We start from the raw sequence: 144,179 nt of genomic DNA, 5'->3' as shown, positions 1-144,179 counted from the left end.
CCACATCCTCACCAGCATGTGTTATCACTTGAGATTTTGATATTAGCCATTCTGACAGATGGAATGTGTCCGTTAGTGGAATCTCAGAGTCATTTTGATTTGCATTTCTCTGATGACTAAGGATGTTGAACATTTCTTTAAGTGCTTCACAGTCATTTGAGATTCCTCTGTTGAGAATTTTCTGTTTGGTTCTGTGCCACATTTTTTAATTGGGCCATTTTGTTTGTTGGCATTTAATATTTTGAATCTTTATACATTTTGAATATTAGCCCTTTGTCGAATGTAAGATTGATGAAAACCTTTTCCCAATCTGTAGACTGTCATTTTATTCTGTTGACAGTGTCCATTGCCTTACAGAAGCTTTTCGGTTTCATGAAGTCCCATTTATGAATTGTTGATCTTAGAGCCTGGGCTGTTGGTGTTCTGTTCAGGAAGTTGCCTCCTGTGCCAATGAGTCCAAGGCTAGTCTCTACTTTTCTTCTATTAGATGTAGTAAATCTGGTGTTATGTTAAGATCTTTGATCCACTTGGACATTAGCTTTGTACAGGGTGATAAAAATGGAACTAGTTAATTTTTTTTTTATGTGTAGACATACAGTTAGACAAGCACCATTTGTTGAAGACCCTTTCCTTTCTCCATTGTATGGTTTTCCCTCCTTTGTCAAAAATGAACTATCCATAGGAGTGTGGGCTTATTTCTTGGGGGTTTGATTTGATTCCATTGATCAATAAGTCTATTTCTATGCCAGAACCCTGCAGTTTTTATTATCATTGCTTTGTAGTATGGCTTAAAGTCAGGGATGGAGATAGCTCCAGAAGTTCTTTTATTGTATAGGATTGTTTTAGCTACTCTGGGTTTTTTGTTTTAACATATGAAGTTGAGAATTGTTCTCTTACATCTGTAAAGAATTCTGTTGTTATTCTGATGAGGATTGCATTGAATCTGTAGATTGCTTTTGTTAAGATGGCCATTTTTACTATGTTAATTCTACCGATCCGTGAGCATGAGACATCTTTCCATCTTCTGCTATTTTCTTCAGTTTCTTTCTTCATAGACTTGAAGTTCTTGTCATACAGGTCTTTCACTTGTGTGGTTGGAGTTACACCAAGATACTTTATATTATTTGAGGCTATTGAGAAAGGTATAATTTTCCTAATTTCTTTCTCAACCCATTTGTTGTTTGTATACAGGATGGCTATTGATTCAAAAAAAAAAAAAAAAAAAAAAAAAAAAAAAAAAAAAAAACCATATCCAGCCACTTTTCTGAGGATTTTACCAGCTGTAGGAGTTCACTGGTGGAATTTTTGGTGCTACTTATGTATACTATCATATTATCTGCAAATAGCCATACTTTCATTTCTTCTTTTCCAATTTGTATCTCCTTGATATCCTTTAGTTATTTTATTGCTCTAGCTAGAACTTCAAGTACTAAGTTTAATAGATATGGAGAGAGTGGACAACCTTGTCTTGTCCCTGATTTTAATATAATTGCTTTGAGTTTCTCTCCATTTAATGTGATATTGGCTATTGGATTGTTTATATAGCCTTTATTATGTTTAGGTATAGGCCTTGTATCCATGATCTTTATAAGACTATCATCATAAAAGGGTGTTAGATTCTGCCAAAGGCTTTTTCTAGAGCAAATGAAATGTTCGTGTGATTTTTTTTCTTTCAGTTTGCTCAGACGGTGAACTACAATGATGTATTCTCGTATGCTGAACCATCCCTGAATCTAGCCTATTGATCATTGTGGATGAGGTGTTTGATAGGTTCTTGGATTTGGTTTGCAAGTATTTTGTTGACTATTTTTGCATCAATATTCGTAAGTGAAATTTATCTGAAATTCTTTTTCTTTGCTAAGACTTTAGGTGGTTTTAGGTATCAGGCTGACGGTGGCTTCATAGAATGAGTTTGGCATATTCCTTCTGTTTTCATTTTGTGGAATAGTTTGAGGAGTATTGGCATTTATTTTTCTTTGAATGTCTGGTGTATTTCTATGCTAAAACCATCTGGCGTGGGCCGTTTGTTTGTTTGTTTGTTTGTTTGTTTTGCTTGGGAGAATTTTGATAACTGCTTCTATTTTGTTGTGGGTTATAAATCTATTTAAATGTTTACCTGATATTGATTTAACTTTGATAATGAAAATCTATTAAGAAAATCGTTAATTTTCTTCAGATTTTTTAATTTTGTAGAATATAGGCTTTTAAAGTAAGACCTAATGACTTTTTGGGTTTCCTCCCTGTCTGTTGCTGTGTCCCCCCGCCCTTTCCTTTCAGATTTTGTTCATTTGGATACTCTCCCTCTGCCTTTTAGTTAATTTAGCTAAGGATTTGTCAATCTTGTTGATTTCTTCAAAGAACTAGATATTGGTTTCACTTATTCTTTATATTGTTCTACTTGTTTCTAATTTACTGATTTCAGCAAAGGTTTGATTATTTCCTGTCATCTACTCCTCTTTGTTTTGTTTGCTTCTTTTTATTCTAGAGCTTTCAGGTGTGCTGTTAAGTTGCAAGTATGAGATCTTTCCAATTTCTTTATGAAGGCGCTTAGGGCTAGGAACTTTCCTCTTAGCACTGCTTTTATAGTGTCCCATAAGTTTGGGTATATTGTGCCTTCATTTTCATTGAATTCTAGAAAGTCTTTAATTTATTTCTTTATTTCTTACCTGACCCAGTAGTCATTGGGTAGAGAGTTATTCCATTTCCATGAGTTTGTAGGCTTTCTGCTCCACCTGATGTCATTGAGTTCCAGCTTAAATTCATGGTGGTCTGATAAGATACAAGGGATTATTTCAATCTTCTTGTATCTGCTGAAGTTTGCTTTGTGACAGAGTATATGGTCAATTTTGGAGAAGGTTATGTGAGATGCTGAGAAGGTATATTCTCTGTGTTTGGGTAAAATATTCTGCAGCTATCTGTTAGGTGCATTTGAATCATGACATTTGTTAGTTTCATTATTTCTCCATTTACTGTCTTAACAGTCTGTCCATTGGTGGGAGTGAAGTGTTGAAGTCTCTGATCATTAATGTGTGGTGTTCTATGTGTGGTTTTAGCTTTAGTAATATTTCTTGTATTAATGTGGGTGCCCTTGCATTTGGAACATAGATATTCAGAATTAACACGTCATCTTGGTATATTTTTTCTTTGATGAGTATGAAATGTCCTTCCCATCTCTTTTGATTTGTTTTGGTGGAAAGTCTATTTTATTAGATACTAGAATGGCTACTCCAGCTTGTTTCTTGGAAAACCTTTTTCTAGCCTTTTACTCAAAGGTCATGCCTATCTTTATTACTGAAGTGTATTTCTTGTATGCAGCAGAATGATGGTTCCTGTTTATGCATCCATTCTGGCTTTCTGTGTCTTTTTATTATAGAGTTGAGGCCACTGATGTTGAGAGATATTAATGGCCAGTGATTGTTTATTCCTGTTATTTTGATGCTGGTGGTGGTGGAGAATGTATGCATACTCACCTTCTTTTCATTTTGCTGATGTGAGGTTATTTCCTGTGTTTTTCTGAGTGTAGCAAGTTCCCTTGGGTTGGAGGATTCTGAGGTCTAGTTGCTAGAGCAGAGTGCTCCTGGAACTGGGGACCTGTACTTGTATAAGCAGAGCCCACTGGGCACTGTGAGTCCAGGATCTTGCAGGGCTTCTAAACCCAGGATATGGCTGCAGGTGGCGCCTAGAACTGTGCATTCCCAGCTCCTTGGATGTCCCCTCCCATCTGAGAAACACTGGTGTTGGTGTTTTGGAGTCAGCCACTAGGTTACTCACTGTAACCACAGTGTCTGCTCTTCTGCCACTCAGATATAGTACACCCTGCCTGGAGCCATCTTGGAAGTCCTCCTGTTTGGGTACTTTTTATTATTAATTTTCTGTCTTCTTTCTTTTTTGTTTTTTGTTTTGTTTTGTTTTGATTTGATTTGATTTTCATTTTTTCTACTGTTGTTTTTTGGGGGGGAAGTTTTTGAGACATAAAGTGAGAGAACATGAAGTTGGGTGGGTAAGGAAGGTCTGGAAGGAGTTGGGGGAATGTGATTAAAATATACCATTTGAAAAAATAAATAAATATAGGAATAATAATGTATCATAAAATAAACTACACATTACTTCAAAGAAATCTGAATTCATCACAAAATGCACAATGCACAGTTAAAAAGACATCGAGGAATGAAATCATTTGCTCATCATATTTCTGAGAAATAAGTCAATTAGAAAAAGACAGCCCAGTAGAAGCACTACTAAAATTGCATATTCCAGGGCTGTAGATGTGGGCCCTCAAGTAAGAATGCTTGGTAGACAAAGTCAAGAACCTGAGGTCAAATGCAGAAAAATAGAATGCCAGGCATAATGTCAATACTAGCACTGTGGTGGGTAGAGACAAGAGAAATGCTGAGACCAGCTGGGTGTCAGCCTAGCTCCAGTCACAGGGCTGGAAAGTGATGAGAACAGGACACCTGGCACCCTCTTCTGGCCTCTTCTGGCCTTGTACATAAACATATGTATGTGCATACACATGTGAACATATACTACATGCACATACATGCACACACTATTTTTAAAAATGCAAAACATATACTGTACCTTGAGTGACCCTGTTTATGTGAAAATATATCTATCCTTCTGGTGATCAGAAAGAAAACAAAAATATACACACAAAAAAAACTCAGTGAGAAATTAATTTATGAAAACTTAAATGGCAATACTACAGTTTCAGCAAAGCCAAGAAAGTATTGACCTCTTGCACACAATGGTGATGAGAAAAAGGGTTCCAGCTCCAGGGCAGGACTTTAGACTGATGTCAGGAAGGAAGATTCACAGAGACAGATGCTACCCTGCCACAGCCCTGTCTCCTATCACAGAGACAGATGCCACCTTGCCACAGCCCTGTCTCCTCCTAACCACTTTCTATATTTAGGTTAGAAAACTCTAACCTATGAGGGAAATGATTTTACACAAGGTTGTTAATAGCCTTAAACAGAAAATGGTCACACTGCCCCTCAGCAGAGTAACAAATAAACTGCAACATATTTATACTGGCTAGTTTTATGTCAACTTGGCAAAGGCTAGAGTTATCTGAGAAGAGGAAACCTCAGTTGAGAAAATGCCTCCATAATATTGGCCCATGGGCTAGTCTATGACATATTTCTGTTGGATTTTGGTCTGGTTGCTGCCCAAATGAGTAGACTCACGTACCACAAAATGTTTGTAACATTGCATCAAACCTTATTCCTGTTTGACCAATAAGAAGCCAGGGCAGGGCAAATGGGTTAAGGTTCCCTGGCTGTTGAGAAAGAGACTAGAAAAGAGGAGGTGACTAGGAAGTAGAGGAGAAGAAAGAAGGTTAGGTGGAGAAGAAAGACATGGCCAGCATGGGTGGAGATTTGACCCATATGATGAAAATTAGCAAGTATTTGGAGTTATGGATGGGAAGTAGCAGGACAGAAATTATTAGACACAGATGGCATGAGATTGGGGCAGGGTATGAGATACCTGTCCCTATATGGAAGGTAGTTTAGGAGATTAATATCTACCCTGTCCCAGGTAAACCAAGACTATTTTAAAATATTTTATTTTCTTTATTGCTTGATAGCAGGTTCTACTCCAGTAGTCACTATGGGCTCATCACTCCCTTTATTCGACCCTACTTCTATCCCTACACCCATCTTTCATGCTTGATGTGGAAGGGTCCAGCCTCCTGTGGGTGGTGTGATTCCTTAGCAAGCTATGAGGAGTAAGGCAGTAAGCAGCACTCCTCCATGGTCTAAGTATCAGCTCCTGCCTCCAAGTTCCTGCCTTGAGTTCCTGTCCTGACTTATCTCCATGATAAAGTGAGAGTGAGACATATAAGCTACAACAAACCCTTTTCCCATAGGGTGATATTCGTCATGCTGTTTACCACAGCAATAGAAACCCTAAGACGGTGTTCATCTGACGAAAGTAAAACATGAGTGAAAATTAATTGATTACTGCTACATAAATTAGTACACAAATCCAATGGTGCAGGTGACTGAGAAGGCTCATGAGTGATGAGTGTTACCCAATAAAGATGAGGCCAGGGGGATCCTAAGTCACATAACCTGTCATTTCTTACTCTCTCATAGCCTCAATGCTGTTCATTTTTCTTATTCTTCTTTATTCAGATGAGTTTTACTCATTTTTTTGTGTGTTACATATTTCTTAATAATCAAATACCTTCTTAAAGAATCAGAATACACTTTAAAACTCTTGAAAAAAATCCCAGAAGTACTCTTCAAATACCTTGGTCTGAATTGTTTTAATTGGGTTGAGCCGCTGGAAATCATTGCCCGTCAGCAGTGTTCTTTCAACTCAGGTTAAGTATAGAATAAAAATAGAGACTGGGCTGGGGAAAGGCTCAGTGGGTAAGTCCTTCCAAGTGCAAGGGGAGGAGTTTGGGTTCCCAGAACCCACATCAATGCCAACGAGGTGGTGGGGAAGTTGGCTTGTACTTCAAGCCTCACAAGGTGAAACTCTCAGACAAGGTATCCCAAGAGGAAGCATGCTCATAAAATTAGCTGCATCAGTGATCTCTGCATTTGTTTGAAAGTTGTTGCCTCCTCAATGGATGGGGTGGAAGTACAGTTAAGATGGTTATGGTATCAACCTCAGGCCTCCACATGCATGTGCACCCACATGCCTTCATACCCACACACTATGTGCCTACACATACACATACAAACATGTATACCCACCACACACACACACACACACACACACACACACACACACACACACACACACTGAGAAGGGACACAGAGGCTGCTCATTGGGAACTTTTGATGCAGAGTTTCTTTGAGCAAAAACATGCTCCATCAGGATCACTACCAGCTTGCTTATCACCATGTGCCTCATACTTCATAAGGGTTACAGTGAATAGTACATATTCAATAAATATTTGTTGAGTGGATGGATGAGAAGGACAAGCTACGGGACTATAGACTCAACTCTTAAATTCCATTTAGAAAACTTTGTGGGCTGAGAGTTGAGACTGGACTACCAGCAGTTAGTTCATCCATATTTTAGTACACGGGAGAAGGGATAAAGAACTAAAAACAGTTTCTTATAAAAACAAAAGGGGGCGGTGGCTGTCACATGTTAATCACATTGCCTTAACAAGGATTTAGTCATTTGACCATGCATAGCTGCAAGGGAGGCTGAAAATAAAATCTCATCTCTGGGTATTTCTGAGACCTTTTAACATGATGTGAAATTTTCTGTTCCTAACAGAGAAGAAAGGCAGTAATATGAAAATGCAAATAGAAATAAATGCCTCCTCTTCCACTGACCCCTACCAAGCTTCATCCTATTTACTGTCTCCCTAAAGATGCCCTACAATGTGAATTTGCTACTTATGGTTTTTCATAAAAAGTATTAGTTTTAGATTTTAATCTTTCCATGCATGGTATCATTCTGGATTCAGCATCAGCCTGAAGGATATTTTTTTTCCATTAAACACTTTGAAACCTTTTTCCTTGTTAATACATTCATCTATTTCACCTTATTTAGCTGGTACTGGACAGTGGTCATTATGTGGTTGTTGTGAAAGTGCTTATTAAGTTCTTCCAAGTTTCCCTCCCCCCCCCCAAAAAAAAATTGTGATCTCAGAAAAGAGAGACACGGACAGAGGGTTCTGTGCTCTAAGCTGAGATCTGTACGAAGAAACAGCAGACTTGGCAGAAGGAAAACTTATTTTTAAACCCCTTTATAGATATTTCTTCCTATTAAATTTCATTTTCCTCAAAAGTGTTGTCCTCCTGTGTTTTGCATTTTCTCTTTATATATTATCTTTACTCTAGAGAATGAATGTGAGTGGCTGCAATTCAACCCTCTGTTTCCCTCACCACTCACAAGTCCTGTTCCCCCTTCTTCCTGCCTTCTTTTACTTATTTGTTAGTGGTTCTCCTGCACAACAAATCTCACCCCCAGCGTCATCTCTTCATAACTCTTCATCTCCGCACTGAATTATGCATCTTGTTTTTTAAGAGTGGAACATATCAGAATACATGACTATAATTGTGGGAAAAAAGTATATGGAAATTTGATTTAAGTCTGTACTTCAAGCCTCTGTGTGTTTCTTGTTATCTCTGATAGGGCACGTTTTGCATGAGGAGTGAGGTGGAGTGAAACAGAATGGAGAATAACTTTGTTTCCTCTTTCAAATGTAAAGGACTCTATAGCTGACAATCTCCTTTGTGAGTAGTGTCTGCAAACTTCCCTGGTGCATCTCTTCTAAGCACGGATAAGCACTGATTGACGTACATACGTACATACTTATGTGTTTCAGCCACTTTCACACTTTCCATCTCAAGATTGAATATAATTGGCAGAGGGAGTACTAATTAGTTAATGATATTTAATTTTTCATATCTGCAGAAGGGCTTCATGGATATTAATGCAAATGTATGTAAAAGTAACCAAATTAATACTGCTCTGATACTTCTTTTAATGGGACGAGAGCCCTTTTCTAGGTAGAAACAAGATAAAATATCCACCTGCCTGCAGGAACAACATCCTTCAACTGAAGTTAACTTTGCCACGTCTTACTGTGCCACTGCACTCCTGTGGTCCTGGCATGTCAGTGGCTGAGGAAGGTTGTCATGAGTTTGATGGCAGCCTAGGTTACATGGTGACAACTCCTGACAATAATAATAATTAGTTTTTGGTCTTCTGTAGAGAGTTGTTAAAAAGAATTGCATATATGTATAACAGTAAGCAAGAACAAGAAGGCTGTCAACTTGAGAGCAGGGAGTATGGGAGGGGTGAGAGGGAGGGTAGCTAAGAGGGGCTGAGAGGAGGAAGGGAAGGGAAGAAAGTGATGTAATCCTCTTTTAATTAAAAACATATTTTAAAAAAGAATTAGGATGTTTTAAAATATAAAACACAACGAACACACGAAGCCAATGATAGTTTTTAAAGAACAAATTTAATGAAGACGGGGGAGGCTGCACAGCGCAGAATCACAATAAGGCTTGAAACACATGCAGGATGGTGAGGACTGCTTTTCCACTAGTGAGCTACAGCACACTGCTGAAGAGAGCATGTCTTCCCTGGGTTTCCCACAGGAACTTGGTACAGCAGGTCATGTGCACCGTGCACCGGACCTTCCTGCCTATACCAGATACCAGGTGTACATCCCACATCCTCGGACCCTCCTGCGTTTGATTGCTGGTACAACAAAGAAGGATATAAAGCGGTGTAAACCAAATGATGATGCTTCAGAGGCCTCAAAATGCAGCATGGGTAATTTATGATTTATATGGTAATTTATTTAAACATCTCACTCTTGCTAGACAAATAAATTATTTTCAGAGTGGTTTCTATTACAAAAAAATAATAACGCAGAGTGTTTATGTAAGCATATGTGTTTATCTAAAAAAATATTTCTTGACTGAGAGGAAACATCATCTTGGGAAATAATGGAAGTTTGAGAGACTGGATCCAGGCAGATGACATTACAGTCCTCCAGTCTTCTGCTCAACACTTAGCGTCCCTTCTACACTCATCCACTTTGCTTGCTCTGAAAACTTAATTAATGTTGTTGATCAATTAATTGCAAGCAAGAGGGGAGGCACACGCCTCAAGAATGTCTGAAATATGGTTCTAATATGCCGCATTTGCATATTACTCACACAGCAAGCACAGTTGAGGTGCCTCAAGTAATATTCAAGAACATAGTTATGTACAGTGAAGTAAAAAGGTCTAAAGGGCTTTCTAGGTCAAGAGGAGGCTGCTGAAAGGATTTAACAGAATAATAAGCAGTAGCGGCAGACATAGATTGGACTTATATTCCCATGTAATATCATTCATAGTAACTTACTAATAATTAGATAAATATAACATGTACATTGGTTTCCTGTCTCCATAAAAAGCATATTAAGTTTATCTTACACGTTCACATATATCTGCAATCTGCCCATATTGACTTGTACAGTGCAGTAGTCTTCTTGGTCAAAAGAAAAAAATATGTATGAATTTTAATGAGTGCTCACAGTGCACCAAGATATGTTACATGTTACATCAGTCAGCCCCCCTGAAACAACCATGTGAGTATCACGTTACTATTTCCCATCAGTAAATAAGAAATCAGAGATTTGGAAATGTCGAGCAACATCTTGGATATTTCACGAGTAGAATGCTGGAGATTAGGTTTTTGAATTATAGTCCAGTTGGCTTCAATTCCCAGCAAACCTTCTTTCCTTTGTGCTGAAAATCCTCCCTATTGTATGTTCGCTGTGCTGTGAGAAGGTAGAGTAAGGAACCCATATCTTTAGGTTAGGCCTTCAGTCAGACCTTGAGAGTTATCCTAATAGGGAACACCGACATCAACCCAGGCAGCAAACCAGGAATGAGAGCATCAGGGAACCGTATGTGAGCGGCAGCCCCCGTAATCAGCCACGTAGCACACTGTGCTTCCTCCTACAAAGTCATTCCCAGGCAAAGCCTTTAACTGGAACGCTGCAGATTGCAAGTGACTGCCAAACCCAAACAAACATGTTAAGTCTATTTAATAGATCAATACAGTAATTCACTCCCAGACCCCAGAAATCATTTGTTTGGACCAGATGGCTGTATAGCTTGGGCAGAAAATTACACACACACACACACACACACACACACACACACACACACACAATTGCATTAATAATGTTAAGCCAACTTAGACTGTGTGAAGGAAGAAACTACTCATTTTCAAATGATTAGTATTAAATGGGTCATTAGAAAGGCTATGTCTTAAAGGGTTGTCACAGAGGAACATATCCCCGGCCTCTACAGGAGGCCTCCTAGCCAGGTACAGACTATAAGGAAAACCTAATATAAGCTAAAGGAAGACTTTTCTTTTTCTTCTTCTTCTTTTTTTTTTTTTTTTTTTTCCTAAAAATCACTTCTATTGACAACAAAAGCATCTCCCAAAGGAAATAGTAGAGAACGTGTTGGTTCCTCACTTAGAGATGGTGGATTAAATGCCCAAAGGGAACAATTTTCCCCCAACTCCCGAGAGGAACAGACTCAATGTGAAACTAATAATTATTTTCCATCTCTAACTTTGATGACACGAAAACCAGAGTTATGTACTTATTTGGTCCGATGGTGAATTGGATTCTATAGCAGCATTTCATACCAACAGAAGTCTGCTAATTGTGGGTGCTGGAACAGCAGCCAGGCGCCCACTACAGTGGTCTGAAGGGAATTTTTTTTAAGGTGTTAGCATGGATCCTCAGGAGCAGGGCCTTGTCACTGTATGGAATTGTCACAGTAGCTGAGGAGGGCAGTGAAGTACAAGGTTTTCTACTGGGAAGAGGAAGGAAGGTGAGTGAGCCTGTTGAAGTAATGCTGGTCACCATGAAACCCTGCAAGCAGTCATCCAAATCCATGTCACCAGCCACTCAGTCAGCACTGGTTTATTGCCAAGTCCCTTCCTAGAGGTTATCTATGCATGAAGAAGTAAACCGTAGCTCGTGTATGAAAAACAGGAGGAGGTGGGTGGAAAGCCACACAAAGACATCATAATTAGGTACCAAAGACCCACCACAGCATTACAGGAAGCTAGAGGGAACACGCTTCACCTGCCAGTGACTGGGGTACCGGGTCACCTTCCTAGAAGACGAGACACCAGAAATTAATCTTGGAAGACAAATAAAACTGAGTGCGCTGGACAGGGCAGTGCTCATGAGGTAGGAGCCAGAATGAGGCAGGGAAGACAACCAACTCTGGGGCTTCCACACTCTGCTCACGCTGCTAGAGCTCAGGACACAGATGAGGCGGGCAGTGTGGGTCTTCATCCAGGGGCACAGACTTTATTCTGATGAGTGACATGGTACACAGGAGGTCGTTCAGCTGAGTACAGAAGGGACCACAGTGAGAAAAGATGGGCACAGTTGAGGAGAATTAGGATAATTATGGAATAACACCAAGTATGGATGAGAAGAGAAGGTTAGGAAAGAGTCCATGCTCTAAAAGAAATGCAAAGTGGGTAAGACCTGATGATTGAGTGAGTGCAGAGGATGGTGTGGGAGAAAGGTATCTGACAATTAAATGAGAAAGACAGAAGGGGATTATAAATGGTTAACAGTTAGTCATAGGGCTGAGCCCTAACTTAAGAGAACGGGGCTGAAACAATGGCTGAGACAGCCAAATGCTTGTTGTGACAGAATGAGGACCTCAGTTAATTCCCCAGCACACAAAGAAAAATGTATGGCATGTGGCACATCCCTGTAATCCTGTCACCAGTATGGTGGAGGCGGGAGGATATCTGAGGCTTGTGGCCTAGCCAGGCTGGCAAGATTGCTGAGTTCCAACTTCAATGGGACCCTTTCACAGAAAATATGGTGATGAGTGATTGAGGAAGATACAGGACACACATGCACAGCACACACAACAACAACAACAACAACAACAAGCAAACAGGAAACTGCAACTGTAATCATGACATAGAGAAAGTGCTAAGCACTACAGGAGTGACTCCAGGTAAGTCATATCACTTTCTTAGCCTGACATCCTCATTTACTCAATTTGATGACATTTAAAGAACCTTCCCCAGTCTGTTATATTTCTACTCTGGTGCTGGTGTTTTCATTAGATAACTATATCTGTGTGCTCTAAGTAGAAATGTCTGAGCACAATGTGGCCAATTGCATTTCAGTCTCAATCTGCAGGTGCTACCTGAGCTATGCTGCCTGCAAAGCCAGGTGCCACAGCAATCCCATCATGCTTTAGAGCCCCATTTCCTGTTCTTAAGTCTCTGTCAGTGTCTTCAACAGCCAGCAGCAGGACTGAAAGAACCCATCCAATCTGATCATCCTGAAAGACACTTCCGATACGAATCAGAATTTTCATTACCTAAACCTCAATTTTCAGTTCAAACTTCTTGTGTATAAGACATTGCATTCCCTGCTGCTTAGTATCTCCGACTCATGCAGGTTACCTGTGAGCAGGAGTTGTGAGGATGATAAGGATCAAGACATAATTTTGGTAGCTATTTGGACAGACGGGACAATGTCAACATGGCCTTTCCATTCTCATTTTTACTAATCTGCCCTGACATATAGATTTTTTTTCATTCATTTAACAAATACTTGTTGAGATTTATTTGGGGGCCCTAGGAATGCTGCTACGGTAATAGAGGAATGCAGAAAAAAAGCCTACTGTTATAGAATGTAATTAAGTTCAATTAAATAAAGAGGGTGGGTGAATGAGTGAGTGGATGGATGATAGATAGATAGATAGATAGATAGACATGACACAAGATGTTAGGGTTTCAATTGCTGTGAAGACACCAATACTGTATCAAACATTTTATTGAAACTGGCTTACAGTTTCAGAGTTATCATTATGGTGGGAAGCATGGCAGCATGCAGGCAGACATGGTGCTGGGGGAACTGAGAATTCTATTTCTTGTTTCACAGGCAGCAAAAGGAGACGCCATGACTGAGTATGGCTTTAGCATATATGAGACCTCAAAGCCCACCTCCACCTTGTCACACTTCCTCCAACAATGCCAAACCTATGCCAAAAAGGCCTCACTTCCTGGTGGTGCCACTCCCTATGGTCCAAACTTTCAAACACATTCGTCTATGGGGGCTATTCCTCTTCAAATGACCACACAGAGTACACCTATATGGGTGGATATAGGGACAGGTACAGAAGTGAATGGATAGATGATGAGTAGTCTCTTTAGGAACTCTAAGAGACTGTATTCAATGCAAGTCATAGAGTGTAGAATTTTCAGTATTAAAATAAGAAGAGTCCAAGCAAGCTAGGGCAAATTGGTCATTCTTGAGTAGGAAGTGGGAAAGTGGTCTTTCAATAAAGGCTTGTTTGGAAGTTAAAAGCCAGGCATTTGGACATCTAAAAGGAAAACATTCTGGACAGAGAGGGAAATGCAAAGGGAAAGGCCCCAGTGGACATGCTGAGCATGTAGAGTCACAGTGATGGTGTGGATTACAAGTACACTGTACCCATAAGGCACAAGATACAGGGTGTTATGTGTGCATTAGTGGTACCACTATCAGCAGAGGCACAAGATACAGAGTGCTATGTGTGCATTAGTGGCACCATTGTCAGCGCAGCTGCCATTCAAGAATGATGTGCAACTCCAAGCAGAATTTAAATCTGGGCTCCTCTGGTTACCATTATCTCTCATAAGATCTCTAAAAACCACCCAAGGGCATAGCTACACATTTTGAGAAATATAAAAATAAGAGACTCAAACCATATGGAAAGAGGTAAAGTAAAATTATATTTATAGTGAACATCTAGAAAAGCAATAGTAAAAGACCAAATCAGAACTTAGACTCAAAATTTATTGTATTTTTCGTCATTATCCTTTGAGACATTTCAGTTTTGGCAATAATCACAGACCCAATGTGAAACCAATCAATGATTTTGCTCATACGTAGTTCTGGCATTTATAGACTTAAAAAAGACTAGAACATTTAGTGAATACTTTGTATGAACTTAGTAAGTCCTGATCTAATCTATATCAAGATCAAGTCAGCATTTCCCAAGAAAAATAAAAATGAGCATTTTTCTCATTATTCTCAACTTTGTTGACAGCTATCTGGATAACTCCCACCAACAAAAATCTTTACCCTCCCCCCAAAAGGCCCCCATATTAATTAATAGAGTGGTTGTTTTGGTAAGCTATGCAATCATATTAATTTGATATTCATTTTTTATGCTGTAAACAGAATCTATGTGTTTGGCTGGTATGAATACTTTAACTAAAGCCAGACTGAAAGGCCAAGTCTTTTTTTTTTTTTTTTTTCTCTTGGTCATTTTCTACTGAAGGATACAATATGGCCTAACATGTACCAAATTTCAACAAAAGTCCCCTTTCATTCTTTCTTTCTTTCTTCTTTTTCTTTTTAAATCCTATTCTAAGCAATTTCTCCAAGGACTTCTTCAGAGTTATCTGTAGATGGGAAAGGCAATTCACAATGCAATAAAATTTATAGCTCATAAAATTATGAATAAGCCGAATGTAAAAAAAGAAAAGTTAAACTAGGTTTAAAATGATTTTTATAATATCAACCACATGAATTGACACAGAAAATGAGTCACAAATGTGAGGAATGCAACAGCTAACTGCTATGTGCAGTTTGGGTGTTAAATGGAGACGTAAGCACAGCATGAACAGATTCTTGGGAAACAGTCACTGATTTCTCTCAGCAGAAATGACCAAAGTGAGGTCAGGGTAGGTTTTTTGTATTTTAAGCATACTGACTGGATATGCCTGCAAGCAAACAAGCAAGTGTCCGTTTAAAGAAGAAGGAGGAGGAGAAGGAGAAGGAGAAGGGGAAGGGGAAGAAGAAGAAGAAGAAGAAGAAGAAGAAGAAGAAGAAGAAGAAGAAGAAGAAGAAGAAGAAGAAGAAGAGGTGGTGTCTGGGACCTAGAAGGTGACATTATGTGAATTAGCCCAATTACCGCTGCTTTCATATCAGAAAAATAAAAATAGAGCAGATAAAGAATTAAGCAAGGCTGGGAAGAGGTGGCACACACCTTTAAACCTGACATCCAGGAGACAGAGGCAGGAGGATCTCTATGAGTTTGAGGCCAGCCTGGTCTACAGAATGAGTTCAAGGATAGCCAAGCTACACAAGGAAACCGTGTCTTGAAAATAATTAAATGATCTGGAGAGATGGCTCTGTGGTTAAAAATGCTTGCTGCTCTTCCAGAGAACAGAATTTGCTTCTCAACACCCAGGTTTTGCCACTCATAATTGCCTGTAACTCAAACACCAAGGGGCCCCTTTTTTCCCAGCTCTGTGGGCAGTGACACAACATGTGGTATTTGCTTACCCAGATACTCATGGGCACATGCACCCACCAATAAAATAAACATTCAAGGAAAAAAAATGATGCTCTTTCTTAAAAGAAGAACTTGAATTTAATCATATTAGAGGAGCTGCTGGTTTTCCAGTCCTGCCTACTTATCCTCTGTCTGAATTAGTTAGCTTTTCCATAGCCATACTATATTTCTAGAAAAAAAATTAGAGGAGCATAATATTAACTTTTCTGTAGTTATGAAGAAATGCCCTGGAGCCAGGCAGTGGTGGGGCACCACCTTTAATCTCAGAACTTGGGAGACAGAGGCAGGTGTATCCCTGTGAGTTCGAGGTCTGCCTGTTCTACAATGCAAGTCCAGGAAAGCCAAGGCTACAAAGAGAAACCCTGTCTCGAAAAACCAAAAAAAACAAAACAAAACAAAACAAAACAAAACAAAACAAAAAACAGGGAAAAAATGCCCTGATAAAAACTTACAGGAAAAAGAATTAATTTTGGGCTTATATTTGCAGAGGGTTAGAGGCCATCACAGTGGAAAGGCCAAGACAACAGTCAGAGAAAGCATGACACCAAGAGCAGGAAGCTAGCTAGTCATATTTTTACACACAGAGAAAGCAGAGACATAGAACAGGAAATGAGGTGAGGTTATGGAACCTCAAAGCCCACCTCCACTGATGTACTTCCACCCATAAGTCTTCACCTTTTAAAGCTTCTATAACCTCTACAAACGGTGCCACCTACTGGGGAGAAATGGTCAAACACATATGCCTGTGGGGCACATTTCTCATTCAAACCCACACAATTAGGAAAGGTATGTTTTGCCACATGATTTCAGAGGTTTCCCTAGCTAGCTGGCCCCATTTCCTTAGACTGAGATGAAGGAAAACACCATGGGACTAGGACCATGTGAGATAAGAGGCTACCAACCTCAGGGCAGACAAGAGAGCATGAAAGAGGAGAAACAGCTGTGGCCTTGTCACTTCCTGTGACCTACTTCCTCCAACTAAGTCCCAACTCCTAATAGTCTCTTCCTCTGTGAACATCAATGAGGTTTGTGAGGTTAATGTTGCTATGATCCAACCACATGCCAGCACTACCAGCTAGGGAGCAACCCTTTGACATGTGACCTTGTGGAGATACTTCATATCCAAACCCCAATGCCATGGATACTGTATCTATTGCTCCCTCATAATACAGAAGTGTGTCTTAGTCAGTGTTCTACAGCTGGGAAGAGGCAACATGACCACAGCAACTCATAAAGAAAAGCATTTAATTGGGGCTGGCTTACAGTTTCAGAGGTTTAGTCTACTTTCTTCACTATGAGGAGCAGGGAGGTTCACAGGCAGACCTGGAACTGGAGAAGTTCTATGTTTGGGACTCTCAGCATGAAGAGAGAGTCACTGGGCCTATCTTGAGCCTTTAATAACCTCAAAGAGCACCCCCAGTAACTCACTTCCTACAACAAAGCTGTACTACTCAAGCAAGGCTACCCTTCCAACCCCTTCAAATAGTACCACTTCATGGCGACCCAAGATTCAAATATATGAGCCTATGAGGCCATTCTTATTCAAACCATCACAAAGGGTAAGGAATATTCATGCTGTTCAGAACCCTTGATCTGCATGGGTTTTTGTCCCATATAGCACTCTTGTCTGGCTGCACATACGTCTCCAAGATGACCTCAACTGTTCCACTGGCTTTAATGATCATCTGTATATTAATGATTCCCAAATGAAGAGCATTATCATTCATGTTCTTGTGCCCCAGGCCAACATATCTATCATGATCTCATTTTTCCTTTGGAAACTTTCAGGAGAACATTCAAATTCAAACTAAATATTCAACCATAACCCACCTTTTCTTCTAAATTCTACAGCCCTGTTAAATATCCCTCACACAAGTCTATGAGCTGAGGGTAAGGCAGCCAGAAAATGAAGTCAGCATTTGTAAATCTGTCTGTTCTCATCCCAGTGGACTGAAATAGTTCTACATCAGCAGCCATAGCATGTCTTGGACGCTTTTGTCTTTCTGCTCCATTTTCCTCTCTTGGTTTGAACTCTGAACTCTATTTCTAAAGCCTCGTCTAGAAGAAATGAATGGGTGAAGGGGCTTCAGGAATCCATTCATTTCTTCACTCTGATCAACAAATGCACAAGAGGGAAATCCACACCTTGAAAAGAAGAGGAATCAGATCAGTTTCGGTCACAGAGCTAGCCTTAGCCCCCCACGGTTCTCAGTCTAAGTTTGTGTCTTGATGTCACTGTGAATGGGACTCCCGGCCTATCCTTTCCCACATGGCAAACCCTCACTTTCCTCAGGGTCAGGTAAAACATCACATGGCTGCATCCTCAGTCTCAGAAGTTCTTTCCCATTCCTCTTTGACAATACCCTCAGCACAGCCCTGACTGTTAGGGAAACATTTCCTTGTTAAAGATGTCAGAACCATGGTTATCACTAAGTTAATTCATAGCACATCAGGCTCGCCAACCTGACATACTGACTCCTTAGTCCTTTCAAACAATTCAATCCACAGGACTTTCATTTTCCCCTATACACTCCCCCGCCCCCCGTTAATCATCTCTGTTTTCTGTCTTAAATGTTAGAATCCTCGAATTTGCCCTTTCTCACACCCTCTCTCCATTAAGAGGCCTTAGCCACACCCACAATTCCTTCTACTGTGTGCAAGGGGGGCTGGGGCTGTTTTCCTGGGCCAGCTGCATCTTCTCGTCATCAGATGTGAAATTTTGAGGTATCTTTTTTTGCCACATTGTTGCTCAATGGCCCTTAGGTCAATGCCTCTTCTGAGCCTCTTGCAGACATTTCCAAAGGGCTGGGTATCGCACGTGTGCCACCACACCCAGTTCATGTGACAAAGGGAATCAAAACCAGGGCTTTATGCATCTTCAGTAAGCACTCTACCAACTGAGCTGCTCCCTTGCCCTGGAAGGAACCTTAGTCAAGCTATTTGTGCATACAAGGCATATTGAAAATATCTGATCCATTTAGTGTGGTAAGGGGAAAGTTAACTTCTTACTATCTGGCAGATTGCCTGACACAGAGCAGATGCTCTCTGTGTGTTGAATTTTGATCTGTTCTAAATGGTCTAAATTGAATGATTTGTTACCTACGTTTATGGTGTATCCATGCCAGCCTTATGTTATCTTGTCTTGTACCAAATTACTATGTAAGTCACTGGAGGATTTGTTTTATGAGAAGTAATTATGAAAAGCTTCTATTCTGCATTTTGACCAGTTGTGGGTCTCTGTCATAATCTCTGTCTATTAAAAAAAAAATGCTTACAACTAAGGCTCAGCGCAAATCACTGGAGAGGGATCAGGAAGATTGTAAAACCTGGAGGTTCAGGACACTTGTGACTAGGTAATATCTGCTACAGGGAAAATGTACCACAAAATCTCAACAGTCTATTCAACAATACCAGTTGGCATGCCAACATGGACAGGGGAAATTCCACATGGCTCCACCCTGTCCTGTCTCAAATAGTCAGCTCTGGAAATATGTACACAGCAGCAAAGCTAAGTGGATGCAGTAGGTTGCATATACATGTGTTGTGGAAGGTGGGGGCTTAAAATTCTTCCGTAATTTCCCGATATAAACATACATATCAATGTCTATGCAAACTTGCTACGAGATCCATCATATGGACAAGACAAATAGGACCTTAATAGTACTATGAAACGCTTCTCTGTTCCTCCCCAGCTATAGTGAAGACATTGCACCTCTGGGTACATGTTGCTTTCCAGTACAAAAGTCTTTTACTGAAATCTGTGTCAGGAGCTAGAAAAGGAGTTAGCGAGAGACTCCTCACTTCCTGTTCTAATTTTCTCATTAGTGAAGACGACACTGTCATAAAGAGTATCTGCCAACAATCTGATGTAAAAATGTACATGTGTCGTGAAAAATAATTGCTGTTCAATTACCACTGAATTACAAAGCTGCCATGCAGGTGCAATAATGCAGGGGCCCTGTATGTATGAAAAACTGCAAAGCTTAGTTAATTATGTGTATTTCAATAAAGGCCCTAGATTAAATTTTCAGAGTTTAAGGAAACAATAAAACCAGGACCAAAAAGCTATTTATAAGCACATATTTAAATTTTTCTATTCTTTCTTCTATATATATTTTGAAAAGCCAGGGATAATTTTCTTTAACTCTGGCCTCCAGAAAGATAGAGACGTAATATCTCTTCCTGTGCTTATGACTGTACCCACAGGGACAGTGTTGAGAAGATAGAAATCTAGACAGAACCATGATAATTGCATTTTTAAAAAATAGTTAAATCTTACTTACACCCGTGCTTAGTTTATGAATATGAAGAGTAGAATTTATAGGCAGATGGGTCTATCACGACTGTGTAAAAAGATATACTTCTTATAAATTCCCAGTCTTTAGCAGGGGGAATTAGACTCATATAGCAAGGGCCTTAAATACCATCCAGTCAACAGTAGGAAGCAGAGCGCCCTTCGAAGTGGGGTTTATCACTCAGACCATCACTGCTGCACAACAGTCTAATACAGGCTTTCCACAGCACTGCAGACTTGGGTAGTTACCAGTGTGGTTGGTTAACTACAATTTCTATTACTTATCATTATCATAATTATTATTATTATTATTATTATTATTATTATTATTATTTAATTAATTCACTTTGCATCACCATTGTTATCCCCTCAACTATATCTTCCTATTCCTCCTCCCTCCCTCTTCTGCGCTATTCTCCAACCCTAGACCTCTGACAGGGGTTGCCAACGCACCCCCCCCCCCCAGTCTGACTATAGCCTATCAGGTCTCATCAGGAGAGCCTGCATTCCTTTCCTCTGTGTGTTTTCAGGGCTTTTCCACCAAGAGGAAGTTATCAAATCACCAGCACCACCTGAAGCAGTGCCCCTCCCCTCCCGCCAATACCCCCTCCCACACCACCACCCAACGTTGGAGAATGAGCTGTCCATTGAGTATATCTGAACAGGGGGTCTAGGTTTTCTGAATTCGTTGTCCTTGGTTGATGTATCAGTTTGCACAAGGCCCCTGAGTCCAGATCCATGGACCTTGATGGTTTCCCTGTGGAGCTCTTGACCCCTCCAGGTCCTTCCATCCCTCAATTCTTACATACAGCTCTCTGCAATCAGTCCAGAATCCTAGCATTCATCCTTATCCCTCACTGGGTGGAGTCTCTCAGAGGCCATCTATGTTGGACTACTGTCCACTTATAAGTGAGTATATACCATGTGTGTCTTTCTGGGTCTGGATTATCTCACTCAGGATGATCTTTTCTAGTTCCATTCATTTACCTGCAAATTATAAGGTTTCCTTGTTTTTTATAGCTGAGTAGTATTCCATCATGTAAGTGTACCACAATTTCTTCTTTTTAAGATTATTTATTTATTATTATACAGTGTTCTGCCTCCATGTACACCTGCACACTAGAAGAGGACATCAGATCACATTGTAGATGGTTGTGAGCCACCATGTGGTTGCTGGGAATTGAAATCGGGACCTTTGGAAGAGTAGGTGGCGCTCCTAACCTCTGAGCCATCTCTCCAGCCCCATACCACAATTTCTTTATCCATTCTTTGGTTGAGGAACATCTAAGTTGTTTCCAGATTCTGACTATTATGAATAAAGCTGCTATGAACATAGTTGAGCAAATGTCCTTGTTGTGTGGTGGATATCCTTCAGGTATATGCCTAGGAATGGTATAACTGAGTCTTGTGGTAGTGCTTTTCTCAATTTTTGGAGCAAGCACCAGATTGATTTCCAAAGTGGTTGTACAAATTTGCACACCCACCAGCAGTGGACCAGTGTTCCCCTTTCTCAACATCCTTGTCAGAAGATGCTGTCATTAGAGTTTTTGATCTTAGCTATTCTGATTTGTATAAAATGGAATCTCAGAGTAATTTTGATTTACATTCCCCTGATGATTAGGGACATGGAGAATTTCTTTAAGTGTTACTTGGCCATTCAATATTCCTTTGTTGAGAATTATCTGTTTAGCTCTGTACCCCATTTTCATTTGGATAATTTGGTTTGGTTGTGTTTAATTTCTTGAGTTCTTTATATATTTTGGATATTAGCCCTTTGTCAGATGTAGGGTTGGTGAAGCTCTTTTCCAAGTTTGTAGGCTGTTGTTTTGTTCTGTTGACAGTATCTGCTGCCTTGCAGAAGCTTGCCTTACAGTTTCATGAGGTCCATTTATTAATTGTTGATATGAGAGCCTGAAATATTTGTGTTCTGTTCAGGAAATTGTCTCCTGTACCAATGAGTTCAAAGCTCCTCCCTACTTTTTCTTCTAACAGATTTAGTGTTCAGTTTTATGTTGAGGTCTTTAATCCACTTGGACTTTAGTTTTGTGCAGGGTGATAAATATGGATCTATTTGCATTTTTCTATGTTAGACCAGCATTGTGTGGTACTTTCTGGTGTCCTTCACTGGCCACTGAGAAAATCTCATAGGTGAGTTACTGTAGGTTGAAACTGAGATTGTGGCTGTGGTTTTGGCTGTGGCTGAGGCTGAGATTGTGGCTGTGGCTGAGGCTGAGATGTGGCTGTGGCTGTGACTGTGGCTGAGGCTGTAGATGTGGATGAGTCTGTGGCTGTGGCTGAGGCAGTGGATGTGGCTGAGGATGTGGATGTGGCTGTGGCTGTGGCTGAGGCTGAGATGTGGCTGTGGCTGTGACTGTGGCTGAGGCTGTAGATGTGGATGAGTCTGTGGCTGTGGCTGAGGCAGTGGCTGTGGCTGAGGCAGTGGATGTGGCTGAGGATGTGGATGTATGTGGCTATGTGTAGGTGTGTACATGGGAGTTCAGGTGCCTTTTGATCCCTGAGGCATTAGCTCCCCATGGAACTGAAGTTACAGCTGTTGTGGATCCCCATACATGGGTACTGGCTACCACAGTGGTATCCTCTTTAAGAAAAGAACATGGTGTTTATTGTGGAACCTCTCTCCATCCCCCTAAATTGTCCTCTTCTACTCTTTCTTTGTTTCTTTCCTTCTTATTTATTTTTTTGGGGGTGGGGTTTCCTTGGGATTGAACTCACAAGCACCCCACCTCTGATCTACCTCCCTAACCCTCTTTTACTTTTTAATTTGAGACATCCTCTCACTACATAGCCCATGATAGCATAAAACTCATTCTGGAGCCCAGACAGAACTGACAATCCTACTGCCTCAGCCTTCTAAGTAGATTAGACTTCAAGTTGAAACACCCAGCTGAGAAGGACCCTAAATTCTCAATGGTCTGGTTCTGCAAGGCATTAGACACGTGCTGACTTAGCTGATAAAACCCAGGCCCTGTCCAAAGCAGAGGACAAGCAAAGATACGTAGGAAACTGCCTGAAGTTTCAAAGGACTCATGGTTAGTAAAAAAAAAAAAAAGAAAGAAAAAACAAAATCACAAATTAGTTGTACACAATACCTGAGGAACACGAAAGGATAGATTTTTCCTCCCACCAGCTGTTAGTTGCTACTAACTCCTTGGCTAGGGGCAGGGCTTCAGTTACCCCTCTCCTCTCCATTCTGGGAGCTGGTCTGGCTTGAGCTTGTGCAGGTCTTGTGCACTCTGTCACAACTACTGTGAATACCTATACGCCACTGTCCTGTTGCATCCAGAAACACTGCTTCCTTGTCATCATCCACCTGCTCTGGTTCTTACACTCTTTCCATATCTTCTTCTTCAGTGATCCCTGAGTCCTGGAAAGAGGAGGGTGTGATACAACATCCCATTTAGTGCTGAGCATTACGCAGTATGTGGATCCTGGTAGGTCAACCGTGCTCCAGCTGGTGGCCACAAACCCAAGGTCAGCAGCGTATGGACAGCAGAACTGTACTTGGCAATGCTTTTTGTTTCTGCCTCTTTTTTATATTTAAAAAAAAAAGGCAAAAATGGGGTATGAACGAGGTTGAGGGGACAGGGAAGACAGTGGAACTAGGAAGATTTGGAAAATTGGGGGTGAACATTATCAAAACATATTTCATGAAATTCTCAATAATAAAATAAGTAAAAAAACTAACAACATGGAGAGGAACTTATGGAGAGTCAGTGGACGTACTGCTGTGGTGTGCACAGCTATGACTATTAATGTAATAACAATGATTTCATAACCGTCTTAGAGCATACGAGTCCTCACTTTATGTGTGTGTGCCTGTGTGTGTGTGTGCGTGTGTGCGTGTGTGTGTGTGTGCACGTGTGTGTGTGTGTGTTAGCATGTGCAGGTGCCCAAGTTATACCATCTATATGGAGGAGGTCAGAAGACAGATTTGGGCACTGGACCTTGCTCTCCACCCTTTGGCTTCTAAGCAGGCTCCAAAGACCCAAACATAGGTTCCAGGCTTGTATGATAAGGATCCTTGCCCAGTGAGCCAGGTCTCCAGTGTTCAAGAACAGTTTCACTCATAACGATGACGACATTCAAACTTCCCTGCTGAGCTTCACTCTCAAGAGCACATGATACTTTTCCTTTGAGCCCCATCTGCACTTGGTATTGAGAGTTGGAGGGACGGTCTGGGGAGAAGCATCAGCTGTTAATAGCAGTTTCTGCTCTTGGAGAGGACTTGGGTTTGCTCCCAGCACCTACAGTGAAGCATATAGCCAACTTTATCTCTAGTCCTAAGGGATCTAATGCTCTGTTCTGGGCTCCATGGGCAATAAAAATGCACATGGTTCAACTATATGTAGGAAAAAATACTCATACGCATTAAATAAATAAATAAATAAATAAATAAATAAATAAATAATGTTTTCCATTGCTTTAGTTCTACTTGAATCCAGCCTCCTCATTTGTCTTCTGTGCAAACAGGGCCTGGCAAATGGCTCCACATTCCACAAAGATTCACTGCTCAGTGTAGCTGGGAAGCACAGACATATAAGGAAAAGCAACAACCACTGCATTTTTGTGTGAGATCCAAGGCATTTCCTCAGCCATGTCTTCGTTAGGCCTCCTCTGTGAACTTGATGCAGGCTTTATAGACAGTCGGTAAGGCCAACTCACAGACAGAAGGAGAGAGTGGTCTGTCACGTAATTCCTTCCTAATTTGGTGGCTGTCCTTTTGCTACTTACGTTGTCCTTATCCCAATACTGTCATCGTCAGACTTTCCCTCTGTACTGAAAACTCCAGGCAGCCTCACTTCAGGAATAGTGGTTCTCTTGGAGGTTGCTGAAGCAGGCAATCTCTGTTGTTGTCGCAGATGAAAATTTTCCAAAGCACAAGTTCCTACCACCCGTGGTCTGGTCGTGGGGCCAGAAATTCCACTGTGCTCACCAGAGGCCCATGGAAAGGAGCAGAACTGCTCTGCTTGGGACAAGACACCATGGTGACACAGATTAAACCCCCCAGCAAGTGGCACCTCACATATGGGCCAAACACAAGAGACAAAAGCTTCTTGGCTGGAGGTAAGGCTAACTTTCTGTGGTTTCTGTAAACTACAGAAGCCACAATGATTTTAATCAGACTCATATTGGAATGATCTGAGCCATTTACAAAAGGGCAAATTCATCAATGTCGGAGCCAGGAGGCTCTAAGTTTCTGTATCCTGCCAGCTAGGTGATTCAGATTCCATATGTACATCCATGGGACATTCTACCCCTAGGTTTTAAAACTTTGTATATTATTAATTTTACTATTGTCGTTATCATCATCATCATCATCATCATTATTATTAGCTTGTACATGAACCAGGTGTGTGGCCATGCATGCCAGGGTACACATGTGGAGATCAGAGGACAACATTTGAGGAGTCAATTGCTTCCTCCCACTATTATGTGAGTTTTAGGAATTGAACTCAGCGCACTAGGCCTGCAAGGCTGTTGCCTTTACTCACTGAACCTCACGAATCCACAGTGTGAGGATGCAGAGAAGTTCACATCATGGAGGCCAGGAAGCACAGAAAATTAAAGGCAGGAAGGGGCCTGGACAATACATAGCCTTCAAACATGCCCCAGTGACCAACTTACACTAGGTGGACCCACCTCTTCTTTTTTACAGGGATTCTATGATTGCCAGGCCCAACATGACGTCCTATAATAGGTGATGTCATTCTCCAGCACAGGTTGTACTTTGCCCCATGCAGTAACCTGCGTATCCATTTTCCACGAAAAATTACACAGAACAGAACATCACTTTTGTCTCACAAAAGTGCCTAAGTTTAAGGAATACATCATGCAACCATTCTATGAAAATAAAATATGACATTAGCTTCCTTCCCATTGCTGTGATTTAAAACAAACAAACCTGACAAAAAGAAACCTAGGGGGAATGAGTTATTTCAGTCTACAGGTCCAGAGGGCAGATTTCATCATGGAGGTGAAGACTTGGCAACAGATGGGGAAGGCTTGTGGTGTGAGCAGGAAGATGGCTGGTCACACTGCACCTGCACATAGGAAGCAGAGGAAAACTGCAACTCCAGTGTCCTCTCAGAGCCCACCCCCAGTGACCCACTTCCTCCCACAAGGCTCCACCTCCTAAAAGTTCTACAGTCTTCCCACATGTGCCCAATATTTAAACACATGAGCCCATGGAGGGCACTCATGGTCAACTCACAGTAGATATTATAGCCAAAGAAGGGACAGAGAGGCTGGGCAGATCAGAACTTCAACCTGTTCATGGAGACTGCTACTGGGGGTCAAAGCAGAACCTTTTGCTCTGTCTTCATGGGACAAATGATGAGAACCAAAGTCCATGGCCTTGACCAATCTTTGGCTTTGTACTCCAACAGGAAACTAAGTCTTGCTTGTTAAAGTTTTACAACCTGACCCAGTGGTTCCATCCACATGTGTTCCTGCATCCGGGTAGCTAAACCCCAAATGGTGAGGTGTTCTTCCTCACTGCTGCTTTTGTTAGCCTAATAGGTGCCCCCTTGTTTTCCAAGCTAGAATGCTTCCTCCATTCCCTCAGCTGGAGGGTCAGAATAATACGAGATTCAATATTCCCCAAAGCATGTGTAGGCTGATTGTTATATTCCTGACTGCTGATTAATAACTAGCGAATCAAATGGTGCCTTTTGATTCTGACTTCCTCAGAGAGACTGTTCTACAAGCACAGGGTCAACCTAAAGGAAGCAGAGTTTATTTAATATTTTCTCCTTTCATTAGTGAGCTTAAATTACTTCCTTGTAAACTCTGCTTGTTGCCTAAATGTACTAGCATTTTTGTTTCCTAATTAACTTTCTTATCAGAGTCCCAACCAAAAATAACAAGAAATGAAATCATGATAAGGTACTCTGCCCTCTCAAAACAGATTTCCGTTTGCGCTTTATCTCTTGGCACCGTTCTGGCTCCTTTAATTAAAATATCAGAAATTATTAGGCTCAAATTATTTCTTGATCTAGTGCTCAAATTCCCCTGAAAAACTGTCTCTTCTGCCTCCATATTTAAACCTTTATCTGTGTGAGGCAGATGAACTTCCAAACATATGCAACTGGATTCATGTAATTCAATATAATTTTGGAAGAAGCATGTAGTTTAGCCTCTAAGTAATTAAACAAACAAATCAGATTTGGCTACACTGAGCTTTGAGTGTTAAAACGCTCAAGTCTTCTCTCTTGGGCTTCTAGATGACCAGAATGAATAGCATTTATGTGCAAAAAGCTAGAAAAAATGTTAGCATGAAGATGTGACATTCAAGGCAGCCACCTTTTTTTTTTTTTTCATTAGAGGACTAGGGTAAAACCTGACACCAAGTCCAAGAGACTCACATAAGTAGTATTCAAGGAAAAGTAGTCATGTCCGTCACAGACTTTATCATAAATGATGAAAAGTCACCCTTACATGGTGGCCCGGAGCAACAGAAGACGGTGGGACATTTGGGGTGTTTCCGGGTTGGAATCTGCTTGTTTCTGGTGGACCTGTGCAAGAGGTTCACTTTCTTCGAAGTTGTCTGCAACATGATTCCGTTTTGCATAGGGAAGCTTCGCTACTACACCCACCAGGCAGCCACTCTCAACTTGTGCTTCCTTGGCGCCTCAGTCCTCACCCCTGTGTTTATGGGATGGCTTGCAGATAACTACTGTGGAAGGAACAAATTGGTGTGCATATCCTTATCTCTACATTTCCTAGGTGAGTGTTCCCTACTAACTGTTTTTTTTAGGGGGGTGGGGGTTGGGGTCACATATATGAGTGCATTTTTGTTAAGAGTTTTGTTATTTTATTCCCGCCCTGCTCTTAGCATAAAATATAATAGATAAAATATGTTCTTTCAACGTATTTAATTCTTTATATTATGTGCGCTGTTAGTAGATGTGTCTATGTTGTGTTTTTCCAAGATTTTTCACACAGCATTCTGACTGCTATGTGTTATGCTAATTATATCTTTGCACGTCAATCTTCTGGGCACCTTAGAATGCCCTTGCTCTAACTCAAATGTGTGACAGGTCCTATACGAAACATGAAATCCATTTGCTTCACAACTACATGAAATATGCCGAAGAGGTTGCTGAAGTTCGGGCCGAATAACTAAGAAATGTTTGTGTTTTATAATTAATCACATAGCAATTAGGTTTCATATAAAAGGTATGATTTCTGTGTCTTAAGATTCAGAAAATAAGTGAATTCAGACAGGAAAATATGGTTGTTTCCACGAAAAAAGTAAACATACTGCAGAAGCATAAGAACGCTTGGTGAGGCATAAAGAGCAAGATGGCTGATAGTCCACAAAGGGTGTGTGTGTGTGTGTGTGTGTGTGTGTGTGTGTGTGTGTGTGTGTGTGTGCATGAACACACTCTTAAATCAAAAGACAACTTTGAGGAGGGAGTAGGTTTTTACCTTCTATCTTGTTTAAGGCAGAGTCTCTCTTGTTTCTGCTAGGGGACGTGTATTCTAGCGTAGCTAGCCTGTGAACTCCAGCCAGTTATCCCACCCCTGCCTCCTGTGTTAACATAGGAGTGAGGGAATTAAAGATGAGTGCTACCCCATGCAGCATTTTACATGGTTTTGGGGACTGTCGGGCTACATGGCTGGCACTTGTGCCCACTGTCCCGTCTTCCCGGCTCTGGTCCACACCCATATGCTGAATCATTTAGTCACTTCTGCTAGAAAAGCAGCTGCCAAGGAAAGGATGGAAATGCTAGCCGTGAAATGATGTGCTTCAACCAACAGCACACAGCCACCAAGACTGCTCAAATGGAGACCCCCAAAAGTCTCCGCATGATGGTTTAAGCAAGATAGGACTGCAAGACATGACGCCCCAGCAAGCATCTCCAGAAAGGCATCAGTGAGATGAAGGAGCTAAGATGGTCCAAGGCTCTGAGCTGAAGAATCTGCATAGTGAGCAGGGAAGTGGAAGTGACTATTGGCTGTGCCTGGTGAGGAAGATGAGGAAGACAACAGGAGCTAGAAAGCCCTGGGTTTCAAGTAGGAGGAAACTGCCAGTCAAGAAATGGATGAGAGGCTCAGACTCATGATCATGACTACTAAAATTCTGTGAAATGAAGACTGAGTCTGGGTGCCAACTATTCCTTCAAGCTGTGGGAAATGTATCTTGTCTATGTGTGGAAAAGTGTTGTTCTGAGAAGCAAGCAAAGGCAGTACAGTGAAATTCCTTCTGACCTTGACTTTCAAGTGTGGGGAGAGGGAACTTTTCCCAGTGCAGAGGTTCCCTGTCAGTGATGGTTAACAGGAGAAGGAAAGGCCTGGGGGAAGCTGTTGTGTATCAGGGAACATTCTTATAAGGAGGTAGCTAAGGCAAGATAAAAAAGAGGAATTCTTCTGGACAGGAAAGCATGCCACACGACCGGTGTTCAGTCATTTTTCTGTTCAATGCTGCTATTTCTAGTCTGAACTCCTGGATAATTCACCACCCTAGGGCAAAAGTGAAGATCTTAACTTTGGAATTTTCCAAACAAAAAGAATTAGGATAATTCCTTAAGTGCTCTTATTGTTGGTTGGTTGGTTTTCCTCCCCCCCCCCTCTCTCTCTCTCTGTGTGTGTGTGTGTGTGTGTGTGTGTGTATGTGTGTGTTTCTCTCTCTTTCTCTCTTTGTCTCTCTCTCCCCCCTCCCCTCCCCCTCCCCTCCCCCTCCCCTCCCACTCCCCTTCCCCTCTCCTCTACCTCTCCCTTCAGCCTCCTCCCCCTCCCTCTCCCCCTCTCCCCCTCTCCTCCTCTCCTCTTCTTCCTCTCCCTTCCCCTCCCAGTCTCCCTCCCCCTCTCCCTCTCCCTTTCCCCCTTCCCCTTCCCCTATGTTGAGTACTGAAGCCAGGATTCACACCTGCTAGGCAAAGTCTCCATTCAGTTACATTCTCCTCCCTTTTTCCCATTTTATTTTGAGATGAAATCTTTCTAATTTGCCCAGACTGTCTTAGAAAACACTGTGTGGCTCCATCAGACCTTGAAATCACAGTCACCCTACCTGAGCCTCCCACAAAGATGGATAATAAGGCTATGGCACTGAGCTTGGCTTTGTTTTCTTACTGTAAGTCATGCCCTAAATTTTCCTCTCACAACTGCGATGACACTGAAACCTGTTACTACATGCTACAGATTCTAACCAAAGTATGACCTCTGCCTGAATTACATCACTTTTATTTTTTTTCAATGGGGCTTTCTCCTTGACTAAGGCCTGTCTACTGAGCTACCAGCAATATGTCCAATTCCAGCCCACATACCACTTTACCAATATGACTTCCTGAAAAAGAACAAATTCACATTGCTTCACATTGTATTCATATTGCTTCTACTATCTAAAAAACAAACTCCAAATGTAACATATCAGAACCTTTATAATTTATATAAGATTTACTCCTCTGTAAGTGTCTTTGTTTGCCTCAAATGACACTGAGATCATTGCTGTATCCCTTTTTGCTCTTCTATTCATTTTCCACTCCGCCTGAAAGAGTTAACTTCTTCACATTTTCACTCTGTACCTGAGATTTTGAAAATGTCTTCTGTTTTGTCAAGGCCCATGTTTATTGTTAGATTCTCTGTGTTTAGCCACACTGTTATCAAATATAGCTGACTGATGACTGCAGAGGTAGAGGCTCAGTTAGTACTGCTTGCCATGCTAGCAAGAAGCCCTGAGTTCATGCCCAGAACCAATGCCCAAATGCATGATGTGGTGGTACCCAATGTTAGTCCAACACTGGAAGATGGAGACTGGCTGCCTGCTATTGTTTAAGAGGCTTTTCCTAGGCAAAGGTCACACACACACACACACACACACACACACACACACACACACACACATACACACACACCTATTCACCCAAGATACAGAACCTATGACAAAGTAATAATTACACCAAAATTCAATTTGGTGAACCAGTGAATTTTTATTGGGGTTACTAACAGGAGCACAGGTGAGGAGTTATTTATAGAAGCTAGGATGACTCAAAAGTAGGGCCACCACCACCACAAAGCCCACTTTGTGGCATCTTGAAATCCACATCCCTAGAGCACTTTATAGGACTTTCAGACAGATCTAGGGTGAGAGATTCACCTTTGCATCTTGGGTCGTCAGCCTACGTGCCCCCAGCACTTGTTTGCTGCCTCTATGACCCTGGGAGAAGCAAATTCCATCTTTCCCTGGACACGTGAATTTACCTCTTAGGTCTCCTGAGCCTCCCCCTCTCTCATAGAAATGTTTGAATTCAGGGGGAACCCCCTCACTGGACAAGCATCACGTTACTGAGAGAACCTCATCTCCAAAATCAAAACTGGAGGCTCCTGAGAGATAATATCCTCAAGGTACCTGGCCTCCACATACATTTACACGCATATGCCAGAACACATACATCCACTCAGTCTATATGACTGAATCTTCTTTTCTGCCAGGCAACTGTTGCTGAAGACAATCGAGTTGCATATGTTCTTCACATGGTGAAGCTAAGTAGGAGATGTTAAGTTCTTTACCCAATTTCCATTTCTGTAGAACTTAGTATCTATCTAATTGAGGAACTGACCACTCAGATCCACATCGTACAAATTCATACCAAAATGGCGATCTCAATGTAATTGAGCAGAACAAAAGCAATCAAAAGGACAATTCACTATTAGTAGTGTTAGGGACATAGCTCAGTGGCAGAGTGTATGCCTAACATATATGAGGGTCTAGGGTCCAGCCCTAGTACCACAGGAAGGAAGGATAAAAAGAAGAAAGAAAGGGAGGGAGGGAGGGAGGGAAGGAGGGAGGAAGGGAGGGACTATAGGACTTCACAAAGGATGAGGCTGCACAGTAATTTCCACTTGATGAGAAGAATCATCAAGCCAGGGACCACAGGGTAAAAGTGGGAAGGGTGCTCAAGCTCCCCCTGTCACTCTGTACCCTACTTCATCCTGACTGGTCTGTATGACCCAGGACACACTCCTGTCCCATCAGTTTTCTCACTCCCTGTATATGTCGTGATGCTGTGGGAGAAATCAGGGAAACAAGGACATACATGACCAGAGCATGGCCTTAAGCTCCTCACCTTCTCACCTGTCCCTCTTGAGAGCTAGGATTACAGGTATATTCTGCCACAGCAAATGTGTTCATTTTTCACACGATATATTTCTGAATAGTTTTAATGTTGTGAAAATTTAACATCATTTGCTTATATATTCTTAGAGAAAAGATAGTTAAGTTGAAAGTGGATTAGTTAAAACGTGTGATAAAGATAATCTTTAATATAATTTCTTTATACATAAGTCAACTATAAATGAATCAAAATTTTATAAGTTTGTTACTTAATTTTCAATTATGTGTGTGGAAGAGTAGGGTATATGTATGGAAGTAAAGCCCCAAAGGCCAAAAGAGGGCATTCAACAACCATACCACAGAACTGAGCCTGGGTCCTCTCACAAGAGCAGTACAAGCTCCACTTCTGAGCCATCCCTCCAGCCCCAGAATTGTCACACTTAGAAGATGCAAGCTATGTCTGAAATTGCAGTGGTCAACATAAGTATGCTAGTAAGATGCTCACACAACCATGAGTGCTATGTACTTTCTCCCTTTCTTTCTACGGACAGGCACTGCTTTGCTGTCTATGCTTGCTTTTCCCTTGGAGGATTTCTATGGAGGCATTTACCCCATAGTTAGCAACACACCCACGGAGGAACAGGCTGCTCTGTTTCACATAGCACTGTTGACCCTCTGCCTGGGCACAGGAGGAATAAGAGCTATTGTTTGTCCATCTGATCCATGTGGCCTTCAGAAGCAGGAATGGAAGAAGCTGGTGTTTTTTGACTGGTAAGTGGCCCTCCTAAGATGCAAAATAGAGTTATGGCATTCTTTCCTTGTTTAGGTTTTCTCGTGGTTTGGCCTTTGTCCTTAGTTGGGCTGGATAAGTGACAGTGTGGTGACATCTATGACAATGGGTCAGTCAATGATCATGGTCAAGATTGGAGACGTGGCTGTGGAGTTTAGAACACTTGCTGCTCTTCCAGAGGACAGCAATTTGGTTCCCAGATCCCAAGTTCAGTGGTTAAGGACTGCCTGTAACTCCAGCTCCAGGTGATCCAGTGCCCTCTGCTGGCCTCTGCAGACATGTATGTGCACATACAGGCACACACACATACACACACACACACACACACACACACACACACACACACAAATAAACAATGAGATAATCACAATCAGATATCAACCAGGATCATCAACTTCTCAAGAAAAACCAATTAATTTTTCCTCCAGGTAAGTGGTTTGTCACATGAACAGTATATGGCCTCTGAGCCAAATGGGCCTGCTGGAAGTCTCTCCTCTACTTAACTCAAGCGATCAAGTCATTTTCTCTCTAGTTTACCCATGACTGAAGACAGCACTAGTGCTTCCTGGGATATGACCGCTGCAAGCAGAGAGCTTGGTGCACAGCTGTAGGTGCTCAAAATAATGGCAACTGTGGTAGTTATGTAACAGATGAGACTGGTGAGGCTGGACAGTTCACAGGCTGGTGGAAAGAGGAAGTGACATGAAGAAAAGAGTGTTTCAGAGCGTCTTGGATATCTACCCATATCCTTGTTTCTCGTCCACATCAGCACAACACCTGAGGAGTTTAAGTTTCATGGCAAACAAACTCTTTCTCTGATGCTTTGCTGCATGGCTGGGGGAATAAGAAGGTATGTGCATGCAAGAATGTGTGTGTGCAGGTGTGTGCATGCACATGTGTTCCTATGGGGACCAGAGTTTAACCTCTGGTGTCGTTCCTCAGGAACGTCTGAGTTTTTTGTGACAGGGTCTCTCATTGACCTCTGGAGCTTGCCAATTATCTAAATTGGAAGGTGTGTGAGTTCCAGAGACCTACCTGTCTCCATCCCCCTAGTGCTGGGATGACAGCGTGCATCACCACACCTGGCATTTTACATGGGTTCTGGGAATTGAACTCAGGTCCTCATGATTGCACAGCAAGCACCTTAACTACTGAGCCATCTCCCTAGGCTCTACATGTTTTTGAAGAAACCAACTTATAAATTGTGAATTAGAAATTCAAGAAAACAATTGATATTTGGAAGTTAATGAAGATTCACTGTTCATGGCTTAGTGTGGAATTTCTTTTGGGTATCAAACAGCTGTGAGTCACCATTACACTCCCCATGACAGCCATTTCACACCTTTCACCTAGAGGATAGATTAGTTAGTGTTTTGGTAAAGTGCCATTTAGATCCAAAATGTCTCCCCAAAAAGGCCCACGCATCAAAGGTTTGGTCCCTGACCTATGACACCAAGGAGAGGTTGGAGGACATTTACAGAGTGGAGTATCATAAAAAGACAGGTTAGGGTTCTCAAGGAGATCCTAGAATCCTGGTCCTTTCCTGTTGTTCTACTTGCTGCATAGCCAACAGCAGGTGAGCAATTTTGTTTGCTCATTTGCCTCCAGCCATAGCCATAAGGTGCTGCCTCACCACAGACTCTGAATCAATGGTTCAGCCCATCAAGGACTCAGTAAAATCTTGGGAGCTATTGAAAGCACACTTCCCTCTTTTTAAGTTGATTATTGCAAACATTTGGTCATAACTACTGAAAGCTAACAGAGAAGCATGCTCTTATTCTGGGTTTGTTTGTCTATTTGGGTTTTTAATTTGATTTGGTTTGTTCTTTTGGTGTGTGTGTGTGTGTGTGTGTGTGTGTGTGTGTGTGTGTGTGTGTGTGTGTTAAAAAGGACTCTGAACACTGTTGAGAATAGCTCTTTCTCTTCACCACTGTTATTCCTGGATATATCAAGGCAGACAACAGGAATACCAAAAAAATGTTGAAAAAAAAACTACTTTCAAAAACATTAAATGAAGGACTAGAAAGATGGCTCAGTGATTAAAAGTACTTGCTGCTTTTCCTGAGGACCCAGGTTCAGTTGCTATTAGTGCCCACTCCAGTTCAGGGCGTCTGACAGCCTCTTCTGGGCTAGGGAGGAGCCAGGCCTGCAGCTGGATTGAATGCACAGATGGAGGCAAAGCACTCATGTACATTTTAAGAAATGCATTAAAGAAAAATGTCCAGAGTCAATGTTACCTATGTGTGTGCAGCTATCCAAGTGAGTTCTTCCCCCCCTCATTCTGCCCTACCCCCTCTCATATTAATATTACAAAACACTCAAACCTATTTTGGATTAAGTCTTAATGTCAGGGAAGGATGCAGTTTATCAAAAGGGAGGTGGGAGGTTCACTTCCTCACAGCAAATTCTGCCTCCTTGACCTGCCCAAAGGAGAGGGAAAATCCTTTTTCATTCTATTCGGAAGTTTTAATCCTTAATTAGCAACATCAGTTTGATTAAATAAGACTCTGGAGGATTAAGACTGGTGAGCAATCAGTTGTTCTGAAAGATCGCTCCGGAGACTGCATTGTACTGTGGTTTTAGTCATTCGGAGTTGTGTTTAATCAAAGTGACATTCCTCGGCGTTGATTACAAAAGGGACATTATATGAGTGAAAGACTGCCTTTGGGAAACAGAGGGGACTCCCTGTGGGTTTGTGCTTTAGTGTCTGTGTAGGAGGTTGGGGAATAGGGTGTAAAGAATTTGGGGAGCCTGGAGGAGCCAGGACAGATTTGGGAACAACACATTTAGCAATTACTTCTTATTATAGTGTAATTTCTTTAAAAAAAAAATCTCTGGTGAGAATAATCACGTGTTGTCTGGATCCTGAAAATGCGAGCATCTAGAAAAGTAGAGGATCCACATTAGTACCTCAGATGTGATTACACTCTGGGCATTAGGCTCATTTAAGGCTGGGTTCCATTGTTTTAGTTTGCCTGCTTACTTGGCTTAAATACTAAACCACGGGACAAATTTTATCATCATCTACTTGCTAAAGTTTGTACAAAAAATGACATGAATGAAAAATCTGTTCTTGAACATTCCGAGTGAGTTGGTGGCACGTTGGACAGAGATTACACCAGCAGTCAGGCAAACAGCTGGCACAATCCTGTTCTGGTCAGCCTTGAGAATGCTATGATTTCCAGCAAGATCGGAAGCTCCCAGAGATCTGGGTTTCCCAGTCACAGTGTGGAAATATTCAGAGGGTTGTGTTGTTGACTATGCACAGGGTATCCTAACATACCACTGGCATTTGAATTTTAAAGGCTATTATTATTGAATAATTTAAAAGTTGTGGCTTAAAATCCTTACCTTTTTGCCAGGAAAGAAAAGCCATTTAATAGGCAGCCATCTTCAAAATGGGCTGTCAGTTAACTCAACTGTTTTCTCAACATCCAAACAAACCCTTAATGGGCTGAGGTCATAGCTCACTGGTAGAATGGTTACCTAGTGTTCAGGAAGCCTCAGGCTCAATTAGCAGTGTCAAAAAAAGAAAAACAAAATCCTAACAGTTGCAAGCATGGGAGGAAATGTTATTGATTTCAGCAGCACCTTTCAAATGACAACACGCCACTCAGATCTCTAGAACCTGAAGCCTGCATTTAGCGTTACCTTCAACACAGATGTCAGATGTTCATAGCTGTGAGACCTTTAACAAGATGTGTTGCTGTCTCTATACCACCCAAAGCTTCCCAGCCATCCTGTTAAGCAGAATAGACTGGAAGTTTCAGGAATTGAAAACATCGATTCTGAGTAAGATTGCCAAATGTAGTGGAAAAACCCATTCCTAGCCAACAGTGCCATCTGGAACAGCGTCTTCTGCTACTCTGTACCTCATGGGAAGTGCAAAGCTAAAGCTCGTGAAATCGAGATCTGCCAACATCCTGGTGTACATACCCAAATCAGAACCCATGTCTTTCAGGGACGTCCAGGTTCTTAGGCATGCAGTTATGAGCCACGCCGGAGGTAATGTGCGTGAGTGCACCTGGGCCGCTTCTTCTCTGGAAGCCAAAGGATGGTGGAAAATTAAATCTGTTCATGGCCATAATTTTAAAGCCTGCCGCCGTCAGCTTCAAATTGCTCTTCACATTTTTTTCTACTTACTTTACTTGGTAATTTACATTCGATCTCTACCTCACAGTGTGCTGCTCAGGTATCCTACAGTGAATTAGGCAGAACTGAAGTCCCAAGTAAGTCACTGGCTGGGTTCTTAAAAGGGACAAAGATGAGCTTATTCCATCCACCAAATTTCAGATATGTGTACCTAAACTGACCCTACTTGATGTCTGTCCCAGAAAGAAATGCTCTGAGTTGAACATGTACTCAAATGTAGAATCTTTATTTTAGGGATATGCTAAAGCTTAAAAGTGTATATTCCACCAGTTTTTCCAGAAGTTGAACCCTGAGGACAATGGCTTTCAACTCTAGATGTACACAAAAGCTGTTGAAGCATTCTTTTAAAATATACCAAGTCCTGGACCACAGCAGTCTTGGTTACATCAGTTTGACATAGGACGCGGGAAAAGGAAATTGTTTTCTGCATTTTTCAAGCTGACAGAATAGAGTAGAAAGCCGTTGCTCACAAATAGTGTTACTTGACTTTAATACTCTACAAAAGCAGTTAGGGTGCTTGTGAGGTAGATGTCCAGGAGTCAAGGCACTCTGCATGGCAAGTTAGGGGCCAGCTTGGGCATATAGAGATCTTGTCTCAAAGAAACCAACAAACAAATAAACAAAAAGCAAGTTTTATGTGTATTGTTTGGGGGAACGATGTATATACATGTGTGTGTGTGTGTGTGTGTGTGTGTGTGTGTGTGTGTGTGTGTGTGTGTGTGTGTGTATGAGGTAGAAGTATCAGGAGTTCAAAAACCGCCTTGGCTATGTATCAAGTGTGAAGTGATTCTGAGCTACACTTGCAATCTCGGAACCTCTTAAAAATAGTATTTCTGAAACCTAACCCCAAACATCATGCATTAGAGATTCCTGAATGGAGTGTTCAGTACTGGGAAAAGAAGGTGGAAAGAAGGAAAAGGGGAGGGTGAAAAAATAGAGAGCAGCACCAGAGATCTGGGGAAGCGAAGCTGTTGTTAGTTAAAACTGCAACTTCAACTTGACCCTTGGTGTTGACTCTTCATGACTGACAGTCGTTTGTCAGCATCTCTTCTGGGCAAAACAATTCCAAGTAATAAGGAAGAACACTAATGTTTCTATTTGTTTCTTGCCTCACCAAGTACACGCTTGCCAGAATATTCTTTTAAATATCTCCATTGACTCATAGTTATTCTAGAACGGTACCACCCACCATGAAATCGGTGTCCACGTGTTTCAGTGCCCCTTCTAAATGCCTCCGTCCCATTCAACTATCACAGATCTGCTAAATCATCTTTACATATTTCAGGGAAGAACACAATGTTCTCTCTGGGCTTCTTAAGTTGTCCACTCACATTAGAAAAACTGTTACCCTACAGAAAGTTTGCCTCCCCTCCTTCTCAGGCTAGCCAGGATCTCTTCTAATCATTTCCATTAAAAATCACTCAAAGGTCAGGCATGGTGGTGCAGTCCTTTAATCTCAGCACTCAGAAGGCAGAGGCAGGCAGAGCACTGTGAGTTCCAGGCTAGCCTGGTCTACAAAGTGAGTCTAGGACAGCCAAGGCTAACACAAAGAGACCTTGTCTTGAAAAAATAAAAAATAAAACACTCAAAGTAAATTTTTCCATCCAAGAAATAGCAGAGTAGTGGTATGACTTTTGAGTTATCACTATATAAATTATGCAGATGTTTAACACAATGCCAAAATGATGCCTGTGATTTTTGATTAAAAATCCTGATGATCATAACATTTTTTAATCGCCTGCACAGTTCCAGTTATTTGCAGTTTTGTTCCCATACTTAAAAGTAGACTAAAGAATTGTGTTCCTACTGCTGCCCTCAATTCCCTTAATCACTGGTATTTGTTTTGCTTTAGCATTCTGCTCTCTGACTCTCAATGTGAGAGAGGTGTTTTACACATTCAATTTACTGGTGAACTCTGAGATGAAAAGAGTCTGAATGGTATGCTCTAAGACTATGGATTTGCTTGTTTATTTGTTTATTTATTTATTTGCTGATGATACAATCATAATTTCACCCTTAATTATCTGTGGCTTGCCCTGTCCACAGAAAAGCAAAGACAAATATAGAGTGTGTCTGTGCTAAGTAATTCTTTCAGAAAATTACACAATCAAATAGGTGGGATGGCATTTGTTAAACTACATTGGTTGCTTTATGTGAAATCCCCTCCTGTGCACAGATAATTCAGCACTGTAATTCTTTGAGTTTTGCATTAGCTTTTCCAAGATTTACATCTTGGAGTATTTCTTTTCATCTTTCTTGACCCTCTTCGGAGCAGTTGAGTGTTTATCACCTTGTGGTACGCTGAAGGGTCACTGCAGGTCTTCTTGCATTTTTCTCAATAGTGCTTGCTTATAATTGAGTGGGGAAGAAATTCTAAAGAGTGAAAAGTAACAGAGCATTGCTTTGGGTCCTACCTCTCAGTTGCTACAGGCACAATTCAATAGGACAGTTGTCACAGCATGAAACGTTAATCCAGAGCTGAGTCTAGGGTCTCTACCTGGTTGTTCTAGAAAATTCTAACTTGGCACCTCACCTGTATTAGGACAAGTTCTTGTTCATGAATTACTCTAACTCAGTCTGTTTATCATGGCCTTATTTGGCATTCTGCTAAGCACCATTCCCATGCCAGTCATTAGGAGTCTTTAATGGCCTATGTTTTTCTTATGCCACAACCTCAGCTAATTCGTTGTGTATTTTTCCACTCAGTGTGTGTCTAGTTCTGTGCTAGGGCCATGGACATACGGAGGTGGAGATGCAAAATAAGACGGTGTCAGTGAGAGATGTGACAATCTACACATGAGAAGCTGAACTGGCAAAGGTGAAATAGCTGTTTGCTTTAGTAGCTCAGGGGCCACAATAAGTAGAACATTCCACAATGCCAAAGAAGAGACCTGGTGTGAATGTAGAAAGCAAGACAGAATAAACCCGGGAGATAAAAAAAGTCACAGGCACAAAAATGAGCAGATGTGCTTTGGAGACAATGTCAGCCTGCGGCATACCCCCTTTCTACATGTACCCCTCTCCTGTGGCACCCCTGGCCAGCTCTCTCTCACCTATGGTCCAGACCAGCACAGTGGCTGTGACTCGATGCCATGCCTCATCTACAGCCACAGAGCAGACACTATAATCATTTAGTTCCTTTTCTCATAAAGTCAGATTTGATCAATGCCATGTTCACTTTCTTTCTAAGGACCCCCAATTATCTGAAAATCAAACCCCAACTCTTTACCATGGCCAACTAAACCCCACAGGGTTTAGTTGATCCACTTAATCTCCAAATATTGTTCCCCTTTCTCTCAGATGTGTGCCACAGCTCTTGTTCCTAAGTTAGGATTGGAGAAAAACACCCAACTGAGATACTTGTGTGTCTATCTGGGTCTTGGTTACCTTACTCTTCCCACCATATAGCTAACTTTGTTTTTCACTCAACTCTTTAAGACAATCTTTGTCTAAGAGGTATGATCTCTGTTTTTAAAATTACACTGAATTCCAGAGTATAAAAGGGCAGGTAGGGTGTGACTGATGATCAGAGTTTAGCTCCAATTTATGTCTCCTGACCACCATTTCAAAGAGAAAGGACAATATTTATAATTACTGATAGATAAAACACATTAATCAAATGTCAAAGCCTACAAGAATAAGGAAATAACAGTGTCATAAAGCTGATAACTGCAGAGTCCAGGGAAGAGGAACAAATAGACCTCTGAGCTCTAGTCAATGTTATAGTCTGCCCAGGGACAAATGGCTTCAGTTCCTAGGCTTGTGACACAGCTGGATCAAACCAGATGAGTCATCTCAGTTCTCCAAGTCACATATTTCTTTCCTGAAGAAAAAATGGGAGAAAAATTTTCAGAGCTTGTGTTTGGCAAAGAGTTCTTAGGAACCACACTCAAAGTATGATCTGTAAGAAAAAATAAATCTGGTAGGTGGATGGCACCAAGACAAGTCCCAGGCTAAAAGGAAAAATTTGTAAAACCACATAACTGATAAAGAACTTGCTTATAGACAATAAAGATTTTTAATTTAATATTAAGAAAAAAACAACCTTTTAAGTGTGTGTGTGTATGGCAGGCATGGCACTCATGCACATGTGTGTGAAAGTGAAAGGTCAATGTTGGGTATCTTCCTCTACCATTCTCCATGTTACTTCTGGGGCAAAATTTCTTACTGAACCTAACATTCTTTTTACCAATTGTCTTGATCAGCTGGCCAGTTATATACACACACAGACACATACACACGTGGGTCCTCCAGTCTTGCCTCCCCATACTGGGATTACAAGGATTGTTGTGCCTGGCTTTTCTACATACAGAGCAAGCATTTTTCCCACTGAGCCATCTTCCCAACACCAGCCTTCTTTTCAAGTGAGAGACATATTTGAACAAAAGCTTTATCAAAGACAATATAGAACGCCAAATTCGTTGCAGGAAAGTGGGTATCATTAACGCAACGAAACACTGATCCAAATCTACCATCCTCACTGTTGACCATGGTAAAAAAATGGATTAGAGCATTCACAGGCAGGTGATCACAATGTAAAGTGCCACAGAGTCTCAAAACCCATTTGTAAATTTCTTACACTATTAGATATACATGCGTCATAAACCTCAGCCATATCACTCCTCAACTTTTACCTCTAGAAAGTGAATGCCCATATCTGTACAAATACTTGGACATCAATGTTCATAACAGCAGTGAGCTAGAAAAATGGCTATCAACAGATAAATGGATGAATAACTAGTAGATGTTTATATAATGGACCCTATTTGGTAGTGAGAAGGGATAGTGTGATGGGAGAGGATGAGGAAGTAGTGGATGCAACGAGGTGGAGATGGGAGGGGAGTAGATGAGGAGTGAACATGGGTGAATAGAGTGTGGGTGGAAGAACAGATGAGAAAGTAGATTAGAGCAATGAGTGGAAATAAATAGGAGGGGGCATGGAAACAGTGATTGGATAAGAAGTTGGTATAGATAAGGATGCATAAGAAGCATGCTGTGGATATAGAAAAGATGTGGCTACAGATAAGATGATCAGGGTAGGGAAATGAGGGTCAGTTAGCAGTTGGACAAGGGTGGGTGGAGAAGTATGAGCGTGGACATGGTAATTAATAGGTCTGAATAGGCAGTGGATCAGAGGTTTGATAGAAGTGTCAGTATATAGAGAAGTAGATAGGAGGTAGATGGGGAGAGGGTGCTGGTGGGTAGTGCATGAATGTGGTCAGTACAGGTTGTATGGATGATGGACATCAGTGTACAGGGATAAATGGGTATGAATGTGCCCCGCCCAGTGGGGGTTCAACTAACGCTCAGGAGGAGAATTCTCCTGTATAGGGACAGAACACAAGACAGGAAGAAGGAGAGCAAGTCTTTGATCAAGCTCTCAAATTTTATTTTTCAGATAGAAGGTTTTATAAGGCAGGGGGCAGGGAAGCATATTGCTATGGTAACCCAGCTGCAGGCTATCTCAAGACTCGAGGAATTCCAAGCAGGTCACAATGTTCTGCCACAGCAAATATTTTGCTATCTTTATCTAATCTAACTGCTAAACTACAACAGGGTGGCTCCATCTAAATCTTATCTTTAGTCTAACTGCCGAACCACAACAGGGTCAGCTGGTTTCTGGTAAATGCTGGAGAGATAGAAACCTAGGCTTTGACAAGATGGCTGAACATTAGCCATATGGCCTACTGTCTCCAACACGACTGGAGGAGTATAGGGCAAATGAGGGTATATAAGATGTGGATTAGGGCAGTTGAAGTGAATAAGGATGGATGGAGTATATGAAGAATTGGTGGAGGTGGAAAGAAGATACATGGAGTATTAAAAGGGTGGGTGCAGGTGGATATGGGTTTGATGAAACAGGGTTGGATCGGCAAATGGGATACTGCAGTATGTCAATGGTGGATGGACAATAGAGTGGAGTGTGTGAAAGGAAGGTGTGGATGGTGGTGTCAGTGGAAGTGTACTGAGGAATGCACAAGTCAGGTAGAGTGGTAGATAGGAGGTAGATAAGGATAAGGCTGGCAAGTGAAAGGGAAATTGAAGGGGTAGACTTGTGTGTGTGGGGGGGGTGTGTATGCCCAAGGCCACGCTCACATGCCCGTGTAGGAGGTGGGCCAGAGTTTGGAGTGTGTAGAGGGGCAGTGACAGAGAGGATGGAAGCAAAGTGGATGGCAGGTGATCAAGGGAGGGGTGTGGAAGGAAACATGTGTGAGCATGGGAAAGAGGAGGAAGGGGTTTGGGTAGGAGGAAGGACAGAAGACAGGATGCTGGATGTCACTTGGGTGGTAGAGTGGTATGTGGATAGAGGTTAAGGAGGGGCAGACTAGGTGGGTGGAAGGAGTGGCAGATGGAGAGTTAGAAGGATTGTGCTCGAGGGTAAAGGGGTTTGTGAAGGAGAATTTAGGAGTATGAAACATGGTGGGGAGTGGGCAGGGAGGGAGGAGAAGGCACCAGGTAGCAGGCTGATGGGCGTGGTGATTTGCTGACAGGAGTGGGAATGGTCTGGAATGGTGTGGAAGACAGTGTGGGATCTGTTAGAAGAGTGGTAGGTGGAAAATAGACAGAAGGTGAATGGGGGCTGTGGGGAAAGAGGTGAACCAGGTTGATGGGGAGGGTTGCTGACAGGGAAGCTGGAAGAAGAGAGGGAGAGAAAGGAAGTGGGTGGGATAGAGAGGTAGAGAAAGGAACTGTTGTAGAAAGGAAAGATAAAGGGAAGGAGCACGTGACAAGATGAAGAGAAGGAGTGCAAAGGAGAGAAAGGGAGGAGAGGGAAAGAAGGGAGGGACAGGAAGGGAAAAGGAGAGACGCAAATGGAGAGAGGAGGTTAAATGGCAGGGAAGAATGTGAAAAAAAGAGCCAGGGATGGGTGGAGGGGGAGCGGAGGGGGCGGGACAAAGAAAGGGAAAGGCAGAGAGGAAAGAAGGGCAGAAGAGGAGGAATGGGAAGGCAGAGGAGAGGGGAGGGAAAGGAAGAGAGAAAGAAAAGGATTAATCGGATGGTGTGGTAGACAGACCATGAGGAACGCCTGTGGAGCATACTTCTGCACAGACACAAGCCCAAGTACAGGAACAACCCATGCCTCTCAAACAGACAACAGGACACAGATCCCCTGACCATGCATCAGAGTGAATGGAAAAGGATTCTGCAGAGTTAGCTGGAGTCCCCAGTCAGTGGACTTTAAGTTAATCATGGAGGAATTTAGTCATATAAACCTTTAAACTCTTACTAACAAAGCAAGTGCATGAAAGTGTAATTCTATTAGAATCTGCACAATTGAAATATAAACATGCACATAATAAAACTTCATATATGAGGGTGGCATCTGTACTTACATGAGTGTATTGTATTGTATTGTATTGTATTGTATTGTATTGTATTGTATTGTATTGTATCCCAACAACAGATTTTTAACTTCACGTGGTAAGAGTATGCCATTGAATTCCAAGCCAGTAGGGTCTAATGCTAAATGCAGCTCCAGTGAAAGGTTGGGAGGCGAGAGTATATTCCCAGAAATAATTTGCAAACTAAATTCCAACGCAGGAGGCTTTTTCTTGATGCTGTTCATTAGGAAGGGAGGTTTTGTTCAAACATCACTCCTTTCTTTGACTTAACGCCTAACCTGGCTTAAATAGGGTAATCCCGCATTGTCTGCACTTTTCTGTACTTAGAGATATTTTGTTCTTAAATGATAGATATTTTTCAGGCTCACCAGGGATAGATGACTGGTTAGGTACAGTCCTACCATTTACCTTTTTCAGTTGCTGGTGAAGAATACGCTGGACCTGCCTAGCCTGACCTTGATCCCATAAGGCTCCTGACATAAAACGCATGTTGCCCTGTTAAGGCAGAAAGGCAAAATCCACGTTCACTGCATCTGTTCTAAGCAGAAACGAGGACAAGGAAATGGCAAACGGCACAGTGGTGCTCCTGGGCTGATAAAGCAATGAGGAAACGCTGGGTCAGGGTGGTGGGGGTGGGGCAGCGACCGGGGGACGGGGGGGCCTGGGGTGGGGGCGGATACCTGGCATCTGTTCTTAGTCCCTAAGTGAAATAAAACACCCACAGCTCCATACCGTGATGTAGAATAACCGCTGGCACTTTTCTTGCCTCTCTCTCTGCACCCCAGGGCCTCGTGGTCCATGAACCTGAAAGCAGCTGTTGTCTTTCTGGGAATCTCCTGCATCCAGCACGTGGACACAGGAGCCCTTGTGGTCTTGCTTCCTTCTCTGTCCCTGTTCACCGCACTACTAATTCTTTACCTGAGGCACTGCGACCTGCTCTATCAGCCGGAGAAACGTGAGTCTCTTCCCTCCTTCTTATATTCCCTACAAGGTCTTCGCACTCAGAACTGCCTGGGTTTGCAGTTATTAGGCCAGCAGAGATCTATCTCTCTGTGCCTTCACCTCCCTAGCTCAGACCCCAGCTCCTGCTCTCAGCCACTCAACTGCACTCATGGTTTTTCTGTCCCACTCTGGATCTCACAAAGCGCAACTGCTCTAGAATTTCATTCATCTATGTCATGACATTTATATACATAATACACACTATCTGAATAATTATGTTAAATACTTTTTTTTAAATTGTTCTCAGTGCCATCATTGTTCATCGGTAGAGACAGGTATTTGTAGAGCAGAAAAGAATTACTTCAACTCTTTGTTGTTCGCTTTTTTTTTTCAAGGTAGGATTTCTCTGTGTAGCCTTGGCTGCTTGGACTTACTTTGTAGAGCAGGCTGGCCTCAGGTTCACAAAGATTCTCCTGCCTCTGCCTCCCCGAGTGCTGAGATTAAAAGTCTGCAACCCCAAACCTTCTATGAATTACTTCATCGTAATTTAAATTTTTCTTTTAAAATATATTTTGTGATGACAAGTTATCTTTATATTTTCTTTTTCAAACTGTTATCTTATTTTTATTTTTTTTTACATTCCAACAATTTCCACTCCTAGTTCCCCCTGCACTCCCCCGAGGGCCTGGTACAGACCCCACGCAGGCCCTGTGCATGCTGTTTCAGTCTCTGTGAGCACATGTGAGCCCTGCCTAGTTGACTGGGTGGTTCTCCTGGTGTCTTCCATCCCCTCTGACTCCTACACTCTTTCCTCCCGATCTTCTGTGGAGTACTGCATCTCCAGATCTCCAAGGGAAGGACCCAATGGAGACCTCCAATTTAGTCTCTCCACATAACATCTGGCTTTGAGTTTGCACCTGCTCCTCACCTTCTGCCAGAGGAAGCCTCTCTCATGATAACTAGAAAAGCAGGTATCTATAAGCACAGTAGAATATCATTAGGAATTATTTCATTGATTTTTTTTTTCCATTCGTGTTTGGTTCTACCCTACATCTCTGGGTTATCCAGTCTCCAGTTCCTGGCAGTCCAGGCAATGTAGGGAAACCAAACATAGGCTGTACGCTCCCACAGCTTTATACCACAATTGCCCCAGCACGTCTTTCTGAGTTTCACCTCTTGGAATCACATGCCCAGAAGTAGATCAAGTCCTCTTTTAACGTCTAAGAGTACTTCCTGCTCTTCTCCTCGACACCTGCCTTTCCTCTGCTCCCATCCCCAGTGTCCAGAAATTCCTCACTCACTCCTCATATTCATCAGTACCTATTTTCTTCTTTTATTTCAACTGTGGCCACGCTGATGAACGTGAGGTGACATCTCATCATGGTTTTGATGGGAATTTCCCAAATGATGAATGATACAATCTTGTCAATGTTTATCTGCCACTTTTAGACACTGTCTAATAAATTACCTGTTCAAGTCCTTTGTCCATTTTTAAAATTGGGACATTTGAGTCCAGCTATTGTCAACTGTGGAGGTCTATTATATACTAAATATTGACTTTCCTTATATTGAATGTATAACTTACAGTCAATTTCTTCCATTCTACACTTTGTCATTTTGCCTTATTCACACTGTTTGCTTTGACATGCAGTTTTTACTCAAAGGTTAAAAGTAAAGGGTTGGAAAAAGACACACTATGCTTACTTGTAGGAGTAGCTGCATTAATTCTACACAAAACAGACCCAGGGATATCAAAAAGGCTTAAAGAAAAGGTTTTATACTTGTCAAATGAACTGGTTTTTTTAAATATTTTATTATGTTTTTGTTTTGTTTGTTTGTTTTTAAACAAGGCCTAACCATCCTTAATAAGTCTATACTTAGGGCGAGGATGGCTCAGGGAATGAGGGCTCTTGCCTCAAGCTTGACCACCTGAGGCCAGTCCTGAGAACCTTCATGCTAGGAGAGAATTGATTCCCACAAGTTGTCCTCTGATTGTCACATGTGATCCCTGGCATATCACATACACACACAAATGCACATGCACACTCATGCACATACACATGTGCGCACACACACACACACACACACACACACGCACACACAGTGTTGCCATGACCTCTATTAATTGAGTTAACATTTTAACAATACTACAACTTCCTACTAACAATCATCGGATTTTTTCCTATTTATCAGGTTCTTCTTAAATGTGTTTATTTACTTTTTCTGAAACAGGAACTCATGTAGCCCAAAAAGGCCATGAATCAATTACATAGCAAAGATAGCTTGAAGTCCTGATCTTCCTGCTCCCAACTGTGCTTTCACAGTTATTTCTGAATCTGTATCATCTTTGTGTGTGCTATGGTAACATTCTTTAAGAGCAATTATTGTTAGTATCTAAGCTCACAGTCACGTTTTGATCATTAATTCTGCTTTCTCATTTATTTACTTTTATTACTTATTTATGTGTGTACCAGTGTGAGTGTATGTGCACATGTGTGCAGACACCAACAAAGGGCAGAAGAGGGCACTGGATCCTGTGCAGCTAGAGTTAGAAGTGGTGCGGCTGAGCCATCAAACAGGGCTAAGAACAGGACTCAGATGCTGCAGAAGAGTCACAAGCACTGTCAGCTGCTGAGCCATCACTCCAGTCTGATCAGTAATCAGTAATTTTGAATCTGGAAATTTTACAGAATTCACTAATTAGCTCTCACGTGTGCGTGTATGTCGTGGTGTGTTTGGAGATTTCACAAGCTATTGGTACAGTTAAGATCTCTCACCTTAGAACAATGTTTTTATTCATTTCCTAGAACTCTGGATACACTTCTCCTTCTCCTTCTCCTTCTCCTTCTCCTTCTCCTTCTCCTTCTCCTTCTCCTTCTTCTTCTTCTTCTTCTTCTTCTTCTTCTTCTTCTTCTCCTCCTCCTCCTCCTCCTCCTCCTCTTCCTCCTCCTCCTCCTTCTTCACCCTCCTCCTCCTCCTTCTTCACCCTCCTCCTCCTCTTCTTCTTCTTCTTCATCTTCTTCCTCTTCCTCTTCCCCCTCCTCCTCTTCCTCCTCCTCCTTCTTCTATCTAATTGATCAAATCCTGACCTTCCCCATTGCGTTCAGTAATGACAGCAACCCCCTAACCCCTTGCCCTGACCCTATTTCTGGCCTGTGGAAAAGCCTTCAGTATTCCTTATTGATTGTTAGCTGTAGGTTTCCCACATAGTTGGCAAGTGTTATCATTCAAGAGTGCTAAACTTTGTCAAAAGTTTTTCTGCGTCATTGAAATGACTATGTCTGTTCTTCCTTCCTTCCTTCATCCTTCATCTTGTTAACGTAATGTATATTTTAAATGTCAAGCCATCCTTGCATTCTAGATATAAATTCCCTTTCTTGTGGTATACAGTCCTCTTACTGTTTTCTTGAGTTTGGCTTCCTGGCATTTTGTTTAGGGTTTTTTTCATCAGCGTTCAACAGGGATTCTAACTATTTGGAGTTGTCTTGTTGCATCTTTGCCTGGGTTTGGTACCAGGCTAATCCCTCACCTCACAGAACATCTTGACATTCTCTTTCCTTTTAGACTCTTCTATAGAGTCTGTAAAAGATTAGCATTAATTTGTCATTACTTCTTTACATGCTTGGTAGAGTCCTTCAGCGTTGGAACTTTATTTACCATGAGATTTCTGATACAGCCTCCGGCTCCTCCCTAGTTAGAAAGTTTTCAGGTTATTTATGATTAAATGCTAAGAGCTTGTGTGGTTCTAAGAACCTTAATGATTTCTTCTCAATCACACAATCTGTCGGTCCTCAGTTGCTTACACTACTCTCAATCTTACTTCTGTGACATCGCTTTTAGTATAGTTTCCCTGTGTCTTTCATTTCCAGTTCTGGCTATGTCACTGTTTTCTCTCCCACCCCTTCATGCCACATAAGAGTTTGTCTATTTTTCTGGTGTTTACAGGAGCAAAAGTTAGTTTCCTTGGGTTTTGTTTATTTGGTAGGTTTTTGGTTTTTGTTTGTTTTGTTCTTTTTGTTTTTTAGGTTAGTTTTGTTTGTTGGTTTTTATTTTGGTTTTTTTTTTTTTTTTTTTTTTTTTTTTTTTTTTTTTTTTTTTTTTTGGAGGGGTTCTATCATTTTCTCTACTTCATCTGACATTGAGTTTAGTTTGCCCTTATTTCTTTAGATCCTTGAAGTGTCAGCTTAGGTTATGATCTGAGATCTTTCTTCCTTTCCAGTGGCCCTAGGCTTTACCCTTGGATCTCACTATTTTTGCTGAATCCCACAAGTTTTGCTCTGCTCTATTTGTCCCCAAACCTTTTCTAAGTTCTTTTGATTTTTTTTTTCCCTAACTGGCTGCTTAAGAGAGGCTTGTTGGCAGGGGGATCTGTGAGTTCAAGGCCAGCCTGGTCTACAGAATAAGTTCCAGGACAACCAGAGCTACAGTGAAAGCCTGTCTTGAAAGAAAGAGAGGCTTGTCTTGTAGGCCCTCCATATCTTTAGTGTATATATTTATCCATTATCTATGATAAGAATTCCACATTTTATTTCTAATGTATAATGTGTTATTTTCCATGTGTAAGTTTTTGCTTTCCCTAACATGGTTGTACTTAATGGTTATAATTACATTCTTCTACTCCCTCCCTTGCTTGCTATAGATTTTGAGCTGTAGTAAAATAATTTTACTCTAAGGTTGCAAAGGAATTCATCTATACTTTTCTTGTAGTTTTTATATTGCAGTTTTTGTCTTTATACCTCTGAACCACAGGAGATTATATTAGAATAGACTTTAAGAAAAACACATCCTATCTCTATATTATTATCAAGTTATTCCAATCTTTTATTAGGAAGTCCCTGTCTTTGATCTTGATTTTGTGTGTTATCCTCATTGCATCTTAAAGCTTGGAAATTTCTTCCCCCCCCCCCCCCCTTGATACTTTTGCTTATTTATTTTGAGACAAGACATTTGTATGGTATCCAAGTCATTCTCACATGCCTATACAGAGATGACCCTCCCATCTCAGCTTCCTTGAGCAGCATTACTAAAGGTGCATAGCTCCACACTGCTCCACTCCTGCATTTCCTGTTTCCCAAAATGCACCACAAAGCTGTAGAATTTTGGAAATTTCTCTTGTTCCTCTGATCAGTCTTCTGTTCATTCTGCTTAATCCTGCCTTCTTCTCCCACCTCTCTTGTTCAGCTATACAGTCACCAGCAGTAGCACCATCATGAGTTAAATTATTTACTAATCTCACTCACCAGTGTCACACCACCCATCGTTGTCACTCAGTAGAGAGTCACCCTCCAGTATCACTCACCAACGTCACTCACCACTGTCATCAGCATCTCTCATGAACATCATTCTCCGAAGTCACTCGCCAGCATCATTCAGCTGTGTCACGTGTCACTTTATTTCTACCATGTGCCAGTGAAGCAGGTGGGAAAGGCAGCCTTAGTGCTTTTCAGACTAGGCTCCATGCGTCCTGTCTCTGCTCCTGATGTGCCTTAAGCTTATTATTTCTGTTGCATTTACCAACTTGTTCAAACTGCCTTTCCCACAGCCCATAGTTAGAGACTCCTGTTTCTCATAACACCCAACGTGGAAAAGGCTCGGGGCTCCTTATTGTTCACCAGGGCACAGAAGCGAAGATCTAAGAGGTTGAGATGACTCTTTTATGACGAAAACCCCACAGAGGTTAACAGAAATGAAAACAGACCTTTGTGTCTCAGAGCTCTGGGGTCTGTGGACCATCGCTTTGTGGTAACCAACCAATGTCGCCCATACCCAAAAAGATGTGTTTGTTGATCTCAAATAGTAAACAAAGGAGAGTAATGTAAAATTTAGGCTTTTAATTTGAAACTATGTTCCAAACATGTTTTGGAATTTTGAATTACACAACAACTACAGGCTTTTGTGGCTATGCATATACACACAAATACACATACATAGGGGAGGTATTACCTGGGTAGTATTGCTAATTGCCTACAATATACAAGGCCCTGGGTTCAATCCCCCAAGTACTTGGTGGGGAGGGAGAAGGAGAGAGGAAAAAACACATACATGGGAGAAATTTGCAATCCCAATATTTCAAATTCTAGGCCAGCCTGGTTACATAATGATACTCTGCTTCAAACAAACAAACAAACATGAAAAATAAGCATGCATGCAAACACACGCACACACACACACACACACACACACACACACACACACTTTGGTTTCACATTTTCCAAAGAACAATTCAGCATGTATCCATTTGCCTCCCAAAAACTCTATTTGAAAAATATGATTATCTGAAAAAAAGAAACACTTTCCTTCAAGTCATACAGATCCTGAAAATCAACTGCAATTCTTGCTAACCTGGTGGAGTCCACAAATTGCTTATTTTATCGTACATTAAGGTGATTCTCTTCGCTTATTAACAAGAAAAGAATTTCATATGCTACAATAACACAATTAGTCTGGAAGACACTCCTTGGTGGCTAATTCACAAAAGTCTCTCTGCACAATGACTCTCTGGGAGTGGATGCTTTGGGTTTTTTTTTCCTAGATGGCTTTGTTTGTGGTGTCTACTTTGCTGGATCACCCAATGATTGTAAAGTAAGGCTCTATCTTTCCCCAGCAAAGGATATAATCCTTATTTTGGCTTCTTCCTCTCTGATGACTAAATTGGAAATCTCTCCAAGCTATAATTCAAAGCCATGGGTGACCTTAAAGAAATGGTTTTTTTCTATGCTACCTTTTATCTTAAGGTAACTTTTCAAATGTAGACCATGCATTCCATTATGTTTAGCTGTCAAGCACGCCCTTCATTTGCATTTCTTCTCACTGCTATAATTTTGAGAACTGGCAGGTGACCAAAGGAGAAAAAATATGCCTCTACCATGGAGAGCGCAATGTAGGCGGGTTTTTTTATTATTATAATTAACTACCATAGAGATTCATGATTAGATCAAGGTCAGAGGAGCAGAACATCAGAGCCAAGGACTTAAAGGTACAAAGAATAGAAAAATGGCTTCCTCAAAAGTTTAAAAAAAAAAAAAAATAGTAATAGCTACCATCCTTGGGTTTTGCAATAAAACACTTAAAATGGCTCATCTGTTTTATTTTAGAATGTGTATGTCTGCTGTGTGTGTCCTGGGCATTCAAGCCAGAACTTCACATCTGAGCTGAAATTTCATTCCCCTCTCTCTTCTCTCCTCTCTCCACTCTCCTCTCTCTCTGTCTCTTTCCTTCTCTCTCTCTCTCTCTCTCTCTCTCTCTCTCTCTCTCTCTCTCTCTCTCTCTCTGTTTTGGTTATGCCCCCTGCTTCCTCTCTCTGCTCTGCGTGTAGGAGTTACAGCGACAGTGGAGTTTTCTGTAAAGTCTGAATCTCCATGACACAGTCATCTGGATGGTTGATGAAAGCTTTCTCTTAAGCCTAATGGACTAAGAGTGGTGCAGCAGGTACGTGTAGGTGACTTCAACAGTGGGAACCACAGTGATGGGGACAGCCGCCATGCCCCTGGCAGACACTTTGTCTAACAGCTTCCTTTTCAGAATGACTTCTAGAGCAGCCAGGCCGTCAGATTAGGGCTCTCTCTTGCTGTGTCCCTTCCCTCTTCTACTTACAGCACTTCCCTGCCTCTGGCTTTCCTCTTTTACCCATTGATAACTTGATGATGACTGAGGCCCGAGGTTCCTTGCAAGAACCATGCCTCTTCTCTATGCATGCCTTTCTCTGAGAGCATCCATAGGCCCATGCCTTTAGTGGTACCCATGGGCTTCTCAGTTCCACATCCATGTATCGTGCCAATACACTGCATTTTCATCAGAGTCATGCAAGATTTTCCTGCTTACATCTCTGAGACCACAAAGATGACTTGGGGATTTGTGAACCTTGCTCACTGCCATAATGCCAGAGACAAAGACAGGCCCTGCCTCACAGGAAATAAGTTGACTGAAGCAGTGATCCTGTTCTCACTTCTTGCATTGGGTACCTTTCTGTATCTGCAGGGATTTTAGAGATTAGTGTCATTTATTCATTTCCTGGCTTGGGGCCACATTGGTTTTCTTGTTTTGTCCCATGTATCAGATACAATTTTCTTTCATTGTGACAACCTAGTCCACAGAGCCATGCTGCTGACCTGAAAATCATCACCACTATGAAATAAAAGAAATACAGTGAAGATGCATGTGGAAAATTGTGGAAAACTACATTTGATATCTGGTGGATCTAATAACAAGCTATAAGGGCATATTTTTATGTCTATTTTATATTTAAAGTTTAGTGTATGTCACAAACATGTTGACAATCATACTTGAGACTTTTCTTTGTTTTCTAAGACCGGTGCTCATAACCCTTCTGCTTCCACCTTCAAATGCAGGGATTACAAGCATCTGGGAGATTTTTCTAAACTGATTTGTTTTTTAAAGATTAGTTCATTTTAAGTTTTATCTATATTTGGGTCTATGAACTGTAGTATATTTATCCTGCACTATATGACTAAAATCCACTCATAAGTGAGTCCATGTCATGTGTATCTTTCTGGATCTGGGTTACCTCACTCAGGATGATCTTTTCTAGTCCCATCCATTTGCCTGTAAATTTCATGATTTCTTTGTATTTAAAAGCTGAGTACTATTCCATTGAATAAATGTACCACAGTTTCTTTATCCATTTTTCAGTTGAGCGACATCTAGATTCTGGCTGTTACAAATAAAGCTGCTGTAAACATAGTTGAGCAGGTGACCTTGTGGTATCGTGGTGCATCTTTCGAGTCTATGCCCAGGAGTGGTATGGCGGAAAGACCCTGAATTTATAAACATTGGAGAAAAGTGGAAAAAATCTTTAGAAACTAATGCTTTGTCTGGGCATGGTAGTGCATGCCTTTAATCCCAGCACTCAAGGAGATAGAAATAGGTAGATTGCTGTAAGTTTGAGGCCAGCATGTTCACAAAAGGAGTCCAGGACAGCCAAAGCTGCATAGAGAAACCCTGTCTCTAAAAGACAAGAAACAAACAAACAAACAAACAAACTAATGATTTGACTCCTACAAATAATTACCATTTAATGATAAAGCCTATCTAACAATTTATCATCATTTGGGATCAAAATGAATCATAACCTTGCTGTCTACCTAGCACTGTTTTTGTTTTGTTTTTGTTTTTTGTTTTTTGTTTTTTTTTTTTTTTTTTTGAGTTTTTTTAATTCAAGAGTTGATCAGTGTCAAAAACTATCAATTCCTATTTATGTAAGAAAATGCCATTTTCAAAAGCAAATTAGGAAGGGATGAATTTATTTCAGCTTACATGTTCCCATTAAACTCCATCACCGAGAAACCTCAAGGCAGGAACCTGGAGGCAGGAACTGAGGCAGAGACCGTGGAGGCGTGCTGCTTACTAGCTTGATCCTGGTGGGTGTCTCAGCCTGCTTTCCTACATCACTCATGACCACAAGATCTGGGGTGATACCATAGCCCACCTCGAACTGGGCTCTCCCACATCAATCAACCAAGAAAATGCTCCACAGGCCAATCTGGAAGGGGCATTATCTCAATTGAGACGTCCTCTTCCCAATGACTCTAGCTTGTGCCAGGCTGATGTAAAACCAGCCAGCACTAAGCAGACAGACTGTGAGTTGAGGAGCAACACAAGCAAGAATGTTAGAAAATGTCAAGGTTAAGTTACCCAGCCCAGACCTGGTCACGTCCAACCTCTAGACTTCATCAGCACACATCCAGTTCTCGTTTGACTTAAACTTTAAGGAAACTCACTGAACTAGCCCGGAACACTTCATGATTGACACAGTTTCCTTATTACTCCTCTAAGAAACACAAGGCTGGCTTCTTTCTGCTTGGCCTGACCAATCCCAGGCATTAGTCTGTGCCTCGGAACAGCGGCCAGGAAGAGGTGACAAGGACTGTGGATCTGAGCTTCTCTCCTGTCAGCAATTATCCCAATGCTCTTCCATGTGACCTAAAAGCACTTCACAGAGGCCACCAGAGAGCCACAAGTATAATCATTCTCGGTCACTACCAATTTGGGCTGGATTTGATTCAGTGACTTGGGGTGAAAGGGTGCATATTCAATTACCCGGCCCCCAGCTCCTCAATTAATCAAAGGCTGACATGATCAGCCTATTACAAGTCTTACGGAAAAGATCAGATGGAATCAATACAGCCAACTTTATAACCATAGAAAGCAATGCTGATAAATATTCCTTATTTAAATATAACAACCAATACTTAACAGCAATGAAATGATTTTGGCTACCACTTATACTATCCAGAATTGTCTTATGAAAATTTGGACACAATAAAATGACACTCAACTTGTATTTGGAGTGCCTCTGGCTAACTTACAGGGAAAACCCTCAAATGTGTTCATGTGTATTGTACCATTTTTCCTGTAATCAAAATTTTGTGTCCATAATTTGTGGAAATATTTGTCTGGTCAAAGAGATTGTTATGAAATAGTGTCACAATCAAGATGACACAACTATACTACACAGTATGGGTATCTTCCTTCTCATGGTAGCAGGACTCCTAATAGAGAAAGAGAAAATGTACAATCTACAATCATAAAAGAAGCCAACTGTGAGGCTCAGATAACTGGGACTAGGCAACTGCTAGTCTGAGGTAATACATTTCTAGTGCTAACATGTTCTCTCTGTCAGCTGGGAGGAGCCTACTGGAAAAGCCGACTAACACAGCCTGAATTCTTAGTAACATTGTCAACATTCATAAAGATATTTAAAGAATTCAACATTTAATTTTATGTCTGAAATTCAAGCATTAAAATCAAAAAAAAAAAAAAAAGAAGAAGAAGAATACATTTGCCTTCATCTCTGTGTCAAAATAAAAAACCAACCACTATCTGCCAAGTAAAAGGAGGATTATTTATATTTTACAAGAATGGCCCTGGTTCTTGAGTAAAAGATATAAAAGAAAGCCAGGTTCTCTCATTCATTAATAAGCAAAGTTAGAGACTTCTAAGAGACTTTGAAATTCTCTACTCTGGCGTTGTATTTTGTCACCTTCTTCCTTTTCTAATGTGTCACCATTGATCTTACCTTTTTCATTTTTCACATCAGCTGTCAGGCACCGCCCTGGGCTGGTCATCAGAAATCCATCCTGCCAGCAGCTCCTTTGAATCCAACCCCTCAGGTGTGGAAAACTTCTGTGCCACTTTCACCACCTCTTGTTCTTTGGAGTTAGTGCTTGACTCGTGTCTTGGGAGGGCTGAAGAACCAGCTCTGTGCTAATACATATTACCTCCAACGCTCCGCAGATTGCTCCCTCCTGACTGTCTCCAAAATGTTTGTTACGTCCCTGAAAACATGCTGCCTGCCATACTGCCACCTTGGTCGAAATGGAACAACTTGGTTAGGCCACGCCGTGGAAAAACGTGGTGGATGCCGCAGTGAACTCCGGGAGGAAGAGATAGAAATTGTCTTCTCTACCCTTTTGCCTTTCTTCGGCTTCCAGATCATACACCGAATGTGCCTTATGCAGGTAAGGGCGATGCCAACAACCAGGCAACCTCGTGCATTTTCATCTTGCACCTAGTCACTTTGGGCCTTGCTGTGATGGAAGGAACTTAAGAGAGGAGGGGTCTGTTTGGGCTCACAGTTTGAGTGCACACTGCCTGTTGCGGTGAGGAAGGAACAACAGCAGGAATGCGAGCGACATGCCTGGTCACAGTCCTCAGACAGGAAGTAAGGCTGGCTCTAGGAAACCCCACTTACTCCATCAATGTACCACCTCTTAAGTTTCCACAGCCTTCTCAAACAGCGCCACCATCTGGAGACCAAGGGTTCAAACAGATGAGTCTTTAGAGAGACATTTCACAGTCAAACCACAACAGCCCCAGCAGTCCCTTTCAAACGCTTTACTGAGCCCTTGTCCCTACCTTCTGAACCACGCAGCCTTAGTTTTGAGAGCTCAGCCAGGGCAAGCTGAAAGCCATGGAGGAGCCCCTGGGCAGGATCAGTTCTGTAGGAGTGGCCAAGGGTGGCCAAAGGTGCAGACAGTGTCTCTTAGCGTGCACACCCCTAAGGTTTAAAATCTCTTCATGACAATTCCAGACCCAGAGGCAATTCCCAAGCAAAAGATTTCGCCTCCCCGCTCATTAAACCTTTAGAAAGCATCCCTAACGAGCCAACTGCGTCCCACCTTCCCTAACTTTTCAAGTGCAAGTACTAATGAGTAAACGATTCTCTTCCCACTCACATATTATTCTTCAGGGAATCAGTCCTTATGCTGGGAGGAAATCAGAGAGAGTTAAAAACAAAACAAAACACTAAGCCCACAGTGTCTTTTGTAGATATATGTGATTTTAAACAAATCGATATAACTATGGTCAGAGACCAAGTTATTTATGGAGCAGAAGGAGATGGTTATGAAAGTCTTTGAACAAACGGAGTACTTTTCCTGACAGCTGCCCCAACCCAACTTAAAACTTAGCAAGCTAATGAGAGAAGTGTATGCATCTGTCACAAAATGATAGAGATGGAGGAAAACAGCCTGTCCAACCACAGCTTCGTTTGCTAAACAAGAGATGTGCACAGAAGTTAAGTGGTTTGGGGGTGAGAGGATAAAGTGGCCTGTCATCTAACAGCGGTGGGAGAGGAAAAGGAAGAGCCCCTTGACTGTCAGAACGCCCGGTGCCTGCTCTTTTAAGCCTGACGTGGTTAAAAGAGAAAAGTTCACGTTAGGCTCATGTGTTTGAACATTTGGCCACTGCTGGTGGGTGACTGCCTTTGGGGAGACAGAGCCTTGGTACAGAAGTAATTAATCCCTGGAGTGTGGGGGGGAGGGGGCCCTTAGGGGGCGGGGCCACAGCCAAACTCCATTTCAGTTCTGGTTCTTTCTCTGTGTTTCCCTGTGGTGGTAAATCTGTGGCCAGCAGCCTCCTGTTTGTGCCACACCGTGTCAGGATTCTTAACCCTTACCCCACTGTTACAAACCCCTCTGGAGTCCTAAGTAAAAATAAACCTTCTCGTAGTAAAGTAGGTTTGGGTCCTGGTGTTTTATCACAGCAAGAGAAAAGTAAATAATGTGCCAGGCAAACTATTGCCTCCAAGACAAACTAAGTCCACGACCTATTTTTAAAATAGTTATTATTGGGGCTGGAGAGATGGCTCAGTGGTTAAGAGCACCACCTGCTCTTCCAAAGGTCCTGAGTTCAATTCCCAGCAAACACATGGTGGCTCACAACCATCTATAATGTAACCTGGTGCCCTCTTCTGGCCTGCAGGTAAACAAGCAGACAACGCTGTATACATAATAATAAAATAAATCTTTAAAAATAAAATAAAATAGTTATTATTGTTACATGTGCACAAATGTGTGAGGAGATACAACATGGCTTGGTGCTCATATAGACATCAGAGGACAACAGAAGTTGGTTTTCTTCTTCTACCTTTATCTGGGCTCTGGGGATTGAGCCAGATCAGCAGATTTGTGTGGCAAATGTGTCTATCCTTAAAGCCCTCTCTTGGTTCTGTTTTTCATCTTTGTCTGTAGACCAAGCTGTAATGGTTTTGATATTTTCCATCACTGGGGAAAAAAAGAGTAGTTGGTGGTACTTAAAAGTTATATGGAAGTTAAATTTTAATGTTCACAAATAAAGTTTTATCAGAACACTTCCGTGCCCAGCAGTTTGTTATCTGTGGCTGCTCATGTTTAAAGGTGGCAGAATTGCAGTGTCACCAAAGAACTTTTGTGTGGACATCTTCATCATCTGAACCCTTACAGAAAGATTTGCTAAGCCCTGATGCAAACAGTGCATGATAGCTATGCAGACTGGGGGAGCTTTCCTCATTGCAGAAATAGTAACAGACACCAGCACAAGACACAGCAGAAGCCTTCTCCACTTACATGTGCGCTGCTGGGAAGGCTCCTAGACCTGAGAAAAGAATGGTGACTGAACAACTAAGCAGTCCATAGCTAGTCAAAAACCATTCTGTGCCAAGAGCACAGATTCTGAACTCATTTTCCTGATGAAGCAGCAACTTGTATTTCTCTCTATTCAGTCCAGGCTTTTTCTGTGAATTATTTTATACTTTGCATTTTGATATATGTACAATACATTTCAGTAAACTTTTATTTTTTTATTTATGTACAAATTTGGTTATAGTCACATCTCTTATTACCTGCTCTGGTCCCCTCCCACTTGTTGCTGTCCCTTTCCTCTCTTTCTCTTGTTCTTTCTCTCTGTGCACACACACACACACACACACACACACACACACACACACACCAGTGAGCTATCTTTCTCATGGGTGAGGGGTTATTTACAGGAACATGGATTGGCTGTACAAGTAAAGAAAAAGTTGTTAAGCTAAACTTTAAGGAACAGATGCCTAGTTTACTGAATAAAAACAAACAAAAACTTAAGTATTTATTGATTATGATGCACCATAGCTTCTTAAAGTTGACTTCTAAATATCTACATTTATTTGATGGAGATGTATGCTTCCCATGGCCTGTGTGTGGAGATCAATGATAATGTGCAGGATCATTTCTCATGTGTTACCATGTAGGCTTCAGCTGAGCCAACTCACCAACTTGGCTTCTGAATATCTAATTTAATCCTCTCAGGAATACTGCACAGCCACCGTGACTGTCACAAATGAGAGGCTTAGAGTCTGAGTGTAATAAGCACAGTGCATTAGGGAGGTTGTAGCAAGAGGATTGCTGTGAGTTCAGTGCCAACCTGGGAGACACAGTAAGCTCAAGGCTAGCCTGGATGCCTGCCTCTACTTTGAGACCTCATCTTTAAATAAATGTCTAAGATTCTAGGGAATAGAAAAGTTAAGCAACTGTGAACTTGTTGGCATATGGCAGTATGCTTGCCATTACTTAAGGCTGTTATCAAAACCTATTAACATGACCCTCTGTTGGAGGTTGGTCTGGTTGCTGCCCAAATAAGCAGACTCACATACCCCAAGATGTTTGTAACCTTGCCTAAAACCTTGTTCCTATTTGACCAATAAAAAGACAACACATCTGGTCAGGGTAAATGAGATAGGCATGGCTTGTGTGCTTTGAGGAGAGAGACCAGAAGAGATGAGAGGAGATGAAGGAGGAAGAGTAGACGAAAGGAGGCTGGTACCATGGGTTAAGTGCAGGAAGAAGCACATGGCCAGCGTGGATGGAGATGTGGCCCATATGGTGATAATTAGCAAGTATTTTGGATTATAGATGGGAGGTAGATCAATAGAAATTACTAGAAGCAGAGGGCATGGGATTAGGTCAGGGTATGGGATACCTGCCCCTATATGGGATGTAGTTTAGGGGATTAAAATCTGCCCTGCCTCAGTGAAGGAAGGCTATTTTAAAATATAACAAGTGTCTGTTTTATTGATAGGGGTTAGAAAAACACCATCATAATAATAACTATAGTGCTAATTATAAACATTAGGCCCTACTTATAAATTAATAGCAACACACCTCTCTTACACCTGACTAAATATCCTTAATATAAACTATATAGATATCAAAATGACATAGTGATGTTTCACTAGAAATTGGAGGAAAATGTTAGAGCCTGCTTCTCCAGGTGGGCCAAGGAAAAGTCCATCAGGACAGGTTGAGACTAGATTTTGCCTCCAGATGAAATAATCACTAATACAAAGGCAATCAAAGTGCCAGGAATAAGACATCCCAGAATTCCATGTTTTAAATTTAGTAGCAATTATTGACCTTCATGTCGAAGTCATATATTTAAAATATGTTGATATTAAGGCCAACAAGATTGCCATTTGACATTAGGACCACTCAAAGGTGAAAATGAATCTCTATTGACAGCAATTACTTCTGAATACTCAGAGGCCTGTGCGAAATAAAAGTATTTAAAATTTTAAAAGGGGGAGGATTTCAGAACTTGAGGCAGAAGCATAAATGATTTCAAGCTTTCAAGGCACCACAGCCTTTCCTTGGATTAGGCAATATATTAATATCGCTTCACTAAAGATTAATGACACATTTGCAACATTATTAAGTTAACAGGTTTCAGTGTCTGTGATTCATGCCGATAATAACTTCATTCCTATTAACAATAATTCTCATTTGAAATCGGTAACAGAAACTTGCTCTGATGCTGGGAGCCATTCAGCGTTACACTTATTCATCTGCCAGCGCTTCTTACACAGCATATCCATCGTTCATTTCCCTTTGATTGGGGTGTGTGTGTGTGTGTGTGTGTGTGTGTGTGTGTGTGTGTGCGCGCGCGCGCGCGCGCGCGGGTGCGCGCATCTGTGTGTCTGTGTGTGTGTGTGTGTGTGTGTGTGTGTGATAATTGTTTGAAAGCTGAGCAGAAACCCTTTCCCCTTGCTGTCTGTACCCAACCAAAGAAACCCTTGTTTATTATCCCCAGTATCACATAAAAGGCAGGCATGAGGGAGGGGATAAATTATCAGCAGGATGTGCTTTATGTAGATAGGGTGAAGTTATATGAAAACGTGGTTCAGCCCTATGTCTGACCAGATAACAGAGCAAGAGATGCCTTTTATCATTGGTCAGTTTATTAACAGCTGCACAGACTCTGTTGACACCCCTTACAATCTCCTAGTTTGTAAAACTAGCCTGAGAGAATGAGTGGGGTCAGAGAGAGGCTATGATGTGGGTGTCTGAGCAGAGTGGCTCTCCTGGGATGATGGGAAAGCATGCCTCTCACTTCAGTTCTAGTACTGTATGAAAAGCAGTTTGTGAAGTCCATTCCTCAAGGGGGAGCCAGGAAGGCCTTTACTCTATGCCTCTCAATGGCATTGTGTGCTCCTGGGGATCAAAGATATCGTATGTGCCACTAATGACACTTAGAAGCAGGAAGCAATGGCCCTGTCAGGTGTGATATGTTTTGTTTCTGATATCATGACCCACCAGAGGCTTGTACCACAGGAAGAGCCCAGACGCTAGTGTTATGGGTTTAGTTAGCGTGGGGATTGATTTCCTTGATTATGGAAAGATTCTTGTGCTCCTTTGAGACTGTGAGGTGGAGCAAAAAAAATTTTTTTTTTAATTCTGTCATCTTACGTGTTAATATATAGAGACTTTCCCACACAGCTTCTGACAAGGTTGGTTAGTATGTCAGTCACCTTTCTTATTTCTGTGACCAAAAAATCAACACAAGCAATTTAAAGGAGAAAGGGTTAATTTTGGTTCCCAGTTCAAGAATGTTCACAGGGTTATGACAGAGAAGATATGAAAAAGTTGGTCACACTGCATCTGCAGTCAGCAAACTCAAATCAGGCAGGAATTAGAGACAGGCTAGCAAACCTCAATGCCCACCCTCATGTTGTGCACTCTTCAGGGTTTCACAACCTTCCAAACAGCACCAGGCCCTGGGGACCAAACATTTAAGCACAACTCCATTGGGGGGAACAGGACATTTCATGTGGAAACCGCAATAGTTAGCACATCACAATCAGTTTAAAAGTAAGTAACAGGGCCAAAGAAAGATGATCCAGCCATAAAGAACACTTGTGGCTCTTGGGGGAGACCCAGGTTCAACTCACAGCACTCATGTGGTGTCTCACAACCATGTGTAATTCCAGGTCAAGAGGGATCTTATGCCCTCTTCTGGCCTCTGTGGGTACTGCATGCACATGGTGCACAGACTAACGTGCACACAAGTGCCCGTACACATAAAATAAAAGTTTAAATGAAAACAATTAAAAGGAAGCATAAACACAGAAAACTTTGTTCTTGCCTTTTTTTTCTTGTTGCTTACCTGAGGCTAGAAACAAAGCCCATGTGGGAAGCTCACAGAGATAGCCCACAGCATCTCCTCCTCAGCTCTTCCCCAGAAAAATAAACTCTATTTTCTCATCAAACTAGATGTCATTTAGGAATTCCATTCTAGCCTCTCCTATTTGCTTCATTATAGTGAAAACAGAGGCCCTTCACACTTTCTGGTGGGTTTGCTCTAATGTTCATGAAAGCTTTGTCAATGTGAGCATGACTGGATTCTTCCCTGTGGCCTTGATAACAGAGCCCAGGAATATTATGAAGATGAACAAAATGACAAAGCAATGGTTTCTGAATCAGTGGATTTTAACAGAGCCTCTGAGGTCGCAGATCTTTTGTCAGCTCATTGATAGGTCTTGAAAAACTGTGTGATGTCTGTGTCACCTCTCATAGAGTAAACATGAAGAGGAAGGGATTTTATAGAGTGCAGTCCCTTCGAAGTTAAGCCACTACCTCAGCGCCTACCTCTTCTCTTCCTCAAATGCAGATTCCTTCAGGATATTATCTTCAGAGCATGAATTCCAACAGGAACTTGGGTGGATTTCCTGTGCCGATTGCACTAATGAATGCCATTAGCATTCTGCCGTTATTGATTCTGCCTCCCTTTATGGACTGCTTCAGCCATCGTCTACTTTCTTCTATGAGAGACGGACCATTCCTGTCAGCATGCATTAGTAAGTACAGCATAGGATTCAGGGAATTGTTCACAACTCAAAAACAAAAAGACTCTGTTAAAATAGCTTTATCTCCCCAGGAGGTGCACAGCTTCTACAAATGTCAAATATATATATATATATATATATATATATATATATATATATATATATATATATATATATATATATATATACACACATTTATGAGTGGTAGCATTCAGGTCCCTGAATCTTTACCCAAGCATCGACATGATGTCTTCAACCTATCTGTTTAGCCTCTTCAGAAGACACACCTGATATAAAGAGACAGTGAAACTCCAAACACCGCTAAATGAACTTTCCTTCAGTAGCACTGTCCTCACTCCGAAGTCAGTTCTTAACGTGTTCTTAAAGAGAGATGAGTCTCAAAAAAATTAATGGTTTTAATTTCTGAACCAGTAACAAAACTTTATTAAAAATTAGTACTGTGAGCACAGAGATATGGCTCCAGAGTGCTTGCCTAACATGAATAAAGCCACGGGTTCTGTCTCCGATCCTGAAAGTGAAAAATAAATTCTCTGATTCACAGCCCCTATATTCTTCAGATAGTGAGGAGTACAGCAATGGCTTTCAAGGTGAAACAATTTAAGATAGCTTTGTTAGGGCACACGCAATAAGCCATAAAGTAAAACTCATCTGGCTAGTGGAGAAAAGCCAATGTCGTCCATTCTGATGGTTCTGTTCTCTCAGCTTTGTTCAGTAGGGCATTGTCAGGGAACCACAGGACACATGTGACAGTGACACCTGCATATCTTCTGCCACTGAACAGCCACTGCATGTCTTAGAAACGCACACCTAAGCTCCCCTGTCTGCACTTTGCTTGGAGGCCCATAACTTACATAAATATGGGGTGACTTTGTTTTGTAAGACTTGAAAGCATTCTGCATGCCATGGGTGCCTAGAGCTCAGCCCTGATGCTCAGTGGAAGCCTTACACTGCTAGTGATTATGGGCCATTTGCAGAGGACACCACTTATCCATTGTTAGGCAAAACAATAAACAAGCAAACTAGAAACTCTTGGGAAACATCACATAGGACAAAGGAACATGGTAGTCGGCAGCTGGGGTATGATTCCCTGGAAAGCGTTGAGGTCACTTCATCTGGCTGGTTGGCCTGCTCTGTCTCTCCTTAAATACCAGAGGCCTTGCTCTTCTGGCCAGGCACACTTCCTGCTCTTTCTCTGTACAGGAATCACAGCTCTCTGTTTCCTCAAACCCATGCACACGACTCTGCCAACCCTCTAAAACACAATGTGTTCAGTTTCGGTTAGAACTCAAGGTGGCTAAAATCAGCATTATTGCGGTCATCCTCACTTCCTGAGACCTACATATGGTGCACGAGTTTCCAGAAGTTACTTTCTCACCAAGGAGGTCTGTCACTATTCTAGTAGCATTTAGCAAAATATAAATCTTAATTTTTTTCCTTACAATCTCTGAGCTTTAAATGTGCTTTTTATGTCTGCTAATGAAGAAATTCAAGGAAACAGTATTATGTAGAGAAGACCCTGGATTCTCTTCCAAACTCTGAAGACACAAATGAAATGTGTTTGACTTTTATGAACTCACTATTGAAACAGAATAAAGCAGCATACACGAGGGTCCATTGATGTTACAAAATGTTAGAAACCTTGGAGTCTTCTGCAAGTATCATGAAACTTCCCAGGCAAAGCTGCCAAAATTATTCATGAAAAATTTAAATCTGCCCCACTTTAAGAAAACAGACCAACAACACAGCTTCAATGGCTTAATTAGAAATCCTTCCTAAGAATAAAGTATTTTAAGTTCAGCTTAAATTTGTGGAACTTTCTCTATGATGTGTTTGAAATTGTGGCTATTCTACAAGGTATGCTCTCATGGATAAAGGTGCCAGAATTATCTAGTACAGCATTTGATGTTGTTGATGAGCTAAATTATCCCTCTGCAAAATCAGTAACAAGAAAGACCTATTGGGCAGGAGAAAATAAAGCTAGACTCACTTCAAAGGAAAGTGAGTCCACTGGGTATGAAATAGTGAATTCAGTTGTTTCTAAGCCAGACTCCATTCATTCATTCATTTGCATACTTGTTTCACTCATTTGCATACTTGTTCACTTATTTGCATAATGTTTTGCTATGGGAATATAAACATATGATGATATGCATCTTTTAAACTAGATATTTGGGTAGGTTTTCCATATTCTGGTTATGATTATGGAAGATTAACAAGTTTCACCAGGACATGAAAGCCAAACCAAGAGAACTTTCTGATACCAATTTACATAATTGAGTCAGTCTAACACTAAAATTTCCTTTTACTTTGAACTCAAATGCCTGAAAATATGAGCAAAGTATACATATATATAAATTATAAATGGGTATAGTTTAATGAGTTCCTAGTTTGAACATGGGCATATCATGTCCATATTACATTTAGATGCATGATAAACTATAATTTAATATACCAAACTCATCACAATAGTGTCACTTAAATTTAAATTCAAGTGTTTTAATTCTGTGGCCATTATACCACTATTACTATTGTTATCATTGGAATTATTAGTATTATTTCATTATTCAACTATATGTGCCTATTACATTATAGAAGTTAAATCATCAGCATTAATTTGAAATCTTTACTGCTAATTTCAATTAGCCATGGAAAGGAAGTTAGATGCCACTCTGCTGGTTACTTTTCTTGAAGTGTGACAAAGTCCTGGTGAAAGCCACACATAGGAGAAGGGACTTATTTTGGCTCACACCTCAAGGGAATACAGCCCTTTGTAATGGGGATGGTATGGTGACAGGAGAATGAAGCACTGGGTCATACTGTACCACAGAGAACCAGAGGGAGGGGATGCTGACACTCAGCTCACTTTCTTCTTACTCAGCCTGGGACTGCAGCCATGGACTGGTGTTGCCACGTTGGAGGTTTGCCCTAGTTACCTTTAACCGCCATCTTGGCATAGCCTGGAGCTTACAGGATAAAGCTCTGTTGTGAAACTGCCTGATCATGTTTGCCTTCTGGAATGTCTATAAGGGATTGTCTTGACAACTAATTGATGTAGGAAGCCTTCATCAATTGCAGGCAGGAGCCATCCTTAGGCAGGTAGTCCTGAGTTCTATAAAATAGCTGGCAAGTAGAAGCCGTGAGTGAGGCAGCCAGTGACATGTCCCATGGCTTCTGCTTCAAGTTCCTGCTACAGCTTCCCACAGTGATAAACTGTGACGTGGTGAATCAACCATGTTGATTCTTTCCTACCCTTGGCTGCTTTTGGTCATGTTGTTCGTCCCAGCAACGTAAGGAAACTAGAGTAGGACAGGCCCAGAATGTCCACTTCAGACATACCCAGAGGTTTGTTTCCAGTAAGATTCCAGATGTTGCAGTGTTGATAGCAAGCGTGATCTAACAACTGCTCTTGTTGCTATGATAAGCAATGGTTCCTTACATTGTCCTACTCCTTACGATGTCCAGTTGCTCCCCCTTCAGGAGCTGTCACAGTCAAGAGAAGTAAGTGGTGAAGACAAAGACGATGTTTGAGAGGCAGAATCACAACCCAGCCTTTTGGGAGATGGAGAAATCTCACCTCACTGGCCAAACTTGATAGTTAAGAAATCATTTCATTCACTTATCTCATAAACACTGCTATGAAAAGGATTTCTAATGCACAATATGAACTGCGGAGTTTGTCTTCAAATAAAAATCACAAAGTATGTCAGTCATTAACAGCATCTCCAGGGGTTGGGGATGAGGCCCAGTAGTTGGTAGGGGGCTTGTCCAGCATGCACAGAGCCCCTGATTTGATCCTAAGCACATCATAAACCAAGCATGGAGATGCCTGCCAGCAACCCTAGCACTCAAAAGATGAAGGCAAGATAAGGAGTTCAAGGTCATCTTCAGCTACAGAGTGAGTTCGAGGCCAGCTTGGGATACATGAGATACTATCAAGACAAAAAAACAAAACAACAGGACTTTACATCTTCCACAGCTGTGCCAGGCAAAGCCTTGATGTGCTGATAGTATTTACCTAGATTATATTCCCTACTATTGCATTGCACAGGTGTATCTACGTACAGATAAAACTTAATCTACCAAACTTTTAAAGTTGGTAACATCACCTGTCATATATAGCCATATTTTGTTTCAGACTTTGACCATACAAAATTGCTTACACATGAATATTTCTTTCTTTCTCATTGATTACATAGATTACATTCCTGTTACCTGTGTCATTCAGTAGTGAGGGTTGATACACGCCACTATTAATATGATTAAAGTGAGCCCACGTAAGATTACTGATAGGTCCCACACAAAGCCTGTGCACAGAATTCTCTTGGTTTTGATGTACATTTAACTTGAAATGCAGTCATACAAATATATTTAAATACCTGTAAGATCTACTTTAAAATAACCTTAAATTTCTGATTGTAACTGAAAGGCAGTTGTAATGCAGCTCAAACAACATGTTGACCCCTTCATGCATAGCCAGCACCTTCCATTACGTCACATAATTAGCTTTCATATGACATCGCCATTGGGCTGGAAAGGAAGTGACGGTTAGCCTAAAAGCAAAGGCCTGGCTCTAGTCACTTTAACTGCAAGTAAGGTTAGCTCTGACATGATTACCCCTATTCTCTTTTCTCTCTTCTACTTTTAAACAGGCTCATGTATTTACAGCCCTGGATGGCCTTGAACTGGTGGCTTATAGCAGCCTCCTGCCTCACTCATCAGAGCACATGTGAGGCTATGCCTGATTGGAATTACTTTTTTTCTGTGAGATTTTAAAACTGATGAATTTTCCCAAGAAAAATTACTATATGCCCATTGCAAAATATTGAATAGAAAGAAGTGTATGAACAGGTTAAGGAGCCACTTTCATAGAAATCTGCAGCAGTAAATTTCTTTTTAGTTGTGCATTTGTTTAACAAAGGCACATTAATATCCTCAGGTCTTAAAGCCAGCATAAAATTGGAATTAAGTTTGGAGTGAAAGCGATGAATCTAGTGAGCCACCTGAAGCAATATTTGATGCCTTATAAAAAGAAATATTTGGACCTGATCATGCTAAATAGATGGTCTGCTCCACACTCAAAAATTAAGAGAGACTGAGGCCCATCTCCTGAAATTATATTAATGGTCCAAAGAGAAACAATACAGAAGAGGAAAGTTCCACTTGAACACAGAAGCACAATCAATAAAAGTTGGGAAACACAGGCCAATTCTTAAGAGTTCAGCTTTACTTTATATGTATAGGTATTTTGTCTGCATGTCTGTCTGTGCACCACCGGCATTCAGTGACCTTGGAGGACAGAAGAGGACACTAGATCTCCTGGAACAAACAGTTGTGAGCCACCATGTTGGTGCTGGGAATCAAACCCTGATCATCTGCAAGATCAATGAGTGCTGTGAAGTCCTGAGTCCTCTCTCTAGCTCCAACACATGCCATTTTAGTGGTGGGAAGTATCTTCCTCAAAAGCAGCAGACACATGATAATGACATCATTGCCAGGTTAATTTTCTGCTCTAAATGAAGGATCTGAGGAGAATATCCCAGCCTCTCAATAGAATTACATAGCTTTGGAAACACACCTAATATCAGTTGTATACATCAGACTACCCACGGAAACTCCATCCATAGTCTTCCTAGTTGATAAGCTTAACCAATACCTTAAGAATCTTAATATGTCCATTATTTATTATTACATTTTTCTTTAATATATGACAGTAAATGAAGGGTTAATTCTGGGATAAATTCCAGTTTTATTTTGTTTCATCATGCTCTAATCTTGAAAATGTTACATGATAGGATAATAATATAAATTATGGGAACTTCAAGATGCTTTTGGGCTTGTCTGCAGCCTCACCAGCCAATATTAAAACATACATTATCTGATGTCTCCCCTGGAACCATTGTGCTCAATCTTGTAAATACAGATCTACAGGAACTTTAAAACATGTACTTTCTGATCAATGGCACTCTGCTTTGGTTATGTTGCAGTCTCACCCAAGTTAAAAAAAAATTTTTTTAAATGGAGTAGATTACACTTACATTGGAATCAAACTTTTGAGTTTTTTAAGTTGTTTTTCACTGGCCTAAGGCTGAAGTAGCAAACACAGGCATGTAGCTCCTTCGTATGCAATAAACTATCTCAGACCATCTAAGTAATAGATGCTATAGTTTAAATGGTCTCCTCATCTCCAAAAGTGACACTAAAATTTAAGCCCTAATGAGACAGTAGTGGGATGTTTGGATGGTGAGTAGTGACTGAGGGATTCCATGCCCTTTAAAAAAAAAAAGGACCTGAAGGAAGAAGTATGGTCTTTTTTTGCCCTTTGACTTTCACTCTGGGAGGTCACGGCATTCATCCTCTTCAGAGGATGCAACATCTGAGGCACCAAGTTGGACCGAACAGTGGCCTGCATCACCCAAGTGAACTTGCTCAGCCCTTACAATGGAATTCCTAACCTGTAACGCTGAGAAAATAAATCCTCATTCCTCATAAATGACCCCATCACAGGTGTTTTTGTTTCAAAGTGAACCTTTTGAAACATTGAATTAAATGTGTGCTTGGCCCAAATTTGTCTGGAGAGAGACCATTGGTTGGACTGAGCTAGATCAGGTTGAATATGCTGTGCTAATGCAGAGCATCCCAGAATTTAGCATGGATTGAAACCATGTGTGGATATAATTTCAATGCAGTTCTAATTCTGTTGTTGGGTGTGTGCCTGAGAGTTTCCATAGTTAGCCATCTCTTAGTGACACCAACAGTGCCGGATGGTCAAATAGCGAAGTGTTAAGAGCAAAAGAGGGCCAAGGAAGGCTTTCTAAGATTCCATCAAGTTGTGTGCAACAGTGGCAGTGGCCCGCTGAAAGCCACTGTTTGTTATCAAGCCTAAGACAAAATTCAAAATCCAACAACAAACACTGATAACTAAATAAATGACTCACTGTAGCACTGGGTCAAATCTGGCCCCTCATCTGCCTGTAGACATGGAAGCTCAGAGCTTGCACACGTGAACATTTCAAGTTATTTGATCACAAGAAATGTTGACTTTGAGCCCCAACTAAGTAAAACTACACAATTCCCTCACAGGCTGTTATTTTTTAATGTGACTCATTAAAGCATGTAAAAAATTTTTTCCTCTTGTTGCACACATGATTGCGTTTTCTTAATTTTGCATTTTGGCTTAAAGGTAGTGTGTCTAATAACCGGTCATTTACAGAAAACCCAAACCACACACCCAATAACAAATTGGCAGACACACTACAAACTTTATCAGGAAAACTATAAACTCTTTCAAAGAACATGTGATGCTCTCTCATTCAAATACTGACAACCCCTGCTCAGCCTCTGATGAGGTAAGACTGGGGTGCTATGGCCTTAGACCAAATGATAGTCAATACCCCAAGTGTAGATTTTTTTTCTGTCTAGATTACATCACTTAACGTGAAAGGCATCTCTGAAGACACTTCTGAAAGTTCAAGGTCTAAAATAGGTACCTCTCTGTGGTGGGACTGAACCAGGACCTCACACACTCTAATAGTATGTTCTACCACCGAGCTGCATCTTCATCTTCAAGCTCTAAATTACAATGAGAAATCATCACTGTTTTTATGAGTTGTCTTCCTACCTAACAGGGAAGGATTTTATGTGATGTTTCAAAATTACATATTATTACATTTTGGTAAAGAACTTTTCAAGCACTGTGTAATTGATCCAGATAAATTCTTTCAAGCAGGAAAAAATATGTCTATTATCTCTTCTTTCTTTTCTTTTATTGAAAGTTGTTTTTTCCTCACATAATATACTCTGATTATGGTTCCTTTCCTGCTACTTCTGCAATTCCTCTCCACTTCCCCTCTCACCTGGATCCACTCCCTTTCTGACTCTCAGCAGAAAACAAACAATAATAAAATAAAACAAAATATAACGTAATAAGACAAAAACTATCACATCAGAACTGGACAACACAAACAAACCGGAGGCACAAAAATCAAAGACCCATTCATTCACACACTCAGGAATCCAAAAACAAAAAAACACTAAACTAGATGCCATAATATAACTCCAGGACCTGGTGCAAACCGGAGCAGGTCCTGTGCATGCTGACTCAGCCTCTGAGAGTACATATGAGCTTTGATCGTGTTGATTTAGAGGACCGCGTTTTCTATGTGTCCTCCATCCCTCTGGCCCATACATTCTTTCCACCTCATCTTCCACAGAGTTGCCTGGTCCCTAACAGGAGGAACTGATGGAGACATCCTGTTTAGGGCTAGTTATTCTCAGGTCTCTGACTTTCTGAATAATGTCTAGATTGTATCTATTTTTGTAAAAACTTGTTCTTTCTTCTATTTTCTCCATACTTAATATTTGAATTCCAATTGACCAGATGTTGAACTTTCCTAAAACAACTTAGACAATGTTTCAATTTTTTTCTCTTTAAATTTCTATGATCTTGAGATTTTGGTGTTTGGCTAGTTGGTCTGTTGATTGATTAGCTAGTTGGTTGCTTGGTTAGGCAACTGGTTGGTTAGTTAGTAGTTTGGTTTGTTAATTGATTACTTGGTCATTTGCTTGGCTAATAGTTTATTGGTTGGGTTTTGTTGCTTTAATTTCTCTTTTTCTTTCTGGTCTTTGATCTAATCTTTTGAAAATGTCATTGGTTTAATTCTTCAAGGATTAAACCACATTTTGAATATTAGTTGTCATATTTGCCTTCTAAGATATATACACATATAAGTATATGTATATGTGATATACCTTATATATATAATCATCTAATCTCTCTATATGATATATATCAAACTCTAAATACCTTATACCTTACATATAAGTATATGCCATGTATATACATATACACTTCATATTCAATCACTCTAAGGTATATATACATATATATGTCCATATATATATATATATACATATATATGCCTATATATATATATAATCATTCTAAGGGGTGTGTGTGTATGTGTGTGACACACACACACATAGTCATTCTTCTTTTATGAAAACATTCATATATTTTGATATCGTAGCTCCTCCCATATCCATGAGGATATTAACTACAGGGCATCTCTACTTCCTTTGTTTCACTTGTATATACTGGCAGTTATTCTCAAACTTGGTGACCTCCACCTTCCTATTTATCTAGACAATAGCTGAAAAGTTGTCTTTGCTACTGACTGAATGGAGTAAAACTACAAGTACATAGTGCTGTGGATAATGTGTCTGTGTATACAAATGAGAGTTATCAAATGTCATATAATTATAGGACTTCACTGCCCCCTCAAAAACAAGACGGGTGATGGAGAGTAATGGAGGGATTCCACTATGCAGAAAAATCTTTGTACGTCTTGCTTTCAGAATACCCCTAGAGTAAGGTATGAACAGTGGAGGGGCTTACTCTGTAGAATCTTAATTTTTACTCCCATCCTTCCTCCCTAAGTCTAAGGTCACCTTATATAAACACAGAGAGTTATCTTCAGCTCCTCATCAGAGGTTGAGCAGGAACATGAGTGCCCACCTGTCTTTTATGGTAGGAATGGAGCTCTGAGGCGCTCACAGCTCAGTATACAAAGCTTCTCTTCATCCTGTTGCTGCCTCCTGATCACCTGGTCCCTAAGGTCAGAGGCTCCTGCTGATTCCTCAGAGTGACAGGTTCTGTTCTGTCCTTTCTGGAGCCTTCCCTTCAGCACTGCCTACTTCTCTGTCCTTTCATGGCTTTACTCCTTTGTCCTATTGCAAATATAATCATTACTGGGGACACTGTGTAGCTATTCCCTCCACTTTCTTCAGTTTCATCTGACCTTAGGCCCAGCGGTTGATTTATTAATCTTCCTCCCCTGGTTCACATGGTATCCTGAGTTGTTGTACATCTTCTTAATATTTTCTGGAAATTTCTATTTAGTTGCCCACCCCTCCTTTGTGCCACCAACTCTGTTCAAAATTAAGTTCGTGTTCTCTCTGTCCCCACTGTGTGTTCAGTCACCTGAACTCATGCTAATATCAACATCTGCCTCCTCTTTACAGGGACTTCAACTACCATCAATGGGCTCCACTTACATTTCTACTTTCCTTCTCCTTCCCTGACATAGACATATAATTGGCTCAAGCCTCTGTGCTTTATGAAAATTGTCCAAAAATTTCCTGTGTTGTAAATTGAAAGCTATGCACTATTTAAAATGTTATGTTGGGCATGGATGCACACTATTGACCCTAGCACTCAGAGGCAAGTGGATCACTGTGAGTCTGAGGCCAGCCTGATCTACAAAGTGAGTTCTTGGATAGCCAAGGATACCCCAGGGAAGCCCTGTCTCAAACCCTCCCTTCAAAATTGTAGGAAAATGTAGTTATCTCTAAACTTCAAATGAATTCCATCAAACTGAGGCTTATGCCTGTCCCGATGATAGGGTTAAAAGTGCTCATATAATTGAGAACTGGAAAGGTCTCAGTAGATGTAAACACTGTCACAAAATCCTTAGTTACAACCGAAGCATTCAGGACAATTCCTGAAAGTGAAAAGGAAGGGATTGCCCACAGTGTGAATGTTTGCCAACATTCATGCACCACCCTGCATTTCTTTAATTGTTTTACTGTTGCTCTTCCGTTTTTTCTTAGTTTCTGTGAGTGTATGTATGTAGTACGTATATGCATGTGTGTATTGCATGTGTGTGTGTGTTGATGTTCATACCCATGCATGCACATGTGAAAGCCAGAGGAATATATCATGTGTCTTAGTCTATCAATCTCCATCTCATTTGTTTCATTACTGAAGAACTTCATGAATTGGTTGCGGGGTGGTGATGGTGCATGCTTTAATCCCAGAACTCGGGAGGCAGAGGCAGGCAGATCTCTATGAGTTTGAGGCCAGCCTGGTCTACATAGCTGAGTTCCAGGACAGCCAAGGCCACAATGAGAAACCCTGTCTTGAAAAACAAAAACAAGAATTTCACATATTGATCAAATGCACTCCCCAATTTCCTCCCTTTCAAGTCTTCCTCTCGCCAGGATCACATTTCAGGCCCAACTTAATGGGCTTTTCTGTTTAAACCCGGAGCCCACTTAGTGCTGTTTATGTAGATTGTGGAACCATCCACTGGAACATGGCTTGCTTCTCTGGGGCTGCAGGCCTGAAGAAGACTGACTTTCCCTAAAAAAATAAAATATAATATAAAAAGACAAGCAAATCCTGGTGTGGGTGTGGGGAAAGGGAAACACTTACTGCCATTGGTGCAGACACTATGGAGATAGTTATAGAGAATCCTCAAGAGGTTAAAGACTGATCTCCTGTGTGACCTAGCGCTGCCAAGCTTTGGCATATACCCAAAGGACTCTGACCTTATGGCAGCCACACTTTCTTGGCCACGTCCATCCCTCTCCTGTTCACAGTAGCCAGGAAATGGAAACTTTCTGGATGCGCTTCAGCTGGTGAGTGCATAATGAGAGTGAGGTACATGCACACAATGTAAAGACAAGTGGAATGAGACAGGAGCTCCCCCAATGTGAAACTTGCCATTGGCTAGGCTGGCCAGCCAAGGAGCTCACAGTGTCCTCCTGTCTGTCACCTCAAAGGCCAGGGACTGGAACTGCAGACTGTTGCTTTCACAGAAGTGCTAGGATGTCTCCCCATCACTTCTTTACTTTTTTCACTAATGGTCTCTAGTCTTCAATTCTCTATGAGGGGCAAAGATCAGAAAGCCAGTGAGATAGTAATAATTTAAAGCATGTAAAGATATGATTTTTCTCTTGATTTTTTTCCAAATCTCTGTTTAAGTCAAATACACCTTTTGAAATTTATCTGTAGCTCTGCATTTGAAAACTGAGGCAGGAACTTCCACAAATTTGATGCTAGCCCAGGCTACTGTATGAGACCTTGTTTCATAAAAAAACAAGGAGAGGTCACTTGTAATGAAGAATTTTATGTGTGGAATAAAATCCATTCCCGTGTCTTCTATAACCATCACTACAATTTGTGACCAGGAGTCTTTATAATGTTAACAGGACAATACTTTATTTGAATCTCACACTTTTCCTACAAAGCTTGCATTATTCCTGGGTCAGCACAGTGACAATAAAGTTTAAGCAACACACACAGGAGGCCCAGTAAGGATTGGACTGAAGGTGAACTCTGAACTCCAGATCAAAGAATAAGGAATGTTGAGGCAAGCTGGTGTGCTTTCCAACTCTCTGTTTGTTGTGTTTTCTCCTGCAGTTGCTGGTAACATTTGTGCAGCCTCGTCTGTGGCAGTAGCTGGCTTCCTAGAAATATACAGAAAACTCTTCCAGGAGCAGTCTTCTTCGGGCCAACTTCTCTCTGTTTCCCCAATGGCCTGCATCTGTCTGGTTCCACAGTATGTGCTGCTTGGAGTGTCTGAAGCCCTGGTAAGCCCAGCCGGTGAGTATCACAGTCTATCAGTTAAAGTTCTGAAAGGAGCACCTGCCCTGGCCTGCAGCCCCAACGATGCTCCAAGAAAGCCTGCTTTCACCACCGTTTAAAACAATGTCTTAACTTTCTTTGTTCTTCTATCTATAACCAACAATTTATTCTGTTTGGATAAAAATAAAGAGACTCGATGACCTGATTAAAGCCAAGACCATTTGGCTGGACAGAAATGGGCAGAAATGAACTTGATAGGCAATGAACTACAGCACAGTGAGGGAAAATTCACCCTCGATAGTCCCTCCCCCTCCCTCTAGCTAAAACACTCACAAATGTACTCTCCAAAAGTTCCTCATGGACTTTGAGAGTATATAAACATGCAAATGAGATGAAAATTTGATGCAATTTAACTAACAACTAGATGTCTTCAAATTAAATTAACCTAGATTAAGTGTAATCACCAGTATTTCATAAGACGTGTTCAAATTATGTTTATTAAATATCAGAAGTTTCTAGATTATGTCGATTGCTTGTATTGATTAGACTAGCCACTTTAGACTTTACCACAGTATTTGGAGAACTTCCTGCAGTGTAGTCGTGTGTGTGTGTGTGTGTGTGTGTGTGTGTGTGTGTGTGTGTGTGTGTGTGCACGCGCGCGTGGGCACGCGCACACACACACTTATAACAATAGGCTAGAAAGAACTTCTTGGGTTTTGGCCTTCCTCATGGTTCCCCATAAAGTGATAGCTACATGGAACTCAACCCACATTACACTTTACTGAGAATATCTTTACCTGTTTTAAAAATATATATCTATATATTTGTTATGATTTTCTATGTATGTTTGCCTATATGTACATATCTGCACCACGTGCATGCAGTGCCTAGAATCCCCTAGAATCAGGGTTACAAATGGCTGTGAGCCACCATGTGGCTGCAGGAATCAAAGCTGGATCTTCTAGGATAATTACCACAGCTCTTAACCACTGAGCCTTCACTCCAGTCCCTGAACTAGCTATATCTATATAGTCTTTCCCACATTTCACAACCTTTGCATAATTACCCTAAATGAAAATTCTAGTAATTTCATTTGTGTCCAAAATCTTTAATAAGTCTACTATACTCTGTTATTTTAAACTTCCTTATGTGTATATTTAATAGATTTATGTCCACACACAACTAATTTAAAATGTTAAAATAAATTAATGAAATTCATCTACTTATAGTCATGCACATACGCACGTTCCTTTCACACTCTGTTAAAACATTTCATTTACGTGTTCCACATGGATCGGTTAAAAAATTTTGTGCTACGCCATTGTGTAGCACAGCAAAGAACACACAAAAAGTGTGAACAAATTCAGCCATAATTGGCATTTGTGATGAGCCCACTGTTGTTTCTGGAGGGTTCTTGAAAGTAGATAAAATTCTCTGGGCTTCCTGCATAAGAAGGTAATGAACGATTACATGGCAGAAATTCCTAGCCAGCTCAGCATAGTGATCCAATACTTAGGAGCCAAAGAGATCATTAAAACCATGAACCCTGTAAAGAGATTGATCGTGTAAGTCGCTAACCTAACCTCTTTGAATACCTATCTGGAAACAGAGCTCAACTAATTTCTCTACTATAAGGTCTGTGGGCCAGAGACGAGTGGAGCTCTGTCTCGTCTTCAGCCTTCCACCTGCTACAGGAGGGTCTTTGGGGACCCATTTAATCTCTAAACTTCAACTTTCTCCTATTAAAAATAGAAAAGTGATAACTGTTTTTTAATCACCACATTAGGGTGAGTGAGAATGAAAAGGCATTCTTTGGAAATCAACTGGAATAAAGTATGAATGGCTGTGCTGATCTGTAAAATCAGGCAGTACCAGTGAGGCAGTGCAGCATCCACCATTCAGCTCTCTGATCTTAACCTGGACTGACCTGAGTTCAGCCTCTGTTCTGCCACTGGCTACTAGCTCTGTGAGACCCTGGGCCTCTCTCATCATCCAGAGAAGAGGTCATCGTAAGAACCTAGGGTAAGAACCTAGGGAAGTATCTGATGCAAAGCAAAACTCCAGTGCTTCCTACCCAGACAGCACTTTGCAATCAGCAACGCCATATGAGTTCATTCTCCTCACTGCTGCTTGCATGAAATTAGTAGTGCCATACTCGGAATTCAGCACAGTTTCTTGCATCACAAATTACACACCTAATGATGAGAGCCACCCAGGATCCCTCTCTATTCCCTCTTCACCTGTTGCCTCCAATTCAACAGCAAGAATTAGTATGTTTAGAAATGTGACCTGTCTGGCCACACCTGTTTCATCCAGAGCCTCTGAACGTATCTCCACCTCCTACTGGCACATTACTTCATTCTGTCTCTCCCTTTTAAACTTTATAAAATTATTTTTACTTTATTTTATGTGTATGGGTATCTGCATGCATGTGTGTCTGGCTATCATGTGTGTGCCTGGTACCCTAGAAGCCAGAAGAAGGCATTGACATCATATCTCTTTGGACTTACAGACTGTTGTGAGCCATCATGTGGGTACTGCAAATCTACCTTTGAGGAGCAGCCAGTATACTTAGCCCTGAGTCATCTCCACGGCCCCAAAGTCTATTGTTTTAAGAACAGCCACTGTAGTCTGTCCTAACCACCCATCCTACCATCCTGTGCAGACAACTTCTCAGTCTCATTCCGCTTGCTATGAATAATACTCGAGTGTTCTCACTAACTTTTTTGATATTCTGACCCTTCTCCTGAGTCGGTATGTTCCTTGTCAGCCAGTGTGGTCCCATTTCCAAGGCTTCACATTTGCTTTGTGTTTGCAATGCCTTTTCCTGTGTTTTGAAATGATGGCTTCTTCTCGTTGAGTTTTCTCAAAAATTGTCACCTCAGAGAAGACAGTCTTACCACTTTTACCTGTTACTCCTATGCTGTAACTTCATAATAACTTCCCATCTGTCCCCTCCCTGCCTCTCACACACACACTTCTCTTTTTTCTATAACACTTACAAAATTCATGAGTTTTTCTATACTGCCTTCTAAACTTCTTGGCAGGAGAATACATGTCCCCTCAAGCAAGAACTTTTGTTCCCTTGGTCTTTCCTCGTAGTCCTCTGAGTTCCACCTTCCAGAAAGGTGTGTATAGATAATATTCTATAAACAAATATATTTAATGTGAATGAGAGAAATCAACTGCTTTGCATGATCTATGGTGATGGCGGTAGACAGGAGGCATGATGGCTCACTCCACACAGGTTACAGAAGTGTTCTTCTGCACTACAAAGATATGTGCTACACTGGAGATTTCAGACCAGCCATCGTGGGGACAAGAAAACCTTCAAGCCAGGTTTTAGTTGGAACAGTATCTTCTCCATCTGACTTATAAGCCTGGAAACTTTAGATTTAGCACCAATAACAAAAGCACAAAAAAGAAGCCAAGACAGGAATCCATCCAGACAGCATCATTGTGGAACCTTCAGCTTGTTAGTTAAGGAGTAGAAAGAAAGTAGAAAAGATTGAAGGTTGGAGGGGTGCACAGAGGAGATTATAGCACAGCCGCAACACTAGGTCAGGCTACGGTCAGCAAACCTTTCATAAAGTGGCCAAGAATAGATTTTGCAGTCCAGTCTCTGTATCAGTTGTTCTGCATAAATAATGTATAATGGATGGTAGGGCACACGGGTACCAGCCTGCTCACATTTCCACCACAGCTGTCCAATCCCTACATGGGTTCAAGGTATGGTGACACAAGTGGATTGAAAATTAATATAGCATGCAAGACATCAGAGGTAAATAGACAAAGAAAGCAAGATTTGGATGAATAGCATGGTGGGCTACATGGTATTAAATCTGCTGAGCTCTAACACGAGTGGCACTGTAGACAATGAGAAGCAGCAGCAGATAATGTGGTACCCTGAGCTCCCAGGCTGAAGTCTCATGGATGAGGACAAGACGATGCTCTGGAGGGCTAACGGTGTAAGCTCCATCGCTGGGATTGTGGTGTTTTCCTGTTCTAAACTGCTTCTCATCAAACGCAATAAGCTCATTTTCAACTGCTCCAGAACAACTGGAGTGAAAAATAAAGAGTTCCAGCGATGAGTTCCCAGTTGCAGGTGCCTCAGGAAGGTGGTTGTGTCTCCATATGCTACAGAGTGCACATGCTGTAAGTAACTTCCTCACAAACTGTAGCCTGCTGCTCTCTGGAGGCACGCTTTTAGCTCTCACTGGCAAGAAGACCGGTTTCCATACACACTTTGATTTTTTTTTTTACTGTATCTCCCTGGTATAGTGGCTATTTTAGAGTTGTGGCTGCCTTGTTGATAATATCTGCACCATAAAGGGCTCCAAGGAGCTTTTTGGAGCCTGAAAGCATGAGATGATGATCAATAAAGTTGAACAAGATCAGAACATGCAATTAGGCAGGCAAGATTTGGAGATCTGAAGGCTTGAAAAGCTAGGTCCTATAAAAAGGGAACTGGAGGCTTTCAAAAATGACTAAAATGACACCGAAGAAAGATTAGCCAGCAGGCAGAGATCTGGCAAAGTGCACTCATGAATTATATACCGCACCAGAGGTTCTCACGAGAGACAAGAATGGAATCAGTGGTTGGGTAGCGCAGCAATTATGGCCTCCTGCGCTGTGCGTCTTCCCAGGGAAAGGAATCAGCCCACTTATTCTTCCAGCCCATTATTGGTCTCCCAGCATTTGTGGTGAGCAAGAGTCAGAAGCCAAATCCAGTTGTAACTGGAATCATTTCTTCCGAGTATTTCATACAAACACATGAACGTTCCTGAAAGTACTAGGAAGCTCGGGCTCAGGATCCTGTTGGTGATTTGCACTGTACAGAACAGCTGTGGAGCCTGGCCACCAATACTAGATGCCCTTCTTCACCATGTTATGGCATCATCACTGCCCTCACCCCCAGCCAGTGTCTGTAGAACTTCTGCAGCTTCAAATCAGAGAAAGAGGGGAGGCCTCTTCCCCATCTCCAGCCCAGCTCTCATTGGCTTTCCTAGAGCATAGAATGGGACATCTCGAAATGTTTATTCCATAAATAGATACAGACAAGTGAAGGACACATAGGAAATGAACCAGAGATGTTTTTGCAAGTACAGGGAAAAGCGTTAATATGTATTTGCATTGTGTGTTAGTAAGTTCATTGAAAGGCCTGGACAAGAGCTGGCAAGGTTCTACAGGTGAACCAGTGTGTTCAGCCCAGTGACCTTTTCTATCTCTGGGAGCCACAGGGTAAGGGGAAAGAACTGACCCCAGGAAGTTGTCCTCTGACCTCTGCACACGTGCTGTGGCACCTGTGCCCGCACATACACATTAATGATGACAACATGGTCTGGGGGAGTGCTGTGCTGAAGAGGTATGGAGGTTTTCCAGGAAAGTACAACTAAGCCAAGCGTGAACATTTCCCTAGAGGCAAAAGAGGCAGTGAAACCATATCTTTCTCCTCAAGGACAAGACAAGGAAATGTTTAGTGTTTCAAGTTCATCCGCTTTCTACCATCTTTTCTTTTTAAAATGAATTTTAGTGTTACTTTATGATCTCAAAGTTGTCAAAGAAAAAAGAACAACAAGAAGAAAACTAGAAACTGAATAACTCAACCACTCAGAATTAAGATGTTTTTGTCATTTTATGTATTTCTTTATTTGATGAAAGAAACAATAGACATTAGCTTCCAGCTCCAACAAATGTAACTCAGGGTAAAATGCTTCGTATATACTCTGGCTTCCACACTCCCTCCCTTCCTGTTGTGTACTTCTAAAGCAACTCTCTGATAGCATTGTGTAGTAAATTTCAAATGTTTTCACATGAATAATTTAATACAGCTATACTAGTATGACATAACCATAACCCTATATACTTACCTTAGTCCATTTCTAATTTCAGAAAATATTACTTCTAGCTAATTTTTCAAATTTTTTTCTATTGGCTTTTCCTCAGCCTATTACCACCATCATGACTCAGGAAAAAAGAGATGCCCATTTCAGATAGCCAAACCCTCTTTCTGAACACCTCTCCTTAAATGAGGCATTCTAGTTTCCTTTCTGTTGTTGTGATAAAAAAAAAAAAAAAAAAAAAAAAAAAAACATTGTGACCAAAACCAAATTGAGAGAGGAAAAGATATTTTTTGGCTTACAGTCCATCATGATGGGAGTCAGAGCAGTAACTCAAGGCAAGACCCTGAAAGGGCAATGCCTGCCAGCTCTCTTCTGCAACCCAGAATCCCCTGTCTAGGGATGGTCCTACCTACAGTGTGTGAAGCCCTCCTCTATCAACTAGTAATCAAGTGGGGCCCACTGGACAGTCTAGGTTAGGCACTTCCTCAGTTGAGGCTCCTCCTCTAAGATGACGTGAGCCTTGGTTAAGTTGATAATCCAGGCGAACTAGGATGTGGGCAATGTATATAAAGGGTTCTGTACAGTGCACTGCACAGTTGGATAAACACTGTCGAAGACAGCTAGCCTCAACACAAAAACTCACAACTGGTCAAAGTGCTAACCACACCAATAATCAGCGAGTGCTCTGCCACAAACGGGGCATCTATATCACACCCTTCCCAAGGTGCCATTGCTCAAGAGGAGATGGAAAGATTGTAAAAGCCAAAAGTTGGGGGGGGAGGGGCAAGAAGGGGAAGTGTGTTCTAGACAGGACAGGATGCTGAGCTCATGAATGCACCGCACCTGTGAGTGCCTGCACAAGACTGACAAGGTCAAGTGCATCAGCATCCTAGCATGGACTGGGAAGGAATTCGTGGGTCTCAGACCTCCCACCACCAGAGGATGGCTTCTGGGGGACGGAGACTCTGTTCTCTTTAAAGTTGTGGTTCTCGGTGGATCACCCATGCTCCAGGAGACGGTGTCACATGTAGAAGTACATGGATTGCACAAGCTGGAGTCCATGCATTACTAAAAACAGAAAAGAAGATATAACTGTATAGACGTTGGGGGAATGGGTAGGTAAGTAAGTGAGATGTACCTGAGCTATGGGGAGAAGTTGAGGGTGAGTATGATCAAAATACATTATATTAAATTCCCACAGAATTAATAAAAATATTAAAAGAATAAATAAAATAGCTAGATTTATTTAGTACATGCAAACCAGCACTAAACTCATCACTTAATAAGTAATATGCCAGGTGTCATGTCACTACACCTCCTGTACATGAGTAATGATAATATTCCCATTTCAAAGAGGAAGATGTTAATTAATCAACTCCCATATGATCATAGGGCCAATAAATTAATATTTTTAGAGCATTCTTCTTTAAACCCAGAACCTCTGTGCAAATTTTCTATGATAAATCCAAGTTTTCCATAGGCCATGAAATCATAGGCAGAGATGTCATGAAAGAGGTAATATCCAGAACAGCTTGCACCTTGATACTAGTGCGTCAGAAATATTCAAATGTGGCATAAATTTGGTGATGCCAGCACAACATTCAACTTCCAAGCAATTGATTCCTCCTGGTAACTGTATGGGGCTGGGGTTTCCATATTTTATTCCTTGGTGTTATCTGTAAATTACATCATAACCTACCTGTGCATAAACCTTAAAAAAAAAAAGTCCAACCAGTAAATGTTGCTCTTTGGTCAATTTGATGCATGATCAGCATTCATTGAACATGGATGATGAAAGTGACTTAGGTGAAGTCCTGAGTTCTGACCTTTTCTTGTTCTCCTAGTCTCCATGGTCACACAGAGAGTCATTCCGAGCACCTTTAGAGGGACCTCCATGAATTTTTTGTCACTGTTCCATGGATCTGCCTGCTTCGCGGGGGCACTGCTGGTAGAGTTGGTTTATCTCATCTCAGAAGGTAAGAATTCACTCATCGTATGTTTATATACATTGAACTGATGACTACAAAGCTGGGAGACAAAACTGTGAGAGAGGCCCTTTGCAAGCATAGCCTTTTTATTTTTAATTGATCCACTTTTGCAATTAAGATAGAATTAAGATAGGAAGAAGACTCTTGCTGTATTCATTAATTTCCGGGAATTGTTTTCCTTTTGATAGGAGGAGGTAATTACAGAACGTTGCTTTCCTTGAGACTGTGTCAACTGTCTTCTTGAAAGCATTTTAAATCTAACTGGTCATCATATTCACAGAAGGTCTCATAATGAGGCTATAGCCAATAACGACTGTAGCTATCACAGACAATGCAGTTAAGAGTTTAGCAGCTGCATACATGTAGGATTGTGTAGGACTATAGGACACCTCATGACCCACTTAGCTCTCATTGGCCCCAAATGTCTATACGATTGAGGACAAATCATGAGGTTGCTAACAAATGATCTAGAAATATTTCCCAGTAGAAATTTTGGACAAAAACAAATAAGAAATATGAAACATCCAGATACAAATGTTAAAATCCTCTAGTCTTCAGTTGGCCTGTGAGTGGGAAGGACAGACAACATGGACGTCATGACTCGTGGCCACAGTGAAATGCCTTTGACTATTTTTAAGTCCACCAATCTTAAAATATCATTTTAAAATGTCACTGTACCTTTTATTTTAATTGGAATTTTCTTACTTTTAGTAAAATATCATTTACTTATTCTTCTCTACTTTCAAAAAATGTTTTTGGTTGTATACTTAAAATAATGTTTTAAAAGGATTATTTGTGTTCTCTTAAACAAAAAGATTCAAATTACCTGCTTTCAGAGTATATAGAAAATAACCTCTCAATGACAAATTCAATAAAAAGTCTCCATTCAAAAAATACTTATAAAGAACCCACTGTGTTCCAGGCACTGTATAAGGCATTATGGTAAGGACCAGCAAAATAAACACTCCCCAACTTCTAGAAAATTCCTAGTAATTCAGGGAAGTGCATCAAGAACAATAAATATAGGTTTGGTAAAATCTACCAAATTTAGTTGATTGGGTGACAAGAGCACCCTCTAAGAATCTGACATGGGACACCTACTGTGACTCCCGTGTCACACAGAATGTTGTGCAACATTGTGATTCTCAGAGAACTCCAATCCAAACTGGCACCAGTAACTCCAGAACTTAGTGTTTTTTTTTTCTGATCATCAGTTTCCCTGTGATAAAGTATGTCCAGCATCTAAAATATTTCAGGTGATAAACATGTTTCCTTGTTTTATGTCACTTAATGAAAATAATTCTGATAAGTTGTCTTTAAATGATTTCCACAAGGCTGGTGAGATGGCCCAGTGGGTGCAGGGCCTTCTGCCATCTCTGGATTCCATCCTTGTTGTCACACTCAGTGGAAAGTGAGATCAGAACAGACACAATGAAAGCGCTAAGACAGACACACAGAATAAATAAATATATAAATAAATGTACAAAGAGTTTCTATAATCAAGTAGAATGTGATATATGCTACAAGCTGATATATATGCAAAGTCAAATATTATTACCAGCTGGTGTCTTATAGTAATTGAAACCCTTTACTGCCTTAAGCATCTTACCCAGCATTAGATCAAACTTCCTGAGTTCTTCTCAAAAGTCCTGCATTTTATACACTAGCCATGACTTTGGAGATTCCAGCTATCACTGAACCCAAGTTCACTTAATTACTACTACTAAGAAGGGGCTCAGTGAACAGAAGGTGGGTGTAGAAAGGCAGTAAGAAAAACTGACTCCCCAAGCCAGCAAAACTGAGCCATGGAGCAGCATCACAAAAACAGAACTCCATTGAGCTGAAGACGGCTCAGATGCAGCCACACTATTGTTGCCTTTTGCCAGGAGACGCATATCTCAGCCTCCTGCGTTATTCATAGTAGCCAAAAACTGGAAACAACCTAGATGTGCCTCAACCCGAAGAATGGGTAAAGAACCTCTGGTACATTTGCACAATGGAATACCATTCAGCTATTAAAAAACAAAGAAATCATGAAACTTGCAGGCAAATGGATGGAGCTGGAAAAGATCATCCTGAGTGAAGTAACCCAGACCAAGAAGGACACACATGGTATATATTCACTTATAACCTGATACTAGATTTAAAGAAGCTAAATACCAAGGAGGCCCCTAGGGAGGGTGCTCAATTCTCATTCAGAAGGACAAATACTATAGACACTGGAAGCAGTTGGAGAGAGAGAACAGGATGGGAGCCTACCATCGATGTCTTCTGAAAGACTCCACCCAACAAGGCATTGAAGCAGAAGCTGAGTCTCATAGCCAAACTTTGGGCCGAGCTCAAGGAGTCTTATGGAAGAGTGAAGGAACAGAAAGACCCAGAGGGGACAGGGAGTGCCACCAGAAGACTAACAGAACCAACAAATCTGGGCCTAGGGGAGCCTGCAGAGACTGATACATCAAACAAGGACGACACATGGAGAGGATCTAAACCCCCTGTTCAGATATAGCCAATATGCATCTAAGTCTCCATATGGGTCTCCTAGCAAAGAGAGCAGGGGTTGTCTATGCCATGGACTCTGTTGCCTGCTCTTTGATCACTTCCCTCTGGCGGGGTGCCCTTACCAGGCCAAAGAGGAAGAGGATGCAGGCAGTCCTGATAAGACTAGATAGGCTGAGCTCAGTTGGTAGGGGAGAAGGGCTCTCCCTCTCTGAGGACTAGGGGAGAAGCATAAGGAAGAAGAGGGACAGAGGGTGGGACTAGGAGGAGGTGAGGGAGGGGGCTACAATTGGGATGTAAAGTGAATCAATCAATCTTTAAAAATAAATTTAAATTTAAAAAAGAAGTGTGGCCTTGCAATCCCACACCAGCCCCCCTTCTCTGTCTCTGCCTCTGTCTGTCTCTGTCTCTGTCTGTCTGTCTCTGTGTCTGTGTCTCTCTGTGTCTGTGTCTCTGTCTCTCTCTCTGTCTCTCTTTGTCTCTGTCACTGTCTCTCTGTCTCTCTTTCTGTCTCTCTCTGTGTCTCTGTCTCTGTCTCTGTCTCTGTCTCTCTCTCTCTCTCTCTCTCTCTCTCTCTCTCTCTCTCTCTCTCTCTCTCTCTCTCTCTCTCTCTCTCCTTCCTCCCTCCCTCCTCCTAGCCAAACCCTCCCCTGCCTTCAGATTAGACTGTAGCTCTCAGCTACTGTTTCAGTACCATGTGTGCCACTATGCTCCCCACCATGGTGATAACACACTAAACCTATGAAACTTTAATCAAGACCCCAGTGAAATGTTTTGTTTTGTTTTTTTAATAAGAGTTGCTTTAAGCTGGGCACGGTGGTGCACACCTTTAATCCCAGCACTCGGGAGACAGAGGCAGGCAAATCGCTGTGAGTTCGAGGCCAGCCTGGTCTACAAAGCTAGTTTAGGACAGCCAAGGCTACACAGAGAAACCCTGTCTCGAAAAACCAAAAAAAAAAAAAGAGTTGATTTGGTCATAGTGTCTCTTCACAGCAATAAAACAGTGATTAAGATACCCACATCCTTACACTAACAGTGTATGTTTTTGGTTTCTCAGTCACTGGCGTTCTGACTAGGGTAACAGATGGAATCTCAGCATTGTTTAGATGTGTACTTCTCCAGTGGCTAGTGAGGTTAAATGTTTCTTCACATACGCTTCTCAGTCATTTGTAGCTCATCTTTTGAGAACTGTCTGTTCATCTCATTGGGGCATATTTTTTTGTTGAATTATTTGTCTTCTTGTTTAGTTTATTTTTTTAATTCTTTTCATAATCTCAATATCAATCCTCTGTCAGATGTATAGCTGCCAAATACCTTCTCCCACTCCCACTCCGTGGACTCCCTTTTTGCTCATCTAACTCCTACTTTCCTGCACAAAAATCTCACTGATAATCTGTATAGTAGAACTTTTTATTTTCATTGACTTTTAAAAAAAAAACTTTTGTGTAGGCCATACCATAATTTGGGGGGGGGGTTATTTTGTTTGTTTGTCTATTTGTTACACCATATTCAGTTTTTAAGGTGTTTTTTAATTCATTTTACAGCCTGATCACAGATCCTTCCCTCCTCTCCTCCCAGACCCACCCTCGTAACCTTCCTGGACTCCCCATTCCCTTATTCTCAGAGAAGGGGAGCCCCACCCACCCACCCACCCCACCCCACCCACCCCCACCCACTCCCACCCCCACATGATGTACGATCTGCCCCTGGCACATCAAGTCTAAGCAGGACTAGGCACACCCTCTTGCACCGAGGCCAGGCAAGGCAGCCCAGCTATGCGAAAGGGATCCAAAGGCAGGCAACAGAGTCAGAGAGCACTCTTGCTCTGATTGTTAGGGACCCACATGAGGAACAAGCTGCTTCTCTGCTACATAAGTGCAGAGAGTCTAGCTCTTTGTGCATGCTCTTTGGTTGGTGGTTCCATCTCTATGAGCCATTGATCCAGGTTAGTTTACTCTGGAGGCCTTCTTGTGGTGTCCTTGATCCCTCCAGCTCCCTCAATCCTCCCCAACACTCTTCCTTCCACAACTCCCTGAGCTCTGCCTATTGCTTCACCGTGGGCCTCTGCGTCTGTTCCCATCAACTGCTGGATAAAGCCTCTCAGAAGACAGGCTCTCCCTCCTAGTTCCCTCCCTCCATTGACTTCAGATGTCTGTTTTATCACCCGTTCTGAGTGATGTTCAAGCATCTTCCATTGGACTATCCTTGTTACATGGCATCTTTTGGTCTGTGGATTGTGGCCTGGTTATCTTGTACTTTATGGCTACTATCCGCTTGTAGATGAGGACACACCCTGTGTGTCTCTGGATCTGGGTTAGCTCATTCAGGATGATATTTTCTAGTTCTATCCATTTTCCTACAAATTTCATGATGCCCTTGTTTTTAAAATCTGAATAATATTCTGTTGTGTGTATATATATATCACATTCTCTTTATTCTTTCTTCAGTTGATGGATATCTAGGTTGTTTCCAGTTTCTGGTTATTACAAATAAAGTTTCTATGAACATAGTGGATCAAATGTCCTTGTTGTATGGTGGAGCATCTTTCAGGTATATGCCCAGGTGTAGTAAGACTGCGTCTTGAGGTAGAATCATTCTCAATTTTCCGAGAAAATGACACATTGATTTCCAGTGCTTGTACACGTTTGCACTTCTACCAGCAACCTTTCTCCACATCCTGTTCAGACCTAGCACAATACACAGCTCATTCTCCACAGTTGTGGGGAGAGTGGAGACTGCCTCTGACATGAACTCTGGTGCCCCGCTCCTGTACAAATGCATTTACTGCTATTACTCACTTTGTTCTATTAGATTTGGTGTAACTGGTTTTATGTTGAGGTCTTTAATCCACGTGGGCTTGAGTTTTGTGCAGAGAGATAGATGTACATCTATTCGCATTTTTCCACATGTAGACATCCAGTTAGACTAGAGCCATTTGCTGAAGATGCTTTCTTTTTCCATTGCAGAATTTGGCTTCTTTGTCAAAACTCAAGTGTTCATAGGTGTGTGGATTTATTTCTGGGTCTTTGATTCAATTCCATTGATCAAGCTGCCTGTTTTTAAGCCAATATCATGAAGTTTTTATTACTATTGCTCTGTAGTACAGCTTGAAATCAGGGATAACACTACCTCCAGAAGTTCATTTATTGTAGAGGATTATTTTAGCTATGCTAGGTTTTTTATTTTTCTATATGAAGTTGAGAATTGTTTTCTCAAGGTCTATAAAGAATTGTGTTGGAATTTTGTTGGGAATTACATTGAACATGTAAATTGCTTTTGGTAAGATGGCCATTTTTGCTATGTTAATTCTACTGAAGCACGAGCATGGGAAATCTTTCCATCTTCTTATATATTTTTCAATTTCAAATCTTTCTTCAAAGATTTGGAGTTCCAGTCATACAAGTCTTTCACTTAAGATTTTTGTGGTTATTGTGAAGGGTGTTGTTTTCCTAATGTCTTTCTTAACCTGTTTATCATTTGTATTAGGAATTCTACTTATTTTTTTTTTCTTTAGTTAATTTTGTATCCAGCCAGTGTGCTGAAGGTGTGTATTAGCTGTATTAGTTCCCCAGTTGAATTTTTAGGGTCACTAATATATTATTTTATATTATATGTGAATAGTGATACTTTTGTCTTCTTCTTTTTTAATTTGTATCCCCTTGATCTCGTTTAGTTTTCTTACTGCTCTAGCTAGAACTTTAAGTACAAAATAGACAAGAAAGAGTGGGCTGTCTTGTCTTGTCCCTGATTTTAGTGGAATTGCTTTGAGTTCCTCTCCATTTAGTTTGATGTTGACTATTGGCTTGCTGTATATTGACTTAATGTATTTAGGTATATGTCCTCTATTCTTGATCTCTCCACTACTTTTAACATGAAGGGGTGGTGGGTTTTGTCAAAGGCTTTTTTCATAATAAGATGATCATGTGGTCTGTTGGTTTTGGTTTTTGTTTTGTTTTCAGTTTGTTTATATGGATGATTCCACTGGTGTATTTTCATTAGTTGAACCATTCCTGCATCCATCCCTGGGATGAAGCCTACTTGATCATGGTGGATGGGTTTTTTTTATGTATTCTTGGAGTTGGTTTGCGAGTATTTTACTTAATATTTTTGCATCAATATTCATACGGGAAATTGGTCTGAAATTATCTTTGTTGAGTCTTTGTGTGGTTTAGGTAGAAGGATGACTGTGGCCTCATAGAATGAATTTGGCAATGTTCCTTCTGTGTTTGTTTTGTGAAATAAGTTGAGAAGTATTGGTATTAGCTCTTCTTTGAAAGTGTGGTAGAATTATACACTAAAACCATCTGGTCCTGGGTCTTTTTTGGTTGGGAGACTTTTGATGACTAATGCTATTTCCTTAGAGGTTATAGGACTGTTATATAGTTTACCTGATCTTGATTTAACTTTGGTAGGTAGCATCTATCTAGAAAAATCATCCACTTTGTTTAGATTTTTCCAATTTTGTGGAATACAGGCTTTTGAAATAAAACTTAATGATTCTTTAGATTTCCTCAGTGTCTGTTGTTATGTACCCATTTTCACTTCTGATTTTGTTAATTTGGATACCGTCTCTCTGCCTTTTGGTTTGTTTGGATAGGGGTTTTTCTATCTTGTTGACTTTCTCAGAAAAACAGCTCTTGATTATGCTGATCTTTTTGTATTATTCTCTTTGTTTCTAACTTATTGATTTCAGCCCTGAGTTTGATTATTTGCTAATGGCTATTCCTCTTGGGTGTGCTTGCTTCTTCTGTTCTAGGACTTTCATGTGTGATCCTAAATTGTTAGTATGAGATCTCTCTAATTTCATTATGAAGGCACTTAATGATGTCATTTTTCTTTAGCACAGCTTTCATTTTGTCCCATAAGTTTGGGTATGTTGTGCCTTCATTTTAATTGAATTCTAAAAAGATAATATCTTTCTTTGTTTCTTCACTGATCCAGTGATCATTGAATAGAGAGTTGTTTAATTTCCATGAGTTTGTAGGCTTTCTGTTGTTTCTGTTGTTGTTGAAGACCAGCTTCTATCCATGTTGGTATGATAAGATACAAGAAATTGTTTAAAATTTGTGTCTTTTGAGGTTTTCTTTGTGACCAACTATATGGTCAGTTTTGGAGAAGGTTCAGTAGGTGCTGAAAAGAAGGCATATTCTTTTGTATTTGGGTGAAATGTTCTGTAAATGTCTGTTAGATCCATTTGACTGATGGCATCTGTTAGTGTCATTATTTTTCTGCTTAGTTTCTATATCTGTGACATGTCTACAGATGGGAGTAAGGTTTGAAATCTCCCATTATAAATATGTGGGGTTCAATGTGCATTTTAAGCTTTGGTAATGTTTCTTTTACAAATGTGGGTGCCCTTGAATTTGGGGTATAGATCTTCAGAATTGAGATGTCATCTTGGTGGTTTTCCCTTTGATGAGTATAAAATGTACCCCCTCATAACTTTTGATTAATTTTTGTTGAAAGCCTATTTTATTAGATATTCTAATGGCTCTTCCAGCTTGCTTCATGGGTTTGTTTGCTTGGAAAACCTTTTTCCAGCTTATTACTTTGAGGTAATGTCTGCCTTTGTTGCTGACGTGTGTTTTTTAAGTGTACCAGAATGATGGATCCTGTTTTCGCATCCACTCTGTTAGCCTGTGTATTTTTATTAGGGGAATTAAATCTGTTGATGTTGAGAGATGTTAATGACCAATGATTGTCAGCTCGTGTTATTTTGATGTTGCTGGTTATAGTGTGTTTGTGTATTTCTTTTCTTTTGGTTTTGCTGCAGTGGAATTTTTATTTCCTATGTTTTGGGGGTGTAGTTTACTTTCTTCAGTTAGAGTATCTTCTGTGGTATTCAGTTTGTGTGTAGATATTGTTTAAATTGGATTTGTCATGAACTATCTTGTTTTCTCCATTAACAGTGATTGAAAATTTTGCTGGGTATGGTAGTCTGGGATGATATCTGCATATCTTGGGGTCTGCTTGACATATGTCCAGGACTTTCTGGCATTTAGTCTCTATTGAGAAGTCAGGGTGGTTCTAATAGGTTTTCTTTTATATGTTACTTGACCTTTTTCCGTTGCAGCTTTCAATATTTTAATATTTGCTCTGTACATTTAGTGTTTCGATTATTGTGTGGCAGGAGGATTTTCTTTTCTGGTCTAATCTATTTGGTGCTTTGTAGGCCTCTTTCTTGTATGTATATAGGTATCTCTTTCTTTAGGTTAGGAAATTTTTCTTTTATGATTTTATTGAAAATAATTTTCTGATCCTTGGAGCTGGGAAACTTTTTTTCTATTCCTTTTATTCTTAGGTTTCAAATTTTTCTTAGTGTCCTTGATCTCTTGAATGTTTTGTGTCAGGAATTTTTTAGATTTAACATTTTCATTGACAGATGTATCAATTTCTTCTATTGTGTCTCTTACATTTGAGATTCCTCCTTCTCTTGTATTCTGTTGGTTATGCTTGCCTCTATTTTTCCTGTTTTCTTTCCTAAGTTTTCCATCTCCAGGATTTCCTCAGTTTATATTTGCTTTATTGTTTCTATTTCCATTTTCAGATCATGAACCATTTTGTTCATTTCCTTCATCTGTTAGTTTGTACTTTCCTGTTTTTAAGTGGTTTGTTCATTTCCTCTTTAAAGGTTTCTATTTGTTTGATTGGTTTTTTTTTTTTTTTTTTTTTTTTTTTTTTTTTTTGTATTGTTAAAATGATTTATTCATTTTCTCTTTAAAGACCTCTATCATATTCCTAAGCATGGATGTAAGGTCATTTTCTTGTGTTTCAGTTGTATTAGGGTATCTAGAGCTTCTTGAAGTAGGATAACTGGGTTCTGGAGGTGCACATTGCCCTGGCTTTTGTTGATTGTGTTCTTACACTGCCTTCAGCCATCTGGTTGTCTCTGGCATTGGCTGGTTGTTCCTGGTCCCTGCTCTATGTCTTGAGAGTATGGGAAGAACCCTAGGCAGGAGGCTAGATGTTCCTAGAGCAACCCTCCTCAAGGAACAGCCTATTTGTCTCTTTCGGTGGCTGTGTCCCAGTTAGACCCACAGGCAGGGTGTTGGAGTGAGGGTGTGAGGCTTGTATGATCCTGAGGGCCAGCAGGTTTCCTCGGGAACCCAGTAGCCCTCCTCTCACCTGGGGAACACCCGGGATCAGCATCCCTGCCGCTCACTTGCTCGGTGGTCTCTGAACTCTGTGGACCAGAGACTGCAACCATTTCCCTGGACTCTGGGAGTCAGGTAAGCAGAGGCTGGAACCCAGCATCCCCAGAACCTGGCGTGGTGGAAATAGCTTGGTGGTCAGAGGCTGGAACCACTCATTCCCAGCACCTGTGGGCTCTCCTCTCACCTGGGAAACACGGGCACTGGCGATTTTGTAGTCCACAGCACAGCCTCTAGCTCGCTCTGCAATCACTGAAGTCCTACGACCCAGAAACCATGCACCCTGGGTGCCTCCATCTTAAGCAGCCCCTGTTGATTGTGTTCTAATGCTGGCCTTTAGCCATCCGGTTATACCTCAGTGTTCCCGGTACAGCAGGCTTCCTGTGGGCAGCCTTGGGCTGGATGCTCCTGGGGCAGCAGGCCTGGTGAGAGCTGGTGAAGAAGGGGCTAAACAATCGAGCTGGGGGACAGCAGGCAGCTCGGGGCAACTGGGCATGTGCCAGGAGTCATGGTGAGCTGGGTTTGGGGAGGATATAAAACCTGGATGTTTCTGGTGCAGAGAGCCTGGTGATGGCTGTCGCAGTGGTGGCCAGACAATGGAGCTCCGGGGACAGCAGGCAACTCAGGGCAGCTGGATGTACAACCCCCCCCCCGCCCCATATTTGTTTTTTTAAGTGTTATAATTAAAGTAGAAAAAGAAGTGCTCCAGGCATCGCAGCTTGTGTCTGAAAGAGGCCTGGTTCTCTCAGCATGCCTAAATCACTTAACATACTAAGAAATGGAGAAGTCCCCAAGCATAAGGGCGTTATAATGACATCTTTATTTCTACCGTGTAACCTCTGTCTGCTAGTGTGCACACAAGATAATATCGATCCTATTCTAGATAGACTAGAAGATGTAGAAACATAGTTTATGTAACAGGCAAAGTTTTGATAACCTTAAATGATAGGTTACCAAAGACACCAAATTGGGCTCTAAGGTCAGACCCTCTCTAAACACATATCGACATTACTACCATTTAAAACTGGAAATTAGCTAATTCACTTTCTTCTTTTCAAGGCTCTTGCTTTCTGTGCATAATAAAACTGTGTAGCATCCAATCGTATCCCAGGAAACTAGAACCCTAGAATTGGATGATGCCTCACATCACGTTAGGGTTAGCAGTCTAACCTTGTACCAAAACCAGAAGCTGAGGTCCCTCATACACAGACAACATCTCTGCTTGGGATTGGGGCTCGAATTGCCTCCCATTGATAAGTACATCTCACAGAATAAGCCTGACTTCTTCCCATGTATGTTGATGAATATTCATAGAAATGATGTGTTATAAGCTGCAGGGTTAGACCACCTCAATCTGAATGGAGAGCATCTCCCTTTGTGTTCTGCACCCATCATCATCACAACAAATAATCCATCATTTTGTTCTGAGAATTGGTAATTAATACCCACAACTATTGCTCAGTAAAAACTGCAGGAGCAATTCCCTTCTATGTTATAGAAAAGCCAAATCTTTTTCTTATCATTTACGTAGTTTCTGCTCTTTCCCTGTCATTCTGCATCTATTAAACACCCATTTGTCAATATCTTCAAAGTACAATCTCCAAATTCAAGCTCAATACTCAAAATAGGCACATACGGATGTTTATAAGTCTTCTCTGTCTGTCTGTCTCTCAATGTCCACCACCACACAAAGAGATTGTGTTGAGTTATTCAGTAGTGCTTGTGGTCAATTAAAACCCAAATCTCCTTTTCCTTGTTTTGGCAGTTGCTCTACATTAAGCTCCACTCATTGGATTTATTTTTCCTAATTAAATATAGAATGGTATCCTTCTTCTTAATATGTGTCAACCCATCATGCTGAAAAATAGACATTTTTGGAACTTGATTCTGTCACCCAGTGAATTGCTGATCTTTCTTCTGTTATGTGCAGGTTTACTAAACAAACCCCTCAGCTTCTCCCAGGTAATTGATACAATTGTTGAATTGGACAGACCTGAAAATAGAGCCTTATGGATGATTCCCACAGACCTCGTGGCAAGATAATGACAACCAATTCAATCCTCCCCTTGTGGGTCGAGTCAGTTCCCAGTTCACCTAATTACTCTCATTCTATCCACTTTCTCCTCCCTCCCTAAATGGCATCACAGGCGTCATTGTCATGCTTTCCTGGGACTGGGTTCTCTCTGTTTGTGACAACCCCCTTACCCATCAGACTATAGCTCAAGAAAGGGAATGACTTTCATTTAAGTGATCTGTTCTTGTGATCCTAAGTGGGCTTACAGTGACTAATTAGTGTCCCCCAAAGAGAATGGGCCTTTGACCACAAACATCACTTTGGGTAAGTCATTATCCTTCTAAGGCTGTTTTCTCTTAATTAAAAATGTGGCAAGGCTTTTCCTTTTCTTCAGAGATGATTAGAGGATAAAATTAAATGAAGCATTTCAAAATTCCAATGCCGGGGGTTTAGTTTCAGACATAAAACTGTCACACATTATAAGAGTGCATTCTCCTGAGAGTTAGGTATACCAAGTCAGTCATGTGCTCAGATGACTTTCTGGGACACCATTGACCAGAATAGAATCTACCTGGTGATGGGTGCTGGATAGCTGACACCCTCTCTGAGTTACACTCAGCGTGTACGGCATTTTCAACTTTCAAGATGCCGTGTCGTGTGTGTGTGTGTGTGTGTGTGTGTGTGTGTGTGTGTGTGTGTGTATCGGGGTGTAGATCAGCTATCACAGTCTCATGGGCTCCAAGCTACATTAGGCATTTTTAGCACACTGATGGAGAAATGGTGTGAATGCAGTAAATTCAAAGGATTTCTCAAAACTCAACTGTGCAGCGAGATAACTGTGAGAGTGACATTTTCAGTACAAGTGAGAGATCTGATCCTTCTGGGATCACTCTCTCAGAGTATTTTAAAGGAGACGACAGGAGACTAAACCCGTCCTCCTACACTAATCACGTCAGGAATGGCTCCTCTAAAAGCAGTGATGCTAATGTAAGTCAGTCAAACCGCCTGTGTCAACCCCATCCCATTAGGAGTGAGATCAATTTCCTCAGACACATGACTCCAAACTTACCCTTTGACAAAAATAACAAAATAGAAATTCAGGAAGAAATGACATCTCAGTTATAGAGTTACAGGTGACGGGAAATGCCTGAAAAAAGAGGGGAGATCACGCAGAATGAAGAGGGGTCAGGCTTGGAGTCTCCCTGTCCCCTTGGTCTCACCTCCTCCAGTTTCAAGGAAAAGTACAAAGAATTTAGCTGTTTAATTCAAATCAAGACCATTTTAAATTAAAAATGAGATCCTCTTAAGTTCTCATTTAAATATCTTCAGGAGTTGAAAGCACTGACAGCCATGTCAGCAGGAATCACGGAGTCACCCTTGAAACAGGGATTTGCAGGTACAGGGAACCTGAAAGGAGAAAATACTTTTTCTGTGTGGTGAAGCATTCAACTGAATTTTGTGGGTCCATGTTTTTTTCTCCCGGAAATGTGTTTATTCCAATCTAGATGTATAACTGGACTTTTAATTACATATGTGGGCTACCCAGAAGCCACTGTAGTCAGGGCCTGTGGCCCTCTACAGCTCTACAGGATCCTCCTGATGTGTCAATGCTATGAATCCTAGATGCAGTTTGTTCTACATCCTCAACTTTTGATCCCACAAAAACCCATCATGCTACCCAGGAGTACTTAAGCTCATAAGAGTATCAAAGAAGTGCCCAAATTACTCAGTAGACTACAGGCAGGCAGTAACCACTGCTATTGACTCACAAAATGTGGGAAAGGACATATAATTTCCTATTTTCTAAATGTTGTAGCCTAGTGAGGGCATGAGTGCGTGTGTGTGTGTGTGTGTGTGTGTGTGTGTGTGTGTGTGTGTGTGTGTCAGATTCTCTGTTGTTCACTGCTCTGTTTGCAATGCTAGTTTCCTGCAGTTCTCTCTCTACATCCCATTGTCCCATAGGTACACTGGGGATGCAGGCTAGCACTACTATGCCTAAATTTTAAGTGTGTTCTTAGGATTTAAACTCAAGTTCTCACACTTGCTCTAGTCCTTACCCACTGAGCCATCTCCATAGCCTTCACTATTCTTTGTTTTGTTTTGTTTTGTTTTATTTTCTTGGGCTGTTCTGCTACAATGGATTTATAACTTTCTTTCCAAGACGTATGTGTGAACTTTAGGAGAAAAATAACATGACTTAAGAGGGTACACATATGGCACATGCAAACAGAAAGAATGACTCTGTCATCAAGGTTGCTGTAATTTGAATGAGGTTCCAATGTCTTCCGGGTCAGTGAGGTATGCGTGATATGGTTTGCTGTAGTACTTCAATAATTACTTAGGGAAGAAAGCATCCATGATGCAAAAGCTCAGTTATCACACTCTACGTCAGTCTCAGACCCATTTCTGAATACGGTGACATGAAACAGTGCACAGGAGTTTCCTTGGTTTCGTGGACTTTTAAACGACACCTATACAAAGCAAGGTAAAGTCAGAGAAACAGGTGTCTGCCCATGACAAGTACCTGGAAATGGTAACGAAGCCAAGACTAGACGCCCATATGGTTTTCTGGATGGTAATTATTCCTGGTAAAGAGTTCCTATGAAAGGGCCTAGGAGTATAGAATTGTTAGTTACATAAAAGGAGCCCATAAGATTCTGGCAAGCCAAAAATGTGCAGCAACAAAGACTGGCACACCCTGTGGACTTATACAAGGGTCAAAAATATGAGATCTTTGAGTGACAGGGGAGTATTAAAGTTTAAATGTTGTAAATCATAAGGTGCTGGGCGAATAACACCATCTATTATATTTAAAGGCTTCTATGCCTGTAGTATGATTTGAAAGAGGGGAGAGTAGACACATTCAGAAGTAGGATGACACAAATAATGCTGGCAAATGAAGGTATTAATGAAGCAGGGAAATAGGCAGGGGACACAGCTCTGCTTCAGAAATGGAACCAACACTGCTCTAGGAGGGGTTTGAGAATCAGTAGGTGTAGGAGGGAGGTGGTGGAATTACAGAAACACCAGCTGCCTAAGAACTCAGTGGAAAGGAAAAGGCTGCTTACTAAATGGGAAAGACTTGGAATAAAACTACGCTGTAACACTTAACACATTAAGTTTGGCATACTGGAATGTCATCTAGATAGAAACACTCAAAGCTTAAAAAGGAAAGACTTTGACTAGGTATAGAAACACAAAATATTTGGCACAAAAATGACATTTGAAGCCACAAGACTGAATGAAATTACCAAGTGTGAACATTAAAAATGAGGGTAAAAAAAATTCCAAGGCTTAGAGCTTAAATCTGAAGTATTCAAGCCTGCTGAAGAAAGCTGAGGAAAGACAGCCCTCCCCAGTACGTTAGTGTTGGGAGGAGCATGTCTTACATAAATATGTGTGTGTTCATATATGTGTGTATAGAATATATTGTACGTGGTGTATATATCTATATCCATGCATACCTAAGTATGTGTATGTACATGTATGGATTATATAGATAGGTATGTACTGAATCTGTACATGTATTTATATGTGCGTATTTTTTCACTAAACCTAAGAGGTTATTTCAAATGCATCATGGAGTCAAGTGCTGCTGCAAAAACAAAGAGGCTAAAAGGGGGCTCTTGACTTTTAGGTGCTAAACTAGGTCTCTCCTCTCATCTAGAGGAGCCATCTCCATGGTGAGATGGGAGTGAGAACTAGATTGCTGTGGGCTGCAGAATATCCATGTAAGCAATGAAATAAAGAATCTCCCTTGAAAAACTTAGGACTGGGAAGTTTTAACAGATGAGTGACAGCTGCAAGAGGATGTGGGTGAAGTTGTCAGATTTTAGCAACTCAATAGACTGTGTGTCTAGTTAAGTTTCAGTTTCTGATACAAAGTTATAAATTGTTTAGTGTATATCCCCAATATACTACCAGGGCCATAAATATACAAAATGTGACCCATGCAATGGTAAAGACATACCCTAAATAGGAAGACTCGCTGTTGTGAAACTCAACTGAGAAGCCTTTGTTAATCAGGGAATCTCGGGTGGAGACTCAAGCGCCTTTTATTCTATATCTGAGTGTCTGTGACTGATGAGCACACCTCGTGTAGGGAGAAAAGAAAAATGTTGCAGGAGAAAAGAGGGATTTGGTGGAGCTGAAGCTCTGGTGGAGAATTGGTCAGGGGCCAATTCAGAGAGCTGGACTTCCTCCTGGGGAGAAGGCTCTGGAAAGAACGGAGAAGACAAGCACACATTCAAGCGGGTGTGCAGCAGCCCTTTGAGCACCAGCCCACTTTCTTTCTGAAGCATGCAATAAGCCGCCAATGGCAGACACGGGCTGAAAAGGCAGACACTCCACACTCCAATTAATGTGGAGGAAACATTTTTTTTCTTCTAAATATTTGAAAGAAGAGAAAGACTTTTTTCAAAAATTTAAAATGTGTAAACTATACTATCAGTTGGCTTGAGTTGCAAATAAAGGAAAGACTTCACAAGCAAGCAACTACTGGGCAAAAAAAGAAAGAAAGAAAGACAAAGAAAAACTCAGCAATTGGAAGCATAAAGGAAGATGCTCAGTAGCTGAGAGCATGCACTGCTCTTGCAGAGGACCAAGGTTCAGTCCCGACGTTATGGTCAGATTGCTCATAACTGACTATAGCTCCAGCCTTCAGGTGTCTGACAGCTCTGCACTCATGTGCACATACAGATACATAGACACATAATTAAAAATAATATAGATAAATCTTCACAAATTAAATCTTGTTCTACTCACAAAAGTACTTAAATTTAGTGTTTTATTATTTTTAGGAACTCCACTAAAGGATTGATTTATTCATTCAGTCTACAAATACATATTGGGTGCCTACTGTGTGCAAGGCCAGGATAGATGGTGAATTAATAATGCCCAGGCTGATGTTTAATTAACAAGAAGAACCTTACAGAAATATTTGACACTCAAATTAATATCAGATATATTCATTTGACTAATGCTATTACAATTACAGTTCATAGCTAATGGCATTATCAGGCTATTATCACACAGCATTAGCTCTCTTCTGAAACTCATTTCCATGATAATTCATTGAAATCATCAAGAGAACACACTATCTTGATGGGTTTCCCTCCCAACGCTCTTCAAAAGAATGAACTCACCCTTGCAAGAGAGCCTGCTATGTCAAATACAGTCCAGGCCCTTCTCCCTGCCTGTTCAGGGGAACAATGCCTCATGATTTCTCTAACAATTCTGAAAGACACCGTGTCCCTTTCTGGAAACAGCAACCCGACTTGATTTGGATCCACAATTCCCAAGAACTGGAAATGCAAATTGAAGTCGAAGTGCAGGAGCTGTAGAGTGGGGTTGAGCTGTGCGAGGATCTGAGGGCAATTTCAGTTTATCCGTTCACTCCACAAATATTTATCCTTTCTCCTTTATTTGACTTTAAGCAAACAGATCAGCTCTCCTGCGCCTTTGTTTCCTTGTCAGTAAATTAAAGAAAATAATAATTGGAGTTTCTATTAGGTAACTATGAAAAAATGACAAAAAAAAAAGTCAAAGTTAGAATACAGTTGTTAGGTATTATTTCCTTCAGGTATCATGAAAATTAATGTGTTTTAAAAATTAACTCAGGTAGGCGAGCTATGAATCTCAAATGAAGCATTTAAATCAGGTTACTGAAAGGAGAAAGGAAAGAAATTAACATTTATTAAGTGTCAGTTATATGCGGGCCTTGCTGTATGCATTCCACAAAGATATTATTTCACTAAATCTCCACAAGCCTTTGGGGGCAGATATCTGTAGCCCCAACATATATAAGAAGAAAATGAGCTCAGAAAACATATGAGTTACCATGATCATATAGCCATGGGGGAGTCCCATTTCTAAAGCTCTCCTCTCTACCCTGGGTTTATTTCCCGGGGGTGCGGAAGCTGGTCCACCTTGGAGAATGGCTAGTACATCTTCTTAATTGTGCATTTCTTAAAACCACACGTGCATACAGAGAGGAGAGGGAGGGAGGGAGGGAGGGAGGGAGATACCTAAAATACAGCAAGGTATACAACCCATTTGTTTCAACAGTCATAGACACCTGCTAGCTCTCCAGTCCTACCAAATAGCAGATTAAAATTAATAATGGAGTCTAACAGAAATAACTGCTAGGCATCCAACTGCTTTTTGAAGACATTCTGAAAGGCACAATTGGGAGTTTTCCACTCTTTTGCCTTCCGAATGAACCAGTAGCTAACAAAAGGGGATCACAGCATCAGCCCTACAAAAGAGCAGAGAGCAGAGATTGGATTAGGAACAGGAAGGAGTACCTAGACTTACACCATGCACATTTGAGGTATTTGGAGGTTTCTGTGGGGTTACCGTGACCTTGGAGCCATCTTCTCCTTCTCATAGCAGGGGGTGGGGGCCAGGCGTGTGGGGATGGCGCTGGGGACTTCTGTAACAGTGTCTCAGGGAAGTTTTCTAATTAACATATACCTTCTAAGGTGTGCTTTCTTTTTTTTTTTTTTAATTTATTCAGATTACAACTCAATTGTTATCCCATCACTTGTATCCTCCCATTCCTCCGTGCCTCCCACCCACACCCTATTCTCCTCCCCTAGGTCCATAACCGAGGGGGATCTCCTCCCCCACTTTGTAGTCACAGGCTAACAAATCTCATCTTGGTAGTCTGCCTATTCTTTCTTTGAGTGCCATCAGGCCTCCCCATCAAAGGGAGGTCATCAAATATGGGGCACCAGACTTCTTGTCAGAGTTAGTGTCTGCTCTCCACGTAACTGTGGAGAATGTCCTGTCCATTGCCTAGATCAGAGTAGGGGTTCGATGTTTACTACTTGTATTGTCCATGGTTAGTGCAATAGTTTGAGCAGACACCCAAGATGCACTTTCAAGGCTGCCAGTGACCTGATGGCGGAGGGGTGCAGGTGGTGAAAACCCAGCACTCGATCATTCTATTAGTCACAAATGGTTTTGAGAAGTTCAGTTTTCCTGTAAAAAGTAAAAGGAGTCTAAGTATAAGTAAATCCACTTATAAAGGAGGTAGATGGTTGAGTCTGAGAAGACGAGGAATAACAAAGCTAGACAGGTGGCTTGGCAGTTAAGAACACTTAATACTCATCTGGGCATCAGTGCTTAGTTCTCAGCACATGTCACATGTACCTATGACTCCAGCTCCAGGGGATCTGCCACTCTCTTCTGATCCCTGTGGGTACTCTCCCACACACACAGGAAACAGAATGCTTTACAACTAAAGTTAATGAATTATTCATGTAAATTTTCTTCTAATAGTTTTCTACTTGTGCACGTAAGGAGGTACTAAAGTTTGTTTGTGTACATAGTCAGAAAATGGGATTAGAGACTCTACTCACTGCCCAATCAACATAGGCATGCAAGGCCCATCTTTTCAATTTCCCGTAAATATTACTGTGAGTATCTATGTCATTTGCAGTCACAGAATCAAAAATGAAGGAAAAAATGAACAGTTTGGATAGGCTGTTTCACAGATTTTGGAGTGTGCATACATACCTTTCCTTTCTTACAGAATGATTGGAGTAGCTCCAGGTTTTCAAAGTCATGTATGTTACTGGAGTGATCCTGTTTGTGTATCACTTAAGAGAATGGAATCCTAGAAATGAGATTGTACCCTACTGAGGCTGCAGACCTTAGATTTTCTAGAAGTAAGACTGTCTCAAGTGGCTGTGACGATATGATGGCGTTTGATAATACTTGCTGTTAGGCAGGTGCTGTTTCTTAAGTTATCTGTAGGGCCTAATAATTGTTTATTATCAGGCATATAATTATTATTACTTCAGTATGCCCAGCTGACAATCAATGAAGACACTGACACTTGTATTTTAAAATAGCCTTAGTTAACCTGGGGCAGGGCAGGCATTAATCCTCTAAGTACTTCCTATAGTGGGGCACATATCCCATACCTGTCCCAATCCCATGCCATCTGCTTCTAATAACCTCTATCAAGCTACCTCCCATCCATAATCCCATATACTTGCTAATGTTCTTCGTCGGTGCCAAATCTCCATCCACGCCGACTACCTGCTTCTCGTCCGTCTAACCCATGGTGGCCTTCCTCTCTTCCCTTCTCCTCGGGTCTTTCTTCTTCTCCTCCTTCTTCTTCCCAGGATCCCTCTGTCTCTCTCTAACCCCAGGAATGTTAGCCACACCTATCTCATCTGCCTTGCCCAGGTGGGATGGCTTTTTATTAATTAGCATCAAAATATATCAGACCAATCTCCAATGACGGCAGGGCCATGCCATGTTGTAAAATGTCTCTATTGGCTTCTCTTTCCCAGATTCTGTTGTCTCCATCCAGGCCCCGGGCTAACAGATTTCCTCCCTCCTTCTGCCCAGGAATCAGCCTGAGCACAAGCAGGTACTAGGGACCAGCTGCCAATCACGTGGCAAAAAACTATATAGGGAAGGACACTTCCTCTGCCCTGTGGACCCAGTCCCTCCTCTTTCTCACCATGTTGCCATCTGTCTGTCCCTCTATGGCATTAACAATGCCTTTAATAAATGCCTTAGCCAAATGGCAGTTCACATCAGTGACCCATTTAAACCCCAAACCTAAAACGTTCCTCTAGCTATTAATTTCATGTGGACATAATATTTTGATTTTTGCCAACCAAACTGGCAAAAAAAATTAACTTCCATTGTTACTTTATATTATTTGGGTTATGAAGTTGAAGCTTTTCATTTCTTAGGGCATTAATATTGGATTTCTTAGTCACAAAGTTTTTAGTTATGGCCTTTGTTCACTTTTTTGTTTCATTTTTACTGCTTTCCTGAGATAACTGTAAAGCAAAGCCTAATTATTTTCTTTATGTATATTATCATTTAGTCATATTCGTCACTAAGATTTTCCTAGCTTTGATGAAATATCTTGCTTTTAGAGACGAGTTTGTTTAACTGGTCTACTGACCCACACTCTCAATCCATGGAGCCGTTTCCATGGTGATTATTATTATAGTATTCACCTTTGGCTGTGGAATTTTCATGGCTGAACTTTTTCTTTTTAATGCACATATGCATATATGGAGACCAAAAGCCCTCTAGACTCACTTCTCACCTTCTGCCACGTTGAGCACTGGCCATCTGCCCTGCTGCACCCACCAGGCTAGATGGCCTACAAGCCTGCATGAGACTGTCCTGCCTCTGCCTCCCTTCTGCCTGTAGTAGCGCCAGGATTGTGGATGTATGTCACCACACCTGCTCTCTTATATGAAGTCCTTGAGTGGAATCTGGCATTCTGGTGTCCAGACTCGTGTGACAGGAACATTTGCCCTTTGTGCCACCTCCCAATCCCATGGTTGAACATTGCTTTCCATTTCCTCAGCCACAAGAGTGTCATTTTTATTTGAAAGGAAATACACAATTTGTTTAAGATAACCAATTTGTGCAGAGTTATTCAATGTATGTTAGGAAAAGCTGCCTAAACGAGCCCACGACTCTAGTTTGCACCAGTGACGTAAACTTATTTGTGATAGAGTTGTGGGCATGTTCGGTTCCAAGCTGATGGTAGAAGCTGCTTCAGGACCTCTGTTGTCCTCGCTCCTCTTAGGTATATTTCAGTCTTAGCTTCCTATTAATTTCCTTTTAGTTGTGATTTTAGGATATATATTTTATGTCCAGTGTTTCTAATCATCTTTGATTCCTGATTAGTCTTTATTTGTTGAATCTATATTTGTTGTTCATTTGTTGTTATATTCTTGGTGCTTTTACTTATAGATGAATTTTAGAATTGTTTTATCAATTTTTCCCCCAACCACCTTTTCTTAATCTTTTACCCAGCCCTTTTCATTTTAACAAGATAAGTAAAGTTTCTATGTTAAACTTTAGAAAACATATGTTTCACTGACATGGCATAAAGATACTTTTTAAAAATCAGTGAGTCACTTAGGAGCACTTGGGGCCTTATGGCATGCTAAGCAAGCACTGTACCATTACAATATATCCTCGGATCTTGGAGACTTTTAATCTATTCAATACTTGTTCATTCTGTTTAGCAATCTTTTGTTTTCTTTGTATGTATTCTAAACATTTAGTGTTAAATATACTATAAGAATTTTTTTCTTTTTGCTTGTCATAAACAGACTCATTCTTTCTGATTACAACTTCCTGAGAGATTGCTGCTATCTATGGTGAGATGGGTTTTGTTTGAATCTTCTCTAAATTTCTGAATTTTTCTCAGTAAATTTAAGGATAATTCAATCAATCTCCAATTAACTTTTCGGCAAAATCATCCCATCTTCAAATAAATGTGGTTTTACATTTTTGAAGCATAGTGTGCAATGGAAAGAGAGAACAAGTGAGAACAGATGCATGGTGCATGGTGCATGGTGCTTGTGGAGGGCAGAGTTGGTCCAGGCCTTATCAAGGAAGAGTCTCTTGTCATTTTCCACTGCGGTGCAGCATACGTACTTACTCCAGGCTGCATAGCCTGGGAGCTTTCAACCAATTCTCCTGTCTCTGCCTTCCATCTCTCTGTGGGGTAGGAATGCTCAGACAATATGCATGCGCCACCACCTCCATCCTTTCACCTGGGTTAAGATTAGCCATCAGAACTCCACAGTGCGAGTTTTTACATGGAGCCGTCTCCCCAGCCCCTGGATAAATAAAAGTTTTGACCTTACTATTTCCAGTTTTTACATTTTTACTTTACATCACTTTTCCAGAATAGCAGTACCACCAGAAGACTTTCACATTTTGTCTTGCTATAAATATGGATTTGTCATATTTTCATCTTATGTATATTTGTGAGCTTATAAAAGCCTAAGCGTTGTCATAAGTAATCAATCTTTCTTCCAGCATTTAAGCAAATCATATTGAATTGTGTTGAATAATTCCTAAATAGCTCTTGAGATCGCCTTATGGTTTTACTCATGATCCATCACTATTGTATATTTAATTAATAAGTATTCAGTATAAAATTTCATATAAATAACATAGAATAAACAGTGCTCGATAGCATGATGACCCCCTCCCTTATGTTCTGGGTGAACCCAGAGGGAAACTCCAGTCCTTCTGTGACCATTAGGAAGTTCAGTCAGGACCCTAATGCCTCCTCAACTTGATTTTGATTGGCAGTGACTAATGAGTGCATCTATGGAATATGATGAGGTTTTATTACATGTTCACATGGTAGGATGATCAAGTCAAGTAATCAATATGCCCAACCTCTTCCATACTTATATCTCTGTGGTAATACACTGCAAATCCACACAGTTAACAATTTTGAGCTATATAATCCTCTGTTGTTAACTACCATATAGTGCTATGCACTCCATCCCTATGGCTTAGACTTCCAAACTGAAATCTTTCCTTCTTGGCCGACATCTTCCCTTCGTCTGCCTTCTCTTTCCTCCAAAACCTTTGTTAACTGTCATGTTACTCTCTACACTGACAATTTAATTTTTTGTGGAAAGATTTCATATATATGTGAGGTTGGGTCATATCTCTCTCTGCCCTTGGCTTATTTTATTTAGTACAATACCCTTTAGATTCATCCCTATTGGTGCTAATAACAGAATTTTCCTCTTTTTAAAGACTGAATAATACTTCATTGTGAATTCCTTTTCAAATTCTCTCGTGTATTATGGGTAGTTTGGTGGATTTTATTTCTAAGAAATCATGAATAGTACTGCAATGAGCAGGACAGTGCAGGCATCTCTTCATCATCCTACTAATTTCCATTCCTAGGATACATACCCAGCTGACACACAGAAAGTCTATGATTAGTGTTTTAATGAACTTCATTTTGCTGTCCATAACAGCTGTGCTATTTATATTCCCACCAACAGTAGACAAGCCCTTGTTCCTCAAATCGTCACCAACATGTGTGCTCTTCCTTCTTTTCTATCCAGACAGTCTCACACATGAGAGTGACATTTAATTTTGCTTTTAACTTTTACTTTTCTGGTAATTAGTAACTTAGAGCATTTTTTTTTCTTTTTTTCTTCCCCCTCCGCTCCCCTGTTGGCTCTTGTGTCTTCTTTAGGAAGAAAATGTTTCTTTGGGTCCTTTGTTCATTTTCAAACTAGTTATTTTCTCTTTAGTTGGTTCCTTATAAATCCTGAATATCCATTTCTTATTCGATATATTACGTGGAGTTTTTTCTTTTAGTTTGCATATTTTCACTTCATTTTGGTAATTATTTTTGCTGCTTTTATGTTTTTAAGTGTTTCATGGAGTTTCTCTCTTACATTTTCTTCTATTCGTTTCATGACTTGAAAACGACTGTTTAAGCCTTTGCTCCTTTTGACCTGATTTTTCAGTATGACCTAAGTCTGACTTCATTCTTCTGTGTATTGTTATTTAGTTCCTCGGCACTTATTGATGAGACTATCCCTTCTCTGTTATGTATTCTTAACACTTTTATTGAAAAGCATTTCATCATAAATCTGTAGATTTATTTCTGACTCTCTATTCTGTTCATTGGTCTTTTATCTTTTGTATCTACTTATATGACAGTACCATTATGTTTTGTTTCCTATAGCTTCATAGCATGTTTTAAAATTAGGTATTGTACTTTATAGCACTATCTTCTTTGTACTTAAGATTGTGTTAGCTACTGAAGGTCTTTTTTCATTCCATACTAATTTTAGGACATTTGTCTTCCCAATTTTTGTGAAAAACATCTTGAAATTGTGATGGAGACTTTAGTGTCTCTCTTAAATCTTATTCTTTTTAGCCTTATCTCATTGCTGGTGGCCATTAACAATTCTCTTTTCTCCTTAAGACTTTATAAAGTCATCCCCCTGTCTCCACAAGAGTTCTGACATCAACAGAGCACACTTGGGTACCACTAGCCATTCCTGTGCTCTTTGCATCTCTGTTACAGGTCCTGATAGGGTTGCCAGTCCTGTCTAGTTTCTTATGCTCTCCTTCACCAGTCATCAGCTTTTAGAACTATTAAACCCACATATTTTTGCTACATCAACTTCTTGTTTTCATCTTTACCTAACCCCTTCTAGAAAGAATTGTTTTATTCATTCTCTAATTTTAATTTTGCATGCTTAGTTCATTTGCTTTCATTTTTATATTACTAGTGAAAACATGGATGACATGAAAAGTGTCACCATCGAGGTAACATTCGTAAGCCTAAGTTTATAGATGGGGTGTTCTGTGCTCTCTGTCACTATTCTGTGCCTCTAGGTTTGACTTGCGTGAGCCTGTTGTCTATTTGAGAGACGCATCTTGAGTGTGAGGTCTGCTTTTCTATTGTTTTTAGTCCTACAACTGGTATATTCCTTTAGTAAAATACATTTCAATATTTATTAGACCTTATCAGTAACATGGCCCTGGTCCGACATCAAGGCAGAGCTCCTTGTTCTGTACTAAAGGCACAAGGCTGGGTGGCCAAAGGCTTCTGGGCTTCTCCTGTCCGGGTCATGATGTCCATGACTACACCCAGCTTTTCACATATGCTGGGAGCTAGGATTTGGATGATTACACTGCAAACATTTTATCCACTGAGTCTTCTCCCAGCCCACAGTGTGCTCTATATCAGTGCAAACAGTCCCACCAAGTCCCCCTGGTAGTTTTCCCTTTGAATCCATCTTTACTGCAAATCAATGTTTTTCGTTTCACTTATTCTAATAGCTTCCTTGCTTTTATTGACATAATTTTCATTTTAAGCTTTTACATTCTGTCTCTTGTAAAGAGCAGTCATAATCCTTATTGTATCTGTGCTTCTCTTCCATATTGGCCCTCCTTTTTCTATCTACTTATCTTCAAAACAAGAGCTTTATGGGGACAGATGGTTTACCAGTTGGGCATCTGTGAGAACATCTTTGCTAGAGTCTATAGTTAAAGTGCACTCCCCTAAAACCCAAGATACTGCAAGGAACTAGCTTCTAGGCTGAAGGGAGACCCCCTATGTGCACCATTCTTGAGTACCCAAACCCCATTCTGATAAGAAGGGATAGCTCTAGTCTATAGATTGCAGCACACATGGAGATGTGGACCACCCAGACTTCAGGAGATGGCACTGCCTGGATGCCAGGTACCTTTCATGTGCTCCATCCCATTTAGTCTTGTCCTGTGGGTTATGGGTTTGTTCTTCTCGGTGTAGCTCAGAAACAGACAACTTAGTACTGAATAGCACGGTTGTGGTATTAGTACTTAGTACTGAAAAGCACCTTGTCTTTCCAACAGTGGGTTCACTTCACTGTTGCTGTGATTAAACAGTAACCAAAAACAGCTTGGGGGAGGAAAGGGTTTGTTTCAGCTTTCAGTTCATACTGCATCAGTGAGGGAAGCCAATGCAGGAACCCTGGGGGCAGGGACTGAAGTGGAGACCATGAGAAAGTTATGCTTACTGCCTTGCCATGTTGGTTCATTTACTTTTATTAAACGGTCCAGGACATGCAGCCCAGAGCTGGCACTACCCTGAGTGGGCTGGGTCCTCTTACGTGAATTAGTAATTAAGAAAATACCTCACAGCTGCCCACTTTCTCCTCATCCCTTCAATATAGTGCTTGCAGTCCTAGCTAGAGCAATTAAACAACTAAAGGAGATCAAGGGGATACAAATTGGAAAAGAAGAAGCCAAAGTATCACTATTCACAGATGATATGATAGCATACATAAGTGACCCAAAAAAATTCTACCAGAGAATTACTGCAGCTGATGAACACCAGCGTGGTGTTTATCACTTGTTTGTATCAGCAAAGTGACTGAATACAAAATAAAATTTAAAAACTCAGAAGCCGTCCTGTATACAAATGACAAATGGGCTGAGAAAGAATTAGGGAAAGAACACCCTTCACAATAGCCACAAATAACATAAAATATCTTGGTGTAATTCTAACCAAGCAAGGTAAAGGCCTGTATGATAAGAACTTAATATCTCTGAAGAAAGAAATTGAAGAAGATATCAGAAGATGGAATGTTCTTCAATGGTCATGGATCAGTAGGATTAAAATAGTAAAAATGCCCATCTCACCAAAAGAAATCCACAGACTAAATGCAATTCCCATCAAAATATCAACACAATTCTTTACAGACTTGGAAAGAGTAACCAATTCTCAACTTCATATGGAAAAACAACAAGCCCAGAATAGCTAAAACAATCCTGTACAATAAAAGAACTTTTGGGGTATCACCATCCCTGATTTCAAGCTATACTTCAAAGAACAGTAATTTTTAAAAACCTGTATAGTATTTGGCATAGAGACAGACTGCATGATCAATGCAATGAAGTCAAAGTTGCAGAAATAAGCCCACACACCTATGAACACTTGATTTTTGACAAAGAAGCCAAAAACCATACAATGGAAAAAAGATAACATCTTCAACAAATGGTGCTGGTCTAACTGGATGCCTACATGTAGAAGAATGCAAACAGATCTATATCTATCAACTTGCACAAAACTCAAGTACAAGTGGATCAAAAACTATAAATCTGAAAACTAGACGCATTGAACCTGTTAGAAGAAAGAAGTGAGGAAGAGCCTTGAACTCATTGGCACAAGAGACAACTTCCGGAACAGAACACCGACAGCTCAAGCACTAAGATCTACAATTAATAAATGGGACTTCATGGAACTGAAAAGCTTCTGTAAGGCAAAGGACAGTGTCAATAGAACAAAATGGCAGCCTACAGAGTAGGAAAAGATCTTCACCAACTCTACATCTGACATAGGGCTAATGTCCAAAATATATAACAAACTCAAGAAATTAAACACCAACAAACCATATAACACGATTTAAAAATGAGATACAAAGCTAAACATAGAATTCCCAATAGAGGAATATTGAATGGCAGAGAAGCACTTAAATAAATGTCCAACATCCTAGTCATCAGGGAAATGCAAATAAAAATTACTCTAAGATTCCATATTACACCTCTCAGATGGCTAAGATCAAACACTCAGCTGACAGCGCATGCTGGTGCGGATGTGGAAAAAGAGAAATGCTCCTCCATTGTTCGTGGGAGTGCAAACTTGTACAACCACTTTGGAAATCATTCTGGCACTTTCTCGGAAAATTGGGAATAGTTCTACCTCAAGACCCAGCTATGCCACTCCTGGGCAAAAGATGCTCCCAAAAGATGCTCCACCATACCACAAGGACACGTGGCTCAACGATGGTTATAGAAACTTCGTAATAGCCAGATACTGGAAACAACCTAGATGTCCCTCAACCAAAGAATGGATAAAGAAAATGTGGTGCATTTACATAATGAAATACTAATCAGCTATTAAAGCCAATTTTTAATTAAATTAAAATTTTAAAAAATTGCAAACTACAAAATATTATCCTGAGTGAGGTAACTCAAACTCAAAAAGAAACGCATGGTATGTACTCACTTATAAGTGGATATTAGCCATAAAGTACAGGATGACCATGCTACAGTTCATAGGCCCAAAGAAGCTCAGTAACAAGGAGGACCTGAGGGAAGATGCTTGAATCTCACTCAGAGAGGAAAGTAAAATAGGCGTTGAGAGTGGATAGATAGAGGTAACTGTATCCAAAGGAGGATGGGGATGGGAGGAATGTTGGGAATTAGGAATAGGGACAGCATCAGAGAGAGGGCTAGGTGAGAAAACAGAAATTGGAGATGGGAGACATCTCTGGGACTTGCCAGAGACCTGGGATAGGGGGGTCCCCCTAGGAATTCTATGGGTGTTACCCTTGCTGAGACTCCTAGTAGCAGGAGAAATGGAGCCTGAAGTGACCACCTCCTATAACCAGACAGGACTTCCAGTGGAAGGATAAGCACACCAACCTACCCACAAAATCTTTGACCCAAAATTTGCTCTGCCTACAACATGTGCAGGAACAAAGATGGAGCAAAGATTGAGGGAATGGCCAATCAAAGACTTCCCCTACTAAAGACTCACATCATGGGAGAGAACCAATCCATGACACTATTAATGTTACTCCTCTATCCTTGCAGACAGGACCCTAGCATAACTCACTGAGAGCCTTCACCTAGCACCTGACGGAAGCATATGTAGAGACCCACAGCCAAACATTAGACAGAGGTCAGGCAGTCCTATGGAAGAGCTGGGGGGACTATTGAGGGAATCAGAGGGGTCAAGAACTCCACAGGAAGATCTACAGAGTCAACTAACTTAGGCATATTAGGGCTCACAATGACTGAACCATCAACCAAAGAGCATGCAAGTACTGGTCCTAGGCCTCCTGCACATGTATAGCAGTTGCACAGCTTGGTCTTCATGTGGGTCCCCCAACAACTGGTACTAGCACTCTCTCTGACTGTTGTCTGCCTTTGGATCCCATTCACCTAACTGGGATGCATTTCCTGGCCTCAGTGGGAGGGGATGCACCTAGTCCTGTAATGACTTAATGTGCCAGGGCAGGTTGGTACCCATGGAAGATGCCCCCCTTGTCTGAGAAGGAGAAGGGAGAATGCGGCAGGGGTATGTGACAGGGACCTAGGAGGAGAGGATGGGAGCTACAATCATGATATAAAGCAAAGAAAAAAAGAGAGAAGAAGGAAGGAAGAGAGGAGAGAGACAGAGAGAGAGACAGAGAGACAGAGAAAGACAGAGAGAGAGAGAGACAGAGAGAGAGAGAGAGAGAGAGAGAGAGAGAGAGAGAGAGAGAGAGAGAGAGAGAGAGAGAGAATGCCTCACAGCCAAGCCCACAGGAAACAATTCCTCGGTTGATATCCCCTCTTGCCAGATGACTCTCATTTGTATCAAGTTGACAGAAACTAACCAACACAGGAAGGACAATAGGAAAGAAGGAAGGAAGGAAAGAAGGAAGGAAGGAAGGAAGGAAGGACCAATGGGAAGAGAGGACATATGGAAAGGAGGAAGGGGGAAACGAGGGAGGGAGGTGGTAGAGAGAGTACCAGTAATTCAATAATTATGTTAAAGAGTTTCATATTATGTCTCAAAGTGGCCTTGATTTCTGTGGTTGCAGCTCATTCTAGTACCTTCTATTTATTCCATTGATAAAGAAAAGACTTCCCACTGTTCTCAAAATAGAATACGGTGGCTATAAATAAAACACTTGACACTGTGCCTATGGTAATGCAGTGGTTTTTCAGTCTCTTGTACTCACAACCTGGGAGGAGAGGACCCAGCTTGACAGACACGGCAAGGTCATGTGAGGATGGGATTGTGCTCAAGAACAGCTTGAACATGTTAGTCTGTGGGTTCAAGCTTAGGAGCAGCAAAGAGGTATGGTGGCCTCTGGCTTCTGAAGGAGGCTATGGTCGGTTTCTTGACATTGCCTCGATCATGGGTAGGAAAGTGGAATCTGTTGGGCTGAGCCTAGGGCCAAATGTAGCTATTCATCCAATCCAAAAGCCAGTCATCAACGCACTTATGCTTTTCTCGTGGGTGGGGAACATGTCTAACAGGAGCCAGAAAATATGTGGATCAGCCTTTGGGGCCTGTGAGACCCAAACACAAGGCAAAAAATGAAATTTTGCTACTTAGGATACAGTGCCTATTGCTGGAGAGAAATAAGTGTTTTTCTGTCTTATTAGGAGTTCTGTTGTTTCGGAGTACAAGTATATGTTTCTCGTTCAGGTTTCAAAGCTTTATATTTCCTGAACATTATTCCAAGGACCTCATGTTATCTTGAAAATGAGTCTCAGATTTGGGGTAGGGGCTTTGTGTGAATGAGGGGTTTGGGGAACAACCTGAGACAAGCTATTTCAAAGACAGCCACCCAGGGGTGTTTGAAGTCATCTGTTGAGCGACAATGGTAGAAATTACATCTGGAGTCAACACGGACAATCAGTGTGCTCCAGTCAGAACACAGGAAGAGCTGGCCGCTGAGTGGTGTGTCACCTTCCTACCCAGGCCATAAGTAGGGGAACTGCAGGGTAAGTAGAGGAACTCTCCACGGGAGGCTGTGCTCCGGTTGTCTCTGAATTGGCCACAACAACTTTAGATAAGCCGCAACAGTGCAATGCGTGTGTATGGAGTCCAGTACTCCCGAACAACTGTACCCAATTTTTTTCTTTAAAATTGATTTCAATGAGCAAATAAACTGAGGTGAGCAAGTGCTGTCTAGGGAGATGCTGAACAATGACAAATATTTTGAAGGTTTTCTTACTTCCACGGTGCAGCACCTCCTACTAACCAGCTTGATACATTACTAAAGCAAGTCCCTAGGGTTCTCTGTTACAACGAAGCCATCAGACTCTCACAGCAATCCTCCTCCGGTCTCCCAAGCTGCATGCTGGAGCTGCTTCCTTACCCTCCTTGACCTAAAGCCTCCACTTTGTCTCCTTTTGCAAGGATGCTCCTGGCGTCCATCAGCTCCTAGAAATGTCAGATGAAAAATGGCCCAAATGTGAATTACGACAATAAAAGTTTATAAGCTACTAAAATAAAGTTATAGCGCTAAGAGCTGAGTCAACTGACTATGTTAAATGGAACATTTTACAGCCGGTCCTGAGATAATGATTTAAAAAAAAAAAGGCGGTGGGGGCTCATAGAACATGAAGAAATAACTGACAGGAAACAAGCTCCAAATCAAGTGCAGGGTACCTGATTTCTGTGTGAGAGCTATCTCTCGAAGGGGCAGGGGAGGTGACGGTCTGATGTGTATGGAAGACCTTTTTGTACCCCGACTCTTTACAGCCATTGTCTCTTTGATTCTTGTAAGAGCACGGTGAGAAGATGATTGGTGTCATCATTCTTGAGTGGAGAAACTGAGGCTAAAGGCTCCCACTTATTTGCTTAATGACAAAAAATGTTCAGAGGTGAAGATGAGATTGGACTTTGAAAGTCTGCCTTGAGCCCAGGCACTTTGTACTCCTTACACTCAATAAGCCTCCCACTGTTGAAAGACAAGTACTAAACAAAGCAACCTTTAGCTCTTAGGAAGACTCTGTCCAACCTGAGGCTTGACATTGTCCCAAGCTTCCAATGCAGGCAAGGGCTCTGTTTATCGTAATGCTCACCACAAAAGCCAGCTTTATCTGGAATGTTAAAAAGAGCACATAGGAAAACTGAGTTTCCGGTGCCAGCTGCCCATAGAGGACAAGGCAGAAGGACACATTGAAGGACCGTGAGGACCATACAGTGAGTTCTAGACTAGCCTAGAAACTTTATGAGAACCTCAAAATTAAAAAAGAAAACAAAACAAAAAACAGCCTAAGGGCCTAGGTTCATTGTATGGAACCTACTTAGCATGTGCAAAGCACTAAATTCAATCTCCAGAACAAGATAATAGATAGATAGATAGATAGATAGATAGATAGATAGATAGATAGATAGATAGATAGACACAGACAGATAAGAATTAGGAATTAGAGCAGGTAATGTGGCAATCTGATATTTTATTTTTAAGTAACCCCACTTACAAAATGTTTAGGGATAGCTTGACATTTCTGCTTACTTCATCTAGCCTCCTGGTATTGTGTCCTCCATCTGGCACCCCCACATTCCTATATACCAAGTCACAGCGATTTCTATCCATGCCCGCTGTGTCCCCAATGACAGATGGAAGTGTACTGCCATGCCCAGGGGACTTGGTGCTGTCTCCCGAAAGGCTGGTATTTGCTGTAATTGCAAAATCTCTTAGAAATATGATGTTTTACCTCTAAAGATATTTCAGAATTTATATTCTCCTCCCTCATTTGACTTTGTTATAATATAAAGATAGTCTTTTCAATTACTTATTATGGACTGAAATTCATGCTCCAAGAAGAATTAATGTCATGTTAATTCTCAGGCTTCATGCACTCCGTGCAAACCTCTTACTCCAGCTAGGGTAACGCAATGATAAAATGGTATAATCACATGACATACGAGGTGGTGGAGTGAAATAGAAAGGACAAAAATATGATTGGGATATTAACTCAAGAGAAAAAGAAAATAGCACTGTGTAAATGGGCTTCGTAGGGTAGCTTAGTTCTTTCTGAAAATAAGTGGGACGTTAGCTCACCTTTTCTTGACCTACACTCCAACTCCCGCATTCAAATACAGTTGTGTATTTAGTCCCCACACATGCACAAGAATAAAGAGTAGGGGCTAGGTGAGACAGACAGACAGATACAGAAATGCAGAAAAAGGAGAGAGAAATGAGGCTACTGTACTCATTCATAGATATGCAGGAAAATACTTGGTGTGGCCACTCATTTAAATACCATATGGATGCATCATCACGTCAATATAGAAACTGAACCAGGCACAAATTAAAAAGATAAGGAAAGTCTAGAGAGATGGCTTAGTGGCTAAGAACACTAGCTGCTCTTCTAGAGGACCTGAATTCCCAGAACCCATATGGCAGCTCATCCATCTGTAACTCTAGTCCCAGGCAGATCTAATGCCCTCTTCTGGCACTCTAGAGTGCTGAATGCACATGGCACACAGATATACATGTGCACAAAACACCCACACACACATACGCACAATCTAAATAATAATAATAGATTAATTAAATGGGGAAGTAGAATCCGTAAAACACCTCTCAACTCAGTACCAATATTTTTCTTTTAAGATAGCATCTGGCGCTGTATCCCAGACTGGCCTCAGACTCCTAGTGAGCCTGCTGTCTCAGCCTTATAAGCACTGGGTCTTCAGGTGTGTTCCAGATCAGCATCAGCTTTTATTTATGGGGCTCAAGAAGGACACAAGGTAATTTCATGGTTGGGGCATTAACATGTTCCACTGGGAAGTCAAATGACGGAAGAATGGCTTCATTTTTTTTTTCTAACAGTTTTATTAGTGACAAACTGCTTTTGTTGTGAATAATCCTTTCAAATTTATTTTTATTAATTCCATATAACACAAATTCATCATATTCACTACCCCCTTCTTTACCTCAACTCTTCCCAAGTCCACCCCCTCCCACCCCCCCGCAGCTCTCAACTGCATGTCTTCTTTATGGTTGGTTTTCGGTAAACTGAGATCATTCCAAAATGCCACAGCTGGTCAAAAGGCAGAGATCAACTGACTGCGTTCCCAGGTCCAATGAAAACGTTTACAACATAATCTCTATACCTAAGGCTCAGGAAACACCATGAGAGACAGGGCAGAACAGAGTATAAGCACCAAAGGACTGGGATATGTTTTGTAAGATAGTCTTTTTTAGAAAATGGAAAGGCAGGGAGGGGGGCAGGCAGGGAGGGAGGGAGGGAGGGAAAGAGGGGAAATGGAGAGGTTAAGTAGGAAATGGCACAATTAATCACAGCTGTCTTAGGACATCAACCTAAATTTTAATTCAAATCTGACTCGAAAGCGTGTACTTTCCAGGAAGAGGCTAAGAGAGTCCTTCTAGCTACAGAAGCACCCTGTGGGATGTGCAAAGCACAGCACTGAGGGTCAAGGCTTTCAGCACAGACATAGATTGCTATAATCCCAGACCCTCATCACTAACGCCTTAGAAGCTGTGTCTCTATGATGGCAGGGGATACCCAGACGCTAGCATTCAGCCATTCAAGGAGAATGGGCTTTTTAACACCAAACAGTGTCGGATTTTCTAGCCACTCAGAACTGCTGCCGGACCTTTCCTGTAAAGACGAATTTTCCTTTCAAACACTCCACAATACTACACAACATTCCTGGCTTTTGAGCGTTGACTAAAATTGGGTGTTACATTTATAACACATATATTTCATCTAGTATGCTGATTAGTTATATATCAAAGTCCATTGAGGAGGGCTGGGGGATGACTCACTTGGTGAAGCATGTGCCCTACACCAAAAGGCAGGCATGGTTGTGGTGCATGAGGCAGAGACAGGCAGACCACTGGAAACTCCAGGCCTAGCCAAGCCCACATGGCAGGGTTCCAGGCCAATAAGACACTGTTTCGAACAACAGCTGGAAGAGGCGTAAAGACTGACACTCAAAGCTAGGCTTGGTGGCTCACGCCTTTAATCCCAGCACTCAGGAGGCAGAGGCAGACAGATCTCTGTGAACTCAAGGCCAGCCTGGTCTACAAAGAGACTACAGGACAACCAGAACTATTACACAGAGGAGCCCTGTCTCAGAAAAGAAAGAAAGAAAGAAAGAAAGAAAGAAAGAAAGAAAGAAAGAAAGAAAGAAAGAAAGAAAGAAAGGAAAAAGACTAGCTCTCAAGGCTATCCCATGACATCCATTATACATAGACTGCATGCATGTGTCTGCACAGAACGCATAGAAAAATGTACACAAATACACAGATGCAAAAAACATACAATGAATAAAGATTTACTTGGATACAGAAAGAGGAAACATTATAGCAAAGACCAAGAACAAAAGTCAAAACAATAGCAAAATAATTATCTTCAATCCTGAAAAATATTATAAATACTCAGAAATGGACACTAAAAGGAAGTGAATATCCTTTATTGAGTTTTTGAACTGGAGTAATTATTCATGGGGACCAAAGAAATCACTGCATCAGTCAAAGGTTAATGGTATGCATCCAACAGGTACAGTATCATGATCTTAATAGAAGCTTGGACTCATTGCTTTGCTAAAATGGTATGCCTCCTCCACGTGTGTCATCTGATTGGTCTTGAAATTAAAATATGCAGAAGACAAAGGGATCATAGAAAATAGTTTTCAGTCACTCAAGGTGTATTTATTCCATATGTTAGGCACAGAACTAAACACAGAGATAGGAGACTAAATGAGGCAAGCACAGATGAGGCAAATTACTGTCACAATCAAGATTACCCTTACAACCCAGGGAAAGGGTTTGCTGCTTTTTAAGCCTGACATTTTTGGGTGTGTTGCTTATCATTTTTTAATCATTCCAAAATTAAATGAACTTTTGACAATGACGTTTCAAATGAGCTTTCTTACACTGGTAATATTACTGAGGCGGATAATGCTCTATGAGCTGCGGGATAATAAAATATTCACAGAAACTTACAACTCTGCAGCTGAGTAACAATTACACCTTTGCTCCAAACAGGCAATTGGTTTCCAAACACATTAAACAAAGGCAATTTAGAAAGCTTCTTCTTCATCCTGGCATCCTTGACGCTGCTGAACATCCTGGGACTTTGGAGAGCTTCACAGAGGTAAGTGTGTGGGAAAAAGACAACTTCTGACTCCATGAAATATTGGGTTGAGACTCATGAGTGAGCCAACAGAATCCCAGACGCCATGACGAGGCAAATTAATATCCTGCAGGAACATAAGGGACTATTCTGAGCAAAAAATCTCCCTTTAGACTTCCCTTTCCCACCAGTTCTCATTATAAGTAGATGCTTTATTCCATTGGAAAGCGTGCTATGACGCCAACATGGTTTTTCTTGTCGACTACAGCACTACTTTAGAGTTACAGGTAGCCATATGGATAGGTCATTACCACTGCAAACAACTATCACTAAGCAAACAGCTAAGAACTCAATCAATGGCCCTAGAGATCTGGGTTTCATTCAAACCTTTAAATCAGCAGAAGCCATTTCAAGGTCAATAGACGGCAGTCCCTTAGAGACTCACCTAAGCAGTCAAAATAATGTAATAGCCTTTTCCTTGTGCACAGCCTTACTTGTCTTACAACTAACAAATGTAAAACACTATCTAATCATGGAAATATTTTTCATCCATTCAATGTCTATTTGCTAAAAAAAAAAAAAAAAAAAAAGCTCCATGAGTCAAGGCCCTCTGTATCATCTGCTTTCCATCTATCCATGACTGCCCTGCCCCTCTCTCTCCTCCACCACCACCCCCCTCTTTCTGACAAATTCTAGCTATACACAGAGAGTAAACTGTCTAACCTGTTGGAGTCTTTACACATGTAAACTATGACAGTGTACCAACAGCTGGGTTTTAGCGAGGGTATTCTGTAAAGAGTGAGTCTCCATGTGTGTTACATCACAGGAACTAAAGTGTCATTGCCCTCACCTGCCCCACAAATAGCACCATACATTGTCACTTCTCCTTTGCCCAAATCAGTTTTTTATTATTATTATTATTCTACCAAATGTCTTTTGGATCAGCACCCAGGTGACAGATGGGTGCAGCAAGCCAGAAGTTCTCAGAGTCAAAAATCAACAGATGCTCAGTGTTATCTACGGCCCTGAGTTCCCTGAGCTGATGGGCCATTATAGGAGACACTAAAAGATGGATGGTCATCAGACCTAAAACTTGCACAGCCCCTCAAGCATGAGTATTTCTTACCCTATGCAGCACACAATTCTCCCTCTCTCCCACAATATGTAATCTATCTAAATGCCAGGCCCTCAGATTACAAATAAAGCTAGAAAAGTCAGGGAGTCTTACAGAAAAGTCCAACAGGGATTTTTCTCAGTTTTGTAGCAAAACAGATTCTGTCATGGAAACAGAAGCTGAAGATATGTGCTCCTTCCTCCAGCCACTGTCCCCACTCCTGGATGCTGAGTCCATCTGTCAATTTATATAGCCCTGTGCTGCCTCTTCCTTGTTTTAATTCCCAATCTTTCCATAAGAATTTGCTTTGGTCCCTTATAGAAGCTGTCTCCAGAGTCTGAGATGTTGAGTTCTCTTCCACTGTGCAATATAAACAACAAGAACAACACACTCCTTAACCTAGCTAGGCTCTAGTTTCTCCACCTATAATCGCATCCCAAGATTACTTCAAATCGAGTCAATGCTCAAACGTATTAGCAATACTAAAAGTGCCTACCAATTTGGTCTTATATACCCATTTCTTCTGCTTTATTCTTCCCTTGTCCTTATGCTGAGATATGGTCTAGTTGACCATGAGTACGATTGAATTCAAGTCTTACCTGGGAATCTGAATTTATCAGCTCGCCATGCATGCATCCAGCCAACCTGATAAGCACCATTCCAGGAACCAAAGAGACAATTTGAACCAAGGAATTTCATTAGTACAAAGAGGGCTGAGACCAGTGTCCAATCTAAAATATCAAAAATCTAAAATTGAATGTCTACAATGATTGAGTGAGAGCTTGATGTGGGTGAACGGAAAGAGGTAAGAATAAAAATGTCCACAGCAGAGATTAGAGCAAGCAAAGATGAGGGGCTAAGCAGTAAGGCAGGTTTGATTCAGAAATAAGTCTAATTCAGTTCAAGTCTCCTATAAGCCATTAGGACTTTGAACATCAGTTTTCTAGCCTGTAAAATGGGAGTAACCTCCTTCCTAAAGTACTGTGATCTGAGAAGATACTCAGAAAAGGTAAGCTGCTCTGATGTTAGCGGTGGACAGTGGACATTTTAACATGTGGCCATGGCATCCTTCTTTGACAGTGGACTCAGCATCAAATTCATGGTACATCTGGCACAGTACAGTACAATTCATAGCACATCTGATCAGCCCTTAGAGTCCAAGCAGCCATGGGAGCCACTACCAATATAATCTAAGGGTCTTTCTCATGGACTGTTCAGATGAGACTCGGGTGGTTGTAAAAAAGCACCAGTCTGCTCCTGCACTGTGGTGTGCATGTCCTTCAATCCCAGCATTTAAGGGGCTGGGACAAGAGGATTGCCCCAGTTTGCACAAGCCTGAACTACAGAGTCCTGAGAGAGCTTCGGCCACATGGCGAGACCAATAATAAGAGAGCACCAGCTAACGGCCCTTATACACTACACAGAACTCTGCATCCTTGTGCATATACTGCCCTGGTGAACCTCTTAAATAATGACCACAGCAGTGCCAGCGTCTATGAGCCCATCATAAAAGGTAGGCAAGCACGGAAGGAAAGCAGATGATTTGTCAAGTCATCTGCGTCTGCTCCTAAGGAAAGCTTTCTTTCTTTCTTTTTTAGGTATTATAATCTAAATCATTTTAATGCCCAGCACATCCATGGAAGTAATTGTGAAGAAACCCTTCTCCTCTCTGAAAAGTCTCTGAAATTTTATGGCAGTACACAGAAAACAGCTTCAAGTATTGATCTTTGGGAGACAGCCCTCTGAAACTAGGTTTGACTTTTTCTTGCAAGCGCCACTATTCATTATTTTCTTCTTTAGTTGAAGACTTTATACACTTGCCTGGGAAAGTCAACATAAAGGAAAGTGACTATGAATGCTTCCTATGTACTTTACAGAGAACAATTATGACCCTTCTAATAAACTATTATGATTTTAATGATGTACTTTGCTCTAGAGCTAATAAAGTGATGTCAAAGTCTTGATGATTACTCTATGACCAGAAAACAATCATTCTCGAGTCAGTATATCAACCATATTGTGTGACCTTTACAGTGGTTCAGCAATTAAAAGTGACATGCAAGGTTTGTTTATAATTTTAATGTCATTAGAAGCTAAGAAGCACTATGTTTCCATTTTTTTTTCTTTCTGTACATTCACTAAGTCTCTTTTGCATTCTAGGTATTGTGATCATAAATAATATAAGTCTAGATAGATAATAAATGCGTATGTAATTCTGCTGTATTTGACCTTGGTATTCCACTAAGATCTATCTTTTTTTTTTTCTAATTTTAAATGAAATCTTACTAAAATAGAGATCGTTTGGTTTGGTTTCATTTGGCCTTGTTAGGTTTGGGACAAGGTCTCATTCAGCCTAGACCATCTTCAAACTTAACTATGTATCTGAGGATTACCAAACAACTGAAATTGCCGGCAGATGCCTCCATGCTAGCCTTCTTTATATCATTATCGTCATCATCACCGCCACAACCACCATCATCATCATTATTGTCGAACAAAATCAATGCCCTATCCCTTTGTCACAGTTTGTCTCAGTATCTGACAAAGTTTGGCTTTGAGCCTCCTCTCCCAGGTGACTTTCTTGCCCTCACACTAGCTGTCTCAGTGAGCCTAACCCCAGCTCTTCCACAAAGGCACCAAGACATTGAAGGTTCTCACCAGCACCCTCCACTGGCTTCCTCTCTGGGACTATGCGGGATTGGGCAAGAGCATTCACCAGTTCATTGCAACTGACTGTGACTGGGCACCTCTCTTGATCCACTGTTTAGAGCTATGGAATAAACAGTGGCACCAACTTGACTGGGGTTACAGTGTGCATGTTTAAATGCTCTTACAGCTGCAAAGCACAAGGTGTTTGTCATATTCCAGCTATTTGTTATTTGCTCATTTGTTTGGAGAACACGTTTAAAAAAAAAAAAAAAAAGACTAGCTCTTACAGGCAGAAATTCTTCCCCACAACTTTTTCCAATCCGTTGTTTTGCATAAATCCCTGGCAAAACAGTGGGGCAGAGCCTGCTGCTCTTACAACGGTTCCTTGCTGTGAAAGGTTAAATGCCACGCTTGCAATTTTGGGTTTAATGAACACCCCAAAGGAGCCTCGTTAGCACAGTATCTAGTGCATTGGTCTCATAATGAACACCCTGAAGATCAAGCAAGCTCCAAACGCCTCATCTTGGTGTAAGTGAAAAGCCATAGCACGCTCTTAGTGTTAGAAAAGGAATGGCGGGGCGTTGGCCCTTCCCCAACTTTCCCTTCATCTCCTTAGTTTCTACATTGTAACAGAAAAAGGGGGGGTGTTCGTTACACTTTCACTCTTTCCTTTGCGATGAAAGATCTGCAGAAATTATCAAATTGACCTGAAGCAAGCAGCTGAAGAGCGGAGAACTCGCGTGTTGGCGTTGACGCTTGTGATTAGCTAAATTGCAGCAGCTACACATGCTTCCATTCGGAACCGGGTGCATTCACACAGCAGTTTCTTCTCTAGTGCCTGGCGACATTATCGCTGAGCACCTGGAATAGTTTAGGCATTAAGTGTAATTGGTTTTGCTTTACATAAATCTGGAGCTTTGTAAATAAGCGGAGCGTTTCAGCTTCTATATAACTCCAATTAACTTAAAGGGATGCCTTGTTTGCAGAAACCCGCTGTGTTCCGTACTGTATTTCTCCCATAATGTGCTCAGTGGCAGCCAAGTCCTGTGTCCCTGCTGCATTCCTTGGGCTCCAGGCAATTCCAGCAAGGGTCTCTCCCAGGCACCCTCTCACTCCAGCTCACAAAGCTGCTGAAGGGCTGAAGGAACCCAGTCTTCCCTAAGAAACACCCTCCGTGCTGGATTTCTGTCCAAGACTGGAACTTGAAGGGAAGGCATTGGAAAATGCCTTCTGTGACCCACAGAGGGACACAGGTATGATCCCATCTGATTCTGTCCTCAGTGACAAGAACATCTCTTTCTTCCTTCTTTTTCTCTTAGAATAATTCGGTGCAACCAAAAACCAGACATTGTGCCTGAACACATTTTAAAATCTGCTTTTATTGCATGACTTTACCTGTATAAATATTTCCATCGTAGTGCCTTGTTTCTTAATAGGAAAAAAACAACAACCCTGATATCTGGGGGGAGCGAGAGCGGAAGTAACTCTAAGATCTGGAAGGGAGAGGAGTTTTTCCCAAGCTCTTTGGTCATCTCCCCTTATTATCTCACTAATTACCTTACTCCCTTGTCCGTGGTATCCACTCTGATAATTTTGATTTCTAACATCCAGCCATTATTGCCAACTTGGAATTCTCTTGCTTTACAAAAGCACTTTGTAGAGCTCCAAGGACTGACCAAGAGGTAAGAACACTTGCTGTGTACACAGGTGAACCCGAGTTTGACCCCCAGAACCCACAATGAAAAAAGGCTTGGCATGATCACGCATGCCCAGAAATGATGAACAGAGACAAACAGAACCTGGCTGTTCCATGCCATGCCCAGCCAGCAGAACTGACAAGGTTCAGTGAGTGACTCTGTGAGAGACTCTGTCTCAAGGGAATACATGGGAGAGTGACAAGGCAAGACATCCAACACCCTTCTCTTGTCCCTGTGCGCACGGGCATGTGCAGAGACAAACACGAGCACACGCCACACACAGCAATTTTTAAAAGTGTTTTTATCATTTAACAGAGTAACGGAATCACCAAATAACAGCTCTTGATTCCAAGAGTTTCCTGTTAATATTATGATTAACAAATTAAACCCCTGCTGAGTATGACTAGGATCCGTGGGTCTGAGAAAACCATCAGTAATGATGGGCTCAGTCACCGCCGTATGCCATCTCTATCACAAAGAAGGGCAGGATATAATTCCCAGCCTCAGCTTTTGAGCAAAGCCCTCACGTAAAACCACCAGCTTAGGGACAAAGGGCGCTCCCCCTAGTGCGGAAATAAAGGCGTTGCTAACAATAATGGCCCATATCTACAGCATCCTTTGCAGGTTACAAGTCTCTGCCCCACATTTGATTAAGCCCAGCACTCTGGGAGGGAGGCACATGTTAGTGAGCCCAGTTTGCAAATGAGAAATCGCAACACCAAGACAGGAAGTGATTTCTCAGGAGTTACAAAGGCTTGAGAGATAGTTGACTTAGTGAAGTGCCTGTCGCCTAGGCATGAGGACCTTAGCTTGGATCCCCAACCCTCAGGTGAAAGCCAGGCACTGCAGCATACGTATATAAACTCACACAGAGGGCAGAGACACATAGACTCCTGGAGACCCCTGACCATCCAGCATTGCTGAACCATTGAGCTCCAGGCTTAGTGAATGACCCTGTCTCCAAATTTCACATAGAGAGCAATCAAGTAAGGCACCTCAGATTTCCATATGCACGACCTGTACACACACACAGACACACACACACACACACACACACACACACACACACACACACACAAATATCACCCACACATATATACATATAAATGAATAAATAAAAACAAACTTTGAGCAGAATTGCAGAAATGGTAGTTTTCACAGACAAGACTTGAAAGTGACACCGTTGCTCTCCAGGACAGCAGCTGCTTCCACAAACAACACTCTAGAGATCAGCAACATGGGATCAACCCACACAGATGAAGCACTCTGCATCATCAGCAGGGAACACGGAGAGGAGTGATCGCTACAGGGACAGAAACTGTGACAAAAGAGCTAACACGCTCCTCAGTCAGAACTCCCTATGGACCCTTATGCTGGCCTCATGTGGATCCCGGCAGTCAGGTGCACCCCACTGGAAGATGATGCTTCCAGCTACAGTAGGAGCAGAGGTCCCTCATAGTCAAAAGTGTCCATTCTGTTCTCTCATCAAAACTAGCTGGATGTTTCTACCAGAGTGGGTTCTGAACTGACTTAGAAAAGAGCAGTTGGCAATAAATGAATGTCCCAACTTCTGATCGGTAAGTGTAGTGATTCCTGTGATACTTGCTAAGTACCTGACACTGTCCCGTTTCTTGGAGTGTTGGTTCACTCAGCAATCAGAGTGATGATGGGCTTTTAGATAATCTCAGGGGAGTTTACAAGTGGTTGGTTGTGAGCTGTCTCACATGGATGCGAGGAACAGAACTCCAGTCCTCTGCACGAGCAGCGTGTGTGCTCTTAACTGCTGAACCTCCAGCCCCCCAACCCCTCATCTACCATCCATCACAGCGGTGTTGGAATCCACCCTCTTGGCTCCGATTCCATCTCTTCAATGGAAGTCAGGCTGTTCTCAGACTTATGAAACCACAAGTGGCCAAACTTATATAAACACAGCAGTGAGTCCACAGCCTATGACAAGTGTCTATTACCATGGTAACAGCAAGTCAGGAACACATTTAATGGCACTTAAGTGGAAAGCAAGGCAACAATTCTATAATTCTACCACAGATTAAAAGCTGGAAAAAAAATGAAGTCCATGGGAGGTAGGGATTTGGCTAAAACAAGGGGCTCCTCTTGCCATCCAAAATATTACAAAAGATCCATGTCACCACGGCAGCTTGTGTTTCCCTAACAAGATCCATCATAGAAGAAAAGAATAGGAGGACACACCAAAACTGCCAGGGAAGAAAAGACAGGCTTCAAACTTGCAGGTAGCAACCACTCAGAGGCAGGCATTTCAGTTTTGGCAGTATGCCCTGCACGTAGTAGGTACCTTGATTGTTATGAATTTATGGTAGTCCCCTGCACACACCAGATGGCTTTCCTCCATTTCTCAAGCATTTCTCACGTTAATTAAACCTTCTTGACCCAATTTACTGTGTCTCCAGAAACCAGACTTTTGTTCCCCCCGTAGCCTGGGCTCCGCCTGACTTCATTGCCTTGAGAGGCAGGAACAAGTACCATGGCGGTGAATGAACCGCTTTGCCGCAATTAGAAGTTCGCAGGGAATAAATTATCCTCCAGTTCAAGCTGTCCAGCAGTAATTCTCATTAATAATAACACTCCGACAACAGTCTGCTTTCCACAATGACAGCGAGTGCTAGAAACTTTAACATTATTCTCGAAGCCAGAGTCACATCCCAGACGGCTGGCCCAGATTGCCATATGCAGTTCAGAGGCAAGGTTTAGAAGAACAAAGACACTTGGTGTGTCACTAGACAGAAAGTTAAAAGGCTAGAAAAATGCAAAGGGATTCTTTTCATCAAGCTTGCTCTTCTAATTCATGCTATCTCATAAGTTAATCTTCACCTTAGTGAGTTCATCTAAGGAGAGAGTTTCCCAAAATCTCACTTCTTCCTGAGCAGAAACAACGTGTCCATTTTAGTGCCTTCGGGCTTCACATGTGACCCCGAGGTTATAGAGGGTGTGTGGTCCACTGAGGCTGAGATCATTGTGGAGATATATAGAGATAGAGATAGATAGATAGATGATAGATAGATAGATAGATAGATAGATAGATAGATAGATAGATGATAATAAGCTGATAGCTGATAAATGAACAGATTATAGATAGATAGATAGATAGATAGATAGATAGATAGATAGATAGATAGATGATAAATAAATGATAAGTTGATAGAGGATAAATGAACAGATTATAGATAGATAGATGATAGATAGATAGATAGATAGATAGAAGATAGACACATAGATAGATAAGGTAGGTGATAGAAAAAGTGAATGAATCTCCACCTACAGTTGACACTGGGTATCAGCCAGGACACTGCCAATGAGACTTTTCATCTTGTCCACATGTACAGTTTTGTGGGAGCTTAGGAGCTGGGATCCACAAACAAGCATCCCAAGAAAGAAGTGCTCCAAAGAGAAACCCTGTTTTGTTTGTGCCCCAGCTGGATGCCACACAGCATCCCTATCCCATATTCTGTGTGGGACAATCATGAGATTCCTTCTCAACTCAAAGCAAGAACAAGAAGCTCCTTCTCTGGCAAAAATAGCAAAACCCTAATGTTTCATCTGAGAAAAAGTGTTGCCATGGGGTTTTAGGTTCAGGTTAAGCAAGTATCTGCTGGAGTGATAAGTCACCAGAGATGACTTCATCCCCCAGTGTGGGCCAAAGAAGCCAAAAGTCGGGCCAGCAGCCTGTCCTAGATGACCAAAAGGGTGGAGACGGAAGCATTCCAGGGAGAATGAGGAAACACCATAAACAAAACACAACGTGGAAAGCAAAGGTCATGGCTGTAAACATGGCAGCTCATACGCTGGAACCAGATCACAAGTCTCCAGAGCAAACGAGCATGAGAAGTGTGTGTGTGTGTGTGTGTGTGAAAAAGATCACTCAGTCAGAAATGTAATGGAAAATCTGACAGAAACCGCACAGCCCTTAGAGAGCCTAGTGAGGTAGCCGTTGCAGTGTAATGTGATGTCACCCTGAGCCGATAAGGACCCGGGGACATAGTACCTGGCTTGGAGACAACGAGAGACACAGAAATCCATGTCAAAGCAGCAATAACTGGTGGTGAGCATGCACTGGGCCTTACGTACACTAAACTGTTACCGCTTTTACAATAAATCTTTGACTTTGGCACTGTTATTGACCTCAAGTTATATATCTGAAACCTAAAACACAGAGATGTCAACTTACTTCCCCAAGGACAGCCGTGCCTCACAGTGTCCAACTCTGAAATATGGCATACTTAGTCATAAAACAGCACTGCTCAGATGTGTGCCTAACACTGGGAGGGAAGTCAGGCCACATTACCCAGGCTTCGGACTAAAACTATCAATGCTGAACTAGATAGACATGGGAAGGTAGAGGGACGGATGTTCCAAGAGAGAATTTTCACACAATGAATTTGAAGTGTCCATAGGAAAGCAAGTGATGCCCTATACCCTAATAGTTATATATCTGAAGTTTTATTTATATATCTGAAGTTTGAATTTACATTTCAAAAGGATGCTGAGGAACATCCAGGCATGTTTTATTTTGTAAATGAAGAAATCTAGATCTGAGGAGTTCATGTGATTTGCCTAGAGTTAAATACCAAAGTATTTACTGGGTAACCTTCAAAGCCCCCTGACCATCAGTCAAACCCAGTGAAGGAAGTGTTTCCAAAAGAGTGACTAGGGAAGAAGAAAAGAGTCAACAGTCAAATGATGGACTTGATTTAACCTGATTGCTAAGGAGATTGCCAGAGCTTTATCATGTGTGCTGTACATCGCTAAACACATACACAGAGCCTTCTAACTTCACAGAAACTGATCTTCTTTACAGAATCCCCGATATACCAAGAGGCCAAAAAGGACTCCGCTTAAGTATCAGACAAGACTGGATGTGAACTAAGTCCCAGCTGGTAGCAACTGGGCAACCTTTGATGAACTGTTTATCACCAAAGAGATTCAATCTTCACATCTACAAAACAGGAGGGCTATATTTTACATTATTTTGGCCTTTGGAAGATATACCAGGATGCATCAAAGACCCCCAGACATGGGCTTATTCGATACAAAATAGTCAGGAGCTATTTTTCTTCCTCTCAGTCAGGAAATGTCTCCTGGAAAATATCTCTGCTCCAGAGTAGTTTGTGGGTATGCATCAAGTATTATTTTCCTGTTGTTAAATCATCAAAATTAAAAGTATCTGTTTTTCCCATTTCTGTTAATCCTAACAAAAGTTTAACGATCAATAACAGTCACCGTGATATCAGACCCAAAATGCTTCCAATTCTTGGGCTGAAAGAAATGAAGGCACAGAAATGTCATTTATCGGAACACAAGGTCTCTGTTGGTTCATCATAGCATTTCTTAGCCCCATGGAGTCTGATTGTCTCCAGATACACAATTAACAGGTCTTCTTTGCCTGCCTACTCATAATTAGATTATGGATGGACTTATGCATCCCACAGACACTCACCATAAGACGTCATTCATATGATGCAATAAAACAAATAAGGTCTTGATTGTCTATTTAATGTTTCCATTATTAGTTCTTCAGTAAAATAGTGAGAGCCTTCATAGAGTTCACTTTTCTCTTTCTTTAATGAACAATCATTGTTAAACTTATCTGTTTTAATACACAACTGCCTTAATGAAAGGTAAGCCGAGGTCTGCTTGTTTGTCAGGAATTCCAATGGTTTTGACCTATGCTCTTGTTTGGCTGGAGAGAGGAGGTCAATACGCTGCTGGTATGACATCTGCTCAGGTCCAACCTTGGAAAGGTGTTTCATAGAAGATATAAAATGACAAATTCACTCAACCAACACTCACAGTCTGGGGAGATGGTTTGGTGGGTAAATCATGTGCTGTGCGTGCAAAAGGACCTGAGCTGGGATCCCAGCACCCAGCTGCAGTCCGTGTGCTAGAGAGACAGAGGGGGAGGAGATGCTGCAGACTTACTCACCAGCCAGTGAATTCCAGGTCCAGTGAGAGACACTGTCCCCAAAACCAAGATGGAGAATACTGAGAAAGAAACCTGACATTAATCTCAGGCCCTCAAGTTTGTGTGCAAGCATGATACCCAGTGAGTAACTTCCTAGCCCAATAAAGTTGACTTTAGTGTGCTTTAAATAGTATCATTGTGCTAGTAACACACGCAATTTAGGTACTTAACAAGTACTTCTCCATAATACAGTTTTGACATCTGTTTGGAAGATCCAATGTCAAAATCTATTCACAGAGCTGGGCGGTGGTGGCACCCACCTTTAATCCCAGCACTCGGGAGGCAGAGGCAGGCAAATCGCTGTGAGTTCGAGGCCAGCCTGGTCTACAGGTCTACAAAGCGAGTCCAGGACAGCCAAGGCTACACAGAGAAACCCTGTCTCGAAAAACCAAAAAAAAAAATCTATTCACAAGAAATCACACACACACACACACACACACACACACACACACACACACACACACACACACGGCCTGGCAAGATATACTCATTGGTACAAATATTAGAGGGGTAACCAAAGACATTCTGCTTGCATTTAAGGCCTATTCCACAAGATGGATCTCGTTTCTGGCAGTGTTAGCGGCACAGAGAACATCTGGCTGCATAGATCATAGACTTTAGGAGAGAAGCTACCACTACTCTTCTGCTAAATGTGCATCATTTCAAATTGACTTCTGATGAGTTATTCTTCTACCCAGAGATTAGCACATCCACAGCCCCATTAAGGATGCTTCTTTTTGCAGTCTATGATGATGAATACGGACACCCACAACTGGTCACCATGCAGAGAAACACATGACTGCAGAGCGCCCACTGTGAAATAACACTATGTCACACTCCCTTCTCACAAGACTTGGGGATCATTGTGGAAGAGGGAGTTAAAAGGATGTAAGAACCAAAATCAGTGTAGAAACAGAAAAACTGATTTCTCGATACAATGGGGCAGGAGCAATTGCACACATGGACTCACAGTGGTTGTGATGTCATACAAAAGACCTTCATAAGATCAGGCCAGACAAATCTTAGCCAAGCAGTCATGAAGTCACACTGTCATCTGAAGAGCTATTGGTAACTGATGGCTTCTGTGGGGGAGAAAGAGAAAGTAGATGGCCTTATATTTGACATATAGTGGTAGCATTAGGTTGACTTATGGGTCTAGAAACAAAGACCACGTGAAATTTAGAGGGGAAAGTGGTGGAATGGCAGAGACAGAATAGAAGGGGAGGGTATAGGTGATGCAGTTGGCCAAACACACTTTATCTGCATATGAAATGTCAAAAAAATATAAATGAAATAAAGCCAGGAAGAAAGAAACAAATGAAAAATAAACAAAAAAAAATAATGAAGAAAGAACTATCTCCCCTCGGCAATGTACATAGGGGATATGTATGGATAAGAATGTTTGAACAGCTACGAATAAGAAATCCTTTCACTTCCTCAACTACCAATTGTGAAAAAAAGTTACACAGTTTCTATATTAATCTAGTTATTTGGACTGAAGCAATGCTGGCTTGGAGAGAATATGAAAAACACAAGGAAATAGAGAAGGAAGGAAGGAAGGAGAGAAGGAGGGAAGAAGGAGGGAGGGAGGAGCGATAAGGAGGGAGGAGGGATGGGAAGGGAGGGAAGAGGGAGGGAGGAAGGAAGGAGACAAGTAGAGAGGGAGAGGAGGAAGGAGAGGAGGAACTCATCTGGATTCAGATCACTTCCAGTCTGAAAGTTTGGTGCCGCTGTTCTCACAAACCCCGTGACGAATGGAGCCGGGGAACACTAATGACTTCTCACCCATTCCTGGTCATCACGGTGCTGAGTGTGCACTGGAGGTTCCCGTGCAGTGGCGCGTGCTGGGGAGAACGGGGGCTCTTTGTCATTGATGGTGACTGAGGGATCTGGACTGTGAGCAATGGGTTGGTACTTACATAACCCAAAACTTACATGTAATTACCAACCTGATTACCTCTCAGGTTGTCCCAAAGCACTCTCGCAGGACTTTAAACATATGCCAAACTATCTGAAAAATTTATGTGCCATTTTAAAACTGAGTTGCCTTCCTGACTTTTGGGCTGTGTAAATGATATCAAGTTAGGAACCATAATCCTTTATACCATGACCAAAACCAACATGGAGTGGAAAAAGTCTATCTATTTTCAACTTACAGTTCAGTTTACAGTTCTTCATGAAGAGACGTTAGGGCAGGGACTAGAGGTAGAAACCTGGCTTCTCAATGTACTTTTTGGGGTTTTTTGTTTTTTGTTTTTTGTTTTTTTTCAGAGGGGGGCGGGGAGGCAGGGTTGTTGTTGGGTTTTGGTGGTGGTGGTGGTGGTTGTTTTGGTTTTGGTGTGGCTTTTGTTTGTTTGTTTGTTTTGTTTTGTTTTTGTTTTGTTGCTTTTGTTTTGTTTTGTTTTGTTTTTCAAGACAGGGTTTTTCTGTGTAGCCTTGGCTGTCCTGGACTCGCTCTCCAGGCCAAGCTGGCCTTGAACTCACAGCAATCTGCCTGCCTCTGCCTCCCTGAGTGCTGAAATTCAAGGTGTGCACCACCACACTGGTTTCAACCCTCCTTTCTTACAGCACCCAGGACCATTTGCCCAGAGGCTGTGCCACCCACAGTGGACTGATTCCTTCCTTATCATTCTTTAATCAAGGCGACACTCCACAGGTTGGCTTGCAGGCCAAACAGATGGGGGTATTTTCTCAACAGAGATTCTCTCTTCCTCGCTGACTAGCTCATGTCAAGCTGACTCAAGACTCACCAGAACATGCTTCCTTCTTTATCCTCCTAGCTCCAGTTTGCAATGACACAGCCCATGCAAAAAAAAAAAAAAAAAAAAAAAAAAAAAAAAAGTAGCAGTGACAAAACTGAACTGGCAAAACCCAAGATAAAAGGTAACAAGTATAAAAGTCAACCTTGCCAGACTCAATTCAATGAGTCCTAATGATAACACCTAACTCAAAGGCATGCTCCAGCTGCTAATGCCACTCAAAGAAAGTATCTAGGAGCACAAAGGTGAGAAAGACTGACAAGAAGCATCATTGAGTACAAGGCTGGAGAGGAGTGAGCAGCCTGTCCCATCTGATGTGTGAAGGATAAGTACCTAAGCAAAGTGGGACACTTGGCAGCCTCCTTAAGTGACCAGAACATCCTCGGAGTTCTAGAATTGTTCTTTGGGGGTCTCGTAGACAGAGTCTCGTCCTGGTGTATACTTAACAAGCATCTGTTTCAAGCAGTGAGACAAGAATCCGGTGTGCTGGGAGTGAGGGTGGATGCCCAAGGAGAAAAACAGACATTCAGCTTCTGTCCTGGAACTCTGGCAAGGAGCCCCTGCCTATCAGCATGCTCCTTAGGAGGCCACTGTATAGGAAATCTGCTGTATGAGGTCAGGCCACAGTGGGGCCAGACAGATCCATGAAAGTCTGAGATTTCTCCAGGTCTTCAGACTCCCTACAAGTGTGGGGCACACATGGACACTTTGTTCTTTTCCATGTTTTATAACACAGAACATAGTCCTGAAAGAGAAGGATGAGGATGAGACCTGAGCAAAAACAAGAAGAGCATGTAGGTGGCAGCCTCTGTGCATCAGGCAGGGGCAACAGCTGGAAGCAACATGGAAGAACAAATGAAAGACTCATAAATCTCAGAGGCCATGGCAGAACAGGTACGGACCATGGTTGGCCGCCATCGCTGCTGTTCTCTGCCCAGAGGTCTGACTTTCATACAAACTCTGGTGCCCCATTTTTGACCACGTCACCTTGATGGGCAGGCCTGATGGCGCTCAGAGGAAGGATAGCAGGCTATGAAGAAGAGACTCGATACCCTATGAGCATATACGGGGGAGGAGGTCCCCCTTAGTCATAGACATAGGGGAGGGGAGTAGGGGGGAAGCGGGAGGGAGGGAGGAATGGGAGGATATAAGGGACGGGCTAACAATTGAGATGTAATATGAATAAATTAATAAAATATTTTTTAAAAGACTGTGAAAGTCTCAGGGTTAACATTAGCCCTGAAAGAAAGGAAAAACTGTAGGCTGATGGAGTTTAGAAACAGAGAAAAAAAAACTGACATAAACTGTGTTATTCAAAGGTATGGAAAAATTGCACTTCTGGGTGTGTGTGTTTAGTTGAGATGTGTTAAATAATGTTACATCCTTCATACAACCAAGATATTTGACAATCCTGTATCAGACATACACACATACAAATGGTCCCTCCTTCTGCCCTTCCCAACCTTGGGAAGCTGTTTGCAATGTTGTCCTTTTTAAGACTTTCTTGAGAAAGTCATATCCCACTCTCCACTCAAGTGTAGAGACTGTTCTGACCATTGCCTAGATCTGGGTAGAGGTTTAAAGTTTACCGCCTGTATTGTCCTTGGCTGGTGCCTTAGTTTGAGCGGGACCCCTGGGTCCAAATCTGCCTATCATAATGTTCTACTTGTAGGTTTCTAGGACCCTCTGGATCCTTCTACTCTGCCATTCTCCCATACTTCTCTCATCTAGAGTCCCAATAGGATGTCCTCCCCTCTGTCCCAGTTTCCTGGTAAGTGAAGGCTTTGGTGGGACATGCCCCTTGGGTTAGTATGCAGATATAAGTGAGTATATACCATTTAAGTCTTTCTGCTTCTAGGTTAACTCACTCATTATGATAATTTCTAGCTCAATCCATTTATCCACAAATTTCAGGATGTACTCTGGTGCCTCACATTTGACCATGTCCCCTGGAGGGGGAGACCTGGTGGCACTCAGAGGAAGGACAGCAGGTTACCAAGAAGAGACTTGATACCCTCTAAGCATATACAGGGGGAGGTAATCCCCCTCAGGAACAGTCATAGGGGAGGGAAATAAGGGGAAAAGGGGAGGGAGGGAAGAATGGGAGGACACAAGGGATGAGATAACCATTGAGATGTAACAAGCATAAATTAATAATAAAAAATTTTTTAAAAGACTTTCTTAAACCACCAATATTCATCAGTTTTACAAACCACATGAAAATAGTGATGCATTAATTTATCTGGACTTCCGCTTCTGATTGACAATTGTATAAGAAAAGAAGCAAAATCAGAAGGAGGGAAGGAGGGGGGAGGGAAGGAGGGGAGAGGGAAGGAGGGAGGGAGGAAAAGAGGGAGGAGGGAGGGAGGGAGAGGGAGGAGGGGGAGGAGAGGAGCAAGCAGTGGGTCTCTGTAACCCACGCTTGTGCCTGAAGCAGATCAGCTTCTGTGATTATTGACAGCCTGCCATGCATATTCTATAACTGAAGACACATCCATAAACATCAAAGCTTAGATTACAACATTTTTGTTAGAGAGAGGGAGAGAGGGAAGGCTGGGGAAAGAGGGGAAAAGGAAAAGATTCACCTGAATTGCGGCATTATCCACTAAAATGGATACTTGCTAATATCTGGCAATTTCCAAAGTTCAAGAGACAGACATCCACTAGATCCAAGAATTAGAAGAAAACACACACACACACACACACACACACACACACACACACACACACACTCATGCGCGCATGCATGCGCACTTAAACAACAATCGTTGTGTTGTAACACATACATTGCTGAAGTGACGATTTTAAAAGAAGATGTTTGTCTGGAATGTCTGTTTACATAGGAAATGTAAACTCAAAGCACAGCCACATTACTTTATGGCCAGAGCACTGTCCCACTTCATGTTGGAGTTAACAGTCATTTCCCTTGGAGAGTCATGCTGTCACTGTCTCCATCTCCACAGTGCCTTATATTCATTTTCATATTTAATCATTTTATTTATTTTCTTTAATGTGGTAGTGGTGAATGAGTGTGTGTGTGTGTGTGTGTGTGTGTGTGTGTGTGTGTGTGTGTGTGTATGTATGTGTGTATGTACAGGCCACCATGAGCATGTGGAGGTCAAAAGACAACTTTCAGGAATGGGTTCTCTCTTTCCACCTTGTTTGAAGACAGGGTCCAGCCTACGTGGCCCTTGAGCTTCCAGGCAATTCTCCTATCTCTGCTTCCAGTGTAGCTGGGATGAGGGATGCACGCCACTACACTGAGCTTTTATGTGGGTTCCAGGATCAAACTCAGGTTCTTAGGCTGGCGTGACAAGCACCTTTACCTGCTAAGCCATCTCACTGGCTCTATTTCTAGCTACTTTGGAACAAGTCTTTTTCTTTGGTCGTGTGTGCTTGCGTGCATGTGTGTGTGTGTGTGTGTGTGTGTGTGTGTGTGTGTGTGTGTGTGTGTGTGTGTGTGTAGCATACATACATGTGCACATATATATGGGGCTATACGTGCCTATGCATGCTTATGTGGAAGCCAGAGGTTGATGTCAGGTTTCTCCTATCACTCAAATTATTATTTCTAATGATTTATTTTACTATCAGTTATTTGTGTATTTGCATGTGTATGACTGTGTGTATGTGCATGTGTATTTATGTGTATGTGCGGATGCCCACAGAGGCCAGAAGAAGGCATCAGGTCCTCTAGAGTTGGCTGTAAGACACCCAACATGGATGTTGGAAAATCGAGCTTCCATCCTTCAAAACACCTGGGCCATCTTTTCCACTCCCCCACTTTATGGTTTTGAAACATGCTCTCTCACTGGAGGTCCTAGAGGCTGCCTTTTCAGCTCAACTGGCTGGCCAACGAGCCACAGCGTCTGTCTGTCTCTGCTCCCTCATTCAGCACTGGGGTTACAGATGTGTGCCACAACACCCATTCTGTGGCCAAGCTGGGAATGTGACCTCAGGTCCTCATGTTTGCACAGCTAGCCCTTTGCCCACTGAGACACCTCCCTACCCAGGCAGGTCTTGTCAAAGGGACCTCAGCACTGGTGAGCTCATGCAAGAAGAAAAGAAGACATGCGTGAGCCTGGGTCTCACAGCTTGTCTCCCAAACATGGATCTTTGCATTTTCACAAGCATTACTCTTAATCTCATTTTTCACTCCCATCTTGCATCCATATGCCTTCCTATTGATCTTAGTTCTGCTGCGTGGAGACACCAATGAGAAATGCTGAGAACACTCAATAAATAAAAAATATCCATCCACACAGTACGTGATGCCTGCTTAGAAAATTGTGCAAGTAAAATTGTGTTATTTCTGCCGCCTGTTAGTTCTTAGGACGAAATGCTATGCCCTGCATACGGAATGAACTCCAGGGATGGGCAGAGGTATTCTACATTTCAAATCCCAATCTGATTCTAAGGCGCATCATTGCCTTAGAGAAGTTGCCTTGTGTAATTATTGATTACCTCAGACGTACTGTAATTGAAGTCACATCTCCAAGATCTCAGTTTAGATTGTAGCATTTGTGACTTCTTTTTTTCTCTGAATGAGAAATGAATTCATTTGCATCAGTTACATCTTTTAAAAGTTCTTAACCAGGAAAAAAAAATTTTCCTTTACAGCACTTACTAGTTTGGACTTAGCCAGGCACTTGCTATACTGGTGCATATTTTATTCAAACGATCCTTTGTTTAAAAAAATACACAAAGGCAGCCCAAGAGAAGACTTTTGATCAAACAGACAAACCAACTCAGGACTCAAAACTCTACCCTTCATCTTTGTCCTATGAGAAATCGAGGTGAGCACAACAAAGTGAAAGAGAAAAGAATATTCCTATGCGTTCTAGCACCTATGGCTTCTAGTTGTTTATTCTGACTCCCCCAAGCCCTTGGTGTGTTCTCTGTGAAAATGAAAGAGTGCATTCCTCAGTCTCCAGTAACACTGATAAAGACTTTCTGTGTTTCATAGATGACACGTAAAGATAGCTTCCACAAGCATCTGTTTCCACTTCCATGGCGAGGTTAGGAAGCTCTTCTCCTTTGTTTTCAATGTATTTAAGAGTATTGCAGGTATTCTGTCCATTAGGGACAGAATGCCAGAGTAGCTGCTAAGAAACGGAGCTGGGAATTGGTCTCCGTCAGTGCGTTCTAAGTGGTGAAATCCCTAAGGCAGCTTAATGTGGACACAGAGTACAAGTAGCGCTCAGCCATGTTACTCTATGGCCACAGGTAGTTGGGGAAGTCACACCCTGAAATAACACGGGTTGTTGGGAAAATGGAATTTATGGTTCACACTGCTGGACGGTACTAATACAGGCTATGTACATCATATGCCTGCTAGAATGTATGTGAGTTCTTCCCTCACCCGTGTGTCATTTTTCTATAATTTTCATTACTTGTAGTCAACAGTAGCCCAAAACTTTTAAATGAAAATATCACAGAAATAAACAATTAGTAAGTTTTAAATTGGGCACTTTTCTGAGTAGTGTGATGAGACTCTCTGCCATCCCATCAGCCCCCACAGGGATCACTCCTTTGTTCAACTGCATGCACGTTGTATAAGCTACCCTCTTGTTTGTTGCACAGCAGGTGCCTTGGTTGTTAGAATGGACTACTGCTGTATCACAATCCTGGCATTTTATTTTAAATGCACCCTCATATACTGAGGAGAAAATAATGATGCTGGTGTTATGCAGTACTTTCTTCAAGTTCTACCTTGGCTCACAAGACTCCTGGAAGTGATATAAGCAATTGTTGGAACTGCCCGGAAGTTGTTCAAGAAACTCCAATGATGTAGCTTGGATAAATCAACATAAGCTTTTCAGGGGCACAGGGTCCTGAGTCATCTGCTCCTGTAAGCACCACTCATCCATGCTCTGTACCCCTTAGACAGACAAGGAAAAACAAGATGGCAGGAGTACCTCCAAATCCAAATTTCTCCTCTCCCTAAAGAAAGGGGGACACAGGAACACATAGAGCTGTAAAAGACAGACAGACACACACACACACACACACACACACACACACATTGTAACAGCAATAACAACAAAACAGCTGCATAAGAAACAGTAACAGGGTAGCCATCTTCACATCAAGCAAAGAGGCTGCAGGGGAAAACACCTATGCCAGAACCTTGATCTTGGGCTGTCCCATTTCCAGTACTGTCAAAATAAGTTTCTATTACTTAAGTGTGTGTGTGTGTGTGTGTGTGTGTGTGTGTGTGTGTGTGTGTGTGTTTCTAAATAAAGAGAAGTTAAAATTCATTATCTACATGAATTTTGTCACTAATCTTCATAATAGAAAATGCCAGTTGGGAGAAGAGGGTTTTTTTCCCCTCTCATTAGAGAGAGAGAGAGAGAGAGAGAGAGAGAGAGAGAGACATGGTGTTGATGGTGGTGTCATTGTTTTGAGACAAGATGTCAAGTACCCAAAACTCCATCTCAAAACTGATACGTGGCCTTGGCCAGCCATGAACTTCTGACTTTCTCAAGTCCTGAGATTACAGGCACACACAAGCACCTAGATCTGCCATGTCAATTCAAACCAATATCAGAGCATGAAACTCAAATAGCAAACAGAAGAAGTCCTCAGTTTACATCTCATGCCTCATACACGTGTGTGTACATCTAAGTGTTTGACCCCCACCCTCAGGATGGGACCCTATGAAACACGCCCGTGATGTCCTACTGTCACTCTTGATACACACCCATTCTACCACAACTCCAGCTCCAACCCAGATTTATTGATGGGGAGAAACTAAAGGCAACAGCACCTGTGTGTTGTCATTTTTCTTTCCTTCGGTGGCATCATTGTGAGTTGACTGACGTTTGACTAATACAGGGGACAGTACAAAGGACAGGCAGTCCAGGTGTTGTTTGTGTTTCTTGGAAGGTCACTGCATTCTTTCTGCATCCAAAGCAAGTTCTGGCTCAAAAGAAAAGCCCCACTGGGGATGCCTGGACCCACTTGTGCAGCTAAAGACACAACTAATTTCCCTTTTATTTACCTTGTACACGACATCTGGACCCTCTGTGGGGTCCACTGGATTTCTGTGCCCTTGGGTCATCATGAAAGCCATTTTCAAACAGTGGTGAGGATTGCCAGACATACGCATTACATGTATTCCTGTTCAAAAGCATGTCCCACTTTCCTGTAGAATTCTCTTGAAAAACACAAATCCAAAGAGGAAAATGTATTTCAGATTCATAACACAGCAGACATAGGAAAAACGTATACCCTTGTGCTGACAGGACTTTGCACAATGGCACAAAACCAATCCCATTCCATGACGGGGTGCTATGGAAGGCTGACAACGACACTGGCATCAGCACCCTCCCTTCCTTAACGTTGCTGTGGTTCTCCTTCATGAGCAAGGGATGGCTACGTAAAACCAGCGAGAGGACCAGCTGGGAGGAGCTTCTTTGGCTGAAGTTCCAGCAACTGTCTCCAGGATTCCCCTCAACTCAAAGAAGGCACATGCTCACTTGTGGACCAAGCACCGTGGTCAAAGCAAAGCATCTTTCTAATTAGCCAAAACCGTGTGATACTCTACTCCTTCAAAGCTGACCAATGCCACAGGAACATTATACGCGAGTAGAAAGCTGGGAATAAAGGAGTCCTCCAGGGAAATGTTCACAGCTACCATAAGGAGAATAGATGGGAACAAAACTCATAGAACTGTTTTCAGACAACTTCCGAGGTCCTAGTGGGAAGGAGGAAGCAGTATACGTGAACAATTGTTCTGCGTTTGGGAGCTGGGAAGTCACAGGACTTAGGTCGGTGATTTTTTTCTCTACTTCAGATTGGGGCCACTGAACAAGTACAGCCCTGTTATGTCCTGACTCTTCTAAGAACTTACACTCTGTACAGTAATTTTGCTTCAAGATACTCCACTGGGATGTTTGAGGAGGGTATTTTCCCTGTTCCCTGCTTACCGCCATCCAGAATGTACCACCAAGTCATCCTCCCCCCGCCATCACTTTCATTTCTGTCTTTTATATGAGAATGGATTTCAGTGGCCCTGCCACTGGCTCACTTCTGTTGTATTCAGAATTCCTGTGAATCTCTCCTCTATCCAATTTTCCAGGTCCTGCATTGGACATGGAAGTGGCTATAAGGAGGTTGAGGGTGAGGGAACAGTGGCAGAGGAGGACTGGAAAGAGGAAGGCCCACTTCCTCTGCCCACCATAGTATACCAATGTGCACTGGAGCTGCTGCTGAGGAAGCTTCCACCGTGGTCAACCTCTCCCACAATGGCGCCTCGCTCAGTCAGTGTCCTCTTTTCCAGTCTATGTGGAATGCACCACTGTGGTGTCACACGTACTTCCTAAAGCTCTACTCAAGAGGGTCCCTCCGCTAAGCACAACATCTGCGTGTACCTAGAATTCAGTCACAGACCACAGGAGTAGTGCCTTCTAGAGCTCCCCAAGCCCCATAAATATTACCATGATCAAATATGCTCATGAGGGGCCCCTCAGACACTGAGACACTTGCTGCAGCCTTTGGGATTCTTTCTTTCTGAATCTCTCAGTTCACTGCAGCCACACCTTTATTTTCATTCTGTGCTCTAAATTGTCATGCAAGTACCAAACCTGCATAGCCAGGTGCTCTCAGGTCCTGCAGAGTTGGTCACTGGAATAAGTATAACGGACATCACTGTCTCTTCAAAATCCTCACAACTGCAGGACTTGCTGTTAAACAAGCTTGAGTACCTAGTTCTCTCTCTCTCTCTCTCTCTCTCTCTCTCTCTCTCTCTCTCTCTCTCTCTCCTGTTTTTTTATTAAAAAATAAAATCATTCATATTACATCTCAATTGCTATCCCATCCCATGCATCCTCCCATTCCTACCTCCCTCCCGCTTTCACCCATTTCCCTTCCCTATGACTGTGACTGAGGGAGACCTCCTCCCCCTGAATATGATGCTAGGGTATCAAGTCTCTTCTTGGTAGTCTGCTATCCTTCCTCTGAGTGCCATCGGGCCTCCCCATCAAGGGAACATGGCCAAATATGGGGCACCAGAGTTCGTGTGAAAGTCAGTCCCCACTCTCCACTCAACTGTGAAGAATGTCCTGTCCCTTGGCTAGATCTGGGTAGGGGTTAATACTCTCTTTTTCAAGAACTGGGCTATCCTGGAGGACAACTTCCCGGGCTTGCTTTGCCCAGGGAGATGTCTGCAGTGACATGAGCTTGTGCTCAATCCTACACTCACAGGCAGTGGATTAATTATCATAGTGAGTGTGCTCAAGACAGAGTGGGCTTGTGGGCTTGTTCAGGCCTAAGCAGCTGCGAAGTCACAAATCACAGAAATTATGTTTCTCCCAGAAACTTCTGGCAGGAAAAATTGCTTGGGCTTGAATTGAGAGCCTCTTAGATAGCATAGGAACATCTCTAATGTGATCTCAGTGTCATCTCCTTCTGTCCCTTCCTAGTGACAGAGGGAGACGTTCTGTTCAGCTACTGAATGGCAACTCTGGCACTCTAAAGAAGTCTTTCATCTCTCTCCTATGGAAAGATCCAAACTCCATCAAAGCAAAGACTATTAGCTCTAGAGTGGGCTTGCTGTCTCCAGTTTCTTCTGGTTTGTTGGAAATTTACCTGCACACAATATATACAACTTGTTAATCTATACTCATACGAAGAAGATTAGAGAGAAACTGTCAAAAGCCCATGAAATTTGATTGGCATTTATTCCCTAGGTCTATAGTACAGACTTCTTTGTGCACATCTTATTCTATGTAGCAAGTATCCCTTTCTCTCTCATTCCCATCCTGTTTATTGCCTGTAACAGCTAATTTTGGTTGCTGTGATAAAACCCATGACCAAGAGTAACTTACAAAAGAAATTTTGCTTTGGCTTGTTAGTCAAGGGGGAGAGTCAATTAGCAGAGGAAGCATGGGAGCAGGTGGGGGGAGAGAGTCCCTAATACAGAGGAGGCATGGGAGCAGGCGAGGCGAAAGAGTCCCTGATGCAGGGAGGCATGGGAGTAGGTGGGGGGAGAGAGTCCCTGGTGCAGAGGAGGCATGGGAGCAGGTGGGGGGAGAGAGTCCCTGATGCAGAGGAGGCATGGGAGCAGGTGGGGGGAGAGAGTCCCTGGTGCAGAGGAGGCATGGGAGCAGGTGGGGGGAGAGAGTCCCTGGTGCAGAGGAGGCATGGGAGCAGGTGGGGGGAGAGAGTCCCTGATGCAGAGGAGGCATGGGAGGAGGTGGGGGGGGAGAGTTCCTGGTGCAGAGGAGTCATGGGAGCAGATGGGGGGAGAGAGTTCCTGATGCAGAGGAGGCATGGGAGTAGGTGGGGGGAGAGAGTCCCTGATGAAGAGGAGGCATGGGAGCAGGTGGGGGAGAGAGTCCC

General features: G+C 41.6%; 1 protein-coding gene across 1 annotated transcript; it reads left to right on the top strand.

Moving 5' to 3' along the window:
• The first annotated feature begins 27,531 nt into the window (after positions 1–27,531).
• On the top strand, positions 27,532–122,507 carry Slc15a5 (solute carrier family 15 member 5). Its single transcript, XM_051154627.1, has 9 exons — positions 27,532–27,865; positions 32,747–32,966; positions 45,266–45,435; positions 56,676–56,899; positions 63,624–63,810; positions 76,022–76,204; positions 83,874–84,005; positions 119,534–119,642; positions 122,334–122,507. Exons 1-9 carry the CDS (start codon positions 27,532–27,534, stop codon positions 122,479–122,481), a joined length of 1,707 nt encoding a protein of 568 aa, XP_051010584.1. The 3' UTR covers positions 122,482–122,507.
• The last annotated feature ends 21,672 nt before the right edge of the window (positions 122,508–144,179 follow it).

Source organism: Acomys russatus, chromosome 13 (genome assembly GCF_903995435.1).
Source record: "Acomys russatus chromosome 13, mAcoRus1.1, whole genome shotgun sequence".
NCBI classification, from domain to species: Eukaryota; Metazoa; Chordata; class Mammalia; order Rodentia; family Muridae; genus Acomys; species Acomys russatus.
This window is presented reverse-complemented; position numbering and strand designations above follow the sequence as displayed.

Excerpts from the sequence above, each read along its gene's own strand:
- Slc15a5 (XM_051154627.1), top strand. The coding sequence starts at position 27,532 with ATGTCCGTCACAGACTTTATCATAAATGATGAAAAGTCACCCTTACAT. Across the intron at positions 27,866-32,746 it reads CTTATCTCTACATTTCCTAG|GCACTGCTTTGCTGTCTATG; the intron begins GTGAGTGTTCCC and ends TTCTACGGACAG. Across the intron at positions 119,643-122,333 it reads CTTTGGAGAGCTTCACAGAG|GTATTATAATCTAAATCATT; the intron begins GTAAGTGTGTGG and ends TTTCTTTTTTAG.